The sequence below is a fragment of the Mauremys reevesii genome, linkage group 3, assembly GCF_016161935.1.
Source record: "Mauremys reevesii isolate NIE-2019 linkage group 3, ASM1616193v1, whole genome shotgun sequence".
Taxonomy (NCBI): domain Eukaryota; kingdom Metazoa; phylum Chordata; order Testudines; family Geoemydidae; genus Mauremys; species Mauremys reevesii.
Window position 1 is genome coordinate 195,526,807 of NC_052625.1, and position 144,179 is coordinate 195,670,985.

Genomic DNA, 144,179 nt, shown 5'->3' on the forward strand with positions numbered 1-144,179 from the left:
TGTGCTGGCTGCCGCTTCCCGCAGCCCCCATTGGCCTGGAGCGACGAACCCTGGCCAGGGGGAGTTGTGATTGGCCAAACCTACGGATGCGGCAGGTAAACCCTGGTTTACCCTGGCGAGCCGCATGCCAAAGGTTGCTGATCCCTGGTCTATACCTACAGTTAGAGCTAGTTGAAAACTTTTAATTGAAAGCAATTTTTCATTGGAAAATGCCATTTTGCCTAAACCTAAATTTTTGATAAGGTAATTCCAATTTATTCAAAACTTCTTTCCCAAAAAGGATTAGTAAAGCATTTCGAGAATATCACAACGGCTCAATCTGGCACTTTTAGAATGGAAAGTTTTGATTTTTTCTTCATTTGGCAACTACTTTATTTTGTATAAAAAAGATCAAAATTGAAAAGCTTGATCCAAACAATAATATTGTGGGGGGTCGGGGGGGTGTGTGTGAGAGGGACTGAGGGAATTTAACTTAAAAAACCATTTTAAAATGTTGACTTTTTTTCCCAATTCAGGATGGTGGAAAAAATGAAATCTCAAAATATTTTGCAGGATGGAAAATCCATTTTCCAGCCAGCTCTACCTGTAGTCACCCTACAGCTGGCTACAGTTCTGCTACAGTTCTAACCAAACATTATCCTCATACCCACAGCCTGCAGGGTGTGTGTGCATGCGCGCACGCTCCAGGGGGCGCTCAGGAAGGGTTTGCAATTGCTGGGATTGTACAGGACATTCAACCTGCTTCTGGCCATGGCCTCATCTTCTTCCCTATCCCTCCCTGCCTGGCCTTGCTGCTCTGCATCCATCAAGTCCGTCTCTAGTGAGACTCTATTTGACCTAGGCAGTAGCAGGAACACACACAAACCGTTCTTGAAATTAAGCCATAAATGGTTTATCCAGGGAGAGACACTTATCTTCAAATGTAAATACACCGCTACCCCGCTACAATGCGACCCGATAGAACACAGGTTCGCATATAGCGCGGTAGCAGCGGGGCTCGGGTAGCGCTTTAAAGGGTCCAGGGCTCCGGCTGCTGCAGGGAGCCCCGGGCCCTTTAAATCACCGCTGCAGCCCTGCCATTGCTACCCCAATATAACAGCGTTTCACTTATAACGTGGTAGGGATTTTTGGCTCCCCACGACCGCGTTAGATCGGGGTAGCGGTGTACTTGGATTGGTTGGGTGTGTCTTGGTTTAAACAGACTTAGAACAAGACTTGTCTTTCTATTGTTTGTCCAGTGCTTCATACAACAGGCGACCTGACAGAATATCAATACAAACAATAAATTAAAGAAAGAAACTGAGTGGGCAGAGGGAGAGAGCTGTTCTAATGAAAAAACAGATGCAGACTGTATACAAGGGACCCATTATTACTTAGAAATATAATTTAAAAAAAAAACTGAAACGCTCTTGGAAAAAACCTATGGATTTAAATTATTAAACCTGACCAAGCATTCTCTCTGGGTGGGATACTTTTTACACTGTCTAAGCAGCTTAGGTTTTCTGACAGTAGTTGCACAACTGGAGAAAAACTGTCTGTACCTGGAGGAGGAGGAGGAAGACATGCTCAGGACGCAGACTGTGCTGATCCTGTGGGAGGCAGAGAATGTTCTGAGGTTCTGATATTGTTCAATTCTTGCCCAATCATCATTATGTTTTGAGGAGGCAGCTTGACACCAGCTTGCTCCAGTGGCCTAAATAAAACAGAGAGCACAATTCTCCTCTGACATTGATGTACAGCAGAAGGAACTCCAATAAAGTCAAGGGAACTGCAATGTGTAGTTAGAAGTGAGTTAGGCCCAGACTCTTTTGCTGCCTTAACTCCCTTATTAGATTTGTTAGAATCCCTTTGTCTCTTTAGTTGTGTGTGTGTTTGGTCGGTGGAATTGGCTCACCAGACCCTATCACTAGTATCCCGGGGGAAATTCTGCCTCGTGTTGCTGCTGCAGAGACCTGAAAGCCAGCCCGGTTGCTGTGACACACTGTAGAGAGATTAGCCTCTTGCGTGGCGCTTCCTGTGCAAAAAGGAACTGAACTCTACAACAGCAGTTCCCAACCAGGGGTCCGGAGCCCCCTGATAGGCTGCGAGCAGGTTTCAGGGGTTCCGCCAAAATAAACCATAGAGCAAGGCCAGCATTAGACTCACGGGGGCTAGGGCAGAAAGCCGAATCCCAAGCCCCATTGCTCGGGGCTGAAGCTGCAGCCTGAGCCCCTCCTCCCTGGGCTGAAGCCCGACCAACTTAGCTTTGATGGGCCCTCTATGGCATAAGGCCCTGGGCAGTTGCTCTGCTTGCTACCCCCTAACGCTGGCCCTGGCTTTTAATCTACTGAAAAACAGTTGTCATGGCACATGTGGGCCGTGGCATTTTTATAGCCTTGGAGGGGGGGGAGGGCTCAGAGTTGAGAACCCCTGCTCCACAGCATCCCACATCTCGGCAGCAAAGAGAGGGGAGTGGGCATGGTGGGTGGGGCAGGTCCATGTGTAGTTGGTCCATGAACTACAGGGTTCCACTGGCTCATAAAAGCCAGAGAGTGAGGGTGGCTGTCCATGCTTGCTGCCCCGTCTGTGCCCTGCTGCAGTGGACTGGGGTCTTTCTGTGCTGGTTGCTGCAGGTTAAAGCTGAGGATAGACAGCTTCAATGGCTGCCTTATCCAGCTCAGACTGTGCATCAAATGTGTATCCCAAAGAATGGGTAAGACTAGGGCCTTGAGAAGCAAGCCACTTGAGACTCAACCTTGAACTGAAATGAGACCATGAGGGATCCATAAGAAGAGCTAATTGGGTCAGGCCAATGGTCCATCTAGCCCAGTATCCTGTCTCTGACAGTGGCCAGTGCCAGATGTTTCAGAGGAATGAACAGAACAGGGCAATTTCAAGTGATCTAGTCATCCAGTCCCAACTTCTGGTGGTAGAGGTTGAGAGTTACCCAGAACCTGAGGTTGCATACCTGACCATCTCGGCTAATACCCATTGATGGACCTATCCTCCATGAACGTATCTAATTATTTTTGAACCCAGTTATACTTTTGGCCTTTACAACATCCCCTGGCAATGAGTTCCACAGGTTGACTGTGTGTTGTGTGAAGAAATACTCCCGTTTGTTTTAAACTCGCTGCCTATTAATTTATTTGACTGACCCCTAGTTCTTGTGTTATGTGATGGGGTAAATAACACTTCCTCAATCTCCTTCTCTACACCATTCATGATTTTAGAGACATCTGTCAGGTCTGAGGTAGCATCCCTTCAATGACCCTCATTGTATGGGAGGTAGAAGAATCTTGTGTCTGGTCAGCAAATTACTGTAAGAGGAGATACCTCGCTCCAATGAACACTTGTTTGTCCAAAGGAATTCAGTCATATCATAAGGAGGAAGGCGTGTGTATAGATTCAGAGCATTTGCTATGCAAACAGGACAGCATTATTTACTTTGACTGATAACATATCTTACAGAGCAGTGTTTCCGGGGAGGCACCTTACTCCTGACAGATGTGTCAATGATTCCAGAGAACCCGAAAAGAGGAATATTGATTTTTGTCTTGCTTGCATAGGGCCAGACTGATCACCCGCTCTGCAGGTGTGCAAGGTACCTTGCCTGCTTTGCGCAGCCCTTGACAGTTCTTACACTTGAGTGCAGGCACTGCTTCTCTAATGGGTCCCTGGGGTTATGCAGGATCCCAAATGGATAGGGATGAGACAGTGGTATGTTTTCCCTCTGCACCAGCCCAGAGTGTCCCCCCTCCCCCACAGTGCTCTGGGTTAATGGGGCCTACTCAGAGGACTGGCTAAGCTCTCCATCCTGTAAAGTGATGAGCAGCTGGACCCCAATCCAGCAAAGCCCTTAACCAGTTGCTCATTGAACTCAAAGGGTTTACTTCTGTGCTTAAAGTGAAGCACATGCCTATATGTTTTTCTGATTCAAGGCTAGTGTTCAGCACCTTCCAGGATCGAGTCCTTCATGCCAAAATGGGACTCTTAATTTTCACTTAAGACTCAGCAGAGTCTGAACTGCCTGTTGCAAAAGGACTGCTTAATAGCTGTATTTTTTTTTAATTCTCGCTAGAAACTAGAACAAGCAGATTGTCCTCCACTATGTTGAATAAACACTTGGAATTTCTTGTTTTTCAGTAATGTTTTTCCTACCTCTCTCTTTTTATAGGGCTTCCTTATGAGTAGCTTTCAGTGCCTCTATTAATTTAGATTTAAGAGACGAATTGATGTAAGTGGCAACATTTTTATTTATCTTTTATAAGATACAAAATGTTTATAAACTTAATATTCAAGTTCATTGATACTGTCAGGTTAAAAATGCATGGGCCAGAACCTCACCTTTTGTAAATTCCTTGAAATCAATGGGCCTATGTCAATTTCTACCAGCTAACATAACCTTTAAAAACCAGTTTCCTTAATTACATTACAAATAGAACCTTTAAACAGTGAAAACAGAATTCTTAAGGTCTAATTTAATTATACTATTCTATTTGGTTATCCTGTGCTTTTGTCTCTTCTTGGATACTAGAAACAAACCAATTGCTAATCAATTACATTTCCAGCTTCTTGCACAGTTGTAGGATACTGAAATGTTTGGATTGAAAGCACTGAAGGCTAGCATTTGTTGATAAACCATTTCCATTTAAAGTATATACACATGCACACACCTTGAGGCCATTTTTATTAAGCTCAGGCTTTGTAATTATCTTGCTGTGTTGCCGGAGGACCTTTAAAATATGTCTTGTTAGCATGTAATAAAAGTGTTATGATTCTTAATCATCACACTTGCTGAGCTGATAAACATTTCATAAACTGATTTAGAATCCTGGGGAAGAAACTCTCATTGGGTTGGAGAATTTCAAGATTACAGCAGGCTTTCAGAAGGTGTCAAAAAGCAGCATCTACAGAAGCAGTAGGCTTGCAGCCTTTCCTGTTTCTGGGGCTGAATGCAATTAATATTCTAACACTGCATTTTAGGGCTTGACTTTGGGACCCTTGCTCTCACTAGCTCGCATTTAGTCACACAGGTAACTTCCACGGTCTTCAATAGGATTGTGTGCATTCTCACCAGTGAGAGTAAGGAATGCTCAGTTGTGACCTTAGTTAGCATACATCTGTGCATGGAAGATGAGAGACAAGGCAGGTGAGGTAATATCTTTTGTTGGACAAAGATCTGTTGGTCACAGAGACAAACTTTCGAGCTCTTCTTCAGCTGGAAGGCTTGTCTCTGTCACCAACAGAAGTTTGTCCAACAAAAGATATGACCTTACCCACTTTTTCTCTCTAATATCCTGAGACCAACAAGGCTACATGAAAGATGTAACTTTGCATACATGGAAGATAAGGCAGAGTGACACTGCCCCCAGGGAAAGTTTAAACCATCAATTTTGGTGAGATTTCTTCTTCTGTGCTGTTTCCAGCTTGGGATTCCATTATCTGTGTTCATTGCTATTTCTCCTTGAATATTTGTTTTGTTACTCCATTAGGAATAAATGGTAGATTCTTCTGCGGCATGGGCTGAGGATCACCTTATGGGATCATCTGGGCATATCTGTCAGGTGTAAGGCCCTCGGCTGTGCCTGCTTAGTACTTCTGATGCCCTAACAAGCCTAACACCCACAGCCATGTACACTGCCTCCCTGTGCTCATCTCTCCAAGCCTTTCTCCTCTACAGCTCCAGCCCAGATCCTGCCCTGCACCCAACCTTGTTCCCATTCTGTCTCATCCTGCTCCTGCCTCAGAACCAGCCTTGTCCTGACTCCTGGTAATTTGGTTCCAACCCTGAGTTCTGAGGGACTCTGCCTTGGCTCTGGCATTGGACTCTGACCACTAGGCCTGACTCCTGCTCTGACCACTCAGAGCCGGCGTCCACCACTGACCATCTACTACCCGGTCCGCTGACACTATCTCACCAAATCAATCCCTGCCATTGCAGGAACATTGGGTATTGGTGATGCCTTGGTTTCTCCTGTGGCACAAAACAATTTAGAGTGTGCCTATACTGCAGTTACAGGGTGTGCTTGCGGATACAGACTCACCTGAGCTTTAATCTAATTAGCTCAGATACAGAAGCAGTGAAGTTGTAGCATCACGTGCTTCAGCATAGGCTAGCCCTGCATTCGGGCTGGGCTTGTACAATCCCCACTGAAGACCAAACTGCTGTGGCTTCGCTACTCTGATCCCTGAGCTAGCCAGATTAAAGCTACCTCCAATATGTCTCTACATGCTACAATCACACCCTCTTGTTGCAGTATAGACGTACCCTTAGTCTCCTGAAGACTGAACTTTGCTCTAACTAGAGTCATTGAGCCCAATATAGGGGAAACCAGCTTGTGTTACTCAGGGGATCAGACTAGATGATTTAATAGTCCCATCTGGCCTTGAAAGCTATGAAATTTATGGGATAATTACCAGGATCACTCTTCTTTCTTTCTTTGAAAATTGGTACTGCTTTTACTTATTCACAATCTTTGGCACAGCCCAAGTTTTACATAATTTTAAAATATATGTTATTAATATGCCCTAAATTGCATGTGTTCAAATGTTGTATGAATCCCTTAACCTGCTCTTAAATTATTACTTTTACAAGAGATTTTCCTTACTAGTTGTTTAGTTTTAGTTTTTATATTTTCTTAGAGACCTGTTCAGAAGGAGTTCAGTCTCAATATTCTCGGTGGGGATCAAGGAGATCTTTGCTACAATTAATAGGCCAATTTTGTCTCTAATACAACTCTGATTGCTTGGAAGTAGGATGTTGCTTAGCATGGCCAAGCTCTGGGTTTATCTTCAGGAGAGGACCTTTAGTGGTATGAACATTGACATGAAAAGAGAGGTCAGAAATAATGAGTGATGCATTTATGGTTGCAACATACAGGATATTGTTATACATTAGCCAAAAATAGTACTTGCATCAATATTACCTTCAGTTTACAATGAACACACAGGTTAGAATCCACCTGGGTGTTATAAAATTAAGCTGGAGTGTAGAGGAGCGGACTCACCCCTGCGGCGCCTCCTGCTGGTGACTTCTGGGAATTAGCTCGTTCCAGCTCGGAGCACCCTCTGCAGGCTGGTGATCCACCTGTCCTCTGGCCCCTGTGTGCCTCCCTGGACCCGGTGCCCTTTTACCTGAGGTGCTGCCCCCTGGCAGTAACCCCTTTCTCTCCGGGTCTCCCCTCCCCAGGGAACCCCCACCCTCTATCTCCACCTCGCCTCAGTATTGGCTACTGCCAGTCATTGTCTAGCCCCGCGCCCTGGGGCAGACTGCAGAATCAGCCTACTCATCACTGGCAAGGAGGGTTTGGACCTGCTGCCTTGGCCTACCCCTGGGCTTCCCTCCGCAACCCCCTGTACCTATTAGCCCAATGCTAGGCCGCAGCCTGGGGCTTTCCAGGCTGGAGGTCCCCAGCTCCTCTGCCTTTCCCCAGCCCTGCTTCACTCAGGTACCATATGTCCAGCTCCCTGTAGCCAGGCCCTTCTCCTTGTACAGGCAGAGGGAGAGGGTTTGGGCTCCTGGCTCACAGCCTGTTATTGGGGCCAGCTGGGCCTGATTGGAGCATAGCCACAGCTGAGCCTACTTTCCCCAATCACCCCAGGCTTCTTGCCCCAGCCACAGCTCTCTCCTGGGCTGTTTTAAGCCCTTCAGGGCAAGAGCAGGGGACCACCCTGCTACATGGAGATTCTGTCCAATCCTCTGTCCGTTCACGTCTCCGGGCGGAGTTCCTCTGGGCGGCGTCCGCTGGCTCCCTTGATGCCTTCGAGGAGCAGTGGGCGCTGTCTGGGGTTCTCTGCTCGGTGTCCCCGTCAGGCTCCCTTCTTATGACCCTTTGACCGCACTCCTGTCCCTGTTCTTTTATTAGTTGTCCCCCGCAATTAGTGGGTTTCTGAGGCCCTGTGGAACCTCCCCTTAGGCTGAGGGGGGGATCCGTTGCCATGGGGCGGGCTTCCGCCCGCCCCGTTTCCCGGAAACCCAATAGATACATGGAGATACTGTCCAATCCTCTGTCCGTTCATGTCTCCGGGCGGAGTTCCTCTGGGCGGCGTCCGCTGGCTCCCTTGACGCCTTCGAGGAGCAGTGGGCGCTGTCTGGGGTTCTCAGCTTGGTGTCCCCGTCAGGCTCCCTTCTTATGACCCTTTGACCGCACTCCTGTCCTGTTACTAGTTTGATCAACTGGATGTTACATATATTTACCTTAAAGGAGCACCCTCAATGAGAATTATAGTCAGTTTAAAAAGGAAAATATAGCAGTAGTTTCAGGTAATACACATGCCTCTAAGTCCTCCTCCCAAATTTTCCTTTAAGTTCTCCCCCTCCCCCTGTTGTTGAGAGAGTGACCCAAGAAAACAGGCCAAACATAGCCCAGCCCAATGGTCCTTCTAGCCCAGTGCCCTGTTTCTGACAGTGATCAGCACCTGCTGCTTCAAAGGAAGGTGCAGGGAAACCCTTTGTGGACAGTTCTGGTTTAGTATGAAACTTCCCCTATGAGGTTAACTCCCATCTGTTAGTGGCTGAAACATGCCCTCTAATTTATGTTTAATCCCATGTCATGTAACACTGGATGCTCTCATTATCCCTAAATTCTCTGATCCCTTTTTCTGAATTGTAGTAAGTGCTTTGCTTCAGTTATATCTAGTGGCAATGAGTTCCACAGGTTAATTATGCATTGTATCAGAAAATGATTTATTGTGGTGCTCTCAGTAAATAGGCTTAAGGCCCGATCCCAGGACCCTGATGCAGTCAGTGGGAGTCTCTGTGGACTGAAACAGTCATAAAGCAATTTAGAGCACAGCAGGCAGGTTGTGTTTGATCTCTGCGCAGCCTTTTCCTGGTGATACCAGACACCTCTGTGTTCTTGGGGAACCAGGGTGCAGTATCCAGCCTGACTCATGAAAGACACCCCGCCCCCCAGCCTCTGCTTAAACCAAAACCCATCAGAGGAAAAAAACTTGCAGAGAGCAGTGAAGGGCATTGGGAGACACACCTAGACCCCTCCTGACAAGGGTGACAAGATTAAGACATCCCCATTAGCATACAGAATGGAGAGCAGAGACAACTCCCCTAGCCTCATCTGCATGAAAGATGGGACAGGAAGACATCTCAATTTGCATACAGAATGGAGAACCAAGAACGACACTGAATTCTGGGACCAGAAAAAGCAGGGAAGCACTGCATCATGGGAATCTCTGCTCCAGATGCTAATGAACCTATGTCTGCACACACCCAGCTCAGCAATTATCAGACCAATTCTAGTAATGAATCCTTAATTGATATCCAAATAGTGAAGCTGCCTAGTTGCATTGTGAGCTCCCTGGAAGAAAACACCACCCTTGATTAGCTCCTTTTGTCTAGTCTAAAGAAAATCCTTGAGTTATCAGCCTTACCTATAAACAAATCTATTGTTCTCCCTTGAACAATTGTATTTTCTCTACAAAAATCCCTACTCACCCTCCAGTCAGTGTTCTGATGCTTAGATCCAAAGTAGGCATCACTTCCACTGGAACTCCATCTTCTCCTGGCTGATCGTGCTGGGGACTCTGCCTGTCTCCAGCCCTCAGGACCCCAAGCTACCAGCATCACCTGGGAACCCCGATCAGTTCAAGCCTCATGGAGTGGGTGAGACCCCCTCCCCTTTCTCTCTCTCTCTCTCTCTGTGTTTTCCTTTCTACCTTAGGTATTAACCTTTAATAATGTATGTTCTGTTGGTTTAGCCCTCCTTGTGTAGTTATCGCTATTATTCAATAAATAACTTTTATGGTTAAGTTGGTTGCTTCTCTCTCTCTTGCTGAACTTTGCTCTTTTGTGTTGTTAGCTTCCCCCATTCACTCTGCAGCAACGCTTCTTTTACCTAAGCTAAAGATCCCTGCAGCGCCCAAAATACTGTGGAGTTTGCTCATCAAGTAGGTTACTGCCAGTACATTTGTGTTGTGAAGGTGGGGATAGGGACGTGCTGAATCTGGGACGCATAAGGGTAACAGCTTGAAAGTGCTGCTTGACCCAGTCCATGGAGCCCAGGGCCATATAAGGAGAGTCAGCTTGGAAGTGCCGCTTCATCCAGCCCAGTGAGTCCAGGGACATATAAGGGGTCAGCTTGACAGTGCTGATTGATCTGGTCCGCTCAGACTTGCTCTGTTAATGTATGTGTGGGTGGGTGTGTGCTCATCCGGTTTTGGGGCTGGAGAAACCCAGCCCTAGGGAACCTAGGTCCTGCAGGATAGCTCCATTGGGAGGGGACTTGCAGAAGGGAGAAGTAGAGCTCCATATGAACACACAAGGTGACACAAGCAGCACATTGACAGAATTACAGAATCCCCTTCCCCAGAAAAGTAACCCGAATAAATGAGCATTCCCCAAAGTAATGGGCAAATCTGGTAACACTGGAGAGCCAGCAGGATCAAGTGGGGAGCAGAAGAGATCTGTCTCTGTTCACTCCTCTCCTAAATTCTGTTCTGCTGTGTCACCGACATCCTCTCTTGCTTAGTCCAGGCTTAGCAAAGTTCTCCACTCTCAATGAGCATTCTGTAGTGGTAACACAAACCTCCACTGTCAGGCATGAAACACACCACAAGGGAGCGGCTACACTTAAACCATTAACTTTTATGAACTTGACCTTTTACGTGGCACTTCATCTCCTTTATTCTATTTACATTGAAACACTTGCCAATATTTGCATGTAAATTTCCCATTAATAACGATGCCACATATTTTTACATGCTCAAGGCAACATTTTCATAGGCCTCAGTCTGACGTCTGAATGTGTTGGCTCATTGTGACCATGAGAACAAGAGCATAGGAATTAGAGACAAACGACAAACTGTTTAGAGAGGGATCTAGCTGATTTGTATGTGCAGATACATGTGCACATACAATTTCCTTTTAGTTTTTTTGCAGGTGCAAGTGATTAAATGTGCAGACCTTAAGCTAGGTCTAGCTGTTAGTGTTTGTAACGTTCAGAAGTCAACAAAATGTTATTGACTATTCCCACTAGCAATACAGTTAAAGAAACAGAGTATTCTTACTGGCTGATGCTGCAGTGGTAACTAATTGCTATGCCATGCTGCCCTCTACTGCATAAACCTTGTATATTCTGCCGTAGCAGCACACTGATTGTTACAAATAAAGCCCTGTGAAATTCTTTTTACTTTCCATCACTTTTTGGGTTTTTTTGGGAATTCTGGTCTACTTTGTTTTATCCTCCCTTGGGGGTGGGGAGTTGGGTCCTGCCCCCAAAGGGAGTGTTGCTGGGTGGTGCAGTGCGAGTCCACCCTGGGCCTGACTTCCTGCTCAGGACGTTGCAACCTGGTGCATGGAGCTGCAGTGCCACTCCCGTTTCACCTAGCCACCCCATCGTCGTGATGATGGAAGGGCAGCTGGTCTATATTTGAGTGAATGGCATGGCAACCCCACGCGCCATGTCACAACCTCACTCACTCGGATTCGGCCTGGCTGTCCCACTCCCCTCCTGACAGGGGCAGCTGGGCCAGACCTGAGGAGCACTGTAACCCTGTGCGCTGGGTCGCAACGCCAGGAACGTGAAGCTGGGCTCAGTCCTGCTGGACAGGAGCCACAGGAGCTGCCGCTGTGGGGCAGTTTTTTCTTCTTGACTCCAGAAGCTGGGGCTTTAAGGAAAACAATAATTATCATGAGACTCATAACAAAATCATGAGAGTTGGCAACTTTGTGGGGATTTTCAGAGGAGCCTCTAGCTTTGTTTGCACACAGTTTTATGTTAGTTGAGCTATTTTGGTCGAGGCTGTGATATTTTTTCTACCTATGCAAGCCCTATTGTGGATGCTGTGTTGGTATAAAAGGTGCTTTATACCAGTAGAGCTTATTCCTCTTCTCTATGGAAGTAGCTATACCACTACGAAGCCAATGTAATTGCTTTTACATTATGGGGCTGTTCTGTTTTAACTACACCAATATAGATAAAGGAATTTTCTAGCCCTTGTGGCTGTGGAGACATCTTCAAAATGTGACTCCAATGCACCCCAAAGGTTTGGAAAGCAGAAGGCAAATAAAAAGAACCTCAAATCTATTATTTTTACATAATCTCATGATTTTAAAGCCAATCTCATGATTTTTGAACATTTGGGGTTGCCGTACTGCAGACCTAAACCGATTGATACAAAGGTAATGTGACCAGCTCTCCCTGCTACCACAGCCATCCCATCCCCGAAAGCGCAGCTCTCAGCCAGCAGAGGGCAGCTTGTGCAGCACACAGTAGTGGATAACTAGAGCCCTGTGTTTTCTGCAAATGTGAAACAACATGAAATAAAACGAAGACGAGCGTTCATAAGCACCTGTCCTTGGGGTGAAGTCTGATATTGTTTCATAAAGCAACTTAAGTGTTTCTTACAGCTAACTTAAATGAAAAGAAGCTGCATCCAGCCTCTTCAAAGGTGTTTCGCCCAACCTGCAATAATATGTTCACTTAAGACTGTTTTGCCAAATCAGGAGTCTGGCTGGAAGGAGGAAGAACTAAGAGCTGGGATCTTTCATGAATATTTTCCTAAATGGCACCTAGTCATTTATCATTAGTCATTCTGCTAAACAAAAAAAGTTATTTAGAACTCTCTTCTGAAGCTTAAGTTTTGAACGCAGTGGGCTAGTCACACACTCCATTGTTAAAACAGTTTTGGTTTCTTCTTTAAAACCCCCCATTAAATCCTTCCGTCTATGTTTGGAGAGGGGGATCAAATCTGAATATAATTATTGTGAATTCATTATTCTCTTTGACGTTGGTGTAGCCAAGAGTTCACCCGTAGGGGCCTTTGTAAAAACGGAGGGCTATGCTGAGCCTTCCGCAATTACGATTATAACAGGAAGCAAGCTGCAAATTTGATTTTCAGACCTTCCCCCAAACCAAAGTTTTCTGAAATGGCGCAGACAGCCTCTCATCTCAGCAGATCTGTGATTACTGCCTGCAATGCTAAATCTCCTCATTTAACAGGAACCCCACCCCTTTCTCTCCCCAATCTGTTTGCCTAGTCACAGATGAGCAGGTTGGACAAACGCTGTCAGGGATGGTCTAGATAATACTTAGTCCTGCCATGAGTGCAGGGGACTGGACTAGCTGACGTCTCAAGGTCCCTTCCAGTCCTATGATTCTTTCTTATAACCAAGGCTGTCATTCTACAAGTGCTTGTGCGTTAACAGTCCCCTGCAACTCTGTGGGATCCCCTTGAAATACAAGGGCATCCACCAGTACAGAGGAAGTTGCAAGGTCAAGGAGCTGGATTTTTGTAAGCTTTTTGGGGTAGGGATTTTTTATTGTATTTATATAACACTGGGGCCTGGATTCCTGAGTGGAACATCTAGTACTGCTCAAATACAAATTAGAGCAGCTTGAAAAACTTCCAACTTGAATCTCTTTTACAAATGTATGTATATAGTCAGTGGTGCAAGTAGAAATCATTTCTTGCTGGTATTGCACTCATGGGAGTGACACAAGGGGGGGGACATATGACCTCCCCAAGTGACCCTCCATGTGACTCCTCCCTGCCCCGGCCCCAGCCTGGGACCCCCATGCTCTCCCTGTCCCCTCCAATATCCTTTGTATACAAAAACATCAACACGCTTAACTACTCACTTTCTCCCAAAATATGTAGTATTCAGTCTGTTTATATAGAATATGGGAGTTGGGTGAGGAGCCATTTCAGCATATGTATGACTTATTAAAAGACAAATTTTAAGTAGAACTGTATCCTAAACTGCTTTATGGTATTGTACCCAAACATTGCACTTCAATGGAGGATTCAACTTCCTTTATAGGAACAGACGCCTGAAACTCTTACCAGTCCACAAAAGTGGTCCATAGTCATGCAAATAGTCCTGTTGTCTTCAATGGGATTGATCAAATGATTAAGGGTTTACAGGATTAGTTTCCAAGTTTGTAAATTGTTCTGGATGAAACTGACAATGTCTGAGCTGTCAGATCAGAAGGAGCTTCATTCGAGTAAAGGTGGGCAAATGTGTGATAAGTCTTAGCTCCATTGCTAAGATGAGGAACATATTTTCAGCAGAGTTCTTGGAAGATCCCTGAGGCAGCTGGTTTAAGGCCATCAGTGCCCAGCATTATAATCTTCACTTATAGTTCTCTCACCCACAAAGCTGGAAAATGAGGCATTTGTTTTCTTTGTTTTGCTGCTCCAGTTCCAGTTAACAAAATGCATGTTAGACTCGTCTGGCTGCAAAGAAGAATTCTGTGTTTTACATGGGGGATGGACACCACTGGTTCTTGTCAGGCTGCAGAACTAGGCTGACATCAGAATCCAAACATCCTCTGGTCAGTGCAAGCAGACGCATTCCTCTAATGATTTGGACTTGATGTGATGCGGTATGAATGTCAGGGATAATTCAGACCAATGGGGAGAAACAGAATAAAAACACTGTTTTATTTAAGCACCTTCTGTACCCCCCACTCTCCCCTCTTGAGGACTCTTGACCAATGTAAAACAGCACAATACATATGCTAAAAACCTTAAACAAAGCCTTTGTTTGTTAGCATATGTATTGTGCTGTTAAAGCCATAAAAATTGAATGCCCTCCCTCACCATGTTCTGTTCCTTTAAGGAGCACCGCCCCGCCCAGCCATGTGCTCCGGCAAGTGGCGGGGTTGGGAGGGGCTGGCCCCACATCTTTCCAGTACCCCATACCAGCTAGAAATCTCTTGCAGGTACGGGGTACCGGAGGGTACCGCCCTACTTACACTTCTGGTTATAGGTTACAATGTGTAGTAGGAAGAGGGCCTGAAACATAATCCCTTGTATCAGAGGCTTGGCATGAGGCCTGAGGCCTGGGCTAAAGTAGCAATCAAAACATTACTGATATAAAGCAAAATCAGGCTGTGAGCTAGAGGCAGGCCCCGCTCACAGAATACAGCAGGAATGGGGCTGATATAGCTATAACACCATTCCTAAGAGGTGCTAGTCACAGAGCACTCACGCAAACACATTCCAGAGAGGTGCCAGATCACCTCGATATAAGGTTGCCAACCCTCCAGTATTGGCTTGGAGTCTTCCAGAATCGGCATCAATCTTCTGGTGAATATTAAAAGCAATCCAAGAGATTTTAATAGGCTATTTTATGAAAATTATATTATGTCATGTTGTAAAAAAAAATCTCCCAGAATAGCTTCAGTCAGAGTTGGCAACCCTACCCTGATATCAACACATTTTCTAAAGATAACAGGAACACGCTGACCCATCCTAAAGATAAGGTCAGGATGACAGTGTAATGGATAGAGATGTACAAGGTGATGGGTGGTAACTGATCATGTCAGAGGGTGTCAACTAACTAGGTCAGAGGGGCAGTACAGAACTTGTTTGTATTGATGTATAAATGGAGTCTCAAAGGGAGTGTCTCTGTCTAGCCTAGGGAAGAATGGAAAGTCCCACCATTCACTGAGCTGGTCCATTGTTAGGGGCACACATGTATTAGTGGTCTGGTATAGTCTGTGAGATACAAGTAGCATGCTTCATTGACAATAAACCTGGCCTGGTGCCTTTCTACCTTAACTTGTCTCTGTGGGTGGTGGGTTGGTTTCTGAGGTCTGTTGTAACAACTCTCTACACAGAGCTGGGACAGCACAGAACAGAACACACACCACACTCTCATCTAACTACACTACTGTGATGACTGATGCTGGATTGATAAAGTAAGTTGTCCTCTAAAGTTGTAGTTAGCATGCAAGGGGCACTCCTCCCATCTATGGCATTGCACAAAAAGCAAAAGCAACATACATTGGAGGAACAAATCAGGTAATAAGAGGCATGACCACTCATCACTCATCTTTCAAAGCCCAAATAAAAACCTCCTGATTTACAGTCCAGTCCTCAGCCAGAGCTCAAAGCTAAAAATCTTACTCTTCTTATTTCTTTATTTACATATTTTTTTTTTTTTATTCTTTCTTTCTCTATCTTTGCTGCTCTGTTTAGGTTTAGTGACTGTGGTGCTGCTGGTGCTGCTCTGCTGCTGCTGCTATGCTGTGGCTGCTGCTGTCGTTGTCGGGCTGGAGCTTGCTGCTGCTGCTCCACCAAAAATAGGGCAGAGGCTTTCAACAAAGTGATTTCACCATTTTTTTTTTCACCATTTTTTTTTTTCGGATTTTAGAGGTCGTTTTTTTTTTTTTCGGGGTTTTGAAGGGTTTTTTTTTGATGAAGTGTCAGTGTAGGGAAACCCTCAGTTTGCTAAACTCGCTTCTGCTGCTTGTATCTTAAGATACCTTGATAGAGTTAATCTGTCTTGGTTTAGGTCTCCATACTTTCCTAGGTTGTCCCTTCCTTCTCCTGCTTCTTCTCACTTCTGTTCTCTCTCTTTGTTTTAAAAGTTAAACATTATAGTTTTTACAGAAACCTCTAAAAGATAATGCAGTTGAAAACAAAACAAAGCAACAATCAAACAAAGAGAAAACAAGGTAAAAACTTTACTTTTAGTAATTCCAGTAAATTAATTATTTTAACCCTTCAGGAATGCAACCTCTGGAATTACTCCTAACTTTCCTGAAGATATGGTTGCCAAGCAACAGAAATGCAGATTCTGCTTCTAATCCTAACCACTAACTAATATTTAAAACATGGACTTTCCTTATTTCCATATGGCAGGGATTTAAAATAAAGTTAATATAAAGTAATAGAAAATGCCCTAAGTTACTAAATTAATACAACACATTTGGCAAATAATATAAATTTTATCAACTTTTAATAAAAGTTTTAAATAAAAAGGTAATAACTTGTTTATTTAAATGTTTAACCCTTTTGCTTATTTCTCATTTTTGTTTGCATTATTTTGTATATCATAAAATGAATTCTGATGCCATTTGTTTTTAATTGTAAGTTTGTCCTGTATGTCATGTGTGTTGTCCTGTGTTGTACATTGTGTGTGTCACATGACTATATTTTTGTTTGTTTTTATTGTGTTGTAACAAAAGTCAATTTTATACCTTTTTTAATATAAGTATTACACATTATTTTAATACTATGGTTGGGGCATAACCAAACTATTATTATTTTTTGCAAAATTCACAAAGGTCTCAGTTAGAAATATATGTACATATATTTCTGCATCAACAAATAATGCAATTGGAAACAAAAACAATTCTCTTTTATTAGTTACAGTTTCATTTTTATTTTTATTGTTTTTTATTTTTTATTGAAAGAAAAAAGGAGGGGAAACCTCAACATTAAGGTAACAAAATGTCAATGTAAAAAAAATTGGGTTTTTATAAACTTGTTTTCACTTTTAAATATAGTTATAAGAATGTCATAGCAAAAATGTTTAAAAATAAAAATTTATATTCCAGAAGGGTGGTACCAGTACACCTCGATACCAACACAGTCCCTAAAGATATTAGGAACATGCTGACCCATACTTAAAATAAGGTCAGGATGACAGTGTGATGGATAGAGATGTACAAAGTGACGGATGGTAACCAGCTATGTCAGAGGGTGTCAACTAACTAGGTCAGAGGGGCAGTACAGAACTTGTTTGTACTGATGTATAAAATGGAGTCTCAAAGGGAGTGTCTCTGTCTAGCTTAGGGAGGAATGGAAAGTCCTGCCATTTACTGAGCTGGTCCATTGTTATGGGCATACATGTCTTAGTGGTCCAGTAGAGTCTGCGGGATACAAGTAGCATGCTTCGTCGACAATAAACCTGGTTGGGTGTCTTCGTACCTTAATGGATCTTGTGGTCTTTGGGCGGCTCGCTCGAGGTCTGCTGCACCAAGTGTCTGCCCAGAGCTGGGACAGCACACAGGGAGGACACACACACATGCAGACACACTCCTATAGAGTTTGAGGAATTACTGTAGAATCCTAATATTTTTCTGTAGAAGCTAGTGTAACTCTTCTGCCAGGTGTGGGCAGCAGAAAGGGCATGGTTAAATTTTCTAGGGGTTCTTTCTAAAGGCTTAAATAGTACTGGCTTGAGCCACCACCCAGAAACCTGGGAAACTATATACACTATTCTGGGCACCTTTGAAGGGCAGTGCTTCCCCAGTCACAAGCACTAAGTCACAGGGTTTAAAACACGGAATTTTACTGGGGAAGGGAAGAGTGGACAACAGAATGAATCTGAGAAAACCAACAATTAATAAAGAAATTAAGGAGGAAGGAGAAAAATTGTTTTTCTTAACCTTTGAGGATAGGACAAGAAGCAATGGGCTTAAATTGCAGCAAGGGAGGTTTAGGTTGTACATTAGGAAAAACTTCATGACTGGCAGGGTGGTTTTGCACTGTAATAAATTGCCTAGGGAGATTGTGGAATCTCCATCATTGGAAATTTTTAAGAGCAGGTGAGACAAACACCTGTCAGGGATAGTCTAGATCAGGGGTCAGCAACTTCTGGCAAGTGACTCACCAGAGTAAGCACCCTGGCAGGCTGGGCCAGTTTGTTTACCTGCCGTGTCCGCAGGTTTGGCTGATCATGGCTCCCATTGGCCGCGGTTCACCTCTTCAGGCCAACAGGAGCTGCGGGAAGCGGCATGGGCCGAGGGATGTGCTGGCCGTGGCTTCCCACTGCCCCCATTGTCCTGGAGCGGCGAATCGCGGCCAGTGAGAGCCGCGATTGGCCGAACCTGCGGATGCGGCAGGTAAACAAACCGGCCCAGCCCGCCAGGGTGCTTATCCTGGCGAGCCGCGTGCCAGAGGTTGCCGACCCCTGGTCTTTAGTCCTGCCATGAGTGCAGGGGACTGGACTACACGACCACTCACAGTCCCTTTCAGTTCTGTGATTCTATAAATTCTATAAGGTAACTCACCCCGTCCAGAGTGCTGTTGTAATAATTTGGCCTAACCTCATTGCGAGCTCACTTGTAAAAATTATGGGAAAGTAAACATTTCATAAACTACAACAATAGCCTATAACAAATGTTGATTGAAATAAGCACAAAAGGAAGACAAAATTAATTCAGTTCAAACAAAAAGGCCTACTGATGTAATTCAAGGACTGCATAAAGATCATGTCTGGTTTAAGAAAAAAGAGTGGGACCAAAAAATTGATGAACCAAAATTGGTGTGCCAAATATCGGGCCTTACTGGTGGATGAAATAATCAGGGGATGGGCTATTCCATCCATCTTTCCATTTTGGGGTCCTCTAGAAAAGATTTAGGCAAAAAAGAGGCTGTTTGACAACTACCATGAGGCTGGCTGACGGGAAGACGTGAGCTGTGTCTCCTGGGAACCCAGACTTTTTGTCCTACTCCTGAGAGATGACCAGCCCAGAGAAAGGGACTCAGATGCCATCTTCACCTCAGTTGGCCTCTGCTAAATCCCAGCCACCACCTGGAATGTGAAACCAAGTTTTTCCCTCTTTGCCGCATTCTTTTCTTTCCCACTTTATTTCTTTTTCCTATACCTCTCCTTTTCCCTTCTGTCTAATAAAAGTCTGGCCAAGTCTGTATATTTTGCAATACTGCTATAAGCCTGTGACCAGAAAGAGGCCACTAAATGCAATGCTCTAACCAAGTGTAATGCTGGTACAAGTTTGCCAGATCTTGGAGTGCCTGATAAAGCCATAGGCTGTGCCTATGTTTTTCCATCTGCCAGGCTTTGAGTAAGGGTGCATCTATACTGGGGTAGGCAACCTATGGCACATGCGCCATAGGCGGCACAAGAGCTGATTTTCAGTGGCACTCGCAATGCCTGGGTCCTGGCCACCGGTCCGGGGGGCTCTGCATTTTAATTTAATTTTAAATGAAGCTTCTTAAACGTTTTAAAAACCTTATTTACTTCACATACAACAATAGTTTAGTTATATATTAGAGACTTTATAGAAAGAGACCTTCTAAAAAGTCACAATGTATGACTGGCACGCAAAACCTTAAATCAGAGTGAATAAATGAAGACTCGGCACACCACTTCTGAAAGGTTGCCGATCCCTGATCTATACTGTGCATGTCTCTTGGCTGAATGTAGTGTATCTACTCACATAGCCCCTCTAGCACAAGTATAGGTAGCAGAGCAGATGGTGAGGTGTAGTTTAGGCAAGAAGAGTAAATAGATGCTTAAAAGATATGGGTACTTACTTAGGTACATACCCCACATGCTTTCTACTCGCTCAAGCCATGCCTCTCAGTCTACTCTGCTATTTATACTGGGGCTAGGGGTACTACATGGGTATGTACGCTACCCATTGCCAAACGAAGCATGCAGTGTAGATGCACCTTTACTTGCAGACTTTCTGCTGTTTTTAGCAGTGTAGTGTTCTGCTGCTGGAGGCTTTTCCCCTCTGTAGGGGAAGGGCTCCTTGCTGGAGGGAAAGGCTCTGGCGGTGGGCAGACTCAGCCTTTCCTCACTGCCTCTCCACATCCAGAGACTTTCATTGCTGCAGTCAAAGGCTCTGGCAGTGGGGAGCTGCTTAAACCTTTCCCCAGTGCCCAATAGGTGCTGGAACTAGAGGGGTGGGGAGTGGACTTCTCCAGTCCAGCGCAACACACTGTGAGTGAGGACCTGGGAAGGAGGGAAGTAGCTAGAAAGGCCAGAGGAGGATTGAGGTTGGAACTAATGGTGAGTTGCACCCCCTGGCTTGAAGTGGATTCCATCATATGCAGGGGTTACAATTTGGTTCAATGGCTCTCCGCACCCTTGCCAATGCCTCCCCTCTGCCAGAGCCTTCCACTAACACATGTAGTTACCCACCACAGTGGGAATGCGATGTGTTTTCATGGCAGTTTATAGCTACACATACGCTATATGCTGCTGCTAGTGGTAGATGCAGCTTAAGAGTCAACACCAGAGACAGAAACTGAATTTTCTATTTTTGCTGTTCTTTTCTCTTCCATTCTGTGTGTCTCGTCTTGGTTTGTCTTTATTGGAAAAAAAAAAAAGGATTGAACTTCAGCAACTCTAGCCCCTCTCAGCTAACTTCTCTGTTCCTCAAAAGGACAGTAGTTATCATCTAAGAGAGTATTGAACCTGTGGAATTTCTATCTAAAAACTCTTCAGCTAAATGGAAAGGAAACAAGGTATGTTGTTAAAGTAAAAGCCGTAATGCTTGATTTTTAATGCTTTAACTGTTTTTCCTTTTCTACATCTTTGATAAAAGATTTTTTTTAAATTAACGGTGTGTTTTGCTAAGGTACGAAGCAGATTAATGGTCTTAACATGACTGAAGCCATAGGTGCTGAAAGTAGGGGTGCTGGGGTTGCTGCCCCACCCCCTGGCTTGAAGTGGTTTCCATTGTATATAGAGTTTACAGTTTGGTTCAATGTCTCTCAACACCCCCACTATACAAATTGTTCCAGTACCCCTGCCTGAAGCTGCTCAACATTCAACTCTTTGAGCCTATATATTCTACCTAAATTAATACGCTAGTCCCTCACCATTAGTTCCAACCTCAATCCTCCTCTGGCCATTCTAGCTACTCCCCTCCTTCCCAGGTCCTCACCCACAGTGTGTTGTGCTGGACTGGAGAAGTCCAAGGATGCTGGCAGGTCAGTGCTGCCTGGGCTGTTCTGGGGGCTTTACCACCTAACCCAGCTGAAGTGATTTCAGCTTTAATTGCTGGTAGGAAGGCTCTGCCACCTCACCAACTGTTACCTCAAAGCCAGGGCTGACTCCAGGTGTTTTGCTACCCCAAGCCAAAAAAAAAAAAAAGTGCTGCCCCAAGCACATGCTTGGGACGCTGGTGCCTAGAGCTGGCCCTGCTCAAAGCTGCCTTTGTTCTTCATCATTCGGTGTTTTGCAACAGTCTTGGCGCCGCTGGTTAGAGATGTATCAGTGATATCTAGGACCTCTAACAGAGGCCTCACCACAGAGAAGCATTCCAAGCTAAAAGTAGGAATCACTCCCTCCTCCCCCCTCCACCCCATACTTCTAGGCTCATGTATTTGTGCCTGACAACAGTCTTTGTCAGGGTGACCCCAGGCACATTTGATGTAAACTGCTAACCATGATGGAAGTTATGAAACATACTGGCCATTTTACAACTCCTATTTTCTAGGCTCAAGAAAGCCCAAATCCATCTTTGGCTTCAGGCCTAAGAAAACACAAGCTGTGCATCGGTGTGCTGTAGTCCACACCCTTGTGTCTGCTTAGTATGAACCTGTCCCCTCAGCAATTGTTAAATTCATAGACATATAACAAAGAATAAACATATTTACTTTTTCAGCTCCTTGGCAATAACATATTACATCCCAGGGACTTTAGCTAAGTGGGAAAAGAGGTTGATTAAAAAAGAAAAAGGTGAAATCCATAAATCTTGTTTTTCTGAATGGAAATACGTTTACTAGGATGCCAGACCACTGCTTCCTATTGCAAAGTCACCAGCCCTATTTCCAGGATAAATTTACTACAGTGTAACTAAGAGCACAATGGAGCCATGTGACGGGTGGTGACTGCTGCAATCAGAATTGCACTTATGGAGCAGAGGAAAAAAATAAACCCACAGATTTGAAATTACAAATAGATTTACAGATGAAGATTAGCCACCAGAGGGTGCTCCCACATTTTAAATAAAGGAAATGTCACTCAAATGTTATGCCAGAGTTCAAGGTGTTCTAATTCTAGCCAAGGTCTGATATGCAGAGATTTACCGGATCAGATTTACTTTTAGTATGTTTCTGCATCAGGAAAAAAACATCCTACTCAATGTAGGTATCTATCTGGTCTGCCATTTCTATGGTATCAGATTTCTCCACTTTATGGCGGTATATTTCCTTATTGCTAACAATACCTGTTGAAGTTCCCCTCTCCCACTGAACTGAATGTTTATATCACCACAGGATGTCACCATGTTTTAAAATTAATGCATTTTGGGTTGAGGTAGTAATTGTGGTCTTATTATGAAGTTACTATTGTATTTTTTAGTAAGTACAATCTATTCAATCAGAAATTAGAGGTGGATGAGACCATTAGGTCACCCAGCCCCTTCTCACCAGCAAAGATCATTCCCTACAGTTATATATAAATAAAGAGGAAGGATGATCTTGTGGTTAAAATATAGGAGTGGCACCCACTTGGTTCCTCTTCATTCCACCCTCTGGGCTCAATTCCCAGCCTTTTCGGGACTCCCTTTCAGTCTTCCCTACTCTGAAACAGGACTTTGACTCTCAGGCTGCTTCCCTGGAGTACCCTGCTTCTTCCAGACCCAGCTTCCATGGGAGCCCAATGTGGTCCCTATGGTTCCTCCACCAAACCGAGTTCTCAACCCTGTTATGAGGCCAGCTACCCTGTGACAGCAAGTCATTAAGGCAAACCAGAGGTTCCCAAGTTTCAAGGCGGGAGTTTTGGGTATGAGCTTGGGTAGACACTTAAGTAGCCCTCAAAATGCGAACAAAGCAGAGAGAGGGAAAAAGAACTTGTACAGGAAGAGCCGGAGGTTGGAGTGTGGTCTAGAGAGTGAGCTGGGACCTGATGATACGGTTTCACTAGAGTTTTAACCGTACTGATGCCACTGACTCTTTTTGTTGCCTAAGGCTTGCGTACAAGGGGAAATTGTACTTCTGGGGAGCTGGCAGTTTCTCAGATAATATTAAAGGCACAACACTAAACTATCCCAAAGTGGAGGACAGATAGGAAGAACAGTAAGAGGTCAATATGGCTCAATCAGGAGCTCTTTAAAGACTTGAAAATCAAATAAGAATCCTACAAAAGTGGAAACATGGCCAATTGCTAAGAATGAGTATAAATGAATAGAAAAAGCATAAAGGGACAAAATCAGAAAGGATAAGATACCAAACAAGTTACACCTAGCAGGAAACATGAAAGTGGTTCTATAAATACACTAGGAGAAAAAGAAAAGGATGAAGGAAAATATAGGTCCATTATTTATGGGGGAAGGAGAGAAAATAACAGATCACATAGAGAAGGCTGAAGTGTTTAACACCCATTTTGCTTCAGCTTTCATTAAAAAGGTTAATTGTGACCAGATGCTTAATGCAATTAATATTAACAAGAGAGAAGAATCTTGGGTCAGAAGAGGGAAAAACAGGTTAAAGACTATTTAGATAAGCTAGATGTATTCAAGTTGGCAGGGCCTGACCAAATTCACCTTAGAATAAGGAAACTAGACAAAGTAACTTAGACCCTTTAGTTATGATTTTCTGAGAACTCATGGAGGATAGGTGAAGAGCTGAAGGACTGGGGAAAGATAAACATAGAACCTATCACCTTATCATGGGGGAGAGGACCACAGGGAATCATTGACCAGTCAGCCTAACTTCACACTCAGAAAGATACTGGCACAAACTGATTGTTTAATAATGTGTAAGCACCTAGAGGCTAGTAAGGTGATAAATAATAGCCAACATGGATTTGTCAAGAGCAAATCATGCCAGCCCAATCTAATTTCCTTTCTTCTCTCAGTATACTTTGGATAATCAGCCTTGTGAATGGAGGGAAGCAATAGACATGATAACTGGATTTCTGTAAGGCTTTTGATGAAGTCCAACATGATATTCTCATAAGCAAACTAGAGAAAAGTGGCCTGGATAAAATTACTATAAGGTGGGTATATAACTGGTTGAAAGACCATTCTCAAAGAGTAGTTATAAATAGTTTGTGCCCAAACTGCAGGGACAGATCAAGTGGGGTCTGACAGGCATCTGTCCTGGCTCTGGCACTTCTCATTTTTTTCATTAATGGCTGGTATAAAGGAGTGTAGAATACATTTATAAAATTTGCAGATGACACCAAGCTGGGAGAGAGTGCTAGCACTTTGGAGGCTAGGACTAGAATTCAAAATGATCCTGATCAATTGGACAACTGGTCTGAAATCAATATGAAATTCAAGACAAACAAGTGCAAAGTGCTACACTTAGGAAAGAAAAATCAAATGCCCAGATAAAAAAGGGGGTTAACTAGCTAGGCACCAGTACTGCAGAAAAGCATCTGGGGTGCACAGTGGATCAGAAAATGAATATGCACCAGCAATGTGATGCAGTTGTGAAAAAAAGCTAATACTTGCAGTGTATTAATTGAAGAGTTGTATGTGAGACATAGGAGTTAATTGTTCCGCTTTACTCAGCACTGGTGAGGGCTCAGCTTGAGTATTGTTTCCAGTTTTTGGGTGCCACACTTTGAGAAAGATGTGAACAAATTGGAGAGAGTCCAGAGGAGGACCCCCCCCAAAAAAATAAAAAGGGGGTTTAGACAACATGATTTCTGGGAAAGACTGAAAGACTGGGGTGTGCTTCTTCCAGAAAAGAGAAGACGAAGGAGACCATAAATCTCCAAATATATAAAAGGCTGTTTATACATAGGACAGTGTTCTCCATGTCCACTGAAGATAGGACAAGAAGTAATGGTCTTAATCTGCATCAAGGGAGAGTTAGACTGGATATTAGGAAAAACTTTCTAACAATAAGGATAGTGAAATACTGGGATAGGCTTCCAGGAGAGGTTGTAGAATCCCTGTGATTGGAGTTTTTAAGACCAGGTTAGACAAACATCTGTCAGGGACTGTCTAGGTATACTCGACCCTACCTCCATATGGTGGGGATGGATTAGATGACCTCTTGAGGTCCTTTCCAGCTCCACATTTCCATGATGCTTTGATAATTCAGTGGGGAATCCAGAGCTATTGAACCACATTTCAGTTTCTTCCCTGGCACCCATCACTGCCGTAATTGAGTAGCTCTTATATTCCTTAATTTATCCCCCACAACACCCGTATGCAGTAGGGAAATATTAGCACTCCATTTAAATCAGGAACTGAGGAACAAAGGACCAGATTTTCAGAGATGCAGATATATGCACAGTTAGATTTTCAAAAGCACCCAGGCATCTGTCCGCATCTTCAGATGCATAAAGACCTTTAAAAATCTGGCTCTAAATTACTTGCTTAAGGTCTCATAGAGAGTCTGTGTACAGGTAGGAATTGAACCCACCTCTTCTATAGCTAGGCCAATGCCTGAACCACAAGACCTTCCTTCCTCCTGTGGTATAGTTTAATCCCTTAAGTGTATATTTTGATCCTCTTAGATATATTTCTATATGTTCTTTATCTCTCTCTAAACTCTTGAAGAGCAAATGAAAATTCTTTCACTTGTTTAAAGAGCTCGTGTTGACCTAATTTCCAGACCACTGAGCGTTTCCTGGTTAGTAAAGGTCTTAAGGGAGGACATAAGGACACCTCATGTTCATAGAAAATAACCTGTGAGTTGGGCAAGTATTATTATCCCAATGGGAAACCAAAGCAAAAAGAGACTGTAGTGGCTTGACTGAGGATGCACAGGAAGTCAGAGCTGGGGATACAACCCTGATCTCCTGAGCCACACCCCAGCCTCTTAACTGCAACTGCTGTCCTAGAGTTAACTAGGGCAGCCATGTAATGAATAAAAACAGACTGATGAACGTCCTAAGAAATACTACATTTTCTTACTAAACTGCAATCAATCACTTTCCCTGTGGGCATGAACCTATAGTCCTACAGAACTGTGCTCCACATTTGAAGCTAAGTGATACTAGAATTCCTCCTTCACACCCACGCTGCTCTTCATTTTTCTATGCCTCGTCCTTCTTCCAATGTTTAACATCCTCCTTAGTTGGAAAAGATCAGGACCAAGTCCTCTCATTGCTTATTTGTCCAGAGAAGCTGAGATGAGATACAGTATTTGGACTTAGGACATTTATAGTCACTTTTCCAGGGGACTGTCTGAGACACGGGGATCTCAGTGATTGCCTTGTGGCTGCGTAGATTGAGGCAGTGACACAATTGAGATCCTCTTGATCTTATAACCTCTTTCAGTACAGTCTATTATTCCACTAAACCACATGGCCACTTTCAATATCAACTGTAGTTCATTTTAAGATACATTTTTGCTGGCTTTTTCGGTTTGTGAGATCAGAAAGCCAGCACTCCAGCACACTTATAGTTGATAAAGGGGAACATAAGAAAAATTTCCTAATTCTCAAATTTGTGTTCCCCTTTCTACTGTGGGTGATTAGAGGTACTTTAGAATATAGACAGCTAAATAGATGGATGGGTAGGACTTTCTTAAATAAGAAAATATATCTATCATTGGAGCTGTTTGAAATTGTCCAAATTTTGATTTTTATACAACTATTTTTAGAAATTTGGAATTATGACTAAGAGGAAAACCACTTTGCAATCCCCTTTCTTGGCATGTTTTCAGCTATTATAGGTATTTGAATAGTCCCCATTATCATAGCATCTAAGCACCTCATGATCTTTAATGTATTTCCCCCCCTCCCCACAAGTTAGGGAAGTGCGAGTAGCAGTGGAAGGGATTAATTTTATCTGGACACTTGTGTTACCTGGGGTTCTTTCAACCCAAAGCTCTTGGTAACTTTTACTCTGTGCGAGGTGGTGTCAGGAAATAAATCAGGGAAGACACGGCCATCCGACCAATAGATGGCTGGCACCAACAGGACAACACAAGAGTGCTTTCACTTAAAGCTAAACTTTACTTAGTCTCAAGTAACACGTCCGCAACAGGTTAGTAAAACACTCCCACTTCTTGATAATTACCAAAGCTGAGTGTGGCTCTCGAGTGACACAGCAGCAGGCTTCTGGTGACCAAATCTTCCATCTGCAGGTGGGGACCGCAAGATGTATCCAGAGGGAGAGTCCAAATAGGGTGACTAGATGTCCTGATTTTATAGGGACAGCCCCAATTTTTGGGTCTTTTTCTTGTATAGGCTCCTATTACTCCCCACCCCCTGTCCTGATTTTTCACACTTGCTGTCGGGTCGCCCTAAATCCAAACGAGTCCAACTACCTCAAACTTTCCCCCCCTTATTTATACAGTAGTAATAGAATGACATGTCTCTTAAAGAAAACTTGTTAAGTAAGCAGTTTCAATGGTCAAGCAAGAAGTTCCTTCTGATTATTGATTAACCAGGTGTGGGTTTTTCCAGAGTTTGCAGCCTTGAGGCCCCAGTAGACATTCCTGGGGCACATCCTTCTCTTCTAAAATGCATGTATCAGCAACTTCGACACAATTCTTATCAGGAAGGATGCAGGGTCAAGCTGCCCTTTCTGTGGCACCCAAACCTCCTCCCCTCTTGCCTTGGTCAAGCTGCATGGCCACTTTACAGCCTAAAGACTAGGCTGCTTTTAGCAATAAGCCATAGTGGTTTCAGGCACTTTACTGGTTTGCCAAAATCTCCCAGTACTCTTGCCCATAAAGAATTGGGTTAAAATCATTAACATTTCTAGAGCTGTGAAAAGTTTATGTGAACCTCTCAACAGTTTTGATCTGCATAGTTTCACAAACCTCAAACTTTGCTGTTTTGGTTTCAGTTAAGAACAAACTCTAAATTTTATAGTTAAACTCATCTAACAATTCTAAGTGCTTCTCTTAGGTTTACAGCAAAAGTAGAGTTGGATACAAGTTTAAAAAAATCCAGATCTGTGTTTTCAAGCAACCCAACATCTCGGGATGTTTGAATCTCTGTATATGAGTTGGAGCTTTATCTAATACAGAAACATGAAAAAAATCATAACTTTTGGTCAACTTTGATGCATAATTATACATCAGCACAGATTTGTCTCAAACCGGGCACTAATTGTCTAGAAATGGGCTCAGGGCATGAACCTGATCTAAGTTAGGAGTTTGTAATGAAACTATAACTCCTTTGGAATAGCGTGGGTTTGGGTTTCATGGCAAGCTTTTTGCACAGCTCTGCAGATTTCAAAGAAGCTGCCGAACAGTCAGACAATGGCGACTTTTAGTGATTAAAAATACAATATAGAGAGCCTACCTATTTCTGTAATTTCATTCCCATAAGTACTGACATATAGCAACGTTAGAGCATAATGAGAGCACTCTGCAATGCACTTTAATGTTGGCACTGAGCCAAATAGTCACTCTACTGGCAAGACAAAGCCTCTTTCTGTTCAGAGGTCCCTGAATCTTCTCTGACATTTTTCCTTATAAAATTTGTGAACTGTCTTCACCCTGCCCCCACTCTCCTGTTATTTTAGCTATGAAGTGTGGTGAGAATCTGTTCATGACAGCCTCAGTTCATGGTCGCCCGTCACTGAGTTCAATTCTTGGCCCCGCCACAATACTGTGTGAACTTGGGCCAATCACAATTTCTCTACGTCTGTCATCCAGGCACGGGGAGAGAGACTTTCCCCATTTGTATCATGCCAATATGATTATTATTATTGCTTCCCTATTGCACAGGGAGGTTGTGAGGATAAATTTGTTAATGTTTGAGTCCTTCAGTACCACTAGGGCTGTATGGGTACCCAGATAGTTAAAGTCCTTAGCAGCCAAAGGATGAATATTGATGTTCTTAGAGGCAGAAGCTGATGGGGCAACTCTCTCTGTTTCTTTCTTCCTCCTTTTCTTCCTTTCCTCCCACAGCATCTTTCCTCTTCACTCCCAGAACCAAAACGTGACTCGTCACATCTCTTTAGCCATCTGGCAACATTTCTTTTCCTAGTCAGTGCTGAAAGCCCTATGTCCTCCCCCACAAACCCCATCCCTCACCAAAGGCAAAGAGCAAAGAGACAGTTTTAACTTCAATTTCCTGATCACTATCACTGCTTCTGGCTCTGAGCCGGCTCCTCTCCTTCCCAAAGCTGCCTTCATGATGTGTGACTTCTCCAAGCCTGAGATAAGGGCTTGGAAACCGAAACAGGATGAGACATAGAATGGCAGGAGAGCAACATTGGTGTGAAAGGGGAATTCTCAGCAAGGGGAAGGCAGGGACAGGTGGGACTTAATCTAGGCATGGTCAGCCATCATCCAAGCATGAGGTGAAAGACTTCTAACATAGCAGTAGGCCAACAAGAAAAAGTGCAAGGGCTGGGAACTGTCATCAGGTATGGACAGAAGAAACAACACAAGAGAACATTGTGTAAATTCATATGGTAGGACCCTGATCCTGCAACCATTTAGGCACATGTTTAACTCTAAGCACCATAGACGTCTCTTGTTTGCAGATGTCAGAGCTCACAGAACCTGGACATTAATCAGGGGATGTCCTCTATATCAAGAGAGGCTAGGCATTGTAGGATGTTGGGTTGGGCACTCTTCCATGGCATGAGTGTGGCTCATCCATGGCTGTGATGCTGCCCCTCAGGGACAACATAGGGAGCATACCAGGCCAAGTCAGTGCATGGTTATGACAACTCTGGTCAAGCCAGAGGGCAGGCTATTTAGCGTGGTCAAGGCTTGGGAACAGTTTTGACCTTTGCTCTGTGCCAGCCTTTTTGAATGCTGCAATAGTGAGTATAGTAATTGGGAAATTGAAGCAGCTAGTTTTTGGTGACCAATCCAAAGTGAGAGATGAACTCATTGTGGAGGTTATCAGTTATATTCAAATGCAGTGGAAAAGGAGTTAGATAGACACAGAGGGAGCTGATGGAAACACAGAGGTCTGCTGTGCTGGCTTCATTGTTCTAGCAGCAAAACTGATACTAACACAAAAAGGAGGCTTTGCACTGAGGACGGGGAAGCACAGAATGCCCAGATATTTAAAGGGACAGATCATTTTTCTCTACCCTACTTTAAAAGCTTCTCAAATATGTACAGGAGATTTTGACAGACCAGTAAAAGGCCAGGGACAACTACCGATAGGGTAATATTGGTTATCATACTTGTTGCTAACAGCAGCCAAAACTAATAGGCCTTTTTGAAGGCCTGTACAGCCTTAGCATGATTAAGCAGGGAGGACTAAGCCTCTTGCTCAATCTTTGCCTGACTCTGCACTTTTCCCTGATGAAATCTCTGTTGAACATGGTGGGGCCTGTGTTTTAGGAGAAAAGCAAGAAGCTTATCTATATTTGCCTTCTGGGGTGTGTCTGAGAGGGCCTCAAGACATGCAAACCCTCAGGAACACACCTGGCTATTTAGTAATCTGAGGAGACCTCTTGCTTAGCTTTTGGAACTGCTTGCCTAAGAAATTTTTTTTTGGTTGACATGTCATTGTCTACTAACAAGGAAAAATAAGAGGGGCAATGTTTGGACTCTTTGTGGCCTCTTTATGGACAAAGTTTGAGTTCCCCAATGGCAGCTGAAAGATGGGCCAATCAAAAGGCTGCTGCTGCCGTACCACTTGAGAGCAACAAACTGTGCTACTGACTTTTCACTTCCCTGACATCACTGACGGAACTAATATTGTTCTGCTGTCATTGATGGGATAGGAGGAAAAAGTTTCCTGAATTGCTGCAGCAATTGTGGTGTACTTGACAGTTCTGGGCCCAGTTGGGGACAATAGGTCACTCCGCAGTCTGTATGCCTTAGAGCCCATCACTGTCGGCAAGGCTGAAACTCTTCGTCCCTCTGGAAAAGAGTGGCACGTTACCAATTGCTTAAAATGTTTAAGGTACCCGTACACCACCCAGGATTTGCAATTTTTGTTGCTCTTGCCGTGCCTCTCCACCAGCTTGCCAGGCCTCTCCACTCATCATGCCTCTCGGCCGCACCAGCCACCCATTCACCAGCTGATTGTCAGTTGCCTTCTGCTGCCACATGCCTCTTTTCTGTGACCTCTGCACATCAGTCTCTTAGTAATGTTCAGCTCTTTGCAGGCTGGTCAGAAACACAGTCCTACCACAACTGATTTCAGCTCTGATTAGGCATTTAACTTAATAAAGAGGCTCCTAATGAAGCCTATTTAGCTCTAGTCTTTGAACAGTGGGGAGGCTGCCAGTGGAGTCATCGCCCATGGCCGGCTGCAGGAAATAACTCCGCGGGCCGCAAGACCCCTGCTCTAGGGAAAGAAACTAAGATAACAGTGTGATGTCACCTAGTAGTCAGGGCTTAGGCCCGTGACATGCAGGGGGGTTGTTGTTAAGGGAGCCCGGGCCCTCCCACTCCACCGGGCTCTGACCCAGGGCCTTTTGAGGGCTGTCAGGTCTCTGACAGCTGGGGCTGCTCAAGGCTGCCCTCCCTGGACTACTTCCTACCACCTCTCTGCAATTGTCCCCAAGTCACTGTCTGGGTATAGGTGATGTGAGGGATGTCTGCTCATCCCAAGGCACCTCCTGGCACATGCGTGTAGTGAGATCGCTCACTTTTCTCTCTCGGGCAGCAACTGCGTCTTCTGACAGTATGACCCAGCCTTCTGAGGCAGCTTAGTGCAAGGGCCTTCCCCTCCTGGAATAGTTCAAACAAAAATAAAGGGGGATTAACGAAGTCCAGAGTTCACATGAAAGGGAGAGGGGAATGCTTCCCTCTCTGGATGTCTCCAGTGGTCCTGGAACATTTTTAATAGGAGGGCAGCTCCCTTACTGCTGTCCACCCCCAAACCCAGAGCTGAGGCTGGCAGTCGGGACCACAGGGGCATGGGGACAGCAAATGGGAGCCTGGGGGTGCTGCAGCACACCCCATGCCCCTAGTTCCCACAGCTATGGCTGTCTCTGTGGCAGCTCTTCCCTACCTTCAAGGAGGGATCTTTGGGAAGCTGTTTAGGAGAGATTCTGCCTTCCCTCAGCTCATATCACCTAGAGCTGCCAGTAGCAGATCTGCTTTCCTCCCTGGGCTGCCCCCAAATCAACTGCTCCCCTGCCTTTTAACTCCTCCTCCAGCTGGATCATTTCCTATAGGTGTCGGGAGGTGATGCTGGCTGGGCCCAGAGTAGTTCCTTAACCCCTCGTTGCCTAGTGTGGAGTTTGTATCACAATCTGCTTGGGGAAACACTGGCAAGTAGGAGTCAGTGTAGTAGGGTAACACCCTGTAAGAGTGGACAGGGGAATGCATTTCTGTTTGCATTGTGTGTTTGGGGGTGCCTTCTCCTTTTGTTCATAGGAGGCAGGTCACTGATACAGAGCGATCTGGATCTCTTGGTAAACTGGGAGCAAACAAACAATATGCACATTAGTATGGCCAATTGTAAAGTCATGATCCACGAACAAGGAATGTAACCAAGTTATGACTTGATCACATTCTGGAAGTACCTAGGGAAAGAGAAATATTATTAGAGAGCTCTTCAATTTAGCAGACAAAGGTATAACAAGATCTAACGGCTGGAAGCTGAAGCTAGACAAATTCAAACTAGAAACAAGATTTTAGCAACGAAGGTAATTAATCATTGCAGTAGTTTACTGAGAGTCGTGGTGGATTCTACATCACTTGACATTTTAAAATCAAGTTAGGATGCTTCTCTAAAAGAAATGCACTAGTTTGAACAGGAATTATTTTGCAGGGGCCACTCTAGCTACAGGCAAACAAGGCAGCTGCCTAGGGGTGACAGATTTCTGGGAGAAAGGATTTTCTTTTTGATGGGCAAAATTGAGGTAAGAATGAAATGATAGTTGATAATGGATGCTGGAAAATGTAGTCTCTGATTGGTCAGTGCATGCACCGTTATGACTGTTTCCACTGTTATGGATTGGGATGTAGGCAGCCTGGCCCAGTAGTCAGAGCAAGAGTCAGGTTTAGTGAGCAGAGCAGGCATCCAGATTGGGGAATGAAGCTGAGGGTCAGCACCAGAGTTGACTGCCAGTCACCAGACCACTGGACAAGCCAGAGCCAGAGTCATGAATCAAAGCTGAGGATTGGAGTCAAGGTCAGATACCAAATGCCAGAGCCAAGGTTCAAGCCAGAGTCAGAAATCAGAATTGGGGTCAGTATTGTCCTGCTGAAATATGTGTGGCAACACTGTATGTGAAGTTGTCAGATTCCCCTGAATGAAGTTATTAACACATGTTCCAAACCACAGCAGAAGTTGGCAAACAGATCTGTCTCAAACAAACGAATATGTGCGCTGCTTAATTTGCTTTTAAGCAGGAAACTGAGTCATCAAGGGTAGACAAAGCCCAAACAGGCAAGGAAAAGCAGTAGTGAAACTACTTCTCCATAGGTGTTTTTCTCCTGAATCTCAGCTGAAAATGTGTTTCAGGCATGGGACAGACACCCCAAGGCACATCCCTCCTCCCTGCTCATCGAATTAATGACACCAGAAGGGACAAAGGAAGCGTTTGTTGGATAATGAAAGAAGTTTGATCAGTAAGACTGCTGAAAACATGTGGTGAGAAACTTTGCTTGAACCCGATATAGTTTAAGTTAGTCACCAGTAGACTTTTAATTTTAGTTTCTTGTAACCATTTCCTACTTTTAAGCCTCATTACTTGTACTCCCTTAAAATCTATCTCTTTGTAGCTAATCCTATTGTGTTATTGTTTTATCTAATCCAGTGTGTTTGAATTGAAGTGTTTGGGAAATATGCAAGTTATGTGCATATTACTTCTGTTAAAGAATGACAACTTTATTTAATGTGTCTTGTCCAAGGAAGGGCTAGGCAGTACAGGGAGGAAAAATCTAATCTAAGATTGTGGTGTGTTGGGGTCAACCTGCAGCATAACCAAGACTGGAAAGAGCCAAGATGTGGCTGGTTGGCTGCAGCATACACAGACAGAGCTGGGAATGACATGCATGCTGGATGCTGTTTGTGGGCAGTCCAGGCTGAAGGCTACAGCAGCAGAGCAGTGCAATGGGCACCCCAGGTTAGACAGCATGGATGATGCTGCTACTCATTAGTCTGGATTGTTACCCTGGTGTGTCGCAATGGGTCTGTTTATCTCTTATGTAAATTGCATTTCTATTGTCTCTTAATGTCCCCTGGAAATACCTTCTAGATGGCAGAAACACATTCCTTTGTCTAGAATGGGGTAACTTCAGTCCTACCCGGCAGATACAATTTAAAAACATAGTTCCCAATATGTTTCTAATTTTGAACTTATCCTTCATATAGACTCCACACCATACTATTATTGATCTCGGGTTATTAGCTTTCTGTTGATATCTTACATGACACCTTTCAGATAGAGGTTATGACATTAGTGAGTTGGGGCACACTGAACTGGTCAGGCCAGCTGACACTCACTACCAGTTACCACTAAGGCCTTTGCCTTCTTGCATTGGGATACAGCGAGGGTAACAACCTTGCATTGTAATTAATCATTGTGATGTCATGCTGCCCTTTACTGCTGTATGTCATGCTTAGGGCCCTACCAAATTCAGGGTCCATTTTGGTCGATGTCATGGTCATAGGATTTTAAAAATCATAAATTTCACAATTTCCGATATTTAAATCTGAATTTTCATGGTGTGGTAACTGTAGGGGTCCTGGCCCAAAAGGAAGTTGTGTGTGTGCGTGTGTGTTGGGGGGAGCAGGTTATTGTAGGGGGCGGGTCTTGGTCAGGACCTGCCCAAGTGAAAAAGAAGAGTGCCGCCCTGCCCTACCCCCTCCGCAAGCACCGCCAAAGCCCTGCCCCCGAGCATCATGCCACCTGAAGTCCTACCCCCTCAGAGCGCTGTGCCGCGCCAAGCCCCTGCCCCCCGGGCACCGTGCCAAGCCCCCGCCCCCTCTGAGCACCACGCTGCTCAAAGCCCCCACCCCTCCTCCGAACGCTGCGCTGCTCTAAGCCCCCGACCCCCTCCGAGAGCTGTGCCAAGCCCCTGCCCCCTCGAGCGCCGTGCTGCTCTAAGCCCCTCCCCTCTGAGCGCCATGCCAAGCCCCCACCCCCCCTCTGAGCGATGCACTAAGCCCCCGCCCCCCGGGCACCGTGCCAAGCTCCGGCCCCGCTCCGAGTGACGCGCTGCTCTCAGCCCCTGCCCCTCCGAGCACTGCACCAAGCCCCTGCCCCCTCCGAGTGACGTGCCAAGCCCCTGCCCCCACCCTCCAGGTGCTGTGCCAAGCCCCACCCCCAGCACCGCGCCAAGCCCCCGCCCCCCAGAGCGCTCCCCAAAGCCCTGCCCCCCAAGTGCCTCACGCCGCCCAAGTGCCACCCTGCCCAAAGCCCCATCTCCCCAAGCACCGGACCACAGAAACAAACAAAAAAAAACCCTCCAGCGCTGCCCTGAGAAACCAAAAAAAAAAAACAAAAAACCCCCAAGTGCCGCCCTGCCCCAAGATGCCGCCCCAAGCACGTGCTTGGTCAGCTGGTGCCTGGAGCCGGCCCTGGTCTTGGTATTGTCACCTTACATCTGTCCCGCTGTTAGTGGCGGCGCTGCCTTCAGAGCTGGGTGGTTGGAGAGCAGTGGCTGCTGGCTGGGAGCTCTGAACACCAGCACAGAAGTAAGGGTGGCATGATACGATTATTAGGCTGGTACAGTTTAAGTGGGTTTGTGTCTAGATAAAGCCTCTTGGAGCCACCTTGAGTTTCTATCTTCTTAATTTCTGAATTATTCTGCCTAATATTCCCTTAATTGATGATTTCTTTTGTCACTACTTCCTGTCTTGTACAAATCCAAGTTATAGATTACAAAGTTTAAGGGTTTTTTTGAAATATAGCATGGAGGACTGGTTAAAGATTTTCAAATTTCACAGTTTTGACAATTAGCCTAAATTTTGAATTTCAATGGGGAAGAAACCAATTAATTTTATGTGACATTTTTCCTTTTTTGACCTATGTATGGGGGTGGTCCACACTTTCAAAAATGACCAAAAATGGTATTCGCATTAAAAAAAAAGAAGACAGCAAAAATACTTTCACAAGATACTGCAATCCCCTTCCAATTGTCAAAGAGTTCTAAAAGTGTTTTTTAAAAAAAACAAACAAACACACCCTATAGGATAATAACATGACTTCCTGCCTTTTAAATTCAGATGATACCAAACTGGGAGGGATTGCAACTGCTTTGGAGGACAGGGTCATAATTCAAAATGATCTGGACAAATTGGAGAAATGGTCTGAGTAAACAGGATGAAGTTTAATAAAGACAAATGCAAAGTGCTCCACTTAGGAAGGAACAATCAGTTTCACACATACAGAATGGGAAGAGACAGTCTAGGAAGGAGTACGGCAGAAAGGGATCTAGGGGTTATAGTGGACCACAAGCTAAATATGAGTCAACAGTGTGATGCTGTTGCAAAAAAAGCAAACGTGATTCTGGGATATATTAACAGGTGTGTTGTGAGCAAGACACGAGAAGTCATTCTTCCGCTCTACTCTGCGCTGGTTAGGCCTCAACTGGAGTAGTGTGTCCAGTTCTGGGCACCACATTTCAAGAAAGATGTGGAGAAATTGGAGAGGGTCCAGAGAAGAGTAACAAGAATGATTAAAGGTCTAGAGAACATGACCTACGAAGGAAGGCTGAAAGAACTGAGTTTGTTTAGTTTGGAAAAGAGAAGACTGAGAGGGGACATGATAGCAGTTTTCAGGTATCTAAAAGGGTGTCATAAAGAGGAGGAAGAAAACTTGTTCACCTTAGCCTCTAAGGATAGAACAAGAAGCAATGGGCTTAAACTGCAGCAAGGGAGGTTTAGGTTGGACATTAGGAAAAAGTTCCCAACTGTCAGGGTGGTTAAACACTGGAATAAATTGCCTAGGGAGGTTGCGGAATCTCCATCTCTGGAGATATTTAAGAGTAGGTTAGATAAATGTCTATCAGGGATGGTCTAGAGAGTATTTGGTCCTGCCATAAGGGCAGGGGACTGGACTCAATGACCTCTTGAGGTCCCTTCCAGCCCTAAAATCTATGAAATTTAGTGCATTTTTGGCCATTTCCATTAACCAATTTCTAACAAATTTAGATTTGCCTCACCATACTCAGTGCTGAGTCTGTACAATAGTAAATGTAGCAATTATAGGCCCCAGTCCTGCATTGTGATGTATGTAGGAGAAGTATTGTGCCTACGAGGTTGTGACAGGGCAATATTAGTAAGGCTACATTTTAGTCATGGGTATTTTTGGTAAAAGTCATGGACAGGTCACGGGCAGTAAACAAAAATTCATGGCCCGTGACCTTTCCATGACTTTTACTATATATTCCTAGCTAAAACTTGGGGAAGGGGGCAGCTTGGGAGGGCAGCCTTGGGGGTGCGGCGGGTGCTGGGGAGGGGGTCACATCCCAGAGGGGCACTGTGGGTGCTGGGGAGGGGGTCACAACACAGGGGGGTGCCACAGGTCAGGGCCGGCTCCATCTATTCTGCCACCCCAAGTGGAGGGAAAAAACAAACAAACAAAAAAGCCGATCGCGCCGCTCCATTCGGTGGTGGCAGTTCGGCGGCAGGTCCTTTGCTCCCTCTCTTACTCTTCGGTGGCACTTCAGCGGCAGCTCAAAGAGGAAGAGAGGGACTGGGGGACCAGCCACCGAATTCCTGCCAAAGACCCAGACGTGCCGCCCCAACAGCGGCCAGAGGGCCGCCCCTTTGTATTGGCCACCCCAAGCACCCGCTTTCTTAGCTGGTGCCTGGAGCTAGCCCTGCCACAGGTGCTCAGGGGGAAGTTGTGGCACGGGGAGGGGGGGGTGCAAATACTTGAGGGGGGAGTCATGGCCTGGTGGGAGCACTATGGGTGCTGGGGGGGTTCTGGCCCCGGGGCGGGGGGACGACATAGGCTCTCAGGAGGGGAGTTGCAGCCCGGGGGGCATCGTGGGTGTTCAGGGGAGGGGGCTGTGGGTGCTGGGGGAGGGGTTGATGGCTCCCTACCCAGTCCTGCCCCTGCAGTTCCCACTGACTGTGGGCGGAGGCATCACATGGAGCTAGGAGCTGAGGGAGGAGAGTTGCTGAGCCCCTTCACCTCCCAAATTCCTGCTGCCCGGGTTGCTCAGGCGACTCCCGGACCAGGCACACCGGCTGCTGCAGAAGTCACAGAATCTGTGGCTTCCCTGACCTCCCTGACAAACATGGAGCCTTAACCATTAGTAGCAGATTGGTCACTGTGGTTGCTGCAGCACTGAGAGGAGTGCAGGCTTAATTGAAGGTGATTAACCAGTTTCTGTTAGGGACTATAGACACTTGTTTGGCAATTGCTGGGCTAATGAGGCAATTAGCTCAGTGATTTAGAGGATATATGGGAGGAGGAGCAGGGTGAGCCTAGGGCTAGGCTGAGCAGAGAAGGCTGTGTGTGGTAATCGCCTCCTACTGTAAACTTGCAATACTTGGTGTTACTTTGTAAGTGAAGAATCACTACATATGTGGTGAAAGGGAAACAGCCTAGTGTGTGTTTGTGTTTAAGAGACCAAGAAACGGACCAGGCAGGATAGCACACGGGGTAGCCATGGAGGGGCCCAGAGACAGAGGTCGATGGATCTGTTCACAGAGAAAGCAATCAGCTTGTATTGAGAATAATACAGAATTGGCACCAGGAAAAGAGTTGAGAAAACAGTTTCAAAATTGCTGAAGCATCTCTTTTCCAATGTTTCTGAAACAGAGGGTTTTTTTTTTAAAACTTTTTATTTCAAAGTGTAACTTAATTTCCATGTATCAGAGGGGTAGCAGTGTTAGTCTGGTTCTGTAGAAGCAGCAAAGAATCCTGTGGCACCTTATAGACTAACAGACGTTTTGCAGCATGAGCTTTCGTGGGTGAATACCCACTTCTTAGGATGCCATGAAGTTTAAACTCCATGAAGGAGTTTAAGAAGGTCTCAGTCTGAATGAAACATTTTCACTGAGTCAAACTGACACTTTTCAGTTTATTTACTTTTGGTTTGTGAACTTTTTTGACATTGACTTTTTGTCCCACTTTAGAATGGGACAATTTTTTGAAAAATAGAAAATTCTTGCAGGGCAGGAAAACTGTTTCCTGCTGACCACTAAAACATGTAATTGTTTAGACATCTTCATAGGTGGTGTTCATTTTGCTTCCTATAGCACCAGTCCCGTCCATGTCTTGTGCAAACAGTTGCATGTCTGTTACTTTTAAAAATGTGCTCTTTACAAAGATCTTTGCAGAGTAATGATTCGGTATCTAATAGACACATTGTACTTGATGGCTTCTTGTGTTTGGTGATGTGCTACCATGCCCTGTTGTATTTATGGATCTTCCTCAGATCTCCTTATTTGAACTGATGGTGTAACATAGCTGTCTAAGTATCAGACGGGTAGCCACCAAGCATTCTCAAGACTACAGTACCCACACGAGGAAATAAGGAAACAGATCAACAGAGCCAGATGTGTACCCAGAAGCCTCCTACGGCAAGACAAACCCAAGAAAGAAACCAACAGGACTCCACTGGCCATCACATACAGTCCCCAGCTCAAACCCCTCCAACGCATCATCAGGGATCTACAACCCATCCTGGACAATGATCCCACACTTTCACAGGCCTTGGGTGGCAGGCCAGTCCTCGCCCACAGACAACCTGCCAACCTGAAGCATATTCTCACCAGCAACTGCACACCGCACCATAGTAACTCTAGCTCAGGAACCAACCCATGCAACAAACCTCGATGCCAACTCTGCCCACATATCTACACCAGCAACACCATCACAGGACCTAACCAGATCAGCCACACCATCACCGGTTCATTTACCTGCACGTCCACCAATGTAATATATGCCATCATATGCCAGCAATGCCCCTCTGCTATGTACATCGGCCAAACTGGACAGTCTCTAAGGAAAAGGATAAATGGACACAAATCAGACATTAGGAATGGCAATATACAAAAACCTGTAGGAGAACACTTCAACCTCCCTGGCCACACAATAGCAGATTTTAAGGTGGCCATCCTACAGCAAAAAAACTTTAGGACCAGACTTCAAAGAGAAACTGCTGAGCTCCAGTTCATCTGCAAATTTAACACCATCAGCTCAGGACTAAACAAAGACTGTGAATGGCTTGCCAATTACAGAACCAGTTTCTCCTCCCTTGGTTTTCACACCTCAGCTGCTGGAACAGGGCCTCATCCTCCCTGATTGATCTAACCTCATTATCTCTAGCTTGCTTCTTGCTTGCTTATATATACACCTGCCCCTGGAAATTTCCACTGCTTGCATCCGAAGAAGTGGGTATTCACCCACGAAAGCTCATGCTGCAAAACGTCTGTTAGTCTATAAGGTGCCACAGGATTCTTTGCTGCTTCTATAGCTGTCTAATTCTTTCTGTTAATCGGAGGTGGAAGATGAAAATATTCTTTGGAGAGACTGAGTGACCAGGCTCCCGACTCCATGGGGAAGGGCTTTCTAGACACAAGGAGTGGGCAGGTCCCACTCCCCATCCTAGGCATGTATGGGAGGAGCATGATCTCTTAGGAAAGGTTGTTGGGTCCCACTCTGATGGGTGTTTCTGGGGGTGACTGTGCTGGAAACTTTGTTTCATGAGAAATGTTGACATTTCCAAGTTTGTTTTTCTTCAAAATTGGAACAAAAACAAGAATGTTCAGAAGGACCCATGAAATGTCAATTAAAAAAAACTTTGCCATTTTGTTTAACAATTTTTTTTAAAAAAAAATTTATATATATTTTGACATTTCATGATGTCTAGAGAAGTAGCACGCTACATGTCATATACTAAGGCATGTGAACAGTCAAAATATTCTATTTTTTAAAATCAAAGGCAGCTTGAAACGTCTTACTTCATTCTAGGAAACAAACATATCTGTGATTTGTGTTGTAATACAATTGTTTCATTCCAGGCAAACAAGAATAGTGAAACAGCAGCTCCTCTGGCTAGGACACTGAGTGCTATCTTTTAAAGATCCAAGTATCAGACTGTTTCATTACAACACTATATTACAATAGTCTTCATTATCATTGACATGGCATGAAATAAATAGTGGGGAGGCGGGGAAATCTTGAAACCAATTTTTTTTTTTGAAGTAAGAAATCTTGTTTTGGAAAATGTTCCTGGGAAACTTAATCAAAATCAATATGATTTCATGAAAAATATTGGTTTTGTTGAAATGCCATTTCTCAACAGCCAAGTGAACAGTTTTCTGACCAGCTCTAGCCACTACTCCAGTTTCTCTTTCCTGCTTCTCTGTTGAGCAATTTTACGTACATGGGTAGCCCCACTGGTTGTGGAATTGCTCATGTGCATAGATTTAATCAAGTTAGTAAGTGCTTGGAGGATCAGAACCTTAATGAGCAATATTGCCTTGCTCCCTGTGCTCTAGTGCGGGCCAGTGCTACTTCCATGGTTCCCCAGCGTTGTTTTTTATCTGTTATAAATTGCTAACCAAGAGGGAAGCTATGGAAACTATCCCACATTTTGAAAACTCCTATTATCTAGGATCAACAAGGCCCGAACCAGTCTTTGGCTTCCTGCCTAAAAAACCACACGCTGTGCATCAGTCTGATGTAGTCTGCATCCCTTAGTCAGGCTTCATACCTGCTTCGTTATGAAATTGCCTTCTTTGGAAGTGTTAAATTCACATACATATTAAAAAAAAAAAGAATGAACCTTTTGGCTTGTTCATCTCCTTGGCAATAATATGCTTCCTCCATGTTAGCTTGTGGGGAAAATAAGTTGATACATTTTAAAAAGTGGGAATCCATAAGTCTTGTTGTTCAGAATGAAAACAAAACGTTTACCAGAGTGCCAGGCCAGTGCCTGTCATTCCAAAGTCACCAGTCAGATTCTCAGAATAACTTTTCTGCTGAGTATGTCACAGTCAAGCACAGAACAGGTACCTTTGGCTAGACTCACTCCCGCAGGTGCAATTTGCAGGAATGCACCCTGTGCAATTGCCTGATTAGGTGTGCAAGAGGGGTTCCCTCCTTTGGGGAGGGCAGGTAGTTATTCCTTGCTTCTCCTGTGAGTTCTGCCAACCTTAGCACTTCAGGGCTGGACAGGAGCACAGCTGCTGTCATAGGAGTCTGCCTAGGAGCTCTACTGAACTGGTAAATTCCACAGTGAGTGTGTGTCTTCCTTGTATGGGCACTACCAGCAGCCAGGAACTACTCCTCAAAGTGGGGGTGACAAGCAGCTGCTGCTCCTGCACTCCTGGTGAACCATTTGGGGGCTTCTTCCATCAGGAGGACTGAGTAAGTCTGGCCTCTCTTATTCCCGCTCACTGAAACTGCTTAACTTAACATCCTAAAACATAAGTGCTCTGAAACACAAATGAGGTTAAATGAGAACCACAAGATATCTGAAATATTACCTGCTTCAGGGCACAGTCATTGAGGGGATGGCTCAGTGCAGCAGAAAGAGGTGTCTGCCGATGTCACATGATATTGCCACAGGAGCCATGAGTGATGCAACTGTTTAAAGTTAATCCACAAAATCATATTTACAATAGAGGAACAAAAAGAGTAATCCGTGAACCAGAGCCCCCGCCCTGCTTCCATCACAGCACAAAGAAAAGCAGAATTAACAAAATAAGGAAGCTGGGAAAGGGAGTGGCTATTGGTTGGGTTTTTTTTCCTGTACACAAAGAATTACATATTCCATAACCACTGCCTAGACACTGCCAGGAAGGGCTCCTCCTGAATATAGTCAGGTCCATAGTTATAAGTAATTAACTCACATTGAATGGTACCTTTCACCATGAATGGCCCCATTAAAACCAATGAGACTTCTTACAAGGTACCATTCAAAGTGAATGAAGGTCTCAGAATCTGGCTCAATAATAATACTTCTCAACCAGGTCTCAATGTACTGACTTAGGGCCTGACTTTTTAAAGGACCATGATTTGGCCTCCATTTTTGCACCTGCAGTCCCTTTTGCCTGCCTGCCCCCCCGCATAACTACAGTGGTGATGGACAGAGACAATTATTTTGTAATGTAAGAAAAGAGATACCAGTAGCTGAGTAGACTCTTGTGATGGACAGGAACATAGACATTGTTATCTAGGATGAGACATATGTGGACAGGTTATCTGGTTACACCAGTTCAGTTCACTGCTGTGGGTTATTGCAAAACTCTTGTGGGTTGGGATGAGACAAATGGGAATGGATTTATTATCTTTGTTGTGCAATGTCAGTTGAATACTGAGGGTATATTGCAAGAAATCCAACTATTTCCTTAATGAATCCATATCTGGGACAATTGTTGTACTCAAGTTACTTCACCTCAGAATTGAAACAAATTTTGCATTGGGTAGGATCCTCCTTTGGGCAGATTTAGGGTAATAGGGTTTTGAAAATAGGGTGCATTCACTTAAATTCTAGAAATAATTACAGTAACAAGAAATGGAATTATTAGATTCTAAGGTGACAAGGGACTGTTGTGATCATTTAGTCTAGCTTCCTGTATGACAAAAGTCAGAGAACTTCCCCAAAATAATCACCGTTTGGACTAGAGCATATCTTTAAAATAAACTACCGACCTTAATTTAAAAATTGCCAGTGATGGAGAATCCCCCACAATCCTCAGTAATTTGTTCCAATATTTAATTTCCTTCACTGTTAAAAAATGTATGCCTTATTTGCAGTCTGAATTTGTTTAGTTTGAATTTACAGTTATTGGATCTTGCTTGACCAAATCTGGGCCTTAGCGTCTTTGGCCCCAAAAAGTATAATAAAGTCTAAATACTTCTGTGGATCTGTGCCTCAGTTCCCCACCTGTAATATGGGGGTAATGGCGTTTCACTATTTCACAGGTATATTATGATGCTAAATGCATTACAGATTGTGAGGTGTTCAGATATATGGCCCCCCATTACCACACTATGTGTCTGGGTTTGGAAGGAAGATTCAGTGCTGGGGATTCACAGATGAGAAGGACGTTTCTTGGTAACTAAACTGCATTTTCATACACATCCCTGTTTTTAGCTCCTTATTTTGGTTTATTTTTCCTCATAAACCCTTAGTTAGCACCCAGTGAGCCCTTTATGGATGGTAAATGTAGATGTCTAACATCTGACCCTCAGCAAAACTGCTCAGACCCTGATCCTGCATTGTGATTCATATGTGCATCCTGACAGACTCCTCAAATTTAGTGGAGCTCTGTCCAAGTGTAGCAGTCATTTTGTACAGATCATAATACAGCATCAGGCCTGAGGAAGTATCCAGTAGATATCTGAGGGGAGCAGATGGGGTTTGTATCTTAATTACTCTCCTCTTTTCCCATATTAATTACTCTACTCTTAATTACTTGTATCTTAATTACTCTACTCTTTTCCCATATTAAAAACTACATCCTCTACTGAAGATGTAGTTTTTAATATGGGAAAAATCATTCAAATAACACTTTTGCCTCTGCAGCATTTTGGAAGAAAGTCTGAGATTCCAGATGGAACTGAGACAAAATCCTCCAGTAACTGAATGACAAAAGACTCGGGGTCAGGCATGGTTAAATTGCCTGTGGATAGCTAGTGTCTGGATTCCAAGAGTGCAATACATCCAAGAGGATCTTAACACCAATTTCCCACAGCTCAGAAAAACCACATCCCTCAAAACGGTGTCAGCAACATCTACTGAACATAGCTATCAAAATGTAAACCAGATGAGTCCTATCTACAGTAGGAAAAATGGTGTGTTTTTAAAATGTGATAGCTAGTACATGATATCTAACATGTTTTAAAAGCCTATAGACTGGTCTAGGCTCACTTAAAGCAGCTAACACATGTTAAAACTACATCTGGCCCTGTCTACACTAGGATTTTAAGTCTCAGCTATCACATTTTAAAAACACACCATTTTTCTTATTGTAGATATGCCCATGGAGTCTGGGGAAGGCTTGATTCTTCACTGGTATCCAGCTAGTGAGGTCATTTACACCAGTGCAGAATAGGTGTGAACACACTACCAAAGGAGAAGCATAGTGTTTTATCCCCACTTTTCACTGGTGTAAATGACTGTACAAGGTGTATGTGAACAGAACAGAAGAAAACTATTTCGGCTATTTGTGCTTCTACTTTTAGCACAGTCTGTTGACCTACATTTGTATATATTCTACACAGTATGTAATGTTGTTAGTAGAAATTTAAATTGATTCACATTATCTGCATTGAAGTTTACTTTGACATTCATAGATTTATGGGTAGAATGAGTCACCTGTGTCACTCAAAGGAAAATTCAATATGTCTAACTAGAAAAGACTCACAAGTAATGGATTCACATATATATACATTGGCAAGTATCATGTATAAAACTAAAAATTAACTTCCCAATAAAATAGGTTTTGGGGCTTGTTGCTGAAAATGTTGAAAAGTGGAGTCCAGACACTAGCTATTCACAGGCAATTTAATCCTGCCTGCATCTGAGTCTGCACCAACCCCCCCTCTAACAAACAGTCCCCAACTGATGTGAATGAGCCATTGATATGAGAAAGAGCATAAGGAGGGAGATGCAGACAGGTTTGTTAACCATTTGCAGACTGCTTGCCCAGGCAAAGAATTCAAAACTTATTTTGTAGCGAAGTGTGGGGAAAATATGGTTGAACACTTAGTTCCAGGAAAACTTTTATATTTAAAAATGACTGAATGGATGTTGTCCCTGTCTTCCCCAGTCCCCCCAAAACTTGGTAAACAGAAATTCATTGGGAAGCTACTTCCATTGGCTTCAGAGGGCTTTGGATGACACCCTATGACCAAGCAGAGGAGGTAGTATTTTGAAACAGTTACCAACAAGCCAACATAAAGTTTTAAAGAGGAAGTCACATTCCATATATAGTGTCAATTGTGAAATGGGTTGATGTCTGTTATTCATAGATAATCTAGGAAGTGCCAAACTGGATCAGACCAGGGGTCCATCTAATCCGGTATTTTGTCTCTGACAGTGTCCAGTACCTACCAGCTACTTCAGAAGAAGGTGTAAGAACCCTGCAGTAGACTGATGTGGGATAATCCTCCCTCCCCTCCCCCTGTGCATTAGATCTATTCCTCATTTCAAATGGTTCAAATTTATCTTAGCCCTGAAGCACAAGGTTTAATATCCCTTCCAAAATATATTCATTATAACTAGGACCCTACCAATTTCATGGCTATGAAAAATGTGTCACAGACTGTGAAATAAGCCCTTCCCTATGAAATCCGATCTCCCCCTGCTGATAGGAGTGCTCCAGCCAGAGGGCTCCCAGCTCGAGGTGGGCTGGGGAAGGACTGAACTTGTCTTCCAAGAAGAAGGATTGCTAGGCAGAGATGGGCTCCACCTCACGAAGAGAGGGAAGAGCATCTTTGCAAGCAGGCTGGCTAACCTAGTGAGGAGGGCTTTAAACCAGGTTCACCGGGGGAAGGAGACCAAAGCCCCGAGGTAAGTGGGGAAGTGGGATATCGGGAGAAAGCACAAGTAGGTGAGTGCAAGAGGGGAGGGCTCCTGCCCCATACTGGGACACCAGGACGATCAGTGAATTATCTTACATGTCTATACACAAATGCAAGAAGCCTGGGTAACAAGCAGGGAGAACTAGAAGTCCTGGCACAGTCAAGGAATTATGATGTAATTGGAATAACAGAGACTTGGTGGGATAACTCACATGATTGGAGTACTGTCATGGATGGATATAAACTGTTCAGGAAGGATAGGCAGGGCAGAAAAGGTGGGGGAGTTGCGTTGTATGTAAGAGAGAAGTATGACTGCTCAGAGCTCCAGTATGAAATTGCAGAAAAACCTGAGAGTCTCTGGATTAAATTTAGAAGTATGAACAACAAGGGTAATGTATCAGAGGGGTAGCCGTGTTAGTCTGGTTCTGTAAAAGCAGCAAAGAATCCTGTGGCACCTTATAGACTAACAGACGTTTTGCAGCATGAGCTTTCGTATTCACCCACGAAAGCTCATGCTGCAAAACGTCTGTTAGTCTATAAGGTGCCACAGGATTCTTTGCTGCTTTTAACAAGGGTAATGTCGTGGTGGGAGTCTGCTACAGACCACCAGACCAGGGGGACGAGGTGGACGAGGCTTTCTTCCAGCAACTAACAGAAGTTGCTAGATCACGGGCCCTGGTTCTCATGGGTGACTTTAATCACCCCAATATCTGCTGGGAGAGCAATACAGCAGTGCACAGACAATCCAGGAAGCTTCTGGAAAGTGTAGGGGACAATTTCCTGGTGCAAGTGCTAGAGGAACCAACTAGGGGAAAAGCTCTTCTTGACCTGCTGCTCACAAACAGGGAAGAAATAGTAGAGGAAGCAATAGTGGATGGGAACCTGGGAGGCAGTGACCATGAGATGGTCGAGTTCAGGATCCTGACACAAGGAAGAAAGAAGAGCAGTAGAACAGAGACCCTGGACTTCAGAAAAGCAGACTTCGACTCCCTCAGGGAACTGATGGGCAAGGTCTCCTGGGAGAATAACATGACGGGGAAAGGAGTCGAGGAAAGCTGGCTGTATTTTAAAGAATCCTTATTGAGGTTGCAGGAACAAACCATCCGGATGTGTAGGAAGAAAAGTAAATATGGCAGGTGACCAGCTTGGCTCAACAGTGAAATCCTTGCTCGTCTTAAACACAAAAAAAACAGCTTACAAGAAGTGGAAGATTGGACAAATAACCAGGGAGGAGTATTGCTCAGGCATGCAGGAGTGAAATTAGGAAGGCCAAATCGCACCTGGAGTTGCAGCTAGCCGGAGATGTTAGGAGTAACAAGAAGGGTTTCTTCAGGTATGTTAGCAACAAGAAGAAAGTCAAGGAAAGTGTGGGCCCCTTGCTGAATGAGGGAGGGAACCTAGTGACAGAGGATGTGGAGAAAGCTAGTGTACTCAATGCTTTTTTTGCCTCTGTCTTCACAGACAAGGTCAGCTCCCAGACAGCTGCACTCTGCAGCACGGTATGGGGAGGAGGTGACCAGCTCTCTGTGGAGAAAGAAGTAGTTCGGGACTATTTAGAAAAGCTGGACGAGCACAAGTCCATGGGGCCGGATGCGCTGCATCCAAGGGTGCTAAAGGAGTTGGCCGATGAGATTGCAGAGCCATTGGCCATTATCTTTGAAAAATCATGGCGATCGGGGGAGGTCCTGGATGACTGGAAAAAAGCTAATGTAGTGCCCATCTTTAAAAAAGGGAAGAAGGAAGATCCAGGGAACTACAGGCCGGTTAGTCTCACCTCAGTCCCTGGAAAAATCATGGAACAGGTCCTCAAGGAATCAATTCTGAACCACTTAAAGGAGGGGAAAGTGATCAGGAACAGTCAGCATGGATTCACCAAGGGCAAGTCATGCCTGACTAACCTAATTGCCTTCTATGATGAGATAACTGGCTCTGTGGATGAGGGGAAAGCAGTGGATGTGCTATTTCTGGTCTTTAGCAAAGCTTTTGATACAGTCTCCCACAGTATTCTTGCCAGCAAGTTAAAGAAGTCTGGGCTGGATGAATGGATGGTAAGGTGGATAGAAAACTGGCTAGATGGTCGGGCTCAACGGGTAGTGATCAATGGTTCCATGTCTAGTTGGCAGCCGGTATCAAGTGGAGTGCCTCAAGGGTCGGTTCTGGGGCCGGTTTTGTTCAATATCTTCATTAACCATCTGGAGGATGGTGTGGACTGCACCCTTAGCAAGTTTGCAGATGACACTAAACTGGGAGGAGTGGTTGTTACGCTGGAGGGTAGGGATAGGATACAGAGGGACCTAGACAAATTAGAAGATTGGGCCAAAAGAAATATGATGAGGTTCAACAAGGACAAGGGCAGAGTCCTGCACCTAGGACGGAAGAATCCCATGCACTGCTACAGACTAGGGACCGAATGGCTGGGCAGCAGTTCTGCAGAAAAGGACCTAGGGGTTACGGTGGACGAAAAGCTGAATATGAGTCAACAGTGTGCCCTTGTTGCCAAGAAGGTGTCATAAACAGTTAGTTAAGGGTTAAGGTTTTTTTTCTGCCTGTAAAGGGTTAACAAGCAGTACCTGTGGACACCTGACCAGAGGACCAATGAGGGACAAGATATTTTCAAAACCCTGTGGAGGGAAGTTTTTTTTCCTGTTCTTTGTTTTCTTAGAAAGTCTCTCTTCGGAATTAAGAGAGTCCAGACATCTTAATCAAGTCCTCCCAGGTTTCTGCAACAAATTCTTCTATTCAAGCTAGTGAGTATTAGCAAGGAACTAGTATTCTTATGCTTTTATTTCAGTATTTGCAATTCTGTGTTTTGCTATAGAATTTCTTTAAGTCTGTACTGTTATTGCTTTTACTGAAAAAGAAAGGAGGGGGAATTCTCTCCAGAGATTGATAAGTTTAGACCCTGTATATTGTTCCATCTTGGTTACAGAGACAGTGACTTTCTTTTTATTCTTTAATAAATCTTTTTTGTAAAGGACTTGGTTGATCTTTTCTTGGGTGGATTCTCAGGGAAAGGGGAGGGGGGAGGTATCCCTCTATAGTTGGATTCCGGTATCTCTCCTAGGAAAAGGGAGGGGGAAGGAAGCAGGGGGGAATGGTTTATTTCTCCTAGGTGTAAGAACTCCATGGATTTGGGGCTCTTGGGATCCCCAAGGATTTTTGGGGAAGGACTGTGTCCCAATACACGTACATTATTGGGTGGTGGCAGCTTTTACCAAATCTAAACTAGGATTTAAGTTTAGAAAAATCCATGCAGGTCCCCATATTGGAACCCAACAGCTCCAAGTGGGGGTGAGACCTATGACAGAAAGCTAATGGCATTTTGGGTTGTATAAGTAGGGGCATTTCCAGCAGATCAAGGGATGTGATCATTCCCCTCTACTCAGCACTGGTGAGGCCTCATTTGGAGTTCTGTGTCCAGTTTTGGGCCCCACACTACAAGAAGGATGTGGATAAATTGGAGAGAGTACAGCAGAGGGCAACAAAAATGATTAGGGGGCTGGAGCACATGACTTATGAGGAGAGGCTGAGGGAACTGAGATTGTTTAGCCTGCAGAAGAGGAGAATGAGGGGGGATTTGATAGCTGCTTTCAACTACCTGAAAGGGGGTTCCAAAGAGGATGTATCTAGACTGTTCTCAGTGGTAGAAGATGACAGAACAAGGAGTAATGGTCTCAAGTTGCAGAGGGGGAGGTTTAGGTTGGACATTAGGAAAAACTTTTTCACTAGTAGGGTGGTGAAGAACTGGAATGGGTTACCTAGGGAGGTGGTGGAATCTCCTTCCTTAGAGGTTTTTAAGGTCAGGCTTGACAAAGCCCTGTCTGGGATGATTTAGTTGGGGTTGGTCCTGCTTTGAGCAGGGGGTTGGACTAGATGACCTCCTGAGGTCCCTTCCAACCCTGAGATTCTATGATTCTATGATTCTATGATCCCCTGCACAGCTACTCTTGGGGGGAGATCATCAGACCTACCTACACCTCCAGGAACCTCCTGCAGCCAAATTCATTCTTAGTGAAATTCCACCTCCTTACCTGAAAAGTCTTTACTCATTCCACTTGGCCCTTTATTTGTAAGTCTCAGAATATTTTTTGCAAAAAGAACAGGAGACTTGTGACACCTTAGAGACTAACAAATTTATTTGCACATAAGCTTTCATGGGCTACAGCCCACTTCATGGGATGCATAGACTGGAACATACAGCAAGAAGATATTTTGTTGTTACTTTAACTAAAATTGCTTCTCTCATCTCTACATTCTTTGTCTATTTCTAGTGGAAAAATGTCACCCCTTCAAAATATAAGCATTATAGATCTACTGCAGTGTTTCCAGGCATATCAGTCAAACATTGCTTGCTGCATCAAAGCTATATGAACAAAGAATTCTGATAAAGACTTACACCCATGGAAGTTGGCTAAAGAGTATTTTACATGAAACAAAAGTAATAAAAGCCAAAACAAGTTGTGCAGTATTGAACGAGTAATTTGAGTAACACAGAAATGACAAATGATTTGAAAGTAATTCAGGTGACAGTTCTCTATTTGTTATTAGGAGAACATTTCCCTATCCCATAATCCTTCCTTCCTTCCTTGTGTGATAATCATTTGAAATAATAGACTTACTGATCCCATTGATTGTGCAGTAAGGTGGCTCTCAACATGAATGATGACGGAGAAGTCTGGCCCATTGTATCAATGGCATTATTTTCAGAATAAGGATGCCACAAGTATATCTTGACAGGAAGTGACCTTTAGATGGTATTTTGCAAAGGATGAAGTTGATATTGATAGAGACGAATCTCTGTCATTAAATGTCGTACAAGTCTATCATATACAATGCTGAATTTCAGGCAAGGAAGAAAAATCTACTATATTTTAAAACAAAGAATTAAGGCAGGAAAAAACATGAGATGAAAGGTCAGATCCTACAGCCTTTACTCAGGTGAGTAACCCCATTGAAGTCAGTAGGATTTCATAGATAAGGGCTGCAAGATGGGACCTTGATTTTCTAAAAGATGCTGTCATTAAAAAGAAGAATTTCCATGAAGGGAGGAATCAGAGGCTGTTATTTTATTTCAGTGGTGCAACGGCAGGAGGCAGGACATATTGAATTGATCCTGGAGTTTGTACATCCAGGGAACACTTTTAAATCCGGACAGTTTGAGTAAACGTCCACATACTTACAAGGATTGGCTGAAAATGAAACAGAGCATGAGATTAGGTATTAACAAGAGGAGGGGGGAAAAGCCAACACTGTTTCTTTTAAAGCATATTTTGACTCAATATGTATTTTTCACAGTATTTTTTTTTCTGTTCAGTTTTATTTGTTCCCCAGTAAAGCTGTAGAAGTCTAACAGAAAAATTGTTCACTTGTTCACTAGTTTAAGGCAATTTATCAGGTGCAGCAGTACTTTGTTTTAATACAGCTTATTACAGTACAATTACAAGACAAGTCAGGTTTGGAGGTGGGTCACATTTTACTAAGACTTGATCAGTTCTTTCTCCTTCTATTTCCCATAAGAGTTTTGTCCCAAGAATGAGCTATCCAGATTTGCAAACCTAGTGTATTCTGTGAAGTGTATCATTATATCTTCCTGGTAGTCCTGGAGGAAGAAGTCATATGGAACTGTCCTACTTCTCTTGTACCTTTGCCCAGGGGCTTGGCACTGTCTCACCTGGAGAGCAGCCATACTGTCCCTTTACTCCCAGAAGCATTGTGCCTGCCTCAGGTGCAGCACCTCCAGGAGTTTGTGGCTCTTGGAAGTTACAACAGCAAAATCCAGTGCAGGTTTTTCTACACACTTTGCAGTTCTTAGTGTATAAATACAAGTGGCGCCGGCTTTTAGCAAAAGGCACTGACAGTCGACCACATGAAAGAGGGGGATGAGAGCCGCCTCTCTCTGCCTGGGAAGGCACATTAGGAGGCATAGCAGGTAAAACACTCAGCCATTGGGCCAGCTTTTTCTCACACATCCCAGGCAGCTGCTGCGGTTAGAGAGGCACCACAGCAATCTTGGAAGAAATTTGTTGTTCAGAGGCAAAGGGGCTAGTATGTGAAACACAAAGCGCTGGAATGTGCCAATGCTCACTCACGTGGTGGACCACTTAGTTCCACTGGCTTCAGTGGACCTACTTGCATGAGTAAGTGCTCACCAGGGTGAGGAAAGGTTTCACCCTGAGGCCCGAAAACTATTACTCAGAAGGAGAGGTAGGAAAATACCATTTTCCCTCATGGACTGGATGAATGACTCAATCTAAAACCCTAGAGGGAACTTGCTCATGCCATTGTAGATGTTAAATATTTTTTAACATTGTCACAAGTTCCTTTTTCTTTTCTTTTCTTTTTTTTGGGGGGGTGGGGGAAGGTAGGGAACTTGATGATCTCCTGGCTCATATTAAGCAGCATATGCCTAGCTATATTTCTCTCTATATAATCTCTATATAAACTTACTCCACAAGTTCTTTCATTGATTTCAATAGAATTCATTATATACTTATGTGGTGCTTAGCACAACAGGGTCCTGGCCCATGATCGTGGCTCGGAAGCACTATCGTAAAACAAATAATAAATACGAATAATTGCAAAGTCCTATTCAGTACAGAATCATAGAAATGTAGGGCTGGAAGTGACCTTGAGAGGTCATCTGCCCCCATGCTGAGGCAGCATTAAGTATTCCTAGGCCATTCCTGACATACTTACCTAGCCTGTTCTTAAAAAAAAAAAAAAACTTCCAATGACGGGGATTCCACATCCTGCCTAGTAACCTGTTCCCGTGCTTAACTATCTTTACAGTTAGAAAGATTTTCCTACTATCTAACATAAATCTCCCTGACTATAAACTGAGCCTATTACTTGTCCTACCCTGGGAGGACGTGCAGAACAATTGATCACCATCTCCTTTATCATGAACTCAGACATATCTGAAGAATGTTATCATGTCCTCCTCAGTCTTCTCTTCTGATGGGGATATGATAACATTATGACAGTCCCCTGACAGGATAACCATCCCCTCTCAGAAGCCCTTACATTAGCCCCTACACATGCTCATTTTTAAATATAACATGGTTAGCAATGAGTGTGTGTAAGGGCCTCGCAGTCATGTTCAGTAGGCAAGATTTTTGAGTTGATAATTTCTCAAAGCCTTCCCGCCAAGGGAATTAAACATTGTTTTAGTAAGTGACAACTTTGCCACCGCAATACTTCAAACTGCTAAAACTTACTGCATAGTCCGTTGTCACAAGCATTAGGGCAATCTCCACACACTGGCCCTGATTTGTAAGGTGTGTTTATTATGTTTCTGTAATTCCCCCTGAAATGGTAAAATTAAACAGCATAAAATATGAAGTCATTCCACAACACATAGCTTCATTTACACTCAGGGGACATTTACAGTGCAGTCAGGGTGTGTGTGTGTGTGTGTGTGTGTGTGTGATTTGCTGGTTGTGTAGACATTCCTGCACTAGTTCTAATCTAACCGCAATGCTAATGAAGCAAAGATGCCATGGGGCAGGCTTCAGCACAGACTAGACAAGTGAGTATGTGCCCCTCAGGGTCAGGCAGGCTTATGCACACACTCGCTGCTATATTTTGCAACCTAGTGAGAATAAAACTAGCACAGACGCATCTACATGACTTGCAATCACAACCCTGGCTGCAGTGTAGACACACCCTTAGTCTCGTATGTGTCAAACAATATTTTCAAATGTCAACATGTAAATATTAAAATGAATTAAAGGTGCATGGCCAAATCCCCTGCACTGCTTTGAAAATCTTACCCCATTGTCTTTATTGTTAATGATTAAGGCTATGTTTTAGTCAAAGGTATTTTTATTAAAAGTCATGGGCAGTAAACAAAAATTCATGGACCGTGACCTGTCCATGACTTTTGCTAAAAATACCAGTGACTAAAACTTGGGTTGGGGGGCCAATGGTGCTCTTGGGGTGGGTGGTTCGTGGGTGCTGGGGGAGGTGGACCCTGATGATGGGCGTGGGGGGGCAGGCACCATGGCCCAGGACCCATGCTGATGTTGGGGGGGGCAGCTTGATGGGGCTGGCAGGGGCCGGGCTCCCTACCCACTCCACGTCCCTGCAGTTCCTGGGCGGTGGAGGGGTCAGAGGGCTCAGCATGCTGCTCCCACCACAAGCACCAGCTGCCGCAGTGCACATTGGCCAGGAACCACAACCAATTGGAGCTGCCGGGGCAGGGCTTGTGGAGGCAGGCAGTGTGCGGCACGGAACTGCCTCTGGCCCCTCTGCCGCCTGGGAGCTGCAGGGCCATGCCAGTGGGAGCTGGGGAGCCCCTCACCCTGAGGTAAGCACCCCCCCGCACCTCCCAACCCCCTGCCTGTGGCCCTGAGCCCCCTCCCACACATCCAAACTGCTGCTGCTGGCCCAGGGGCTGCCCCACTTGAGCAGCCCCTGAGCCAGCACCAGTCGCTGCAGAAGTCACGGAGATCACAGAAGGTCATGGAATCTGTGACTTCTGTGACCTCCGTGACAGACTCGTAGCCTTATTAATGACAGATTGCTTACAATACTTGCAAGTGCTTATGTGCCATCCTGAGTAGTGGGCTCGCAATGACCAGCACTGCCACTTCAAAGGAAGGTGCAATAAACCCTGCAGGAGGCAGTTAGTAGATAACATGTCCTACAGAAAGTTTCTTGCAGGCCCCTATTAGTTAGAAATATGAGCATCTTCTTTTTGATTTACCTGGCTGTTAAGAAAAAATGCTTAGATTTATAAGCGGAGCCGATCTCACTGGGCAATTATTGGGGGTTTTGTGGGTTGTTTTATTTCAGAATGTAATTTGCATGTATGCTTCTGCATACCAGTATTACTGAATTGCTCCTCTGATCATAAGCCCAGTTTAAAAAATATGCTGCATTTTGCAATGTAGCTGACAGCTCTTTGGATCATTTTGATGAATTAAAGCACTAAGGAATTCCGATAATCAATTAAATCCATAGTTAATACATACGCAGGGCAGTAATGGCAAACGTAATAGTATTTGTAAAATCTCTGAGGACAAAACGCAATTGCACAACCAATCTGGTAAGACCTGTACCAAACCACCTGGAGAGAGAAGAATAAATAAATTTTAATATAACAAATTATTATAATAATAATTAATATAATACATTAATTATAATAATATAATATAATACAATACTAATGTAATGAACATTTTCCTATGAAGTTGAGATTTGGGAATATTATCTTATTACACAGTGTAGCAGAATATGTCACATCATGTAGGAAAGGAAACAGAAACACTGTAGTTTTCATATTGTCTTATTCACCCTTCATAGAAAACCATCTAGGATGTAATTGGAACGACACCCAAGCAACATAGTAGATTCTCAATCACCTGGAGTTTTTAAGTCAGGCATATACATAAAAACATATACACTGGTTCAACCACAAATTGTTGAGCAAGAGGCAGGAATCAGTGGATAAAATTATCTGCTCTGTGTTACATGCAACTAGTGAGACTAGATGGTCATAATGGCTCCTTCTGGTCATGAAATCTAATACAATACAATTGTACAGAGCATTTGTAAACCAACCTAGAGATGTTTATCTCTCTAGGTTCTTATCTCGCCTCTATTCCAGTAATAATCAAATGCCTCCATAATATTTACACATACAAATTAAGCCTCTTTTACACTTTCTTCTTTTGTAGCCTGTAGGGGAATTAGCTTGATTAGTTTATAACTAGTGCATGTGAGTGAGTGTGTGTGTGTATGTGTCTGAAGAATGTATTGAAGGAAAGCTAAGGGAAGGTGCTTTAAACTAGACACTGGGGGGAGACGGTTGGGAGAGGTCCTGATGCTCTCCACGCCAAATTTATACATTGGGGGTGAGAACAACAGGATAACAACAGATATAGCCAGAGGAGGACGGTTAGGTGTAAGGAAGAAGGGGGGGACGGATACTAGATCGACAGGTCATACTGGTAGTACTGTGTCCCTACCAAGTTGGGTGAGAGGAGCCAAACAGCAAAAATTAGGATGTTTGTTCACCAATGCGAGAAGCTTAGGTAACAAAATGGAGGAATTGGAGCTCCTGGTCCAAGAATTGAAACCGGATATCGTAGGAATAACCGAAACATGGTGGAACGGTAGCCATGACTGGAGTACAGGTATGGAAGGGTATGTGCTGTTTAGGAAAGACCGATGCAAAGGTAAAGGTGGGGGAGTAGCATTGTATATCAATAATGAGGTGAAATGTAACGAAATAACTAGCAATGCAATGGATAATACGGAGTCTGTTTGGGCAATGGTCACATTGGGGAAGAAAACTACTAGAGCCTCCCCCGGGATAGTGATTGGGGTGTGCTATAGACCGCTGGGATCTAGCCTGGAGATGGATAGAGAGCTCTTTAATATTTTTAAGGAGGTAAATACTAATAGGAACTGTTTGATCATGGGGGACTTTAACTTCCCGGATATAGATTGGGAAACAAATGCTAGTAATAATAATAGGGCTCAGCTTTTCCTAGACGTGATAGCTGATGAATTCCTTCATCAAGTAGTTGCTGAACCGATGAGGGGGGATGTCATTTTAGATCTGGTTTTGGTGAGTAACGAGGACCTTGTTGAGGAAATAGTTGTAGGGGACACCCTTGGCTCGAGTGATCATGAGCTAATTCGTTTCAAAATAAATGGGAGGATAATCAATATTGCATCTGAGACTAAGGTATACGATTTCAAAAGGGCTAACTTTACTAAATTAAGGCAACTAGTTAGGGAAGTGGACTGGACTAACATATTTAGGGATCTAAAGGCAGATGACGCCTGGGGTTACTTCAGGCGTAAGCTGCAGGAGTTGTCAGAGGCATGTATCCCGAGAAAGGGAAAACGGCTCGTAGGTAGCAGTTTTAGACCGAGCTGGATGAGCAAGCGTCTTAGAGGGGTCATTAAGAAAAATCAGAAAGCGTACAAGGAGTGGAAAATGGGAGGGATTAGCAAAGAAACCTACTTTATTGAGGTCAGAGGGTGTAGGGAAGCAGTGAGAAAGGCAAAGAGCCGGGTGGAGATGGACCTAGCGAAGGGGATTAAAACCAATAGCAAAAGGTTTTTTAGCCATATAAATAGGAAGAAAACCAAGAAAGAAGAAGTGGGACCGCTTAAAACTTTAAACGGAGTGGAGATTAGGGATAATCTTGGAATGGCACAATATCTGAATGAATATTTTGCCTCGGTCTTTAATGAGGCTAATGAAGGGCTAAGGAATAGTGGTAGAGGGACTGATGGGAATGAAGATATGGAGGTAGACATTACGGTATCTGAGGTAGAAGCCAAACTTGAACAGCTAAACGGAAGTAAATCGGGGGGCCCGGATGGTCTTCATCCTAGAATATTAAGGGAATTGGCGAGTGAAATTGCAAGCCCGTTAGCGATGATTTTTAATAAATCTCTAAACTCGGGGATTGTACCGTTTGACTGGAGATTAGCTAATGTAGTTCCTATATTCAAGAAGGGGAAAAAAAGTGACCCGGGTAACTACAGGCCTGTTAGTTTAACATCTGTAGTATGCAAAATCATGGAAAAAATTTTAAAGGAGAGAGTGGTTATGGAGCATGAGGCCGATGGCAACTGGGACAAATTACAGCATGGATTTACAAAAGGTAGATCGTGCCAAACCAACCTGATCTCCTTCTTTGAGAAAGTAACAGATTTTTTTAGACAAGGGAAATGCGGTGGATCTAATATATCTTGATTTCAGTAAGGCGTTTGATACGGTACCGCATGAGGAATTACTGGTTAAATTGGAAAAGATGGGGATCAAAATGAAAATCCAGAGGTGGATAAGGAGCTGATTAAAGGGGAGACTGCAGAGGGTCGTATTGAAGGGGGAACTGTCGGGTTGGAGGGGGGTTACCAGTGGAGTTCCTCAAGGTTCGGTTTTGGGTCCGATTTTATTCAATCTATTTATCGCTGACCTGGGAACCAAGAGTAGGAGTGGGCTGATAAAGTTTGCGGATGACACCAAGTTGGGAGGTATTGCAAATTCGGAAAAGGATAGGGATATCCTCCAGGGAGATTTGGATGACCTTGTAAACTGGAGTATTAGTAACAGGATGAAATTCAATAGTGAGAAGTGTAAGGTTATGCATTTAGGGATGACTAACAAGAACTTTAGTTATAAGCTGGGGATGCACCAGTTGGAAGTAACGGAGGAGGAGAAGGACCTAGGAGTCCTGGTTGATCGTAGGATGACTATGAGTAGGCAATGTGATGTGGCCGTTAAAAAAGCTAATGCGGTCTTGGGATGCATTAGGCGAGGTATTTTTAGTAGGGACAAGGAGGTGCTAGTCCCGTTATATAAGGCGTTGGTGAGACCTCATTTGGAGTATTGTGTGCAGTTTTGGTCTCCCATGTTTAAGAAGGATGAATTCAAACTGGAACGGGTACAAAGAAGGGCTACTAGAATGATCCGAGGAATGGAAGGCCTGTCGTATGAAAGGAGACGTGAGGAGCTCGGTTTGTTTTCCTTAACCAAAAGAAGGATAAGAGGAGATATGATTGCACTTTTTAAATATATCAGAGGGATAAACACCAGGGAAGGAGAGGAATTATTTCAGCTCAGTGCTAATGTGGACACGAGGACAAACGGATATAAATTGTCAATCAGGAAATTTAGGCTTGAAATTAGACGAAGGTTTCTAACCATCAGAGGAGTGCAATTCTGGAACAGCCTACTGAAGGAAACAGTGGGGGCGAAGGACCTCCATGACTTTAAGATTAAGCTAGATAAGTTTATGGAGGAGATGGTATGATAGGATAAGGGGCTTAGTCAATAGGTCAATTAAGTGCCACACTGGTAATTAGTACAATGGGTCAATGATAGGATATTGTTAGCCTTTTTCCAGAGGGTATGGCTGGAGAGTCTTGCCCGCATGCTCGGGGTTCAGCTGACCGCCATATTTGGGGTCGGGAAGGAATTTTCCTCCAGGGTAGATTGGCAGTGGCCCTGGAGTTTTTTCGCCTTCCTCTGAAGCATGGGGCAGGGGTCGCTTGCTTAAGGAGTGGGTGGATCGGCTTATGTGGCCTGCATCTTGCAGGAGGTCAGACTAGATGATCATAATGGTCCCTTCTGATCTCAAATTCTATGATTCTATGATTCTATGTGATGTTAATTTAGGGCCTGAACAACAACAGCAAGAACAACATTAGTCCTACAAGAAAAAAAAATCTAGTAGGTTATCTAGACTCTCTCTCTGCCAATGTGGTATGGTTCCCTACAACTTAGGGAGCTTGGTCTAGCCTAGTTTTAAATTATGCAAGCCATACGGTTTCCACCACATTCCTTGATCTAACAGACCTTACTGTGAGGAAGTTGGTCATAATATTTAGTCTACAGTTTCCATAGTTTTATTTTGTTTTTTCTCTCATTACTTTTGTTCTGTTGGAATAATTCTTATCCTTTATGGTGTTTTATTTCCTTTAAATATATTGAGGCTGTTATTTCTCCTGCCCCTGGTAATCATAGAATCATAGAATACTAGGGCTGGAAGAGACCTCAGGAGGTCATCTAGTCCAATCTCCTGCTCAAAGCAGGACCAACACCAACTAAATCATCCCAGCCAAGGCTTTGTCAAGCTGGGCCTTAAAAACCTCTAATCATTTAGCAAGCATGTATCAGTTAAAACATCAATAGGACAAGTGGTGTTATGGTCCTTACCTGAGTATAATGGCCAATCATTGCATCTGGTATGGTTGACCCAATGCCATATATGAAATGTTCCACCTCATTGTACCAGCCTTGAATTACATTTGACCAGGAATTGGGTGCAGTTGACATGTAGAGATTTTCACCACAGCCCACTGCTGAAAATGGAAAGGAAACCATTCACAAAAGCGAATGAAAGGGGCTTAAGAAGATACAAAAGCTTCAGCATGTGGGAGGACCAGTAGAAGATTCAGGAATTTCTAGGAGAGCCTGGTGGGAAGAATCTATTTCATTTCCTGAATACCCACATTTTACAACCCTGCCCTCTGTCACTCTTCGGGTCATGAATGAATAGCGTTGAGTAAATTCCAATGGTTCAAAGGTTACCTTTAGTTCTCATAAGTATTCAAAGATTCAGATGTTTATCTGAACTTTCACGGCAGCGATAAATTAGCAGAGCCCAGATCCACCAAAATGCCAACATATCCCTAAAACTCTGAGATCCATCCACTCTGGACAGAACAAATAAACGTCTTGACATTGCCCCCTGGTTCCTTGTCTAATGCACCCCGAATAGTCACATATTGGTCCAGCCTTCTCGTTTCCTCCATAAACTATGTCCAAATTTTAAGGATCTACTGTTAATCCATCCTGGTGTTTGGTATGAAAATATTGGGAAAATGGGATTTCTTGCAAAGATTCTTAAATCAGGAATAACTCCATAGATGTCAGTGGAGTTACACCAGTGTAAAACTAGTACAACATAGATCAGAATCAAAGCCTAAATTTGGATCTGGATTCTAACTTTCTCATGTGTCAGGAGTGTTCATGTCCAGGGTCTTGCTCTGGATCCAGTCCTGAATCCATCATAAACTCAAATTAACAATAGCATTGTTCATCACTCTGTGAACAAATGCAAGTGACCTCAGTTAAAAGGGATTACCTTCTCACCAAGCACTTTTCATATTATTAGAACTGTTTGGGGATAAAGAATGGGAGGAGGGGGATTGGAAGGAGATAAATCTAAAAAAAATAATTTTTTCCCCCAATTTTTCTTCAGAAGTTAAAAATGGTGAAATTTCTTGGACATTTTTCATTATTTCTTTAATGTTGAAATTATAGTCAATATTCAAAAAATGTTGCTTACACAGAATAGATTAATCCATACACTCCAGTGTTATAACTGTTATTCATTCAGCAAAATATTAATACCACTTAAATATGAATGGGGTTACATTATCTGCAAATTGTTTGTATAATGGTTTGAATGAAGCATTGTTCATTTAAAAGTGATACTTTACTTACTAGTTGTCCTTTTGTTTTGGGGACTGTGGTATAAAGTACATTCATTTGCCCAACTCTTGGCATTCCTTGCAGCTGCAGGACTCCATTCCTTAATTAAATGAGAAACATTGGGTATTCAGATGTGTACCTCTTAGTACTTCGTAATGCAGAACATAGAAGAGAACATACACTTGGAAATTGCATTTTCAGTGTTGAAAATTTTCTTGACAATTCCTTCTCTCTCATTTGGGCAGCAAAATGAGGAGCAGCTCAGTAGCTGCACACCTCAGGAGGAGGCTAGATATCATGGTGATTAGCTAGATGGAGAATACATCACAGGGCAACCTGGGAGACCAGATCTAGTGGTTTTTCCCTTCAGTTCAAAAGGAGACATCATTTTTCATGAGCAGCAAGATTTGTCATATCCAACATACTCCCTTCCCCTACTAACTACTATGTTCACTAACATTTTATCAGGGAACGGATTCAAATGGTATGTTTTCTGCCAGGGGATATGCTATGCCCTTCCAAATTCTCTAGTAACATTGATAGGGTTTGTATGCATTATAGATTGCTTTGTAAAATACATCTTACCATCCTCAGCATGTTGCTAGCGGTTGGCATCACCCGTCTCCTTAAGGCATTGTGCTTGTCAACAATCTCCTTTTGTTGATTTGTGTTGTCAGTTGACAGAGAAGCTAAATCTGGAGTCTAAATTAAAGGAATGTACAATAGTTTTTCCTATATTTGGTTGTGTGAGTCTAAAATATTTTATATGTAAACCTAGGAATCAATTCCAATTAATGTGTCTTTAAATTATTTCATGAACTAATTATGGTTATAAACTTAATTTCATCAGAATGAATCTGTCAATCAATCATTGATTAATTAGTTATAGGTCAGATTCGAATATCTTTATTCTATGCCATATAGCACCTTACTTCACGTGTGGTCCCAGTGAGCACAATTTAGCAATCAAAAACTGATAGTGTTATCGAATCTTAGAATTTGTAGACTGCCAAATTCTTTGAAATATATTGGGCCAAATACAGTACTGTTAAAGACAGGAAAACTCCTCTGAATGTATTATTATTTATTTATTTAATAGTGCTGTCAATTAATCACAGTTAACTCACGTGAATAACTAAGAAAAATTAATTGCAATTAATGGTGAATAATCGCAGTTTTAATCACACTGTTAATAGAATACCAATTGAAATTTATTAAATATTTTGTATGTTTTTCTACATTTTCATATATATTGATTTCAATTACAACACAGAATACAAAGTGTGCATTATTTTTTATTACAAATATTTGCACTGCAAAGGGATAAATAAAAGAAATAGTATTTTTCAATTCACGTCATACAAGTACTGTCGTGCAATCTCTTTGCCGTGAAAGCGCAACTTACAAATGTCGATTGTTTTATTACATAACTGCACTCAAAAACAAAACAATGTAAAAGTTTAGAGCCTACAAGTCCAATTGGTCCTACTTCTTGTTCAGCCAATCGCTCAGACAAACAAGTTTGTTTACATTTACAGAAGATAATGATGCCCTCTTCTTATTTACAGTGTCACCAGAAAGTGAGAACAGGCATTTGCATGACACTTTTGTAGTTGGCATTGCAAGGTATTTAGGTGCCAGATATGCTAAACATTTGCATGCCTCTTCATGCTTCAGCCACCATTCCAGAGGACATGCTTCCATGCTGATGACACTCATTAAAAATTACATTTGTGACTGAACTCCTTGGGGAAGAATTGTATATTCCCTGCTCTGTTTTACCTGCATTCTGCCATATATTACATATAATAGCAGTCTTGGATGATGACCCAGCACATGTTCATTTTAAGAACATTTTCACTGCAGATTTGACAAAACTCAAAGAAAGTACCAATGTGAGATTTCTAAAGATAGCTACAGCATTTGACCCAAGATTTTAGAATCTGAAGTGCCTTCCACAACCTGGGAGGGATGAGGTGTGGAGCATGCTTTCAGAAGTCTTAAAAGAGCAACACTCTGATGTGGAAACTACAGAACCCAAACCACCAAAAAAGAAAATCAACCTTCTGCCGGCGGCATCTAACTCAGATGATGAAAATGAACACGCATCGGTCCACACTGCTTTGGATTGTTATCGAGAAGAACCATCCATGAAAATACCATGAAATGTTTGAGTTCTTTAGTATACTATAGAATTTCTTCATTATTGTGAATGTTATACATAAGGTTACAAAACAGTTTTCTTTGTAACCCTCTGTTTTCCCGGTTATGTCTATCTAAGCTCAGTCAGTATTGCTGCATGTGTGTGTCATTTCTCGTTTCATTTGTAAACCTTACTCAGCCTCAGGGTCTTAGCCTCTGATCCTATGATTGCTTCTTCATGTGTCTGACTTTACTCATATGAGTAATCCTATTGCTACTGAGAGGACTTAAGCGGATTTAAGTGCTTGTATTGCTTTAGGGACTTAACTAGGTTTAAAATTTCACCCCCCCCATCTCCTCAAAAAAAAAGTCATAATCAACATGAAATGCTTTGAAATGACTGAAGTGGAACATTTCAATTGACATAAAAATGTTTTTTTCTTTATCAGTTTGCAAACATATTTGACATTTTTACTTTTCATTGTGATTCAGAAATCTCAAAATATTCCTGGGATTGGAAAAATGTTTCCCATCCAGCTCTTGTCCTACCTGTCCGGTGGATGGCTGCAGCACAGCAGCCAGGCCAAGGAATGCAGTCAGCAGAATCATCTCTGAAAAGGGAAGAACAACCTGCTTAGTTCTCTTTCCTGACTATAGCTTATGTTTATTTATATACATTCTAGCAGAAGTGTGCTGCTGTGTGCTGTATATATCTGGGGTTTTTCTCAGTCAGAAAGGTAGTGGGTTTGTCACCAGGTCTTTATACTAGAAAGAATTTTCTCACAGTACATGCTCCTCTACTAGAGGGTTTTCCTTTCTACTAAGTTAAATGTAGAGGGATGTCCTAATTTCCCTGCATGGAGGAAGGGGATACATTACCACTGCTGCCACCCTGCCGTGGGGCTTTCGTTATGTGGGGACAGGTTTAGTTTCCAGCCAAAGCTCCACAGGAATCTTCTCTGTGGAGACTGCAGAGGGGATGCACTGAATTAGCACGTGCACTACCCACCTTTGCAATACTCCCTTCCTAGCCACTTACGGGATTGCACTTGCCCATACTGTCCATCCCATTGTGGAGGGGATGCTGAAGACATGGTACCATAGCTGCCTCCTCAGCAGATTTTCTACTGCTGGGGACATGCACCTCAGGTTACAGCAGCAGGAGCCAGTGCAAACCTGATTTGAATTTAGCCCCTTGGGTTTTGTTCAAACCAGTGCCCCTTGTTTATAATTGAAAGCACAGAGGTGGCCATCTGCATGGAAGGAAAGTAAGGTTTAGGACTAGATTAACATTAGATACAACCCTGAGCAAGGGGTGGTGTATAAGCTCCCAGAAGTATCCTTAGGAGACATCCTTCTTTGACTCAATTCCTCCTGTTTTCTCCTTGCTCCTCAGGATAGTAATTTATTGCTGGTCTATAGCACCAATGTAAACTTCCACCTCCAGCTCCCACAGCTTTACTCATGACTCTGGCCAGGGAGCAAGGGCAGGAGCTAAGTCTCTGTTCATTCCTCTTCCACCTGCTCTGGAGAGGGAGTAAGTGGGTAAGTAACTAGCCTACACCTACCCAACCTTTGAGTAGTTCACGTGAGAATGCTGAGGGGAGATTCCTTCTCCCCAGTGTGAATGCGTAGTCCTAGTCATAATCTAGCTCAGGGGTCGGCAACCTTTCAGAAGTGCTGTGCCAAGTTTTCATTTATTCACTCTAATTTAAGGTTTTGCATCCTGGTAATACATGTTAATGTTTTTAAAAGGTCTCTTTCTATAAGTCTATAATATATAACTAAACTATTGTTGTATGTAAAGTAAATAAGGTTTTTAAAATGTTTAAGAAGCTTCATTTAAAATTAAATTAAAATGCAGAGCCCCCCCGGACCAGTGGCCAGGACCCGGGCAGTGTGAATGGCACTGAAAATCAGCTTGCGTGCCACCTTTGGTATGCGTGCCATAGGTTGCCTACCCCGATCTAGCTGAATAACTGAGAGGAATAAACATTGATGTGTTTGCTCTGTTCATGTTCAAAGGCTAGGTGATTAATGACCAGCACTGGAATATTGCTACAGATCAGGAGCTGGGCCAGGGATTGTGTCCCAGGAAAGATGTGTTGTTTCAGGACATTTGTTATAGAAAGTTTGCCCATAGCATAATTGTGTGAATGGGACACAGCAATGGTTTTCACCCAATGATGACCTGTTGGGATGCAAGGCTGCCCTTGAGGTCCACCTAGGAGCCGTATCCAGTGCAGAATGCAGCTGCCCACTTCTCGCACTGGACAGGACTCTCAGCATATGAGAGGTGTGCTTGAATCCTTACTTTGCATTTTGTCTGATTCTGGGTGCAATTCAAAAAGTGCTCGGGAGTATTTTCAAATCCCTGTAAGGCCCAGGACACAATTATCTGTGGGGATCTTTGCTCCCTGTCATTGTAGTTAGGATCAGCTTGGAGGCTTTGGCTCAAAGTACCTAAGGTTTAACTGGCTTGGGCTAGTGTCTGGGCTGGAATTCACTTCCATTGGTCCTGTGCCCAAGCCCCAGTCTAAGTAGGCTTAAGTGTCTGATGCCAGGTTGATTTATTATTAGCTTAGTTTTATATTTGCTTTAGCAGGAGGTTGGTAGTTGTGGTTTAATGTATCCCTGGTAAAATGATGATGTGGTTAGTTGACATTTCCATGTGCTGCAGAAGTGGGTCTCTAGAGCTACTTGCAAAGAGAGCATGTTGACAGGGAGTGTGGGGGAAAAGCAAGTTGCACTTTTCCTACTGGTATAGCCAGCTCCACTGCTCACCACATTGCTTGTATGATGCTGGAAGCAATGGGCCATATCCTTACTTGTAGCTCTATCAACTTCAGTCTCTAAAGCTCTATCGGCATCAATGAAAATAAATCCATGTACACCGGGTAAGGAACTGGTCCATTATGTCTTCCCCAATCTTAATGTCTGCCTGCACTCCTCTTGGCTTAGACAAGGTATTGTCTATCTGTAGACTTATCTGGTGCGAGGTATTGGCAATCTAGTAGTATAATTGCCTTGTGACATTGTACTCTGGTAGCTGACTCATATGGAGGATAAGGGACCTTCTATTGCTACCATTAAAAAAGTTTCTGCTTTACCTGAACTGGTCTAATCCTGTGTTTTGTGCAATTTTAGAACTGAGATTGTAATCTCAGCTCCCCAAATACAGATATGAACACACAAAGTATCTAATAATTGTATCTGTCCGTGGCATATGGATTCATTATGGGCCAGTTCCTCAGCTGGCAATGACACTATGTTCATTTTCTATCTAAGGATCTGGCCTTAACTTCTAAAATATATGAACACTAAACAATTTAATGCTGATCCTTAGGGTAAATATATGTAATTTTTCTTTCCTGGTAATACATTTTCTGGTGCTGTGTTGGTTTGACTTTAAGGTATAATTAGTACACATTTGTTATCTTATAACTTTACCTTATTATTTCCAAACGTAATATTATGCATGACTGCACCAGTACTTGAGATTAAAGAAATATTCTTAATAAAATGATTTTTTCTGGCATTTCGTTCTGCACTAGACAATAGGAGGATTTTTTTTGATAAATGTGTAGCTGTACACAAGTATTTCAAGCTAAAATGTGTCTGTTTTCAGGTGAAACCAGGCCACTCTTAAAGCAAACTGCACTCTTTTCCAAGTGGAAAAAAAGGAATTTTTCACATAGAAGTGACTTTGGCATTAAAAACTTGGGAAAATATATGCTGTGGCATGTTCTGAGGTGAAAATAACCAACTCAGAGAAATTGTTAATATGGTTAAATTTGCACATAGGACTGAGAAATCTCCCCAAAGGAAATGGCAAAAATGTTCATTCTAAAATTTTGTAATGAAAATAAAATAGAACGATGAGTTTTTTACATGATTCCTACAAAGTTACAAAAATGCCTGCTGGATCCTATTGAGTGTCAACGGGACTCCTACCTACTTAGATGTTTTCGAAAACCCCGTCCTTTTCACCCAAGTGCTTATGCTTTAGAATAGAGGTTCCCAAACTTTTCTTATTGCATAGCCCCTTCCAGATCTACCAGCTGCCAGTATACTCCTACCCTTCTCATCACTGATATTTTGTGTTCTTCTTAACACTACCTGTCTTTAGCCAGCTGTTCACATTTCGTTGTTACATACAAATATACATGTAGTTAAAGGGCAATGTATACAACTGTAAAAAACCCTGATTAAGTTCTGAGCTCAGTTAGACTGGACAGTTTCTGGGCAACGGAACCCGCGCTGTACGGTGATTGGAGGGGAAGGTGACGTATGTCAGCGTCTTTGCGTATCTGCGTTCTCATTGGTACATATTGAAGTAAATTAACCATATTTTTATTTAACCGTATTGTACATAACAAACTCCCACTGAGTTTTAAAGCTTCATCTGAGTAGCCTATTATGAAAATGCAATAAATAAAATAATGAATAAATAAAATCCACCATTACACAATTTCTCCCACATACCCCCTCCCCCACAGAGATGTCTCGTATACCCCAACGACTTATGTACCACAGTTTGGGAATCCCTGCATTAGAAGATGTAAACCTAGTAGCTCTGAGAGTTAAACTTTAGAGCCTGATCCTGCAATCAGCTCTGTGCTCTGTACAAGTGCAAAGTCCCATTGACAGCATGGAGCTGATCCATGCGCACCATTGCAGGATCAGTGCCTTAATACCTCCAGCCTGTATTTTTTCAGCATTACAGGCAGAAATCTTCTTTTGTGTGCTTCTGTTCCCCTCCCAAGGGCTGAGATTTGGAATGACTCAATATAGCTTAAACTATTCATACAAACCAGGCTGTCTTCCTCTCTTTCTTACAAAAGTGAACCCCCCCCCATTCATTATTTATTATCTAGTGAAACTGTTTTAAAATGATACATACTACAATTGATCTTTAGGTAGCTTTCTATATGTGCAAGGTAATTTACAGCTATGTAAGAAGATAGGATCCCTGTCCTGAAGAGAATTTTATCTAAGCCAACAGTGCACACAAAGAACTGGAATTTAAACACATATATTATTTAATACCCCTGCTTACCTGCTGCTTTATTGCCTAGTCACATCATGTAAAGGACACTTTTTATTGTTTCTTGATTCTTTCCATATTTTCTCTTCTTACTTTTGCTAACCCTTTGCCTATATTTTATCCTTCCTCATTTCATTGAAAAAAATCCAGGCATTATGTTGCTCTGGGTACCCGAATGTTTCAAACAGCCTTCTTTGTAGCAGATTATATTTTAAAAGCTGAGAATAAGGTCTCCACATGTTAAATAAAGCAATGTAAATCTTACCTTTCCTTTCTGGGAAGACAGGAAAAATCTTCTGCACCTTTCAAGAGTAGGTGGAAATAAATGGATTTCTTCACTGGAGGACGATATATAGCTCACCTGTTTCCTGCTTTGGCAGGGTGACTCAGCGTCACAGCAGATTTAATAAAACCCTAACTGGAACTGGGTAGAACACTGGGTTTGTTGTACACTCTTCCAAAAACATGTTATTTGCATTTGATTTTTACTTCCTAATATTGTGTATTTGGAAAGCGCCAAGAAACCTCTGCTTCCAATTAAACAGCTGACCTGAGTTTCTTATACATTGCTAATTATAAGTACATTTCACAATTAGAGTGAACTGAATAATGTCATGTCACAAAGAGTCTTTACAGAGAGTTGACACACCTAGTTATCTCTAAGGCTTAGCAGGTCTAATATTCATCGACACCCGTGGCTTTCAAACTTGGGTACATGAGCTTTTGTCAGGGGGTACACAAAAAATCCTTTACTTAGTACAGAGGTTTTTTTAAAATGTGGGGCAGCTCAGGCCGGGGATGCCAGGTGGCTAGGGCCAGCCCTGTGGGGCAGGGCTCAGGGATGGAGTACCTGTCTGGGTTGTCGGGGAGAGGTGTGACCAAAAATTTGTAAAACTCACAGGGGAGGCTCAGCTCATTTGAGTTACAATTTTTGCTTCTGTCCCGCCAACCCAGGCAGATTGGGTGACCTGCTGAGCTGAGTTAGGGGATGGCCGCACAGGGCTGGCCCAAGCCACTTGTGTTGCTGCTCACCCTCCTGAATATTCCTGAATATTCCTCTGTGCCCCTCCCAGGGAACGTGCCCCATAGTTTGAAAACCTCTAAAAGCTGTTGCAAAAGGGAAGGCAGAAATCGGAGGGTGGGGGTGGGCATGTGACCCCACGTGCTCCCCTCACGCATTGCCTCTGCCTGTTTCAGATGTGGGTACGTGCTAGGCAACATTATCTGGAAAGGGGTACACAGCCTAAAATGTCTGAAAACCACTGATCTACACTTGTATCAATTAATCAATTAATTTAGTTAATTAACGGAGTAACTGGGTATAACTAAGCTGGTTTAAATGAGAGAGAACCTGGGCCACTGTCTTTGATTTGGAAAGATAATGGGCCAGACTCTTTACACCAGGGCCTCTCCACATCACTGTGGAAGTATAAAATTCAGAATGGAGTAGAAGGGCCTTAGTGTAAATGAGAATCTGTCCCAGTATGGAGCAGGGTCAGAAACAGTTTCCCCATCCCGTGAACATTTATGAGATTTGAAGAATGTTCCATTCCTCATTGGGATAAAACTGAGACCGTTCAATAATTTTCATGAAAAACCAGCGTGGGAGAGGGGGAAAGACTCACTATTATTTCCTAGGGAGTCAGGACACTGGTGCTATTGGCTAGAGCAGTAACCTGGTATGACTAGTTTTGCTGCTATATTGCTTATACTTGCATAGAAGCATAAATGAAACTTGTTCTGCTTGGTAACAGACATGCCATTTTTACTAGCTGAGCTGGGAAACTCTTCCCTTGGTTATGCTGACACATAAAATAGCCCAAGAAAGATTTTAAGGCTTGCCTGCGAGCAGGACTCCCATGATGCCTTGCAGTTAAGATGAAGCTAACTTTAGAGAGTGGAATTTTGCCAAGTACTAACCTTTACCATGTTTTGAAAACTGTTCTAGGAGATATTTTAGCAAGGTACTAACTGCAAAATATGAAACAAATAAGTATGTCTTTAAAAAGAGCAAAATAATGACTACCCAACAGATGTTGAGACAGTAGGAATATTGCAACGGAACAGGGCACCTTGCAAATAGCCTGAGAAGTGTATACCAAAAAGCGGCAATAAGTAAGGACCAGAATGACATACATTATACCCTAACAAGGGTATAATTGCCCTTAAATCTTAGAGGAAGTAAGACCATGTGCAGTCTGGATGCAGGCTGCCAGAGAACAACAGGGGAAGATCTTCAGCAGGTGTTGGTAACTGTATGCCTCTGTGTATGCTTCTCTACTAACTGTTAACCAATAAACCCAGTCAAAGCTGATTTATCCGAGTTTTCTTATGATTGAACTAAATCAGAACATGAGAGAATTTTCTCGCTAAACATATAATCAGTTTAATTTGATCAATTATTGGTTATCGGTTAATTGGTTATTATTGATTATTAATTATCAATAGTTATATGGGAAACCAAGAGTAACCAACATAATCTACTTCCCCATTATGAACAATGAGGCCTGAATTCAGGTCTTCAATGATTTTAAGGCCAGAAGTGACCATTGTGATCATCTAGCCTGACCTCCAAAGTAACACAGGCCATAAGACATTCGTGAGTCAAAGCAAGTAGTTCTGGTTCAACAAGACCATATTTTTAGAGCCATACAGTACAGTAACAGAGCTTCAGGCCAGAAGAGACCGCCACATCATCCTGACCCTCTGTATATCACAGGCCACCAGCACCACCCAGCCCAACTAAATCCAACAATCCAAATGAGACGAATGTATTACAGAGACTAAACTGTTGTGTGCCATAGGCAGAGAGTAGGAGGGACTGAGTTGCACCGATACCCAAGTCCCTGTAATGGCGGGGAACTGATTAAGTGAGATATTCTCAGATGATCCGGGCAAGTCACCCAGGCCTCATGCTGCAGAGGAAAGCAGAAAAACCCCAAGGTCCCTTCTAATCTGGGGAGGGGGTTTCCTACTCAAACCCACATATGATTATCAATTAGACACTGACCATGTGAGCAAGAACCACCCAGCCAAGCACCTGAGAGAGAGAATGCTTAGTGCCACCTCAGAGCACTGGCCCACCCCTTCCAAGGTCCCATCTCCAGCCATGGCCATCTCTGATGCTTCCCTGACCCCAGGTGAGGCCCTAATGCAAGAAATTTTGGGAACTCAAAATGAGAACTGGAAGGGACCCCGCCCCCAGGGTTGCTAATTCCTACCTCCACAAGCAGCCCCATCTTGCAATCCCACTCAGAAATATCTCCATCTCGCTCGTAAAACTTACTGACCTGTTTGCCCCCACAACTCCTATTACAGGCTGTTCTTGAGCTCCACTCTGATGTTTAGAAATTTTAATCTAATTCCCAGCCTAAATTTATCCATGGCCAGTTTAGACCCATTTGTTCTTGTGACAACACAGTCCTCTAGTTTAAATAGCTATTCACCCTCCCTGGTGTGTCCCCCTCTGATGAATTTATTCAGAACAGTCATTTCCCCTCTGAATCTTTGATGTGATGGGCTAAACAAGCCAAGCTCTTTTAGTCTCCTCTCCTAAAATAGAAAAAAACCCACCCAATCTTGATTTCCCTTGATGGAGTAACCACCACAACCCTTTGTAAATTATTCCAATGGTTAATTACTGTCTCTGTTAAAAATATGCACCTTTATTTCCAGTCTGAATTTGTCTAGCTTCAATGTTCAGTCATCAGAACATGTTATATCTTTGTCTGCTAAATGAAAGAATCCTTTGGCATCAAAGTTCTGTTCCCCGTTTAGGCACTTACAGACTATGGTCAAGTCACTCTTTAACCTTCTCATTGATAAACTAAACAGATTGTGCTTCGTGAATCTTTCATTATCATGCATGTTTTCAAATCCTTTAGTCACTTTCATGGCTCTTCTTTGAACTCTCTCCAGTTCAGCTCAGCTGCACCCTGATGAGTAAATTCATTGTCTGTTGTGGTTTTAGGGCTTGAGTCTGATCTCAGCTATACTGGTGTGAATCTGGAATAACACTAGTCTCCTCAGATTATTCCAGTTTACACCTGTATATGTGAGCTCAAGCCCCATGGATGAGTCAGACGTTGTGTGCTTTTCCACTCTTGATTTAATTAAATCAGGAAAAGTCATACTAACAAGATGAGGATAATATCCAGAATTCTGTCTTTTCTCCAAAGATCTTCATAGTCCCAACTGAGGGAGCAGTCAGTCTGCAAGCATTGGAGGATTTCCAGATACAATGTGGCTGTTTGTTTTCCTGGAGGGCCATTGTTTGTGAGGGGATTCAGCCTAAATTCCGAAAAGTCTTCACTGACTCTGCGTTCTTGTTTGATTTTTTTCTCCTCGGACCCGAAATTTTTTCATTACCAATACAAAGTTATATTTTACCCTCCTCAGTCTCAGCAGACCCTCATGACGTCATATTGTTAACATATTGTCCCTGGTTATGGGTGGGTTATTTGTAGGGTTTTTGGGTAGAGGAATTATAGACTGCTGGGATTTTATTACAGCGTTAAGGATTTCTAGGATTTCTTCCATCCTCATGAATTTTAATATTTCTTCCTGTTGCATCAGAATCACTAGATTTCATATTTCCACAGCATTTGCTTCCATGAATCCATTTTTCCCTGTACTGCTCTGTTCTGTAAATCCAGTTCTGTATTATGGTGAAATCAAATGACCTGCTATTCCTGGTATCTTAATTCCGTATTAGGCTCATGTTTTCAGTCAATTACAAGTCAACATATAAGAAATAGACAATGAGTGTTTATCATGGAACCATAACTGTAGTTTTGCTAACATGAACATAACTCCTGGTCTTCCTCTGTACACCTCCACTGGCTCCCCTTTCTCCACTGCAGCAAACATACGTTTCTTGTCTTCTCTTTCAAGGCCTTTCATGGCTAATCCCCACCTACCATATCCTCTCTCATACACTATTGAGATGATGACTCCCATCTCCAATCCAACAATGCCAGCCTTCATCACGCACTCATTCAATTTTCAAACAAGCACATTTGTGCAGTCTTCCATGCTGCCTCGCACACTTGGGAGGAACGACCTGGAAACATCTGGAAAGCTTCTTCGTTGTCTGATTCAAATCCCTCCTTAAAACTCTTTTCAGTGATGCCTACAAAAAACATAGGGTGCTGGTGTGCTGACACGACAGCCCATCGTGGTGACCAATGTTCTGTGCTTGTACAAGGCCTAGCTCGGTGGGGCTCTGGTCCATGACTGGGGCTCCCAGGTACTGCATAAATACATAAATAATAATAATAATAACAAATTGTACATGGAACTGAGTGCTCAGTGATAAACAATTCCGTTAGCACTATCTCTCCATATAACTTGAATGTGTGTCAGGCAAATGCCGGTATCTTTCATATCAGCACAGAGTGCCATGTCTGGCAGAGGGTTAAAAGCGATATATTATACACTAGCTCTCAACATGAAAAGTAGAAAAAGTATCCTCAGGCCCTTGTTTGGCCTTCTGATTAGGGTTTTGGTGTGGGATGCACAGGATTGAAGAACTGGGGGAGAAAACATTGAGACGAGGTTAGTAACTGGTGATTGTTGTTCCATTGTCAAAGGCTGCAAGATCTTCATTGTCACCAGAAAGCACATGACACAAATGGAGGGGAGGGGCATAATGGTGCCCTTTGTACCCCCCCAGATCTTGGGACTTTTTTGCTCTGAGTTGGTTCATCAGCTCAGGTTAATGCAGTCAGATACCAACTGCTAACTCCCACCCCTCAGGAACGGTATATTAATGGGATCACTAGGGTAATGCACCTTTACAAGAGGTAACACAGGAGTGGCTACAGTATCTCTGTGACACCAGTAGATTCCTACATGTGGAAGAGAGCCTCCAGGGTCTGGACGTCCTGGGTTTCGGTTCACGTTGAGCTGGTGGAGGGGCTCACAGCAGATGGTGCATGGCCCGGATGTGAAGCCAGTGGAATTCATTTAGTTTTTAGGCAATAATTAGAGTACTAGATGTTGTCAGTGTTGTCTCAGTCCAACATTAACTAGAAAGACTGCTTTCAGAATCAGAAAGTCACATTGTACACAAATGGGACAGTAGGGAAAAGGGGTGTCTTCAAAGCCTAGGGAGGCTTCAGTGGAGCTTCTTCCTCTGATATTGTAGCTACACTGGGCCCCATTCTTTCCTAGCATTCCCTCTCTCCACATTGACTTCATTTGGGGAGGGTAATTTTTTTCTTAATTACTTTAAAAATAGTTGCTCTCCCTGTCTATGTATCATCTGGAATTAATCTACAAGAGGCAGCTTGTTTATGAATTCAGTGTTGTTATGATTCTTCTACAGCACTTATTAGGCACTAGAGTCAAAAATTCCAATCAAGCCTAATTGTGTTCGAAGCTTGTTAAACAAGGCATGTATTTAGCAAGTTGATGATTGACTTATTAATAATGAAGCAATAGTTCATTTTACCACACCACATGTATTTAGGAGGATGATTATATGAAGTGGAGAAGTATGAACAATCATAACAGCTAAAGCTAGATACCTGGAACTTGATGATTTGCATAGAAAAGTGAAATTCACTAAACATTAGGTGACAACACCCTAGTTATTATAAACAAAAAAAAATCAACACATTTAGGGCTAGATTGAGCTTATACAGTTTTATAGGAAAGTGGTAATAAGTATTCCCTCATGGCATAATGGCTGTGCAGATCTTTGGTTTTCATCTTCAGTGGAGTAGGGTAGATATAGAAATAGAATCTGAGGCATTGCGTATCATTCAGGATTATTAATAGACTGTGGAATCTCAGATGTGGAATCAAAATCTTTATTAATAATTTGATCTAGTGTTGATTTTCTCATGAGTCTGTGTATATTTGAAGGCAGCAGCTAGACACGATGGCAGAGAAAGTGGTGAGGAGGAAGGGATTGCTTTATTCCTTTGTGTATTTTTCATTGCCAATTTTGGTTCCAAACGTAGACATCTTTTTCAAAGTAACATAGACCTGGTATGAATCTTCAAACCTGCCAGGGGAAGATGATAGGAATTTAGACTGAGGTAAGACATTATGGACTAGATCACACTTTGGCATGTCACCCTGGGTAAGTTGCCCACATTGCTCTCCAAGGAGGGAACTGTGGCCCAGAAAAAGGGTTTCTGCACATGCCCTAACCGCTGGCTCATCCTTCTAGCTTTAGAGGCTCAATTTTATTGGACCTTGCATGGGTAGGCCAGGAAGTGGGACAGGGTCATGGAGACATTGAGTCAGCCAGAATTCTCCCTGAGCTGCTCACTGCAACATGGCTCCTCTGCCTTAACCTTCCTGAACAGTCTATGCTCAACCATAGCCATGCTCCAGTCCTCTCACTTCACAAACCAACTCATGGTCTCTACGCAGAATATTTTTTCAGGTTTATCACAGAATCTCCAAGGGTATTTTTAACCCTTCCTTCTCCTTCTAAATATGAAAGGGCACTTTCTGTGTTCAATTTCTAGGGCATAACTCTAGTGATTTCTGAAGAAATAGTATTTCCATGCCCACGTTTATTTCCATGCTCAGGTAATAAAAGCTGGGCTTTTCTCCAGGTGTCCAATGGCAATAGAAGTGCACAATATGGGAAGCTTCACATATCAGCCACCATATCATAGAATCATAGAATCATAGAATCTCAGGGTTGGAAGGGACCTCAGGAGGTCATCTAGTCCAACCCCCTGCTCAAAGCAGGACCAAACCCAACTAAATCATCCCAGCCAGGGCTTTGTCAAGCCTGACCTTAAAAACCTCTAAGGAAGGAGATTCCACTACCTCCCTAGGTAACCCATTCCAGTTCTTCACCACCCTACTAGTGAAAAAGTTTTTCCTAATATCCAACCTAAACCTCCCCCTCTGCAACTTGAGACCATTACTCCTTGTTCTGTCATCAGGTACCACTGAGAACAGTCTAGATCCATCCTCTTTGAAACCCCCTTTCAGGTAGTTGAAAGCAGCTATCAAATCCCCCCTCATTCTTCTCTTCTGCAGACTAAACAATCCCAGTTCCCTCAGCCTCTCCTCATAAGTCATGTGCTCCAGCCCCCTAATCATTTTTGTTGCCCTCCGCTGGACTCTCTCCAATTTATCCACATCCTTCTTGTAGTGTGGGGCCCAAAACTGGACACAGTACTCCAAATGAGGCCTCACCAGTGCTGAGTAGAGGGGAATGATCACATCCCTCGATCTGCTGGAAATGCCCCTACTTATACAACCCAAAATGCCATTAGCCTTCTTGGCAACAAGGGCACACTGTTGACTCATATTCAGCTTTTCGTCCACCGTAACCCCTAGGATGGTCTCAGGAGGCCTTGTACCTGAACATCAAGCAGGTTTCCTGCTTCATCACACCCTTCAGCCAGTGTTAACACCAATGACGGCTCACATGTTGGAATTTGTTACATGGATAAAATGTGCGGCAGAGGAGGAGGAGATGTGTTGCCATGTGTTGCCATGCCAGAACCCAGCCAAGTGTGGTTATAGTCAGTGAAGGGGATATACGCAGTACTGCAGATTCTTTTTTTTTTTTTTAATAGCCGCTTCTTATGTGGTAAATATTCAGTATGCTTCATGCCATTACATCTGTGCTTTGAAGTTCTACTGCTCCAGCTACCTGCGTCTATGGCTGGCGCAACACTGCTTATCTTTACAGTCACATTCCCAGAGTTCACAGCCGAAACACAAATGGCTAATGGCAAAATATTTCAAAACACCTTAGTGCCTTAGGCCCATATCCTCCAAGGCATTTAGGTGCCTAACTCCGTCTGAAATTAATGGGAGTTTGTGACCTAAATACTTATGAGGATCTGGGACATGGACTTTTAAGTCCTATTTATTTTCAGTGGGACAGGGGTGCTAAGTCACATAGGCACTTCTGTAAATGTTACCCAACACATTGTATGCCTAAAGTTGGGCACCTAAATCCATATTTAGGCACTGGCTGTTTCAGATGTCCTGAGCCCCTGCAGCTCCTCTGAATCCATTAGGAATTTGCATGCTCAGCGGCTCTGAAAATTAGGCAGCTTTTTTTTGACGTGTCTAATTTTACTCTCCCCAATGTTGACTTTGTTTTTATTATCCCAACTGCTGCAGAGGCTGGAGAGATGCAGACACCAGCACACTCTCCTCCTCCTCTGCCGCACATTTTATCCATGTAACAAATTCCAACATGTGAGCCGTCATTGGTGTTAACATTGGCTGAAGGGGTGTGATGAAGCAGGAAACCTGCTTGATGTTCAGGTAAAGGCCTCCTGAGACCATCCACAGACCGATCCCTGTCATTCTGTAGGAGACGATAAACCAGATTCTCCCCTTAGCTACACCCATGTGATTTCATTGATCTCACTAAGCACTGGGCGTAAGTACAGAATTTGGCTCTATATGCAATTCTGTCCCTTCACTATTACAAAGCACGTCCTTGCTTCTAGACAGGATATATTGTAACTGGCCAGAACTAAGAGAGTCAACGAGATGTCTTTTCTATTTGTTTATTTCAATTCATTTAGCGTTTATACAGGGCCATAAGTATAGTATGTAAGAATGAATATACCACATGCATAAGATCACTAAGACCTGGCCAGTTCCAGAGCGTGACCAGGAGGACATGGAAAGTGTTGAGGAATGCTGGGGATAGATCCTAGACATATCAGAGGCAGGGCCAAGGCAGGATTCCTGCCTAAAGTGAGTCCCACCTTTCCCCTTGCTGCGTATTCCCCCTTCATGACCATGCTGCTCTCCCTTCTTTCTATGCCCAGTCCTTCTTCCCATGTTCAACATCCTCCTTATTTGGAATAGATCAGGATCAGGCTCTCTCACTGCTTATTTGTCCAGGGAAGATTAGATCAGATACAGCATCCGGACTTCACGGCATTCTGGTTTATATTCACTTTTACAAGGGACTGTCTAAGTCACAAAGAATTCAGTGACTGCCTTGTGGCTGCGTAGGTTGAGACAGGGACACAACTGAGATCCTCTTGACCTTGTGATCTCTTTCAATATAGCCTTAGTCCACTACATCACATGGCCAGTTTCAATATCTAATTTAGTTCATTTGAAAATGCATTTCAACTGGCTTTTTTTCCCTTTTTTTGGTGTGAGATCACTAATCAGAAAGCCGGCACTCCAGCACACTTATCATTGACAAAGGGGGACAGAAGAAAAATTATCTAATTCTCAAATATGTGTTCCCCTTTCTACCACAGGTGAACTAGATGGAGACAGGTGAAGCCATGATTGGAGGTACTGCAGACGACAGAGAGCTAGCTAGCTAGCTAGCTAGCTAAATAGGTCTGATGTTATTAAATAAGAAAATTAATCTATTATTGGAGCAGTTTGAAATGTTCAATTTTTTATGTTTATGCAATTATGTTTAGACATTTTGAATTATGACTAAGAGGAAAAATATATTGCAATCCCCTTTCTCCATAATTTTTCAGGTATCATGGTTAATTGTACAGGCCCCAATAATATAGCATCTAAGCACTTTATGACCTTTAATGTGTTTTTCCTCCCCCTCCAATAAAGTAGGGAAGTGCTATTGTCCATGAAAAACAGATAAATTAAGTGACATGACCAAGAGCACACAAGAAGTCTGTGACAGAGAATGGAATTGAACCTTGGTCCCAGGAGAGAACTCTAACCATTTTCTTCGCCTCACCTTTTGCTTCCCCTCTAAACATTTGCTTCCTCTCCTCACCTTTTGGCATCAAACATTTCATCCTCACAGCTAGACCTTGTTCTATAGTTGGGAGGGGGAAAACCCCAACAATAATAATAGATGATGAAACACGTTCCATTCCAGTTGAAGCACATTTTGAACAGCCGATACTAAACCTGGAGATTTTTAAATCATCGAGCCTGGGTAACTTTCATCCAAGAGATTTGAAAGAGCAGGCCAAGGAGCTCGGTAAGCCTTGGAACTCTGTGGGCATTTCAAAGGACTGAAAGAAAACCAATGTTGTGCAATTATTTTAAAAAGGTAAATGGGATGACCCAGATAACTACTGGCAACCTGACATCAATCCTGTGCAAACTAATGAAACAGTTGATATGATTCAATTAATGAAAAAATTAAAGGATAGGGCTATAATTAATGCCCATCAACATGGGTTTATGGAATATAGCTCTTGTGTTGGGCTCCTCTACCCTCCCTTGGTTCTTGTCACGCAGACAGAAAGCAGAAGGTCAGAATCCAAAATGCAGGCAATGCAATGTTCATTGGTGTAAACAAGCAGGCATAACCACAACTCTTAACACTAACAGAGCTTCCTGTCCCCCTCCTTCTTAATAGGATTAATTATACCTATAGTGCACACCCCTGGGACCTCATGGGAGGGGTAGGGGAGTGAGGTTGTGTACCAGCCATGGTCACTTTTTCTTTGGCTCTTGGTGTTTCTTAAACCACCCCCCTTCCTCTGAAAAGAGTTTTAAGGAGGGATTTGAATCAGGACAACGAAGAAGCTTTCCAGATGTTTCCAGATAGTTCCTCCCAAGTGTGCGAGGCAGCATGGAAGACAGCACAAATGTACTTGTTTGAAAATTTAATGGGTGGATGATGAAGGCTGGCATCATTGTTGGATTGGAGATGGGAGTCATCATCTCAATAGTGTATGAGAGATGATAGGGAGGTGGGGGATGAGGCCATGAAAGGCCTTGAAAACAAAGACAAGCAACTGGTTGCTTGACCTTTTCTTGGGAAAGGAGTTGTAGATTCATATATTAAACTCCCACTATATCCAGCAACACTTTAGCTCTATTTCTTATCTTTTCTCCTTGTACTAAAACACATCTGGTTGTAGGCAGGAGCAACACACAGTGTCTTTGTTTCTTGTTCACATATGTTAGTAAGGATATGAGAATATCAAAATTCAAATCGGCAAATAAAACCCAAAATTCTATCTCAGGCGAATAAAAAAGCCTAAACACTATATTACCATCATTAACACTAACTTGATATCTTTTGATGATATTTCAAGTTGATAAAAGTAATAATGTTGATATAAAATAGTTAGACTTCTATAAGGTAGTTGATTTTGTACCACAACATTTTGATTGAGAAACCAGAATGGTACAAAAATCAACATGGTACAAATTATATGGATTAAAAACCAGCTCAGCGATCGGCAACCTTTGGCACATGGTCCGTCAGGGCAATCCGCTGGCGGGCTGCAAGACATTTTGTTTACATTGACCATCAGCAGGCACGGCCCCCTACAGTTCCCAGTGGCCACAATTTGCCATTCCTGGCCAATGGAAGCTGCAGGAGGAGGCGGCCAGCGTGCCCCTGTGGCCCACACTGCTTCCCGCAGCTCCCATTGGCCAGGATTGGTGAACTGTGGCCCCTGGGAGCTGCAGGGAACCAGGCCTGCGGATGATCAATGTAAACAAAATGTCTCACAGCCCTCCAGCGGATTACCCTGATGGGCCGCGTGCTGAAGGTTGCCGACACCTGGACTAGTTGATAGGTGTCAAAACGCATTTGTAAACGGGGAATCATTCAACAAACAGGCATGTTTCTAGAGGGGTCCTACAGAGATCAGCTCTTGGCTCTGTGCTATTTAACAGTTCATCAATGATCTAGAAGAAAACATAAAATGATTACTAATAAAGATGACAAAAAGATAGCAGGAGTGTTAATTAACGAAGAAGGCAGTTTGCTGATACAGAGTGATCTGGATCTCTTGGTAAACTGAGAGTAAACAAACAATATGAACATTAGTATGGCCAATTGTAAAGTCACATATCCAAGAACAAGGAATGTAGCCAAGTTATGACTTGATCATAGTCTGGAAGTACCTTCAAGGGAAAGAGAAATATGACTAGAGAGCTCTTCAGTTTAGGAGAGAAAGGTATAACAAGATCTAACGTCTGGAAATTGAAGCTAGATAAATTCAGATTAGAAACAAGATTTTAGCAATGAGGGTAATTAATCATTGCATCAGTTTACTGAGAGTCATGGTGGATTCTCCATCACTGGAAATTTTAAAACCAAGTTTGGATGTTTCTCTAAAAGAAATTCACTAGTTTGAACAGGAATTATCTTGGGGAAGTTCTATACCCCGTGCAGGGGCCGCTCTAGCTACAGGCAAATGAGGCAGCTACCTAGGGGTGACAGATTTCTGGGAGGAATGATTTTTTTTTTTGATGGCCAAAATTGAGGTGAGAATGAAATGATAGTTGATAATAAATGCTGGAAAATGTAGTCACTGAGAGGTCAGTGCATGCAGAGCTATGACTATTCCCTCTGTTATGGACCGGGATGTAGGCAGCCTGGCCCAGTAGTCAGAGCAAGAGTCAGATTTAGTGGGCAGAGCAGGCATCCAGATTGGGGAATGAAGCTGAGGGTCAGCACCAGAGTTGACTGCCAGTTACCAGAGCCAGCGGACAAGCCAGAGCCAGAGTCAGGAATCGAAGCTGAGGATTGGAGCCAAGGTCAGATACCAAATGCCAGAGCCCAGGTTCAAGCCAGAGTACGAAATCAGAAGCTGGGGTCAGTGTTGTCGTGATGAAATATGTGTGGCAACATTGTATGTGAAGTTGTCAGATTTCCCTGAATGACTTTATTAACACGTTCAAAACCACAGCAGACGTTGGCACCAGGTTTGTCTCAAACAAAAGACTGTGTTCTCTGCTTAATTTGAATTTGAACACTAAACAGATCCATCAAGCAGAAGGGGTTGACAAAGAAAGCTCAAACAGATGAGGAAAAGCAGCAGGGAACATCCTTCTCCATAGGTTTTTTGTCTCCTGAATCTTAGCTGGAAATGTATTTCAAGAGGGGGACAGACATTATAAAAAGGAGACACAAAGACCCCAAGACTAACACACACCCCCTTTCTCCTTCTGCTCATTGTATTCATTAGCACCAGAAGGGACAAAGGCAGTGTTTGTTGGATAGTGAGAGAAGGGGGTCTTGATTTAAGAAGTCTGGTCAGTAAGACGGCTGAAATCATATGGTAAGAAACTCTGTGCGAACCTGATATAGTTTGTTAAGTTAGGCATCAGTAGAGTTTTAACATTATTTTCTTCTAATCATTTTTAATTCTCATTACTTGTACTCCCTTAAAATCTCTTTATAGCTAATAAACTTGTTTTTTGTTTTTTGTTTTATCTAATCCAGTGTGCTTGAACTGAAGTGGTTGGGAAACTCTATTTGGGGTGGCAAGTTATGTGTATATTATTTCTATTAAACAAATGACAGACTTGGTTTAATTTTCATTGTACAGGAGAGAGCTGGGCAGTACAGAACATATATCTTTGGGGGGAAATCCAAGACTAGCAGTATGTTGGGGTCAAACTGCAATATAACCAAGGCTGGCTGGCTGCAGCAGAGACGTAACTAAGCATTTTAGCGCCCAGGGTGAGCAAGCATATTTCTGCCCCCTTGAGGCAACACATGAGGGGCATGCGGGGTCATGTGCCCTCCCCAGATGTCTGCCTTCCATTTAGCACAGAGGTTTTCAAACTTTGGGGTTGTACTTCCCTAGAGAGATGTGCCCCACAGTTTGAAAACTGTCGCCTCCTGCCAGGAACTAGAGTATAATGTCGAAAACCACTACTGACAGTTTGTGTTACCAGTAGCAGTTACACTTGTCTCAGTTTACTACCTCACACCTTTCTGATCATCTGGTCCAAGGGCAGTAAATTCTGACAGGACTTCAACTGTCCTTGGCAATTTGCTACCCAAAAACCAGAGGATGACAAAGATGAGAGGTGTGGTCAGATGTTTGGCTGCATGTGTATGTTCTCCCTGTGTGTTGCCCCAGCTCCGTGCACACAGACAGCACAGCAGACCTCGACCGACCACCCAATGACCACAAGATCTGTTAAGGTACGATGGTGCCGAGGCAGGTTTATTTCGACAAAGCATAATAAGACCTGTATGCCCGTGACACAGCTCAGAGAATGGCAGCACTTTCCATTCCTGTCTTGGCTGGACCAAGATACTCCCTCTGAGATACATCTTTATAAATCTTGAATAAACAAGTTAGTACTGCTTCTGACATAATTAGTTACTGCCTCTTGATGTGGCTAGTTATCACCCATCACCTTGTACATGTTGGTTTGATCAAAACATCTTTATTATGTACTGCCATCCTGACCTTATCTTTTTTTGGGGGGCGGGGGAGGAGTCAGTGTGTTCCTGTTATCCTTGGGGAATGTTTTTGTACCTTCCTTGATATCGGGATGTTCTGGTACCACTTGCGTTTGCGTGAGTGCTCTGTGCCTAGTACTTCTTAGGAATGTGTATTTCTGCAATATCATCCCTGTTCTTCATACCAGCCCTCTGATACAAGGGCTTATGTCTCAGGCTCTCTTCCTACTACATTCCCCTGCTTTTTGTCTTTTTTTGGGGGAGGATGTTAGTAACATAATTTGTACCAAGCTTTTTAGAGTTAATTTGCTTGTGATGCCAATTCCTCTTTTAACTATTTAGAAGCACAAACTTTAACAACCACTACTTCCCTTAAACACAACATAAAATAAAAGTATATAACAATGAAACCAAATTTTAAGTGCAAACACCTTGAGGGTGATACATTTTTGTGACACTCTGTTGTGTTTGAGAGCCGAGTTTGAGACACTCTGCTGAAAAGGTGGAAACCTGTTGAAATTGTTTGGTTAGCTTTATGCATATATTGTTATTTTTAAATATTTTTGCTATATTTAAAAGTGCAAACAAGTTCATAAAAACCCAAACAAGAAAGTGACATTTTGTTAGTATTACCTTTACCTTAACGTTGAGGTTTCCCTTTACCTTTTCTTTGAATAAAAAATAAAAAATAAAAAACTGTGATTAATAAAAGAGAATTATTTTTGTTTTCAGTTGCATTAGTTGTTGAGGCAGAAACATATGTACATATATTTTTATCTGAGACTTTTCTGAACTTAAAAAATGGTATTAATAACATTATGATGGTTATACTCTAACTATATTACAATAGTGTGGTACCACTTATATTTTAAAATAAAAGATATAAAATTGACTTTTGTTGCAACAAAATAAAAACAATAAAAAGTAGTGATGTGACACACACAACATACAGCACAGGATAACATACAGGACATACAGGACAAACTTACAATTAAAAACAAATGGCACCAGAATTCTGTTTATATCTATACAAAATAAGGCAAACAAAAATAAAAAATAAAAACAAACAAACCAAAGGGTTAAACATTTAAATAAACAAGTGATTACCTTTTTATTTAAAACTTTTATTAAAAATTGATAAAAAATTATATTATTATTTGCCAGATTTGTTTTATTAATTTAAGGCATTTTCCATTACTTTATATTAACTTTATTTTAAAACTTTGCTCTATGGTAATTAGGAAAGCCCATGTTATAAATATTAGTTAGTGGTTAGGATTAGAAGCAGAGTCTGGATTTCTGTTGCTTGGCAACCATATCTTCAAGAAAGTTAGGATTAATTCCAGCTGCCGCATTCCTGAAGGGCTCAAATGATTAATTTATTGGATTTATTTAAAGTAAAAAATTTACCTTGTTTTTTCTTTGTTTGATTGTTGTTTTGTCTCTATTTTTAATTGCTTTATTTTTTGGAGGTTTTTGTAAAAACTATAACTTTTAAATCAGAGAGAGAGAGACAAAGTGAGAAGTGGGGATGAGGGGGAAGCAACATAGGAAGATAGCAAGACCTGAGCCAAGAGAAATTAACTCTGTGAAGTTATCTTAAGGTACAGGCAGCAGCAGGAAGTTTAGCAAACTGAGAAAGGATATAAAGGAAAATTTAACCGGTATGTGAAAATATTTGAGAAAGAAGGTTATATTTTTAACCATGAGCAAGTAGTGTGGCTCCAGGGCTTAAAACAGTTGGGAGGGAGATTTTGGCAAACCAGTAAAGTGCCTGAAACCACTATGGCTTATTGTTAAAGGCAGCCTAGTCAGCAAGATGTAAATTGGCCATTCGGCAGTCTCAGCTTGACCAAGGCGGGGTGGGGAGAGTTTTGGGGTGCCATAGAAATGGCAGCTTGACCCCACATCCTTCCTGATAAGAATTGTGTTGAAGTTGCTGATACATGCATTTTAGAAGAGCAGGCTGTGCCCCAGGAATGTCTATTGGGGTCTCAAGGCTGCAAACTCTGGAAAAACCCACACCTGGTTAATCAATAATCAGAAGGAACCTCTTGCTTGATCATTGGATCTGCTTCCTTAACAAGGTTTCTTTAAGGGACATGTCATTCTATTACTAATGTATTATTAAGGGGAAAAAGCTTGAGATAGCTGGATTCGTCTGGGGACTCTTTTGGACTCTTTTTGGACTCTTCCTCTGGATACATCTTGCGGTCCCCACCGGCAGACGGAAGATTTGGCCACCGGAAGCCTGCCGCTGTGTCACTCGAGAGCCACACTCTGCTTCGATGATTATCAAGGGTTGGGGGTGTTTTACTAATCTGTTGTGGATGCGTGTAAGTGCTTGAGACTAAGTAAAGTTTAGTGAAACCACTTGTGTGTTGTCCTGTTTGTGCCAGTCATCTATCGGTCAGACGGCCGTGTTTCCACTGATTTATTTCCTGACACCATCTCACACAGATTTAAAGTTACCAAGAGCTTTGGGTTGAAAGAACTCTGGGTTACATTAGGAACCCACACCGCTGGTTTTTATTCTGGCTTTGAAAGGAGAGTGGGGAGAGGGGGCATTACCTGCTTTTGCAAAACCTGAATTTGTTCTCCCAGTGTGTGTTGCTTTCGTTTGCATAGTAAATGTATTGTGGGAGTGCCCTTACATGCATCAGTAACTGGTTTTGGGCACCTCCATCTGTTAATGTATTAATTCGAGCTGTTAACCTGCTCAATTTTGGTTTTTGACTTTGAAGTTCTTTTTTATTCATTCCCCTGCGATTGAGTCGCAGCTCCTGTCCCCTAATGGGCTCTCTGATCTGTTCTGCTTTTCCCTTCATCTGATTTAATAATTCAGTGAAAATATTGTTTGCTACTTTTCCCTTCTGTGCACTTACTTGTCCCGCTATGACAGGCACCAATCTAGGTCCCAGTTTAGGTTTTACCGGAACGTGGCTTTTACCATATGGTGGTGGTTGCAATGCAGTGGACCCCGTTTCATCTTTTAATTTTGCTGGGGTCACTTTTTTTCCATTTCTGTCCCCATTCTTCAGGCACAGGGTAGCTACCTGAAGCCTGCTGTTGACCACAAATATTTATAAAAGGGGAAGGCACATGTCTTTTTTTGTAGGGTTTTTTTACAGCTATTTCCAATGTTTTATTCTGTTCTTGTGCTTGCTGTCTCAGAACTGCTTGCTGCCCTGTTAGGACAGTGGGGGCATTCCAGGGTTCTGTGGCTTCTCCTGCTTCTTTTAACTCTTTCTTTGTTTCTGTTACTTACCCTGCCAATTTTATGGCATGTTGTTTTAACGCGCTGGGGTCTGGAGCCGGCAAGATGGTCAGGGATGAAACCCTATGCTTTGTACGTCCATAACACTAGTATCTGATTACCAGAAGCTGGGAGTGGATCAGGTCACTCGATGATTGCCTGTTCTGTTCATTCCCTCTGAAGCACCTGGTACTGGCTGCAGTCAGAAGACAGGACACGAGGCTTCATGGACCATTGGTCTGGCCCAGCATGGCCATTCAGTAAAAATTACAGTAGATTTATTGCCTTTGAGAATATAATTTTTGAGAGGATTTAATATGAGATAGTATATTGCCCTGAGTGAATATTTGGGAGCCAAATCCTACACACACGCAGTAACATGCAAAAAACCACTAAGGGCTGGATTGAGAGGCAACATAACAGTTGACAAGGGCAATCCCCACTGGTGGATCAAATAAAAATGAAGAAGTTTTAACATCGGGCTAGGAAGTCATTCAGACTGGAAGTCACATGATCCAACACAATAAATTTGTGCTAGAAAAATAAAAATTCCAAATTAAAAATCACACTCTAGTGGAAACACTATACTAGAAACACATATACTAAAACTACCATTTACATATAAATATTTCCAATGATTATTTGCTATTACACCATGCCATCCACCTGCACAATGATGACAAAAGGTGAATGACTGAAGTGCTACGAGTAATAAAAATAAATAACATTTTAAGAAGTAAGCAATTAGAGGGAGGGCCATTCAGGGAATCACAGCAGCAGATAAGGCAAATTTGTGACCTGCTATGAGACTTTATGCAGATATATAAACTGATAAGGTTTTTTTTAAAATACTCAATATGTGTGACACACAGTTTTGGGGGATGTATGTAAAATATTTCACCGAATCAATCTCCTGCAGCACCTCAATAGGTTATATCAGATGGAGAGGAGCTGCTGTGTCTGGGCATTGGGTTGCCTGTGCCTTGAAGAACAGAGCCCTGGGAAGTTGGTGCTGTGACATACTGTCCCGTGAAAGGGGAAATAAAAAGACCCTCTTCCCCCTCCCACCCTATTTTTGTAAACACTGCAGGTGACTCATCCCATTGGGGAAACTGTTACCCGCCGCCGCACCACCCTGTGCCAGGGTTTTGCCCTCTGCCACCATCTGGCAGTGCCTAACCCCTGGGTTTAACCCCGGCTCCCTGATACTCCGGCCATCCCTGATTTTGCCTCTCGGCCCCTCTCCTTCCCTAGCTGCTTGGCCCTCCTCGCCAGCAGTCAGTTTCTGCCCTGCCCAGCTCAGACCTGCCTGTCTCCCCCCTCCGATTTGTCCCCTTTAACCTTTTTAATCCCCAGCAAGGGCAGCAGCTTCAGCAGATGTAATTGAGCATGCTCAGTTCGTGTGAGCATGCTCAGTATGAGCCAAGCCGTACTCCATGTCCTGATTGCCTGACGCCCCCACCGCAGTCCTTGTGCTGGAGAGAACATGCTCCGGCTGGCGTTCCTGGGCCCAACACTGCTAGGCCTGATCCTGTGGGAGAGATGGTGGCGATGCCGCTGGTCCCAATCCTGCATGCAGTCCCATTTTTACACCCTCACCAGCTCTGAGCCCTGGGTGGCTGCCTCTCTTGTCCCACCCTAGTTACGGCCCTGGGCTGCAGCACACACAGAGACAGAGCTGGCAGTGACTTGCATACTGGAGGCTGTTTGTGAGCAGTCCAGACTAGAGGCTACAGCAGCAAAGGCTTTAAAGGGCACCCCAGGTTAGACAGCATGGGTGACAGCTACTCATTAGTCTGGATTATACCCTGGTGTGTCACAATGGGTTTGTTTATTGTATTTCCAGTCTCTCTTAATGTTTCCTGCAAGTACCTTCAGGATGGCAGAACAACATTCCTTTATCTGGGGCAGGGTAACTTCAGTCCTACCTGGCAGACACACTTTAAGAACATAATTCCCAGTATATGTGTAATTTTGAATTTGTCCTTTACACATACCCCACACAATAATATTAATGATCTGGGATTACTGCTTTTCTATTGATATCTTACATGACACCTTTTAGATACAGGTGATGACATGAGTGAGCTGGGGCACACTGAACTGGTCAGGGCAGCTGACCCTCACTACCAGATATCGATAAGACACTTGCCCTCTTGCCCTGGGATGCTGCTAGGGTCACAAGCTTGCATTGTAATTAATCACTGTGATGTCATGCTGCCCTTTACTGCTGCATGTCATGCTGCTGTATATTCCGTCTCAGCAGCACACAGATGGTTTTGATGGGCAGTCTGTCCTCTGAGAGATAGGACCTGCCCCTTCTGTAGCAGCAGCAATGGCTCTTCACGCCAGCTTTCGATGAATCAGTTTAAGCCTGGGAGTTTCAGAGGCACCTCTGTCCTACTGATTCAACTATTTTGGTCAGTGTTGTGATTTTTCTACCTGTACAACCCTGAGGCCTGGTCTACACTACGGGTTTATACCGAATTTAGCAGTGTTAAACCGAATTAACCCTGCGCCCGTCCACACAACGAAGCCCTTTATATCGATATAAAGGGCTCTTAATACCGATATCTGTACTCCTCCCCGACGAGGGGAGTAGCGCCCAAATCGGTATTGCCATTTCGGAATAGGGTTACTGTGGCCACAATTCGACGGTATTGGGTCCGGGAGCTATCCCACAGTGCACCATTGGGACCGCTCTGGACAGCAATCTGGAGTCGGATGCACTGGCCAGGTAGACAGGAAAAGCCCCGCAAACTTTTGAATTTCATTTCCTGTTTGCCCAGTGTGGAGAGCTGATCAGCACAGGTGACCACGCAGAACTCATCAGCACAGGTAACTATGCAGTCTGAGAATCGAAAAAGAGCTCCAGCATGGACCACACGGGAGGTACTGGATCTGATCGCTATATGGGGAGAGGATTCCGTGCTAACAGAACTCCGTTCCAAAAGACGAAATGAAAAAACATTTGAAAAAATTTCCAAGGCCATGATGGAAAAAGGCCACACAAGGGACTCAGTACAGTGCCGTGTGAAAGTTAAGGAGCTCAGACAAGCCTACCAGAAAACCAAAGAAGCAAATGGAAGGTCTGTGGCAGGGCCGAAAACATGCCGCTTCTACGCTGAGCTGCATGCAATTCTAGGGGGGTCCGCCACCACTACCCCACCCCTGTCCGTGGATTCTGAGGTGGGGGTTGTAATCTCAGCCATGCCTGAGGATTCTGCGGACGGGGAAGATGAGGAGGAAGAAGAGGAGGATGAGCTTGCAGAGAGCACACAGCACTCCGTTCTCCCCAACAGCCAGGAGCTTTTTCTCACCCTGACGGAATTACCCTCCCAGCCTTCCCAAGCCACTATCCCAGACAATGAAGCCATGGGGGTGAGTGTACCTTTGTAAGTATAAAACATGGTTTAAAAGCAAGCGTTTTTTAATGATTAATTTGCCTTGAGGACTTGGGATGCATTCGCGGCCAGTACAGTTACTGGAAAAGTCTGTTAACATGTTTGGGGATGGAGCGGAAATCCTCCAGGGACATCTCCATGAAGCTCTCCTGGAGGTACTCCAAAAGCCTTTGCAGAAGGTTTCTGGGCTGGGCAAACACCAGGACAAAGCCTAGCTGCGTATGGTCCTGGTGTTTGCTGGTATTCAAGCAACATCTGTTCTTTATCTCTCTGTGTTATCCTCAGGAGAGTGATATCGTTCATGGTAACCTGGTTGAAATACAGGAATTTAATTAAGGGGACAGAGATGGTTGGGCTGTTTGCCTGTGGCTTAAAAGAAATCCTTCCCCGCATTTAGCCAAGCGGGGCGGTGGGTGGAGGGTGATTGGCGCTGAGCTTTTTCGCGTTTGGCTAGCTGGGATCTTCCCTGCTACCAGCCACGCGGTGGGGGGAGGGGTAAAGCGATCATCCCAGAGAATTGGATGGGCCGGTTCTGGCGCTGCATGTTAACAGGAAAGAAGCAGCACTCAACGGGCTTTGCTTGCTATTTGGGAAAAGAGGGCGCTGGATAGATGAAGGCTGCAGGAGACGAAAGACAATGGCTTACCATGGCCGCGTGCAAGCTGAATTCTGATGCCCGGCTCTGCGTCTGTGATCTCTAACACCAAAGCTGCAGGCACTCAATATTAAGATGCAAAATGCGACCTTGTAGTGAGATCACATGTGCTATGTAAGGTGAATAGTGTTGTTCACCATGAAAGAGTATAACCATTGTTCTGTAAAATGTATCTTTTTGAATACTTCTCTCCCTTTTTTCCCTCCCTCCTGCAGCTGCAAATTTTTCAGGTCTCCCTCCTCCGTCCCGAAGGCTATCTCAGATAAGGCGGTGGAAAAAAAAGACGGGAGATGAAATGTTCTCGGAAATAATGGAAGTGACCCGCAATGAAAGAGCTCATCTGAATGAGTGGAAAGACGTGGTATCAAAGTACAGGAAAGATGCTAGTGAACGTGAGGAGAGGAGAGGAGAGACGCTCGAGATGAGAGGTGGCGGCAGGAAGATCAGAGGAGGCATGATGCAACGCTGGGGCTGCTGCGTGATCAAACTGACATGCTCCGGCATCTGGTGGAGCTTCAGGAACGGCAGCAGGATCACAGAGTGCCTCTGCAGCCCCTGTATAACCATCCTCCCCCCCTCACCATGTTCCTTAGCCTCCTCACCCACCAGACGACTAAGAACGCGTGGGGGGAGGCTCTGTGCACCCACCCATTCCACTCCAGTGGAAACAACCAAAAGGCTGTCATTATTTTGAAATTTTTTTAGTGGCCTTTTCTTTCCCTCCTATCCTCCTCCCAAACCCCACCTGGGCTACCTTGTCAGTTCTCCCCCTCTTTTTATAATTAATTAATAAAGAATACATGGTTTTTAAATGAGAGTGACTTTATTTCCTTAGGAAGAAAGCAGTAATCGAAGGGGGAGGGTGGGTGGCTTACAGGGAATGAGTCAATTGGTGGGGGGGGTCATCAAGGAGAAACAAACACAACAGTCACACCGTACCCTGGCCCGTGATGAAACTGGTTTTCAAAGCCTCTCTGATGCGCACCGCTTCCTGGTGTGCTCTTCTAATTGCCCTGGTGTCTGGCTGCACGTAATCAGCGGCCAGGTGATTTGCCTCAGCCTCCCACCCTGCCATAAAAGTCTCCCCCTTACTCTGAGATTGTGGAGCGCACAGCAAGCAGCAATAATAAAGGGGACATTGGTTTGGCTGAGGTCTGAGCGAGTCAGTCATGTGCGCCAGTGCGCCTTTAAACGGCCAAATGCACATTCTACCACCATTCTGCACTTGCTCAGCCTGTAGTTGAACAACTCCTGACTACTGTCCAGGCTGCCTGTGTATGGCTTCATGAGCCATGGCATCAAGGGGTAGGCTGGGTCCCCCAGGATAACTACAGGCATTTCAACATCCCCAACTGTTAATTTCTGGTCTGGGAAGTAATTCCCTTGCTGTAGCCGTTTAAACAGTAGTGTTCCTGAAGATGCGAGTGTCATGAACCCTTCCCAGCCATCCCACGTGGATGTTGGTGAAACGTGCCTTGTGATCCACCAGTGTTTGCAGCACCATGGAAAAGTACCCCTTGCGGTTTATGTACTGGCTGCCCTGGTGCTCCGGTGCCAAGATAGGGATATGGGTTCCATCTATCGCCCCACCACAGTTAGGGAATCCCATTGCAGCAAAGCCATCCACTATGCCCTGCACATTTCCCAGAGTCACAACTTTTCGTAGCAGCAGCTCAGTGATTGCTTTGGCTACTTGCATCACAGCAGCCCCCACAGTAGATTTGCCCACTCCAAATTGATTCCCAACTGACCGGTAGCTGTCTGGCGTTGCAAGCTTCCACAGGGCTATCGCCACTCGCTTCTCAACTGTGAGGGCTGCTCTCATCTTGGTATTCTGGCGTTTCAGGGCAGGGGAAAGCAAGTCACAAAGTTCCATGAAAGTGCCCTTATGCATGTGAAAGTTTCACAGCCACTGGGAATCGTCCCACACCTGCAACACTATGCGGTCCCACCAGTCTGTGCTTGTTTCCCGGGCCCAAAATCTGCGTTCCATGGCTAGAACCTGCCCCATTACCAGCATGATCTACAAAGTGCAGGGGCCCGCGGTTTGAGAGAATTCTGTTTCCATGTCCTCATCACTCTCGTTGCCTCGCTGCCATAGCCTCCTCGCCTGGTTTTGCAAGTCCTGGTTCAGCATAGACTGCACGAGAATGCGTGAGGTGTTTACAACATCCTTGACTGCTGTCTTGAGCTGAGCAGGGTCCATGATTGCCGTGCTATGGTGCCTGCACAGTTCATCCAGGAAAAAAGGCGCGAAACGGTTGTCTGCTACTTGCATGGAGGAAGGGGTGAGGCTGTACCCAGAACCACCCGCGACAATGTTTTTTGCCTCATCAGGCACTGGGATCTCAACCCAGAATTCCAATGGGCAGGGGAGACTGCAGGAACTATGGGATAGCTATGGGATAGCTACCCACAGTGCAACACTCCGGAAATCGACACTAGCCTCGGTACATGGACGCACACCGCCGAATTAATGTGCTTAGTGTGGCCGCGTGCACTCGACTTTATACAATCTGTTTTAAAAAACCGGTTTCTGTAAAATCGGAATAATCCCGTAGTGTAGACATACCCTGAGTGTGGATACAGTTATATTGGTATAAAAGTACCTTATACCAGACAGTACAGCTTATTCCTGTTTGCTGTGGCAGCTACCTGGTACCATTAAAGTGGTTTTGTGTCCAGATAAAGCCTCTGGGAGCCATCATAGTTTCTACCCTCTTCGTTTCTGAATGATTCTGCCTAATTTTCCTGTAATTGATCATTTGTTTCATCACTGCTTCTTGTCTTGTACAAATATAAGTTATTGATTGAAAAATTTAGGGTGTTGTTTTTTTTTAAGTGTAGCATAGAGGACTGGTTAAAGATTTTCAAATTTCACAGTTTTGAAAATTTGCTGAAAATTTGAATTTCAACGGGGACGACACCAGTTAATTTTATTGACATTTTTCCTCTTCTGAGCTATGTATGGGGATTGTCAATACTTTCAAAAATGGAAAAAAAATGGTATTGGCATTTTAAAAAAACAGCAAAATTCTTTCACAAAGATGTTGCAATTCCCTTCCAATTTGCAAAGATCTATACAAGTGATTTAAAAAAACCCACCATCCTATAGGATAATAACATGACCGCCTGCCTTTTAAGTCTAGTGCGTTTTTGGCCATTTCCATTAACCAATTTCTAACAAACTTAGATTTGCCCCACCATACTCAGTGCCAACTCTGTATAATAGTAAAAGTAGCAATTATAGGTCCCAATCCTGCATAGTGATGTATGTGGAAGCAGTATTGTGCCCATGAGGTTGTGCCAGGGCACTATTAGTAGCAGACTGGTCACTGTGGTTGCTGCAGCACTGAGAGGAGTGCAGGCTTAACTGAAGGTGATTAACCAGTTTCTGTCGGGGATTACAGACACGTGTTTGGCAATTGCTGGGCTAATGAGGCAATTAGCTCAGTAATGTAGAGGATATAAGTGGGAGGAACAGGAAAATGAGATGTTTCAGAGTGTTAGTCTGTGGCAGCAAAAAGAATGAGGAGTACTCAGAGGGTGAGTCTAGGCTGAGCAGAGAAGGCTGTGTGTGGTAATCTCTTCTTGCTGTAAACTTGCAATATTTGGTTTTACTTTGTAAGTGAAAAATAACTACATATGTGGTGAAAGGAAAATAACCTGGTGTGTGTTTGTGTTTAAGAGACCAAGAAACAGCCCAGGCAGTGCTGTACTCTGGGTGGTGGTGGAGGTGCCTGCAGGGCCGCCCAGAGGATTCCGGGGGCCTGGGGTCTTTGGCAGCGGGGGGCCCTTCCGTTCCGGGACCCGCTGCCAAAGTGCCCCGAAGACCCGCGGCGGGGGCCCCCCGCCGCCGAATTACTGCTGAAGCAGGACCCACCGCCGAAGTGCAGCCCGGTCTTCGGAACGGAACAGAAGCCCCCCCCCACCGCCGAAGACCGAGCTGAACTCGGCGGTGGGTCCCGCTCTGTCTTCGGCGGTAATTCGCCAGCGAGGGGTCTTTCCGCCCCGGAGCGGAAGAAGACCGGGAGCAAAGAAGCTCCTGGGCCCGGCCCCACAAGAGTTTTCCGGGCCCCCCGGAGCGAGTGAGGGACCCCGCTCCAGGGGCCCCGAAAAACTCTCGTGGGGGCCCCTGTGGGGCTCAGGGCCTGGGGCAAATTGCCCCTCTTGCCCCCCCCGGGCGGCCCTGGGTGCCTGTGACAGATGTCAATAGATCGCTTCATAGATGAAGCAGTCAGCTTGTATGGATCACCATGCAAAATTAGAACCAAAGTAATATGGGCGATGAGAAGTTGGTCACACTTAAACAAAATTCTATTTGATAGTTTATAAAGTAGTTAAATGAACAGAGCTAGTCCAGTTAAATGTTTATCAGAAAATGTCAATACATTGAAACTGGTTGCAGGAAAGATTTTTCTGAAAGTTTTGAAGCTGTTGGAATGTGTCATTTTTGACATTTTCCAAATGTTTTCTTTTTCTAGTTCCATATGGCTTTCTCTTAGAAAACTTTATTTTAACTTTAAGTATAAATTAGCTAAAGGTCAAAATTGTAAGTGTGATTGATGTCATAACTATTTTATAAGCATTATCAATGGTAGGCCTAATGGTAAGCCTCTCTGTAAGCATAAGTCTTGTTAAGCAGTGTTAGGCCACAAACTTCTGGGAAGCTGTAAAGAATGAGTGCAATAAAATCCTGCAAGCATAAGCAAAATCTAGCTAGGAAGCTTTATAGACTAAGACTGAGTAAAAAGGAAGCCCTGTAAAAGTAGATATGGACTTGTGGTTACTATGCACTACAACCAGATACCTCTTGGGGCTGACTTGAATGTTTTTGAGTCTAGCAAATTGACCACAATTAGGACAACAGGCTGCATAAAGAGAAGATGAGCTGGGCACAGGTGCACAGTTCATAAGATCAAAACCAACTGAAAACTACCACACTAAAGCATTTGGCCACCTTAAGAGACATGGAATATCAGGGTTGGGAGGGACCTTGGGAGGTCATCTAGTCCAACCCCTTGCTCAAAGAAGGACCAATTCCCAGACAGATTTTTGTCCCAGATCCCTAAAATGGCCCCCTCAAGGACTGAACTCACAATCCTGCATTTAACAGGTCAATGTTCAAACCACTGAGCTATTCCTCCCCCTAACTGTAACTGTTTGACATGCTTTGAAACATGGCCAACAAGTAATGTATAAAAAGGTGCAAAGACACAGGTGTATGTGTGTTGACCTAAAGGAGATGTCTCTTTGACTGGGCTCTCTCACACACACCCTGAACTGAAGGGACTTTTGCTTCACCGACTATCTGTGCCTGGCCAGCGCAGAAAGCGGTCGACTGAAAAGTAATGTGTTCTCGGGAAAATGCAGGGTAAGGTCTTGGAGTAAAGAAGTCTGGTTGTGCTCAAGCTGGTTAATCTTAAGTCTGTATGATACTATAGTTTAATTATATTAGTAAATTGTTTAGAAGTAAAAGTAAGTTGGTTAATAGTAGTAGTAAGCTGCTTAAATAGTAATAGTAAATAGTTAATCAATATATAACAACTGTATATGTTCTTGTGTTTTGCTGGGAATGGGGACAGCACTGGTAAAGCTAGTAGGTTATAAATGTAACCCTTCTGCCCCTCTGAGTTGGCAGCAACAAGGGCTGGGTTCAGTATCTAGGGGTTCCATTTCAATAACACAATGCAAAACCGGCTCAAGCCCCCACCCAGTAACCTGGGACAATTACATACCACCCCCTGGGCACCTCTAGGAGGCAATACTTCCCCTCTCGCAAGCATGGAGTCTGAGTGTGGCAAAATCCTTTTAATTAAAGAGGGAAACAATGTGGCATTATGTTGGGGAAACACCACAAACAGGATTCATAACACAAACCATGAGCAAAAACCCACCACCAAGTAAGTTTGGCAGTATCCTTTTCCCCTCAGGGTCTTAAGTCCAACCACCCAAAAGATCACCCCAAAGTCCCAAAAGTCTCGAGTCCTGCAACCCCAAAATCATCCAGAAGTCCAATAACCCAAAAGTCTTTGTCCCTGGTCAGTGCAGCCCCAGAGTTCAAAAGTTTATCTGCAGAGTTTTACCCCCCCAGCCTGGGTGGAAATGGGGAGGGGGCACACGGGGTGTTAAGGGGCACCTTATGTGGTCTGAGGCTGACTGCACTGCCTCTTCGTGGGGTTCTTCTGCAGCCCTCATCACGAACTGCTCCACTCTACCAGCAGCTCCGCTCCTCCAGCTGTCCCGTGAGCCGCTCCAGCGGTCCCCACAAACTTCTTCACTCCGCTCCGCATGTTGTTCCATGGGCCGCTCCAACCGTCCCACAAACTCCTCCACTCTGCCAGCTGCTCCGCTCCACCAACCGTCCCATGAGCCGCTCCAGCTGTCCTCGCAAACTGCTCAGCTGTGCTCACCGTTCCATGGGCCGCTCCAACGATCACACAAACTTCTCCACTCTGCCAGCCTCTTAGCAATATATCTTCAGGCTCCCCCACTAGTTAACACAGCACTCAGTGATTTCAGCTCAGTAATTTTATCTCTTTAGTGATTTCAGCTTGTAGTTGGGAGCCCCAGTGCTGGTGCACCATTGGCGTGAATCCAGCACAGCAACCTGTAACTAGACTCTTAAGGGAATCAAAGTTAGCTCTGCTATTCAATAGTGCAGAGAGGAAGGAGATGCAGTTGGTGTTCCAGGCCCTCAAAAGGGGCCGACACCATCAGGTACAAATACCTGTCCACAACCTCTCTCAATTCACTGGGTTTTGGAACTTATCTTCTATTCAAGATATAAGTGTCAAACTGGTTCATTACAGCACTATATTGCAATATTACACATTACCACTATCAGGGCATGACATAAAGTAAAAATGCATGGAAAAAATATTTCAAGAAAATTAAAAAAAAAATTAAAATACAAGTTTTAAATGAAAGCTTGTTTTGAAAACTGTTCCTGGGAAATGTGCTCAAAATCAATATGAATTTGCAGAAAATTAATTTTGTTGAAATGTCATCTATCAACAGCCCTATGACCGGCCCTAGCTACTCCTCCAGCTTCCTCTTTCCTTCTTCACTACTGAGCAATTTTACATACCTAAGTATCCCCACAGATTATGGAATTGCTCAGGTGCATAGATTGATTCGCCCTTGGCACTGGGGGAAGCATTAGGATTGGAGGATCAGAACCTTAATGAGCAAGCAATTTGGACTGGTACCTGGTTAAAAGACAGAAAACAAAGGGTAAGTATAAATGATCAGTTTTCAGAGTAGAGACAGGTAAATAGTGGTGTCCGCCAGTCTCATTCAACATATTCATAAAATAATCTGGAAAAAGGTGTAAACAGTTAGGTGGCAACATTTGCAGATGATACAACATTATTAAAGATAGTTAAGACCCAGGCAGACTGCAAAGAGTTACAAAAAGTTCTCTGAAAACTGGGTGATGGCAACAAAATGGCATATGAAATTTCATGTTGATAAATGCAAAGTAATGAATATTGGAAAGCATTACCCTAACTATACCTATAAAATGATTGGGTCTAAATTAGCAGTTACCACTCAAGAAAGAGATCTTGGAGTCATTGTGGATAGTTTTCTAAAAACATCCACTCAATGTGCAGTGGCAGTCAAAAAAAGCTAACAGAATGTTGGGAATCATTAAGAAAGGGATAGAGAATAAGACAGAAAATATCATATTGCCTCTACATAAATCCATGTTATGCCCACACTTTGAATACTGCATACAGATGTGGCCACCTCATCTCAAAAAAGATATATTGGACTTGGAAAAGATTCAGAAAAGGGCCACAAAAATGATTAGGGGTATGGAACAGCTTCTGTATGAGTAGAGAGAAATAAGACTGGGGCTTTTCAGCTTGTGAAAGAGGCTGAGGGGGGATATGATTGAGGTCTATAAAATCATGACTGGTGTGCAGAAAGTAAATGAAGTGTTATTTACTCCTCGTCACACAAGAACTAGGGGTCACCAAATGAAATTAATAGGCAGCAGGTTTAAAACAAACAAAAGAAAGTATTTCTTCACACAACACACAGTCAACCTGTGGAATTCTTTGCCAGAGGATGTTGTGAAGGCCATGACTATAACAGGGTTTAAAAACGAACTAGATAAATTCATGGAGGAAGGTCCATCAATGGCTATTACCCAGCATGGGCAGGGATAGTGTCCCTAGCCTCTGTTTGCCAGAAGCTGGGAATGGGCAGTAGGGAATGGATCACTGGATGATTACCTGTTCTGTTCATTCCCTCTGGGGCACCTGGCATTGACCACTGTCGCAAGACAGGAAACTGTGCTAGATGGACCTTTGGTCTGAATCAGTATGGCTGTGTTTATGTTCTTAATCCACCCTGGTTTTTGTTATGAAAATATTGAGAAAATAGGTTTTCTTGCAATGATTCTTAAATTAGGAGTAACTCCATGAAAGTCAGTGGAATTACACCAGTGTAAAACTGGTGCAACATAGATCAGAATCAAAGCTTAAATTTGGATCTGGATTCAAAGTTTCTCATATGTCAGGAGTGTTCATGTCCATTGTTTTGTTTTGGGTCCAGTCTTGAATAAGCTCGAAGTAACAACAACATTGTTCATCACTGTGACTTCAATTACAAGTGTTTTACCTTCACACAGAATACTCTTCATATTATTAGAGCTGTTTAGGGATAAGGAGTTGGAGGAGGGGGATTGGAATGAGATAAATCTAAACAAAAATATTCAAAATTTTCCCCTTTTTCCTCAAAGATTTAAAAATTGTGAAACTTCTTGGAAATTTTTCATTATTTCTTTAATGTTGAAATTTATTCTATATTCAAAAAGTATTGTTGACTCTAAATATCATGCAGCAGAATAGATGAATCCATACACTCCACTGTTATAAATCTTATTCATTCAGCAAAATATTAATAACACTCATATTTGAGTGGGGTTATATTATCTGAAAATTATTCATATCATTGGACGAATTATGCATTGTTCATTTACAACCAACACTTTACTTACTACTTGTCCTTCTGTTTTTAGGACTGCGGGATAAAGTACATTCATTTGCCCAACTTTTGGCATTCTCTGCAGCTGCAGGACTCCATTCCTTAATGAAATGAGAAACATGAGGTGTTCAGATGTGTACCTTTTAGTAATGTAGAAGAGAACATACATGTGGATATTGCATTTTCAGAGTGTTTAAAATCTTGACAACTCCTTCTCTTTCATTTAGGTAGTAAAAGGAGAAGGAGCTCAGTAGCTGCACACCTTAGGGGAAGGCTAGATATCACGGTAACTAGCTAGAGAGAACATACCACAAGAGAACTGGGAGACCAGAGCTAGTGGGTTTTCCATTCACTTGAAAAGGAGATGTTGTACATGAGCAGCAAGATTTGTCACCCCCAACGTGCTTCCTTCCCTGGATGACTCCTATGTTCTCTAACATCTTAATGGAGAAAGTATTCAAATGTAACTGTAGAGGGGATGCACTGAATTAGCACATACACTACCCACCTTTGCAATACTCCCTTCCTAGCCACTTATAGGATTGCACTTGCCCATACTGTCCATCCCATTGTGGAGGGGATGCTGAAGATGTGGTACCATAGATGTCTACCCAGCAGACTTTCTACTCCTGGGAAAGCAGGAGGTGAAAGCAGGGCCAACTGCATGGAAAGAAAGTAAGATTTAAGGCTAGGTGGTGACATTAGATACAACCCTGAGCAAGGGATGGTGTATGAGCTCCCAGAAGTATCCTTGGGAGACATCCTTCTCTGACTCAATTCCTCCCTTGCTGTCCCCTTGCTCCTCGGGATAGTAATTTATTGCTGGTCTATAGCACCAGTGCCAACTTCTACTCCCAGCTCTCACAGCTTTCCTCATGACTCTGGCCAGGGAGCAAGGGCAGGAGCTAAGTCTCTGTCCATTCCTCTTCCACCTGCTCTGGGGAGTAAGTAACTCCGCCTACTCCTACCCAACCTTTGAGTAGCGCATGTGAGAATGCTGAGGGGGGATTCCTTCTCCCCAGTGTGAATGCATAGTCCTAATCGCAATCTAGGTGAATAACGGAGATGAATAAACACTCAGATGTCTGCTGTATTCATGTTCAGTGAGTAGGTGGTTAATGATCAGCACTGCAATAGTGATGAGCTGATGGGATGCAGGGCTGCCTTAGAGGTCCAGAATGCAGCTGCCCATTTCTTGCACTGGACGGGACTCTTAGCTTCTGAGAGGTGTGCTTGAATCCTTACACTGCATTTCTGTTTCATTCTGGGCGCAATTCAAAAAGTGCTCAGGATTATTTTCAAATCCCTGTAAGGCCCAGGACCTTTGTTCCCTGTCATTGTCGTTAGGATCAGCGTTGAGACTTTGGCTCCCAGTACCAGTGTTTTAATTGGCTTAGGCTAGTGTCTGGTCTGGACTGCAATTCACTTTCATTGGCCCATTGCCCAAACCCCAGTCTTAGTAAGTTTAAGGGCATTATGCCAGGTAGATTTGTTATTAGCTTAATTTTGCGCTTGGTTTAGCGGGAAGTTATTTTCTTTAACTTTAATGTGTTCTTGGTAAAATGACGATGGGTAAAATGGCAATTTCCATATGCCGCAGAAGTGGGTCTCGAGAGCTACTTGCAAAGAGAGCACGTTGACAGGGAGCATGGAAGGAAAGCGGGTTGCAGGTCTGTGCACTGTACATGTGCAAAGTTCCACTGACTTCATTGGTGTGATCCATGGGCACCATTGCAGGATCAGTGCCTGCGTACCTTCACTTTGTATTATCTCAGCATTACAGGCAGAGAGCCTCTTGTGTGTGCTTCCGCTCCCCTCTCAAGCACTGAGTCTTGAAAAGACTCAATCTGGCCTAAATTATTCTTGCAAACCGGGCTGTCTTCCTCTCTTTCTTACAAAGGGGAATCCCCCAATTCATTATTGATTATCTCTTGAAATTACTTTCAAATTATATAAATTATTATGTGTGCAAGCCAGTTTATGGATATGTACAGAGACAGGATCCCTGTTCTGAAGAGAATATTATCGAAGCCAACAATGCACACATAGAAGAACTGGACTTTAAATATATATATTATTTAACACCTCTGCTTAACTGCTGCTTTACTGTCTATTCACCCATTGTGTAAAGGCCACTTTTTATTTTTTCTTGATTCTTTCCATATTTTCTCCTCTTACTTTTGCTAACTGGTATATCCTTGGGGGCAGCCGGGTTAGGAAGAAATCACTTGAGGCCAAAGAGCAGATAGCTAACAAAGCTACCATTTATTTACAGACACGGAGCTGACCTAACCGGCCGAAGCTGGCTGGGCTATCCTCTAATAATCTAACTCAGTTGCCATAGGAACAAAAACCCTGACAACCAAATACACAACATATTCCTCTCCTCCCAATAAGAACATACCCTAACTAAAACACACACTAGACTAGAGAAGGAGGGTAGATTGCCTCCATTCCCGGCTAAACCCTGGGGGTTATTTTGCCCCATAACCGTGGGTTCGCCGTAGCTAAAGATCCAGCTGATGAGGAGGCCTTCTGTCTCTAGGTGGATTACGGCGAACTTCTGGTGTTGTTGCACCCGAAAGTACCCTGGGCTCAGGGTCCGCGGCACAAATAGGTGAGGAGGTGGTATCAGCTCATGCTGGGCAAAGGGGTATCTCAGCCACCGGAAGTAATGGAGGAGAACAGTCAGGAACAGCTGATATGTGATTCGGTGTCTCACCAGAAGAGGTGAAGTCAGACCACTCAACTGCAGATGTGTCCTGAGGACTGGCATGACCTGGCAACAGCTGATCTACATGTTGCCACCAGGTAAGATTCTCTGCAGTCAGGACTGTGTAGGAAACAGGTCCTGTTTGAGTGATGATCGTGGCAGGGACCCATTTAGCTCCGGAAGTATAATTCCGAGCCAAAACTGGCTGTCCCAGGCTAAAGGTTCGGTCTTTTGCTCTGGGTGCCTGTCTGATGACTTGATATTGCTGCTGATGTTGCACAATTTGTTGGGGTTCAGAAGGTTTCAGCAGATCAAAGCAAGTGCGCAGCTGTCGTCCCATCATTAGAAAGGCCGGGGATGCCTGGGTCGTAGCATGAGGTGTGTTTCTGTAGGAAAGTAAGAAGGTATCCAGATGCTTTTGAATGGAGTGTCGTCCCCTTGCTGATTTCAAAGCGTGTTTCATTGTCTGCACAAATCTTTCAGCTAATCCACTGGTGGATGGATGATATGGTGCTGATGTGATGTGGTGTATCCCATTTGCCTTCATAAAATTTTGAAACTCCTGAGAGACGAACTGCGGTCCGTTGTCGCTCATAAGTTGTTCTGGCAGACCGAAACGACTAAAGAGTCCCCGTAGTTTTTGAATAGTACTCTCTATAATGCAGTCCACTACTGCAGAGACTTCTGGCCATTTAGAATGGGCATCTACTGCCACCAAGAACATGCTTCCTTCAAGGGGGCCAGCGAAGTCAACATGAATACGTTGCCACGGGTTTTCAGGCCAGTCCCATGGGTTTAGGGGTGCCCACTGGGGTGCATTCCTCACACCCTGACATGACATACAAGCTTTTGCCTTCTCTTCAATAGCACTGTCCAATCCAGGCCACCAAAAATAGCTTTGTGCAATTTCCTTCATGCGCACTATTCCACAGTGACCGGAATGTAGCTGTTCTAACATCTGTGATCTCAGTGGTGGTGGAATAATGACACGTCTCCCCCACAACAAACAACCAGATTGGACCAATAACTCCATCCTCCTGGACAAGTAAGTAACAAGGTCGGGTGAAACCAGAGAGGTTTGTCGAGATTTGCTATGCATCACCAGGTCCATAACTTGGGACAATACTGGGTCAACGCGAGTTGCCTTCTTTATCTGAGTAGCAGTGATGGGTGTATTCTCTACCTGTTCAAAGTAGTGCCCAAATGGAAATCTTCTATTTTGATGTTTGACTGGCAAAGGCAACCTTGAGAGGCCATCTGCACTACTGTGCAGAGTGGATTTCCGATATTTGATTTCATATGTGTGTGCTGAAAGTAACAATGCCCAACGTTGCATACGACTAGCAGCTAATGGGGGAATGCCTGTGTAGGGTCAAAAATTGACGTCAGAGGTCGATGGTCTGTGAGAAGAATAAACTTTTGCCCAAACAGGTACTGATGAAACTTCCGAATTCCAAAAACAATTCCTGATGCCTCACGTTCGATTTGGGCGTAGTTAGTTTCTGCTTTGCTTAGAGTGCGTGAAGCAAAAGCAATAGGTTTCTCTTCTCCCAAAGGCATAATGTGTGACATGATTGCTCCCACTCCATAAGGGGAGGCATCGCAGGCCAATTGTAGGGGTAACGATGGATCAAAGTGCGTTAGAACTTCAGAATTTAGCAATGCATCCTTAGCTTTGTTAAATGCAACATCACAGGCTTCAGTCCACTTCCAGGCCTTGTTCTGCCCAAGGAGCTCATGAAGTGGTTTTAGCAGTGTGGCTAACTGTGAGATGAACTTTCCATAATAGTTCAGTAGTCCTAGAAACGAGCGCAGCTGGCTTACATTTCGAGGTGGGGGAGCCTCCACAATAGCCTTAACTTTTGCAGGGGCCTTATGAAGACCCATAGCATCAATGATGTGTCCCAAATATTCAACAGAGGGCTGGAAGAATTCACACTTGTCTTTGCGAACTCGTAGGCCATACTCTTCCAGTCTTTGTAGGGTAGCCTCTAAATTCTTTAAGTGATCCTCTTCATTCCTTCCAGTGACCAGGATATCATCCAGATAGCACTGAACTCCTGACAAGCCACACAAGAACTGGTCCATAGTTCTCTGGAACAAGCCGGGAGCAGACGTTATTCTGAAGGGTAGGCGACAGTATCGATAAAGCCCCTTATGAGTCAAAATAGTCAACAATTCTTGGGACTTTTCATCGACGTGCATATGTAAATATGCTTGACTCAGATCACTCTACTGAACTTTTGTCCCCCAGCCAGGCCTGCGAAGAGGTCATCGATGCGGGGAAGTGGGTATTGCTCTGCACACAACACTAGGTTGACAGTCACTTTAAAATCACCACAAATCCAGAGAGAGCCATCTTTCTTCACTATATGCACAATAGGAGTGGCCCATGGGCTATGTGTAACTGGTATTAGGACTCCATTGGTGACCAGGCGCTCCAGGTCTGCTTCAACTTTTGGCCTGATGGCATATGGCACAGTTCGGGCTTTCAGATATTTTGGTGGACTGTCAGGTTTAATGTTCAATGTCACAGTGATTCCCTTCATAGATCCTCTCCAAAAACAGCAGCATGTTTCCTTAGTATAGGTGTTAGACTGGTTTCTTCTTTAGTCATCCGGTGCACTTCTGCCTAGTTCAGTTGAATCTTCCCAAGCCAAGGCCTACCCATTAAGGCTGGGTAATTACATCTCACCACAAACAGTGGCAATTTAGCAGCCTGTCCATTGAGCTCCACCTGAACATCAATAGTGCCCAACATGGGCACAGCTTCTCCCGTATACGTCTTCAGAACAGTTTTTGTTGCCTTAAGCGGAAGATGCTGTAGCTTTTCTTTATACACAGTCTCGCAGACCAGCGAGACGTCTGCACTGGTGTCCAGTCCCATGCGTATAGGTTTGCCATCCAACAACGGGGTTACCCAGTATTCATGTGAGCCCACTGCCAAAGACAAAACATGCAGTGGCACTTCCTCTTGCGATGAGGTGTCATCTTGATCATCCTGGGTCTGCTCTAGGGTATGCAGGGTTCCTCTTTTTGTCGGCCAGACCACAGGCCTCTTTTTCTTTTGTTTACAGGTACACTCAATGTGTCCCTTTTTGCCACAGTGTCGACACACCAGGTCCTTACACCAGCATTCTGATGCCTGGTGACCCAGCTTACCACAACGGTAACATTCTTGACTGCACAGTTTTGTGGGTCCGTTCTTGTGGCACTTTTTGCACCCTAGGGGATGCACCGATGTATTGCGCCTCCCTTGTAGCCAGTTCCATGGAGACAGCAATATCAACAGCCTTCTGTAATGTAAGCTGAGCCTCTGTCCGTAGGCGCTTCCATATAGCTTCACTGTACAGGCCACACACTAACCTGTCATGCAGGGCATCATTTAACATCTCCTTAAATTCAGTGTTCTGCTAGCTTTTTAAAAATTGCTACAAATTGTACAACTGTTTCATCTTCTTTTTGGTCTCTTTTGTGAACCTATATCTTTCAGCAATTACCAGTGGTTTTGGAGAAAAATGGGACCCCAGGGTTTCCACAATGTCACTGTAAGATTTAGTCTCAGGCTTAACAGGATGTAGTAAGCTGCGTAGCAGGGAGTAGGTTTTAGCCCCTACAACACTTAAGAATATTGGCACCTTCTTCTCTTCTGTAATGTCATTTGCAATAATAAAAAGCTCAAAATGCTCAGTATATGCATGCCATTGCACTATATTCTCATCAAAAGGTTCCAGTGGCCCGGTCAGAGTAGCCATGATTTTTAGTTTCACTTTCACAGTCAGTGCAAACAAGCAGTTTTTGTTTGTTTTATTTGTTCTTTACCTTGACTTCTACTTCCTTCTGTTGCTGGGGGAGCACCACAATCCCATCCTTGTCGCCATTTGTTATATCCTTGGGGGCAGCCGGTTTAGGAAGAAATCACTTGAGGCCAAAGAGCAGACAGCTAACAAAGCTACCATTTATTTACAGGCATGGAGCTGACCTAACCGTCCGAAGCTGGCTGGGCTATCCCCTAATAATCTAACTCAGTTGCCATAGGAACAAAAACCCTGGCAACCAAATACACAACACTAACCCTTTGCCTATTTTTCTCAGTGGTTTGAGCATGGGCCTGCTAAACCCTGGGTTGTGAGTTCAATCCTTGAGGGGCCATTTGGGGAACTGGGGTAAAATCTGGGGATTGGTCCTGCTTTGAGAAGGCGGTTGGACTAGATGACCTCCTAAGGTCCCTTCCAACCCTAATATTCTATGATTTCACTGGGGAAAAAAAATCAAGGCATTATATTGCTCTGAGTGCCCTAATGTTTCAAAAAAGCCTTCTTTGTAGTAAGTTATATTTAAAAACCTGAGAATAAATTCCCTGTATGTTAAATAAAGGAATGTAACTCTTAACTTTCCTTTCTAGAAAGACGGGAAATGTCTTCTGCACCTTTCAAGAGTTGGTGGAAGTGAATGGATTTCTTCACTGGAGCATGGTATATAGCTCACCTGTTTCCTGCTGTGGTAAGGTGAGTCAACATCACAGAGGATATTACAAAACCCTAATTGGAACTGGATAGAACCTTGGGTTTCCCATACATTCTTGCCAAAAGATATTGTTTTTATTTGATTTTTACTTCCTCCTATTGCGTACTTAAAGTGCATAGAAATCTTTGCTTACAGTGAAGTAGACCTGAGTTTCTTGTATATTGTGAAATTTACTTATGATTAGCAGTAAAAGTGAATGGTATAAACTCACGTCACAAAGGCTCTTATCTAGATGTGTCAGCTCTCTGTAATCTCTAAGGTTTAGTGGATCTGATATTTATCTACCCTGTACCAATTAATTTAGCTAGTAAGTGGAGTAACTGGGCATAATTGAGCTGGGTTAACTGTGAGAGACAGAGAGAGAACTTGGGTCATTGTCTTGGTATTGGAAAGATAATGGGGCAGATTCCTCTTTATACCAGGGCCTCTCCTCATCAATGTGGAAGTATTAAATTCAGAGTACAGTAAAAGGACCTTAGTGTAAATGAGAATCAGTCCCACTATAGAGCAGGGTAACGGTTCTCCCAACCTGTGAATATTAATGAGATTTGAAGAATGTTCCATTCCTCACTGGGATAAAACTGAGATGGTTCAAAAAATTTATGAAAAACCAGAGAGAGAGAGGGAAAGTGATTCACCCTTGAATAGCCAAAAGCTCACTTGGTCAGAACAAGTAGCGGGGATGTGGGAGATTGGGGTTCAAGTCCCTGGCCTGAGGCAGGCATAGCATTGACTTGAACTTGGGTCTTCTATATCCCAGATGATTATCCTAACCAAGTGGGCTATTTTGTGGTGGGTTGTTCTCAAAATTGCCAGTTGGAGCTGTTCCACTTTGTATAAATAATTAAATATTCAGGGGCTCAGAGAGAGACTGACTCCATTGGCTGGTTGTTTGGAGATTAGCATCCCTGGTTTGAATCAGGCAAAGCAGGGACTTGAATGTGGGTCTCCCACATGCCAAGTGAGCGCCTTAATCACCAGGCTATACGTGTAACTGAAAACTCCCTGGCAAAAGTTTTGTCAGAAGAAACCATTTCCCATGAAAAGCTTTGGCTATAACAAGTAGTCATTTCCCAATGACAAAAACATTGTGTTTAAAAATTCCCAACCAGCTGTAGACCAGTATGGGATAAAGATTCAAAATATTTTTTTTTAAAAAGGGATATGCCTTTGAAATAGAAAAAAGATATAGACTGCCAAAGAAACAGTCATCAGTGTTTTATTTGTGATGCAGGTGACTGATCTCCAAACAGTTTAAATTGGTATTGTTTGCATGTATAGTATAACAATGTAATACCTAAGGGAAAAGAGAGGCTCATAGTTGTTAGCTACAGGGTAATTGAACTACAAGAGAGCAAGAAGCCTTCTAGAGCTGACAGTCTTTCACAAGTGCAGTAGGTGTGATGTCTAATCGCTATTAGCCAAAGTACGTTGCCTTGCACCTTGTGTCATGAATTAGACCCAAATAAAGTGAGTGTGAAATATTACCAGATCAGAATTAGTAATGGTTTACTGTCACTTTGCACAGGTGCTGACTGGTGAAGACATTCATATCCAAGTCAGTGGTGATCATAGTTGTTCTCGTTCATAGCTTCTCTCTGCTGATACAATCTACAGCCTTCCATTATTTCCCAGGGAGCCAGGACACTTGTGCTATTAGACAGAGCAGTAAGATGGCATGACTAGTTTAGCTGCTGTGTTACTTATACTTGCATAGAAGCATAAGGGAAACTTGTTGTGCTTGGTAAGAGAGATACTGCTTTTACTAGTTGAGCTGGGAAACCCTTCCTTTTTTATAGGAGCAAGATTCCCATGATGCTTTGTAGTTAGGATGATGGTAATTTTAGAAAGTAGAATTTTCCCAAGCACTAATTTTACCACATTTTGAAAACTGTTCTAGGAGATATCTTAGCAAGGTACTAACTGCGAAATATGAAACAAATATGTCTTAAAAAACATAAATAATGACTACCCAACAGATGTTGAGCCAGTTGGAAATTTGCAATGGAAAAGGGCACCTTGGGAATAGCCTAAGATAAAAAGTGTGCCAGCAGCACCCAGGAGATGTACAGTGATGGTGAGCTGAGGGGGCTCCATGCTTGTCGTGGTATGTCATCTGCACAGGTAACCCTGGCAAAAAGGCAAGAAATGATTGTTTGCCATTGCTTTCACGGAGGGAGGAGGGGGGTACTGACGAAATGTACCCAAAACCACCCATGACAATGTTTTTGCCCCATCAGACATTGGGAGCTCAATCCAGAATTCCAAGGGGCGGAGGAGATTGCGGGAACTGTGGGATAGCTACCCACCATGCAATGCTCTGAAAGTTGACGCTAGCCTCGGTACTGTGGACACACTCCGCCGACTTAATGTGCTTAGTGGGGACACACACAACCGACTGTATAAAATCATTTCTAAAAAATCAACTTCTATAAAATCGACCTAATTTCATAGTGTAGACATACCCTAACCAGTCAAAGTGGATTTAGCTGAGGTTTTTTTTATTGACCTAAATCAAGACATGAGAGAACCTTCTCACTAAACATATAATCACAGTTTAATTTCTCAATTATTGGTTCTGTTAATTGCTTATTATTGACAAATTATTGATTATAAATGATTAATTAGCAATAGTTACATGGGAAATCAAGCGTAACCAGCATAAGCTAGTTCCTTGTTATGAACAATAAGGGCTGACTTCAGGTTTTCAGAGAGTCGTAGATTTTTAAGGCCAGAAGTGACCATTGTGATCATTTAGCCTGACCTCCTGAGTAACACAGGCTATAGAAACAACAAGGAGTCCGGTGGCACCTTAAAGACTAACAGATTTATTTGGGCATAAGCTTTCATGGGTAAAAACCTCACTTCTTCAGATGCATGGAGTGAAAGTTACAGATGCAGGCATTATATAATGACACATGAAGAGAAGGGAGTACCTCACAAGTGGAGAACCAGTTTTGACAACAGTATTGACAAATAAATCTGTTAGTCTTTAAGGTGCCCCCAGACTCCTTGTTGTTTTTGTGGATACAGACCAACATGGCTACCCCCTGATACATGAGAGGCTATAGGACAGTCCTGAGTCAAAGCAAGGTTGAACAAGACCATATTTTTAAAGCCATACAGCAGAATAATAAAGTTTGAGACCACCACATCATCCAGTCTGACCCTATGTATATCACACACCACCAACACCACCAGCATCTGACACTAAACCCAACAATCAAAATGAGACCAAACTATTACAGCTCTCTAGAGACTAAACTATTGTGTGCCATAGGCAGAGAATAGGAGGGACTGAGTTGCACCGATGGCATAAAGTCCCTGTAATAGCAGGGAGCTGATTAAATGAAATATACTCAGATGACCCGGGCAAGTTACCCAGGCCTCATGCTGCAGAAGAAGGCAGAAAGACCCCAAGGCACCTGCCCAACTGGGGTGGAGGTGATTCCTACTCAAACCCACATATGATCATCAATTAGAATCTTAACATGTGAACTAGAACCAGCCAGCAAAACACCTGAGAGAGAGATGCTCATTGCCAACTCAAAGCACCGGCCCACCCCATCCAGTGTCCCATCTCCAGCCATGGCCATTTCTGATGCTTCAGATGAAGGAGACAAAACAAAACCTCTCCCACAGAATACATTGGTGAGGGGAGGGGAAGAATACTTTCCTAACCCCAGGTGAGTCCCTAAAGCATGAAATTTTGGGAACCCAAAGTGAGAACTGGAAGGGACCCCCAGGGTTGCTAATCCCTACCTCCACAAGCAGCCCCATCATGCAATCCCACTCAGAAATATCTCCATCTCTCTCTTAAAATTTACGGAGCTGTTTGCCCCCACAACTCCTATTACAGGCTGTTTTTGAACTCCACTCTGATGTTTAGAAACTTTTTAATCTAATTCCCAGGCTAAATTTCTCCATGGACAGTTTAGACCCATTTGTTCTTGTGACAACACAGTCTTTTATCTTAAATAGCTTTTCACCATCTCCGATGTGTCCCTCTGATGTATTTATACAGAGCAACCATTTCCCCTCTGAATCTTTGATCTGATGGGCTAAACAAGGCAAGGCTTTCTAGTCTCCTCTCCTAAAATAGAAAAAACATCCAATCTTGATCTCCCTTGATGGAGTACCCACCACAACCCTTGGTAAATTATTCCAATGGTTAATTACTGTCACTGTTAAAAATATGCACCTTTATGTCCAGTCTGCATTTGTCCAGCTTAAACTTCTACTAATTGGATCTTGTTATATATTTGTCTGCTAAATGAAAGAGCCCTTTGACATTAAACTTCTGTTCCCCATGTAGTCACTTAGCAGGAGCGGTGCCAGGGTTTCTGGTGCCCTAGGCAGAATTCGGGGGGCGGCATTTTGTGTGTTCCCGTGGGATGCGCGGAAGCTTCCGTTTCCACTCCCATCATGCTGTCGAAGAAGGACCCTCCACCGAAATGCCGCAGGTGACAGCGGCAGTCATTGGGCTGCTCAATTGCCTTCCGCTGTTTTCCGTGGCACGTCGGCAGAAGGTCCTTCTTCGGCGGTGCGACAGGAGCGGAACCGGAAGCTCCCGCGCGCCCCGTGGGGAGCACACAAAATGCCGCCCCCGAATCCTGGCGCCTTAGGCGACCACCTAGGGTCGCCTAATGGAAGCGCCGGCCCTGTCACTTAGAGACCATGGTCAAGTCACTTTTTAGCCTTCCCATTGATAAACTAAACAGACTGTGCCCCTGGCTTCTTTCCCTATCATGCATGTTTTCCAATCCAGTTATCATTTTCATGGCTCTTCTCTGAATCCTCTCCAATTCAGCTCAGCTACACTATTATGAAACTGGAGTAAATTCATTGTCCATTGTGGCTTTAGGGCTAGAGCCTGATACTGGCTATACAGGTATAAATCTGAAATAACACCACTTTCCTCAACTTGAGGAAAGTGGTGTTATTCCAGATTTACACCTGTACATGTGAGATCAAGCCCCATGCATGAGTCAGAAGTTGTGGGCTATCCCACCTTTTCTACTCTTGGTATAATTAAATCAGGAAAAGACATACTAACAAGATGAGGATAATGTCCAGAACTCTGTCTTCACTCCAAAGATCTTGGTAGTCCCAACTGAAGGAACAGTCAGTCTGCAAGTGTTGGAGGATCTCCAGATACCATATGACTGTTTTTTTACATGGAGATCCATTATTTGTGAGGGGGTTCAGGCTAAATTCCAGAATGGCTTAACTGACTTTGACTTTTTCCCATGCACCACCAATTTCTTCATTACCAATATAAATGTATTTTTACCCTTCTGAATCTCAGCGGATCCTTATTTGTTTTTGGAGAGGAATCATAGTCTGTTGGTCTTTTACTACAGCATGAAAGAATTTCTAGCTTTTCTTGCATCCTCAAGAATTTTAATATTTCCTCCTGTTGCATCGGATTTACTAGAATTCTTAGTTCTACAGCATTTGTTTTCCTGAATCCATTTTCCCCTCTAGTGCTCTGTTCTGTGAACCCAGTTCTGTACTATGCTAAGATCAAATAACTTGCTATCCCTGGTATCTGAATTCTGTATTCAGCTCACCTTTTCAATCAATTCCTTCCTAATGATTTCAAGTCAACTTATAAGAAACAGATAATTCATGTTTTTATAAGAGAACATAAGAACATAAGAACATAAGAAAGGCCGTACCGGGTCAGACCAAAGGTCCATCTAGCCCAGTATCTGTCTATCGACAGTGGCCAATGCCAGGTGCCCCTGAGGGAGTGAACCTAACAGGCAATGATCAAGTGATCTCTCTCCTGCCATCCATCTCCATCCTCTGACGAACAGAGGCTAGGGACACCATTCTTACCCATCCTGGCTAATAGCCATTTATGGACTTAGCCACCATGAATTTATCCAGTCCCCTTTTAAACATTGTTATAGTCCTAGCCTTCACAACCTCCTCAGGTAAGGAGTTCCACAAGTTGACTGTGCACTGCGTGAAGAAGAACTTCCTTTTATTTGTCTTAAACCTGCTGCCTATTAATTTCATTTGGTGACCCCTAGTTCTTGTATTATGGGAATAAGTAAATAACTTTTCCTTATCCACTTTCTCAACATCACTCATGATTTTATATACCTCTATCATGTCCCCCCTTAGTCTCCTCTTTTCCAAACTGAAGAGTCCTAGCCTCTTTAATCTTTCCTCATATGGGACCCTCTCTAAACCCCTAATCATTTTAGTTGCTCTTTTCTGAACCTTTTCTAGTGCTAGAATATGTTTTTTGAGGTGAGGATACCACATCTGTACACAGTATTCGAGATGTGGGCGTACCATGGATTTATATAAGGGCAATAATATATTCTCAGTCTTATTCTCTATCCCCTTTTTAATTATTCCTAACATCCTGTTTGCTTTTTTGACCGCCTCTGCACACTGCATGGACATCTTCAGAGAACTATCCACGATAACTCCAAGATCTTTTTCCTGACTCGTAGCTAAATTAGCCCCCATCATGTTGTATGTATAGTTGGGGTTATTTTTTCCAATGTGCATTACTTTACATTTATCCACATTAAATTTCATTTGCCATTTTGTTGCCCAATCACTTAGTTTTGTGAGATCTTTTTGAAGTTCTTCACAATCTGCTTTGGTCTTAACTATCTTGAGTAGTTTAGTGTCATCTGCAAACTTTGCCACCTCACTGTTTACCCCTTTCTCCAGATCATTTATGAATAAATTGAATAGGATTGGTCCTAGGACTGACCCTTGGGGAACACCACTAGTTACCCCTCTCCATTCTGAGAATTTACCATTAATTCCTACCCTTTGTTCCCTGTCCTTTAACCAGTTCTCAATCCATGAAAGGACCTTCCCTTTTATCCCATGACAGCTTAATTTACGTAAGAGCCTTTGGTGAGGGACCTTGTCAAAGGCTTTCTGGAAATCTAAGTACACTATGTCTACCGGATCCCCCTTGTCCACATGTTTGTTGACCCCTTCAAAGAACTCTAATAGATTAGTAAGACACGATTTCCCTTTACAGAAACCATGTTGACTATTGCTCAAGAGTTTATGTTTTTCTATGTGTCTGACAATTTTATTCTTTACTATTGTTTCAACTAATTTGCCCGGTACCGACGTTAGACTTACCGGTCTGTAATTGCCAGGATCACCCCTAGAGCCCTTTTTAAATATTGGCGTTACATTAGCTAACTTCCAGTCATTGGAACCATAACTATAGTGTTGCTAGCATGAATGTCACTCTTGGTCTTCCTCTATAAACCTCCACTGGCTCCCCTTTCTCCACTGCAGCAAACATGAGTTGCTTGTCTTCGCTTTCAAGACCTTTCATAGCCTAATCCTCACCCTCCCTATCCTGTCTTATACACTACTGAGATGATGACTGCCATCTCCAATCAGGCAATGATGTTAGCTTTCATCGCCCACTCATTACATTTTCAAACAAGCATGTCTCCCACGCTGTCCCTTTTGGAGGCACTATCTGTAAACATCTGGAAAGCTTCCTCATTGTCCTCCTTAAAACTCTTTTCAGTGATTCCTATAAAAATGTGGCAACAATCAGGCTGCTGGTGTGCTGAGACTACAGCCCATCATGGTAACCAAAGCTATCCCTTTGTTTCCTTGTGTTCTCCCATTTGTCTGTCTGTGCCCACCTGTTGCCTCTAGTCTTAGTGTATAAGATCTTTGGGGTAGGGACTTTTGATGTGTGTTTGTCCAGCGCCCCCACTGTGGGGTACTGATTAGGGCTCCCGGGTGCTACAGAAATACAAATAAATAGTAATAATAAATTGTGTAATGAACTGAGTTCTCAGTGATAATGGATTCTGTTGAGACTGTCTGTCTTATAACTTGCATGCACGTCAGGCAAACACTGGTATCTTTGTATCAGTACAGAGTGCCATGTTGAGGGTGTGGCTGAGAGTGATGTATTGTACACTAGCGCTCAACATTAAAAACCTAGGGAAGTTTCAGTGGAGCTTCTTCCTCTGATATTTTAGATACAATGGCCCCATTCTTTCCTATCATTCCTTCTCCCCATATTGACTTCATTTATTTGGGGAGCATAAATTTTGTTTCTTTATTATTTTAAACGAAGTAGCTCTCCCGGTCTATGTATCACCTGGATTTAATCTACGAGAGATAGTTTGTTTGTTCAAAATATAATTCAGTATTGTTATGATTCTTCTACAGCATTTCTTAGGCACTAGAGTCAAGAATACCAAGCAAGACTAAGTGTGTTAGCATCTGGTTAAACAAGGCATGTATTTAGCAAGTTGATGATTGACTTATTAATAATGTATTTATGAAGCAATAGACATTTCACAACACCACTTTTATTTAGAAAGATGATTGCATTATGATAACATTAGGTAACAGCTAAACCTAATTACTTAGAATTAGATAAGTTGCACAGAAAAGTGAAATATGCTAAAAATTAGGTGACAGTGCCCTAATTTACACACACTCACAAAAAAACAAAACAAAAAAAAGAAACCTCTCCAGCCTTAGGGCTAGATTGTGCTTATACAGTTTTATAGGAAAGTGGTAATAAGTATTCCCTCATGGCATTATGGCTATGCAGATCTTTGGATTTCAGAATCTCAGGCATTGCATATCATTCAGGATTATAATAGACTGTGGAATCTCAGATGTGGAATCAAAATCCTTATTAAGAATTTGATCTAGTGTTTACTTTCTCATGAGTCTGTATGTGCTTGAAGGCAGCAAAGAGATACTGTAGTAGAGAAAGCGATGAGCAAGAGGGATTACTTTATCCCTTCATGCAACAGCAGAAAGGGGCCTATTTTTCACTGCCAATTTTGGTTCCAAAAGTAGACATTCTTTTTCAAAGTACCATAGATCTGGTATGAATCCTCAAACCTGCCAGGGGAAGATGATAGGAATTAGGACTGAAACAAGACATTATGGACTAGCTCAAGTTTTGGCATGCCACCCTGGGTGAATGGTTGTATGTAGCTATGTTGCCCACAGAGAAAATCAAGGAAGGAACTGTGGCCCCAAAAGATGGTTTTGGGACAGGCCCTAACTACTAGTCCATCATTCTAGCATGAGGAGCTCAATTTTATTTGATCTTGTATGGGTGGGTAGGGAAGGGAGGCAGGGTCAAGGAGACATCGTAATGTTGACCTTCTATATGATTCTCCCCGATAGTGCTATTGCTGGCACAAAGTTCCAGCAGTCAAAAACCTATCCCTTCTATTTGCTCTCAGTACCATGAGGAACCCATTGGGACACATGGTTCAGCTTCTACCCCAGCTTATCCATGTGCATGTGTTTTTGAATGCTGTTGCTATGGTTTCAGACACCGGGGTACAATTTATGTTTCTCCTGAATGAAAGAGGTGGTTACGCCTAAACCATAACAACAAGGGTTATTTTTTGCCCATCATCTTTATGGAGCCTAAAATTGTGACCCTTAACAACCTATATGAGACAGAAAGGAAATAATTTAACAAACTTGCAAAATGATGCAAGCTTCACTATCTGTATATTTACATAGTGTCTTCCTGTCAGGATATTTTTACGTCACCATACCAAATAGATTTTACCTCCACCATAATCGCTCTAGAGCTTTTTGCTCGCTGCCTGATTTCCTTTCAGGCAAGCTGAAGTGGCTGTCGATAACGTGCTCCTGAAAATGCATAAGCAACGTCAGAGGATTTAAGTCTAACTTTTTTGCCCACAAGGTCATGACCGCCTCCAGTGGTCCAAGTTGACTAGCCATGATATTGTTTATGTGATCCAGTAATTTGGGTATACATGAGTAATAGTTTCATCATAGGGTGTAACACCATTTCTTAGCTCCAAAAGTGATTGCGAAAGGAGTGTCTTTGCTGATATGGTCCCAGCTGTGCAGGTATTGAATTTCTACTAATCCCACTTCTCATGTCCCCAGAAGAGCCAAGAGTTTAACTAGCTGTATTGTAAAGTTCAAACTGGTGTTTTGGGGGAAAAAACCCAGATTTGGCATTGCTGGGTAAAGTGATGTAAAAGCTGCTGTCACTCATTTTTTCCTCTTGGCAGGAGTAATTGTTTTCTGTCATGTCTAAATGTCACAGAGTTAAGACGCTTCCACCCACCTGTTAAACTTATCGGGCCATCCCAACCAGTCCAGCAATAGCTCGTTCCCCGTCCCTTTCCTTCAGCTAGAACTTTTTCAGTTCTCTTAATACTGTCCTGTTTGGGGTTAACAGGGTTATCATCTCAGTAGTGTAATTCTTCAGAGTTGTCTGTGGGCAAGGACTGGCCTGCCACCTAAGGTCTGTGAAAATGAGGGATCTGACAGCCCGCCAACCTGAAGCATATTCTCACCAGTAACTACACACCGCACCATAGTAACTCTAACTCAGGAACCAATCCATGCAACAAACCTCGATGCCAACTCTGCCCACATATCTACACCAGCAACACCATCACAGGACCTAACCAGATCAGCCACACCATCACCAGTTCATTCACCTGCACGTCCACCAATGTAATATATGCCACCATATGCCAGCAATGCCCCTCTGCTATGTACATTGGCCAAACTGGACAGTCCCTACATAAAAGGATAAATGGCCACAAATCAGATATTAGGAATGGCAATATACAAAAACCTGTAGGAGAACACTTCAATCTCCCTGGACACACAATAGCAGGTTTAAAGGTAGCCATCCTGCAGCAAAAAAACTTCAGGACCAGACTTCAAAGAGAAACTGCTGAGCTTCAGTTTATCTGCAAATTTCACACCATCAGCTCAGGATTAAAGAAAGACTGTGAATGGCTTGCCAACTACAGAACCAGTTTCTCCTCCCTTGGTGTTCACACCTCAGCTATTAGAAAAGGACCTCATCCTCCCTGATTGAACTAACCTCGTTATCTCCAACCTGATTCTTGCTTGCATATATATACCTGCCTCTGGAAATTTCCACTACATGCATCCAACGAAGTGGGTATTCGCCCACGAAAGCTCATGCTCCAATATGTCTGTTAGTCTATAAGGTGCCACAGGACTCTTTGCTGCTTTTACAGATCCAGCCTAACATGGCTACCCCCTCATACTGTAGCAAAAGAGAATATTGTGCTGGAATCCCAGGGGGAATGGTAAAGTCCCAGAAACTGCTGAAGGAGGGCATGGGGAAGGTCTTTCTAACTCTCCTGCAGCAGAAAGAAGCAGTGTGTACCCAGGTGTGGGAGGAGATGGGGGCAGGAAATAACCCCTATGACTGAATAAGCTGTTCCAGATATCAGGTGCCAGCATTTTGCAGTTGAACAAAGGACAGATGCCACTCTATAGAGAATAAAGAGTGTGTCCCCTAAAGGGGGAGTCCAGGAAAGAAAAATGGGGAAAGAAACTGTATGGGAAAAAACCAAAAGCTCTGGGTAGCCCCATAAAAAGTTAGTTATGGCCACCCAGCACTGTGGGGAATTAATGTTATTAGCATTTGATTGTCCCTTTGCAGGCACAGAGAAGAAGAAAAATCTCTGCTAGCCGGGAATACAGGAATCTGTGGGGAACTATTGCTGAAGAGCTTCAGGACCCCAGAAAGTTCCCCAATGCCCGTAGCCTGTGATACAAATGGCATTTCTGAGGGTAGCAATGGACAGTGTGGGCCCTGTGATGATGCGCTTCTGGCGGGACCCAACTGAGAGTGCCAATTCAGGACCAATTGCTCAAACAGGGCAGTTACAGCCCAAGGCTGGGGTTTTTCCACCTCTAAGGCAAACCAAACCAGCCAGACAAAGAGGACTTTGGTTTCACCCCACTGGCTAACCACAAGTCACACAAGCAATTTCCTTAGACACTCCAGTTTCCCAGTATCACCACCAGTCCCACTCGTCCTGGGGATGAATGGTTATGAAAACCAACACCCCAATAAAAGAAAACGGTTCTCTCGATCCCAAAGGACCAAGCCCCAGACCCAGGTCAATATACACATCAGATCTTACCCACAAATCACGCTGTTGCCAATCCTTTAGAATCTAAAATCTAAAGGTTTATTCATAAAAGGAAAAAGATAGAGATGAGAGCTAGAATTGGTTAAATGGAATCAATTACATACAGTAATGGCAAAGTTCTTAGTTCAGGCTTGTAGCAGTGATGGAGTAAACTGCAGATTTAAATTAAATCTCTGGAGTACATCCCCCACTGGGATGGGTCAGTCAGTCCTTTGTTCAGAGCTTCAGTTTTGTAGCAAAGTTCCTCCAGAGGTAAGAAGCAGGAATGAAGACAAGATGGAGATGAGGCATCAGCTTTATATAGGCTTTTCCAGGTGTAAGAACCTCTTTGTTCTTACTGTGGAAAATTACAGAAAAATGGAGTCTGGAGTCACATGGGCAAGTCCCTGCATACTTTGCTGAGTTACAAGGCGTATCTGCCTTCTCTCAATGGGTCAATTGTGTAGCTGATGGTCCTTAATGGGCCATCAAGCAGGCTAGGCAGAGCTAACACCAACTTGTCTGGGATGTCTCTCAGAAGCACAGCACAAATTTGAAATACAGACAGTATAGAGCCAATACTTATAACTTCAACTACAAAATGATACATACCTATAGACAGCATAATCATAACCAGCAACCCATAACCTGGTCTTAGACACCTTATATGACCCCCTTTACATAAGATTTGGTGCCACTACAGGACCTTGGTTGCAACCATGTTCTATATGGTCCCAGATTATATCAATAACATCACAGGCCCTATGCCACGTTCTACTTGTAGGAGGAAGAAATATATCTTGGTGGTGATGGATTTTGTCATTAGATATCCTGAAGAAGTAGCTCTAACATTGAGGCAGAATCTGTAGCAAGAGCCCTTTTCACTATCTTTTAGCAGAGTGGGTTTCCATAATGAGATTTTATTTGATCATGGGTCAAATTTCATGTCTCAGCTAGTCAGTTTGCCAGGAAAGTCATGTGGGGAGAAACAACTAAACAGGGCTGCCCAGAGGGGGGGGGCAAAGGAGGCAATTTGCTCCGGGCCCCGGGCTCCGCAGGGGCCCCCAAGAGAACAGCGGGGGCTCCCGCCTCCGCCCCTCTCCTGGAGCCTCAGCGCATCAAACGCCCTGTCTCCGCCGGGGCCCCTGAGCCCCGCCCCGCTCCGAGCCGCGTCGTCAGGGGGCGGGCCTGGGAGCTCTGGGCTGAGCTCGGCTCCCTCCGCTCGGCGTGGAGCTCCCAGCCCCGCCCCCTCCCCACGCGGCTCTGAGCGGGACGGAGCTCAGGCCCCGCCGGCCACACGCTGCGGCTGTTCCGGCGAGGCGCTGAGACTCCGGGTGAGGAGGGAGCCGGGGGTAAGAGGCTGGGGGCAGGGCAGGACAGGGCAGGGCGGGGGCCGCCACCGCCGCCGAAGTTCAGCTCAGTCTTCGGCGGTAATTCGGCGCCAGGGGGCCCCTTGCGTTCCGGGACCCGCCGCCGAAGTGCCCCGAAGACCCGCGGTGGGGGCTGCACTTCAGCGGCGGGTCCCGCTTTGGCGGTAATTCGGCGGCAGGGGGGCCCCCGCCGCGGGTCTTCGGGGCACTTCGGCGGCGGGTCCCGGAACGGAAGGGCCCCCCCGCCGCCGAAGACCCCGGGCCCCCGGAATCCTCTGGGCGGCCCTGCAACTAAAAGCTACCTCGGTTCATCCAAAAATAAATGGTTTGGTGGAAAGATTCAATAGGACCCTGAAATCCATGCTGGGTATGTTGAAATTAAAAGGATTCAAGATTGGGATGAATTATTACCTTATTTGCTGTTTGATTATAGGTAGGTACCAGAAGAATCAACCGGGTTTTCCCCCATTTGATCTCCTATATGGAAAGAAAGTGAGGGGTCCCCTAGATCTCATCAGAGACTCCTGTGAAGGGCACACTGAGGTAAAGGAAGAGCCACTAACTAAACATGTACAAAGCTTTAGAAAGACATGGTGGGTATTTTTCAAACTAACCTCAAAGACAGTCAATCCAAACAATACGTGTGTCATGATAAAAATATTTGTAAATATTTTGAAATAGGAGACTTGGTGATGTCATCATGCCCTATAAAAAAAAAACTGTACAAAATTCAACATTGGTGAGGCCTCATCTGGAGTACTGTGTCCAGTTTTGGGCCCCACACTACAAGAAGGATGTGGAAAAATTGGAAAGAGTCCAGCAGAGGGCAACAAAAATGATTAGGGGGCTGGAGCACATGACTTATGAGGAGATGCTGAGGGAACTGGGATTGTTTAGTCTGCAGAAGAGAAGAATGAGGTGGGATTTGATAGCTGCTTTCAACTACCTGAAAGGGAGTTCCAAAGAGAATGGATCTAGACTGTTCTCAGTGGTACCAGATGACAGAACAAGGAGTAATGGTCTCAAGTTGCAGTGGGGGAAGTTTAGGTTGGATATTAGGAAAAACTTTTTCACTAGGAGGGTGGTGAAGCACTGGGATGGGTTACCTAGGAAGGTGATGGAATCTCCTTCCTTAGAGGTTTTTAAGGTCAGGCTTGACAACGCTCCAGCTGGGATGATTTAGTTGGTGTTGGTCCTGCTTTGAGCAGGGGGTTGGACTAGATGACCTCCTGAGGTCCCTTCCAACCGTAATATTCTATGATTCTATGATTCTGTGAACAATATTTCTGCTTTTTAATTTGAATGATAGATATATTAAAAGGACAATGATGTAAAATAGGACAAAATATTGATTTTTAGCATGTTAACCTTGCTCACTAAAAGGTGGTGGTGTTGTAACTCCAACAGACCCTGGTTGTCAGCAGATAGGATAGAACCTGGACCTCAGTGCATGAGCCTCTATTGCATGAGCTAAAAGCCAACTGGCTGTTAGCTAAGGCTGTAGAGGAGACTCAATCTCTCTGTCTAAGTGGTCTCTGTGCCACTAGATGGGACAGAACACCACACCCAGAAGGTGTGTGGGTAACACTATCAGTATACCAATCTTGCCAGCTGGAGAGGAAAATTCTTTGCAAAGAATACCTTTGGGTTGTTGGCTATATTAACTCCTAAAGATGAGGCTCACAATGGGCTCTCTTAAATAGAAGATATGAATTAGCCAGAGCCTCTTAGTTAGAGGGAGATGTTCAAGTGAAAGAGACTTAATCTGTGACCTACATCATGTCATCACAGGATTATTATTAGGTGTCCTTCCCCAGCTCTATACAATAGTTCTCCACACCGTTGTACTATCATCTCCATGTCTCCTCCAGCAGGCAGAAGGGTTCCAGCAATTGTGTTTTCACTATTTCTTGCAGAAGTCCTATAACCACCAACAAGCAAAAACAGGACTGACGGAATGTGCCAAGATGTGGGCGCAGACCGATTTTATACTCATGCCTATCTGGGATCAAATCCGGATGCTGTTACAGACTTCTTATGTGACTCTGGGAAAGTCACTTAATCTCTCAGCTCCTTTTCCATAAAGCGAGGGAGGTAATATTTTTCCCACCCTTTCTCAATCTTCTTTATTTAGATTGTAAACTCTTTGGGGCAGGGACTATCTCCTGCTATGTGTATGTATGATGCCTAACACAACAGAACCCCAATCACAAAGACTCCTCATTGTTTTTCCAATCTCTACTGTAATACAAATAAATATATAATGTAGAACTCCCACTGGATGCAGTGCGATTTTCACATGCAAAAGAACTACAGAATCAGCCCCGGGCCCTATAATTAGCCTTCTTACATGACCCGACATCCAAAAATATTCTTTGATTTGTTTTAAAGTCCTTGCAAGTGACCCTGTAAAACTAAATTGATGGGATCACATCATTCTGAACAGGCATTTTAACAGCAGTGAAGTGGCTCCATCTAGTGGAACCAGATTGAGTTTATGTATAGTAGGTGAAATCCTGGCTCGACGGAAGTCAATGGGAATTTAGTCCTTGTCAGTGTTTCTCCGCATCGTCTCTCATTGCACAATGCCTGCTGTACACAGAAGGAAATAGGCACGCTACACTGGAACAAATCCTTTGATCGTCATGGTTTCTCTACCCCATAGTACCTCTCATCTGCATTTGAAAGCAAGACATGTCACTTATTTAAAAGAAAACTGCACCCATTTTACTCAGATTCCTCAGAAATCATCTATTATGCGAAGTCTGTCTCTGCTGATATTATTCAGATACTTAGGTACCATGGCAAAGGTGTCATCACAGATTTTCATGATAAAGGAAATATACTATTCTTTCCCTTCTTCCATTAAAAAAAATCATGTTTTTCTTTAGATTAGGAAATTTGGGCTTCCTTGCCATGTTTAAATAGGCAAAGCATTCAGTCTAGCTGTAAAAAGGCACCATTGATAGCAGAAATCAATCACTTGCCTTGCCAATCTGGGCTGGTTTTCACCGTCTCCCAAGCTGGAGGCCTGGATGACCTGCACTGGCTTGCTTCCCAACCACCTGGTAGCCTTACATACCCAGGCTACAACACCTCAGCCTTGGAGTCTCCCCTACCCACCATAGGGGGTGCCCCTCCTAGTCAGTGGCCTCAGCATCTCACAGTGTGGGGAATCTCTCCTCCTCTTACCTTCCCATCCTGCATTGGCAATTGAGTACAGTGTGCCCATGGGATCAGGAGGCTCCATCCACCCCTGCTCTGATACTCCTTGCCAATACCATTCCAGCCCTGCAGTGATCTGTTTAGTTTCATGCTCTGGCACTCCATCCAGGTCTCTTATAGCCAGCCTGCACCCCGCCGTAACAGACTTCCACCAAACAATAACCCAGCCACCTCACACCAGGTTTTCAGCCTGACACTGGGATCAATAGTCCTTATACCCTTGTATCATCTTCCTCAGAGGCTGATGGGGGCACCCAGCCACCCAGCCCCTGGGTTCCTCCCGAGGGACCCTGTAGCAAGCAAGGTCTGCTTCCTCAGACTCCTTGCTTCCTCCCTCGACCACTTCCTACCTTGGCCTGTGTATAGATCCTTAGCCACAGCTCCCTGACTTCTGGCTCTTGCACAGAAAAATGCCACTCAGGAGATCCAGCTCCTTGTCTGCCTCACCTCAGGGTTTGTTTGTGTCCATCTCTACTGGATCTTTGCCAGAGCTCCCTTCTCAGGAGAGGATGCCCAGGCCTACTCTTTCCTGAGCCTCCTACCTACCATCAACTGCTCTGAGGTCCTTCCTTTATCAGTCACCCAGCTCCTCTCCAGCTGGGCTTAAGACTAAACTGAGTCTGGCCGACCCTCCAGTGCAACCAGATGCACTAACTGTTCTCTGGCTCCAGTCACTCCTTCATTGCCAGTGTTGGGTACACATCCCATCAGAGGTGTATATCTACTGGCAGCACTGAGCCACTATTTGGAGCTCATGTTGTTTGTTTTGGTTAAGTGTAAACTAATTTAAGTGCATCTTTGCTGAACCCCCAGTGAGATGATTGCCCACTGAAGTGCATTCAATAAAGAGCTACGTCTGCCAAACCTACCACCACCTCTCTTTCCCCTCTTGCTGTGATGCTGCTCTGTATATAAAGTGGTGCTAGAGACACCAATCAGGAATTCTCTCTCCCAGTGGCTCCCCACCTCTTCCTCCTTGTCTTGACCTGCAGAGCAGAGCTCAGGAGTGGTGGTTTGCTTGTAAGGCCAATGCTGCCTTTTGCAGGATGGTTCTGATTCCATTTTGTTCTTTCTTGGGATCCCACCACAGGTGTCACAGTTCAGGGTAACTGCACCTGTCTTCCCCCTCTATGGCCTATCAAGGGCACCCACTCTAGACCTCTGGCTCCCCAGCACTGTCTCTCTTGGGTGGAGACATACATTTCTCTCCCTCCTGCCTGGGGTATTTCAAGGCTGCACAGCTTCCTGTCTACACTGTGATGTCCCCAGCAAAAGACAGACAGCCTAAGCAGGCTTGCCGTACCGTCTCGTCAGAATTGGCGAACAGTGTAATTACCACCGTTAAGTTACCACACAGCTCTTTCTAAGCAAGCACCTTTTATTCCTAAGGTGAAATCATTACAGAGAAAACCGTCAAAAAGACAATAAAATAACCTGCAGGTGGTCTAATAAGCTTACCCGAGATCACCCCAGCTCTAACATGGGCTGTGGCAGGTGAGGAGTCCCTCAAACAGGTTTTTTTGTGTGTGGTTTTAAGTTCAACATACCCTTTGCTCAGAGCAAGCGCACAGTCTCATGGGGCCTCTCTAGGCCAAGTCCTTTCAACCCTTCGCTCAGGATCAGGGCCCTTCGTGGACCAGAGGTCCTGCCCATTCGCTGGAGCAGGAAGAAGACCCTGAGTCAGTTTAAATCCAGGCTATTTAACAAAGTCCTTTCTTTGTCTGCTGGTCCCTGGAGAATCCAGTCTGAACCAGTATATGTGAGCCTCTGCTCAGGAGGTGGTAGCTCTCTGGAGATATTATAATCTGAATGCATTTGTCTAAATCACCCCCCGCCCCAACACACACACACACACACACACACACACACTGTTCTTAGTTCCTGGAGGGCTGTGGTCCCCCTTCCCCAGGGAAGTCCATATAATCCCTCAGAAACACATAAACATTTGCATTTGTAATACAATGAACTCTTAAAATACTTAAACTTCATTCAAGAAGCTTTGTCAGGATATTGTCATAACCGTCACAGTGGGCTCCAGGCTCCTTTCCACCTGAGCACATAAGCCAGAGCAGCTGGGGGTTAGCATCCCTTCCATGATTTCCTCAGCATGCTGCTGGCAAAGGCCTCACAGAGATGGCTGGTACCCAGAACCTCAGGTGACTATTGCTTCTAGAATCCATGAGGGGTTCCTCTTCTGAGCTCCTCAGTCAGCTAGAAGACTGCAGGGAGAAGTTGTGCCACTGTTTTCGTGGGAAAACCAGACTGAACTTTGATTCTTGCCTGTGCAGTGCACCCACTTTAGATCAGAGGGGTAGCCGTGTTAGTCTGGATCTGTAAAAGCAGCAAAGAGTCCTGTGGCACCTTATAGACTAACAGACGTTTTGGAGCATGAGCTTTCGTGGGTGAATACCCACTTCGTCGGATTCATGTAGTGGAAATTTCCAGTGGCAGGTATATATAAGCAAGAAGCAGGCTCGTTATCTCTAGCCTGCTTCTTGCTTGCTTATATATACCTGCCACTGGAAATTTCCACTACATGAATCTGACGAAGTGGGTATTCACCCACGAAAGCTCATGCTCCAAAACGTCTGTTAGTCTATAAGGTGCCACAGGACTCTTTGCTGCTTCCACTTTAGATCAGCGCCTTGGTACAGATGATATTTGAAATGATAACGGCGGTACCGTAACTCAAAATGTTAATGACATAATCAGTTCAAATTTTGTATATGAAACACAGGGAGAAGGGGTTCTGTTTGCCTGCCAGCTACAAATTAAATATCAAGACTTTTTCCAGAGCTCACAACATTTTTAAAATGAAAATACCCTTTGTCCATGACACTGTCACATAATTACAAAAGCAGCGCTCCATACAGTTTGATAGGTGAGATTAAACAAACAACTACCCAGCATCTGTTTTTGAGGGGTAGCACTGCGGGGTGTACTTCTATGGAAAACTTTTACCCATAAATCCTATGCAAATCTCTGTCATTTAGGGTATGTCATCCCTGCAGAAAAGGCGTGGTCTTTACATTGAGACAGCTAACTCAAGACAAAAACTGAGTGGGGACAAGGTGTTGTAGTTTTTATCTGGACATAGCTAGAAAAGGTAAACCAGAGCTGTGGGATATAGGTTTGACCTCAGTTAGCTACACAGAGTTTAAAATGAACTGTGCCTTGCTTCCACTAGGATTTTACATCAGGATAGTTACCTTGATATTAAAAAAGCATACCTCCCCTCCCCCAACTGAAAACAAGCACTCAATATTGTTGCACTTGTCCTGCTCTGTAGAAAGTGTTTCCATTCTGTTCTTACAACACTCACCATGTTGTAATAATTTCCCTAATAAGTTTATTATGGTTTACCATGACTCAGTTTCCACACTACCATTACTTTATTAGTCCAAAGGCCACTTGGTATTGGTTACATCCAAAATACCGATATGAACATATACACATTTACATTCTATACCATAGCAACACATTTATAAGCATTGGCCAAAATACTTACAACAGGATCAGGCCTGGGAGATACCTTTCCATAATGATGTGACTCCAGAGGGGTAAGGAAGATAGTCTTCATCAACATGTTCCCATTACACCTCTGGCGTTTAGGGCAGTGATGAAGCTCCTCCACTCCTGTCTGTTTCTGGCAAGTCTTTCAATGGTTCCCCAGTTGTGCCCCAGGTTTCTCAGCTCGGCCTCCACAGTTCTTCGTCATGTTGTTTTCGGGTTGCCTCATTTTCGCTTGCCTTCAGGTGTCCACCTTATTGCTACTCTGGTGATGGAATCAGTTTCCATCCAAATCTCCAAACCCTCCTGGCAATGATGGTGCTCAGATCATCTTGGCTGCACTATATCAATAGATCCTGGTTTGAGATTGTTCTGGGTCAAAAGATACGGAGGATTTTTCTGAGGCAGGTTATATGGAATGAAGACAGTTTGGACATGTTATACTTTCTCATGCCTCAGCATTCTGCACTATAAAGTGGTGTTGAAAGTACGCAGCTCTGATACATATTGAGTTTGGTTTTGGTGGTGTATTTTGATGATTTCCAGACTGTATTAAGCTCCTGAAGGTGTTCCTAGCTTTATTGATTCTGTTCTGGACGTCCTGGCTTGTTCCACCATCCTGGCTGATGGTGCTGCCCAAGTATGTGAATGTTTCTACATTAGTGAGAACATAATCTTCTATCTGCACTGGTGATGGTGAGACAGTATTAAAGGTCATGATATCTGTCTTGTTACGATTGATTTTCAGTCCAATTTGCTGGCTGAATGCGTTGAGTTGAGTTGTTTTTTCTTGTATATGGTGTTGAGTATGTGATAGGACAGTGAGATCATCTGCAAAGTCCAGGTCTTCAAGGGATGAGAAGGGTGTCCATGTAATACCTCTTGGCATGTCTTCTGCTGTATGCTGCATTACCCAGTCGAAGGCAATGTTGAAGAGGATTGCAGACATGACTACTAACAACAGAAAAAGAACAAGAAATACGCTGGACAGGGCATTTCAAAGAATTGCTGAACAGAGAGCCACCTATAGAGGAAGCAAACCTTCAGGAGGCAAAAGGAGATCTAGATATCAACACAGACACCTCAGCTAAGGAAGAGATCATTCAAACCATCAAATCCTTAAAACAGCGGTTCCCAGACTTGTTCCGCCACTCGTTCAGGGAAAGCCCCTGGCGGGCCGGGCCAGTTTGTTTACCAGGTTCAGCCAATCGCGGCTCCCAATTGCCGCGGTTCGCTGCTCCAGGCCAATGGGAGCTGCTGGAAGTGTCATGAGCCAAGGGACGTACTGGCTTTGAAGTCAATGAATATTATGCACATGCTTAAGTGCTGTCCTGAAATAGATTGTTTTAGGCATGTGCTTACCTGCTTTCCTCAATCATGGGCCATTTTTATTATTTATTACCTATCTACTGTCATTGATGTGAATCATGTTTGGAAAACAAAGTTACCCAACAGAGCAGATGACAGCGGAGTGAGGAAAGGGAAAACCAGAATAAACTCAAAGAACCAAACAGCAAACTACACACTGACTGCAGCTGAGCCATGCTTCTGTGCTCTTTTTTAACAAAATATGGTTCTTATTCCTTTTGCTAGCTCTGATCCTGGCCCCTTTCCTTTCAGTCAGGAGTTCTGACCTGTTCTTCAATCATTTTTAGTGCCCTCATGTGGGAAGGAAACAAGGAGTTGAGCTCCTACATGCAGACTTTGATACCGGACAGTCTGGGCCCTGTCATGGGATCTTTTATACACCAGAACGTAGTGCAATGACAGATTGGTGTTAACTTGTCAATGATTCAGATTTGATGCCCAGTAGAAAATACTGGTTAGAGACCATTATACAGAACATGTAAATGTGGCAGTTTTAAAGAGACTGAGCTTAATTCAGTCTAATACCTTTTGTCAGGGACAGCAAACATTAAAAAGGAGGAACAATGAGGAGTCCTTGTGGCACCTTAGAGACTAACAAATTTATTTGAGCATAAGCTTTCGTGAGCTAAAACCCACTTCATCAGATGCAAAAAGAGACTTATTAGCATCCCCAAAAGATTTCTTCAAACCACAGATAATCTTCCAGAGGGCATTGGGGAACACTGTGGATCTGGTCTGAAAGTCCTCACTTATGTGGCTGTACCTTCAAAGAAACATTTGAACAAATAAAGATGGAACTGGAAAGGTTCTGTGAGGAACAGCCCTTTGTTGAGGTGGGGAAGTCATTCGGTATGATAATAACCCCAGCACATCAGGGCAACCTGAAATGTTTATATGAGGCCTGTGAAGGAAAACTTAAAGAACAGGTAAAGGGGGCATATGACTGACAAGCTGGCTAGCCAACTGGATGAGTGGAGACAGTGCTCTCCACTGTAACCAAACCTAAGCTGAATCTAAGCAGAGGAGCTTTGCAGGGTGTCAGACCAGATGTGCCAGAAAGAAGATTTCTTCAGTTTTAATCTGACTCTGTGTTCTTAATAAATGTTGGGGCCAGATCCTCATCTGGTGTAAATTAGCAAAGCTACAAAGAAGTCAAGGGAACTATGGCAATTTACACCAGATGAGGATCTGGTCCTTTCATGGTTGTTTGTGGAATTTGCAGGAAAATCAAACTTTCTTCCGCTCTGAGAGGAGGTAGTGAAAGATTCATGTCTGTGGCTTACTTTGCTTGGGATTGCTCAGACCTAGGGTGACCAAATAGAAAGTATGAAAATCAGGACAGGGATGGGGGGTAATAGGCACCTATATAAAAAAAGCCCTGAATAGTGGGACTGTCCCTATAACATTGGGACATCTGGTCACGCCTACCGAGACCTGAAGAAGAGCTCTGTGTAAGCTCAAAAGCTTGTCTCTCTCACCAACAGAAATAAGTCTAACAAAAGATATTACCTTACCACCTTGTTTATTTTGCTTGGGATTGGCAGTCATAGAATCATAGAATATCAGGGTTGGAAGAGACCTCAGGAGGTCACCTAGTTCAATCCCCTGCTCAAAGCAGGACCAACACCAGTCAAAAGGTCATGAACTAGGGAGTCCTCTTCCACAATGTGTGTGGCTTGTAGAGCTGTTATCTGATGGATGAAAGCAAACTTCCTACTGACCCTGGGTGAAGATAGAGGTTAAAGAGTGAAATATGATAGTTACTAAAAATCTTATGTGTTGCTTCGTTAAGAAGGAAGTGTGTTAGCTGCCTTGCCCCAGTTACACATTATAAAGTCAGAGCCCACTTTCGAGCAGAAACTTCAGTGGAACTTTAATACAATTTCCTTGGGAAGTTGCTCTCCGAGCTGGCTTCATTACACATTCAATCACACCAACATCACTTTCCAAATACCATCTCTTACAAATGGATGTTGTTAACGTTCCCCGACAGTAAAGGCACAGCATGCGATTTTCATCAATCAGAGGAGGCTTAATAAATCAACGAGTACATTACAGCTTCGCGCCAAGTTAGCGCCTTCATCATGGAATGAAATTAGCAGAGCAAAGACACTGGCTAATTGTGAAATGTGCTAATTACCAGCTCAGCCCGTGAAATAAGGCATGAGTGATGTGTGATGAGCTTTGTATAGAATCATGAACACTTGGAAATGCAACATTTAAATACAGTCTAATACTGCTTAGGCAGAGAGAAATGGAGAACCGGCAGGACAAGGGAACATACATAGCTGAAAATGGCTTTTATAGGAAGTTTGAAACGTTTCACTTGTCTTACTGATGTAATAGCTGGCTAAGGGGTCATGTAAAAGTGTTCAAACCATTTTACATGGAGGCTCATTGGCCACCCATTTGAAGCAAGGTCAGTTTTGACTAGAACTGGGCAAACAGTTGGGGCCAAATTATTGACTGCTATAAAAAGCCTGCTTGACGGGAAGTCAAGAGCTTTACTGATTTATACCAATAGGGAATTTGGCTCTTTTTTGGAAGAGATTTTAGACCCTTTCCTGATTACATATTGTCCTTAATGAATGCCCTCGATGATTCCACAGATGAAGCATGTAAACATATTTCAGCCTAGGGGTTTCTCGAACATTCACTGCAGCTACTGTGTTGAATTTTCCCTATTTGCTGTTTGGGCTGTGGAATCGCTCTCCTAAATCACACAGTATTTTCCGTGCCCTTTCTTTAATATGTATTACCCATTTTTCACCATGCATGGATGGGACAAAAAACAGCAGGCATGCAGGGAGTCATGACAGTTCAATGAGATCAGCGAGGACTTGCAGAATCAAAACCATCATTAGTGTGGTTTCTAACTGAATACCTCAATCCTGATGCAGTTCGTTACCTGTGGCTGGACTGCTGCATCTGCACGGAGCTCGTGGCTGCCAGGGTAGAGCAGTAGGAAGTGAGGAGCGGGCTTGGCATCAGTCTCAAATGATTAGTGAAACATAAACTCAAGATTTGGCTGTCTGCCCCTTTAAACTAACCAACAAACACAAAAAGTGACTCCTTAGTCCCGGTGTTCCTAACCTAATACAGAGGAGCTCATTTCCTGTGAAACCACACACAGCAGCACTGTCTTTTCCAGAGAGAGCAGGCCAGCACTCTTGACAGGCCTGCGGGCTCTCTATTGATCAGCGTCTCCTTCTGGGCCTCTGGAGAACTAAGTCTCATTGTTAGCCCCATCTGAGCATGTTTTCTTTAAGGGGAGAGGGGTGGGTATCAGGGCACTGATGCCTCCAGCAGGGGGCAGAGGAGGCCTGATGGACCCTGTCACAGAGCTGCATGCAACAAATGGCAAGATCAGGATCTTAGGCTAATGTTAAGGCAGTACGGACTAGTGGTCACTCTAATTTTTCCCACCCAGGTGAGGAATAAATTTTGTTATGTGAACCAAGGTGGAGGTGATGTGTGACATAACAAAATTCATGTGATGGGGTGAGGCCAAGGGGTTCGGAGTGTGGGGAGGGGGCGCAGGGCTGGGGCAGAGGATTGGAGTGTGTGTGTGGGGGGGTGACCGGGTGAGGGCTCTGGGGTGGGGCCAGAGATGAGGGGTTTGGGGTCCAGCAGGGCTCCCCGGGGCTACAGTTGGGAGAGAGGACTCCCCCACAGCTCTCTCTCCCCACACCTGGCCTGGGGGAGAGAGGCAGTTCTCCCCCGGCCGCGGCAGGTCTGGGTCAGGGCTGAGGGAGAGGTGCCTGTCCTCCGGCTGTGGCGGGCTGACAAGGTGCAGCTCATGCTAAGGCCCCAGACCTCTCTGAACACTGACAAATGTGTAGCTGAAAACCAGTCTGCCTTGCGCGTGTGCTAGTATTATTAAGATAAACATTAACATTGCAAGAATGTGTTTGGTGTTTAGATCTTCTGAGTATCTGGTAGGATGATGCATGTATTGATTTCACTTATAACCTCTGTTGCCCATGGTATAAAGTTATATTGAGCATTTGCATTGTAAACCTCTGTAACTGTGTAACACACCAACAGGGGGAAAAAAAGTATTAATTAAGGTAAAGTGCTTGTCCTGCACACAAAATGGCCCACTGAAACAAGGGAGCCATCATGAAGCACCAAAGGACAGAGACCTTGTTGATTGCATTCTTCACCCACTCCAGGAAGGTGAGGCCTGTGCATGATCTCACTCCATTGGCTTGGACTCTGGGGTGAAGGGGATAAAAATCCCTGACAAGGACAAAGTTAGTTCTTTTTGTTGCTTGGACTCTAAAGGGGCAAGAATAATTAAGCATAAGCAAAATAACCCCACTGTTTTAGCCCCAAAGAACATGTAAAACCTATTTATTATAGAAGTTTCTATTATCTTACGGTACCCAAGACAGTAGCTCATTTGTGAATGTGTATGTTACTTGCTTCTTTTTCCTAGTTGGATGAATCTTTAGTTAGTTTATTACAGGATTAGCTACAAGCATTGTCTTTGGTGAGAGATCTGGGGAACAACTGACCTGGGGTAAATGACTGGTCCTTTGGGACCGGGACTAACCTGAATATTGTTGTGATTTTTGGTGCAAGGGACCAGATAGCACAGAGTCAAGCTTGCCTGGGTGGTGAGACAGACTGGCGTGCCCAAGGAGGCTGTTACTGACTGCAAGCTCAGGCTGTCATAGTTAGGGCTCTACCAAATTAATGGTCCATTTTGGTCACTTTCACAGTCAGAGGATTTTACAAATAGCCAATTTAATGGGTTCAGGTTTACATCTGAAATTTCATACTGTTATAGCCATAGTGGGTTCCAAATCTGAGGTTGGGGGTGGGTTACAGGATTGCCACCCTTACTTCTGTGCTGCTGCTAATTGGGGCATTAAAGTCATCTCTAAAGCCAGCGCTGCCGCCAACAGCAGTGCAGACGTGAGGGTCGCAGGGTACGATGGGTTGTCATTTTTGGGGGGCGGGGGGGAAGGGCAAGGCCAGCCTTACCATTGGGTGATGCCTAGGGCTCCAGTGGCGCAGGGATTAGGCTTTGTAATAGAGTCCTTGGAGGGCCAGCCTAGTTCTCAGCCTTGTCTCCCCTGCGGAAGGCCTTTCAGACCAGTTCCTAACCTTGCTAGGGGGCTTAGCTTCACCGCAGGGTTTGAATTGTCATTTCCTTCTCCTCACTAGATGGAGGATGTGTGTGTGGAAATGAGGCTTATGCCCATCCTGCAGCAGGGGCAGTTGTTAGGGGAGCCCAGGCCCGCCTACCATCCATCTCCCCTCGCCACGCCAAGTCCAATATAAGGTAACAAAAGAAAAAATAAAGACAAGTAACCCATCAGGCCCAACTGGGCGCAGCACATGCTGCACAGGTCTGGAGCGGAGGGGCTACCTGGGCCCTGTATTTTCCTTTAACCTTTTCAGACCTAGGGTGGGGTTTGTGCTCCCCATCACAGATCTGAAGGACCCAAATCTCCTTTCACTTACTACCGTAGTACATCAGGAGTAACTCCACTAAATTCAGTGGGGTCACAGCAATGTAACACTAATGCAACTGACAGTAATCAGGCATTGAGACTTCTACTCTCCATAAATTAGGTGAAACTAAAATAAAAAGTTTTAAGTCGATACAAAGAAGTACAGTCTGTTTAGAGGAACCTTACATATCCCACAGTGGCTTCCTCCTGACATATTGCAGTAATACAATGTGACAGCTGTCACTGTGTAGCATATTAGTATAAAACAATGTAAAAGGGATGATACTCTGGTGCATTGGTTAAAATAAAAAATCCCTTTTGCCAGCAGAAATGATTGCAAGGGAGTTTGGAAATCTGTCTCCACTTAACTTTAGGGATTAGTTTAGAATTAGTCTGAAGTGTTTTCATTCAGCCTGCCGACTAGCCTGAAGACCACCTGCTGTGAAATAAGGGAGCACAGACCAGCAGTTATTATAGCAATAGCCATAAGTTTATTGCTTATTGGTACTAAACTTAAATCTTAGTAATTTTGAATTACTGAGTTAGCTTAGATTTATGGAGATGCAGGATCATTTAGAACTGCAGTCATTCCAGAAGGTTATATTATCTAAACCAATTTTCTTATAGTGGTGCAATTGCAATACCATAGTTACGGTTGTATCAGCGTTTCCATTATAAACTCCTATTTTCACGGTTTTATAATTTGACCATAAAAATTCCCTCCTAGTTGAAACATGGCATGCGAGTTCTGAGCCAGAGAATTATATTTTTTTTCTTCAAAATTTGAAAGAAAAAAAATTGGATCTATTCAGCCATTTTTTTATGCAGACAACAACCAACAACAAAATAGAAGTTAGCTAATTCACGTGCTTTCCAGTACTTCTGCTGTAAGTTGAATAGGACTTTGCTTTCCAAATGGGAGATGGGTAATTTGTTAGTGGAATATGGGCCATTGATGGGGATAGCAACAAATGAATTTCAGAGACAACATCCATACTTGTGTATGTTTGGAAAATACCAACCACGCCTGACAATGCTTTACCTGGATTTTTAGAATCGTATAAGTTAGAGCTGGAAAAGACTGGCTATATAATGTATTCCTTGTTCCAACCATCGCAGGATTGTTCCCTATAGGATATTTTTCAATGGTGTTTCCAGTCCAGCTTTAGATATCACAGGTAGTGGGACTATGGTTTAGTCTATGTGTAACAAACCATACCCTTATATTTAGTCCATGGTGTATTTTATTTGCCTGATTTCAAACCATTAAAGTCAGTAGGAGTTTTGCCATTGATTTAAATGAGCACAGGAGGAAGTCATATAGCAATACTAATATCTAGTGTGTTTGATGGGGTTAACCAAAATCTTTCCATTTCAATGGTTTATTAGCCCCTAGAGAAATAAACAAGAATAAAACAATCCTTTCAACACTCCAGAAAACTGCTCGAGATGCTATTTTACAGCATTTGGGGTTTCAGCTAATGCACCATGAGTTAAAAAAGGTTTAGCCAACCACCATCATGTTGCAGGTACTTTATTAAACTATGTGATTTGCTAAGCTCTGCTGTAGGTTTGCACATGCTGTGGCTCTAAGTATTTCTGAAGTACTGTACAGTAATAATTAGCAGCCAGAGGCAAAATAATCATTGCTAGTTTCACTTAATGCTAAAGCCAAAGTAGTACATTTTCTGTTGACTGAAATGTCAGGCCTTATCTACATTCCTCTAAGATCAGATGGAAGAAATGCACTTTTAATCACTGTTCTGTGTAATATCTTGCAGTTTGTAAATATATTAATTTGGTTGCAAGGTAAACCTTCTAGTGGATAGAAGTGTGTGTTTGAAATAACTAGAGTATGCTAATCTATCTGTGGTGTTGATTTATGAGGAAATGTTAATAATAAATATAGGAACAGGAATATTAGAACAAATTAAATCAATATTGAATTCATTTAGCTAAATTGGCTACATACCGAATACAGGGTGGAAATTATAACTGTCTTTGTTGAAGGATAGAGACACAAATTTAGGGCAAGCTTTTCAAAAGGACGAGCACAACTCTGGTCAGATTTTCAGAAAAGTTCTGCCTCCACTTGGGCTACTACACACGGGACAGATTTTCAAAAGTGCCCCATATATTGGGTGCTGAGGTGTTTTGAAAATGTGGCCCGAAATGTGCATGGTGAGCACTTGAAATCTGGTGCTCAGCCCTTTTAAAAATCTGTTCCAATGGGCCAAATTCTGCAGTCCATAACACTGGAGTAATTCTGGAATTACACCATTGGCTTGAGGGGAATTGTTTCAGAATTCCACCAGTGTTAAGAGACAGCAGATTCTGGCTTTAAGGTCAATAGCATTTGTGCATGGAGGATGAAATTTACTTCCATGCAAAGGGCTAGCAACCAGGTCTATCCACCACTTAAGTCTCATGCAAACTCTGTTTTGAAGACTTAAGACTTACAAAGATTCACAGATAGTCCATAAGGGACCATTTTGATCATCTAGTTAGTCCAGCGTCCCATATAACACAGGCCATAGAACGTCCCCAGAATACTTCCTTTTGAACTGGAGTGTATCTTTTTTTTTAAATCCAATATTGATTTTAAAATTACCAATGACGACGAATCCATCACGGCCCTTGGCAAATTGTTCCAATGGTTACTTATGCTTACTGTAAAACTTTTTTGTCTTGTTTCCAGTCTGAATTTGTCTAGCTTCAACTTCCAGCCATTCGATCTTGTTATACTTTTGTCCGCTAGATGGAAGAGCTCCCTAATGGTTTCTTTTAGAGTAGCAGCCGTGTTAGTCTGTATCCGAAAAAAAAAAAAAAAAGGCTACTTAAAGAGCAAAACTTATTAAAACATTTTGTGTTTATTGAGCTAAGAATTCAAGCTATGGACTTGCACAGAGAGAATGATACAGACAGACAGACAGGACAGGCAGAGAACATGAAGAAGGTGGAAAGATGCATAGGCAGAGAGCCAAAAATAGAGAGGAGCAAAAAATTTTTTGAGCTGAGCTATCAAAAAAAAATTTTTTTTCTTCTTTTTTCTTCTATTCATATTTTCATTTTTTTTTTCCTCCTGTGGTTCTGTTAGCTCAATCAATTGATTTCTGTCTGTTGTGCTATCTATCCACTGTCATGTTCTCTGTATGTCTATAAATATGTTCTGTCTGTGTTGTATCTCCTCATCTGTGTGTTCCATTTTGCTCATTTAAAAAGCTCAAAATTTGTATAAATTTTTTTTTTTTGTTTTTTTTTTTTTTCTAATGGTTTCTGTTTCCATCTGCAGTTACAGAGTGTGATCAATCTTGACCTTCTCTTTGTTAGGTGAAACAGATAGGTGCGGTGCCTGCTCTCTGCATGGGGTGAATTTCGCTCAGCTGGAGGACAGCACAGTAAATGGATCAAAACAGATTTAAAATGAAGTAAATGGGAAAAAGAAAAAGTAGAACACAAGCATTCCTCCTATGCATTTCACATTTGGACGCTGTGCATATTGTTTTGGTTTATCTCCCAAAACAGCCTTTAAGCACTAGCAATACCCTATCATGGCTTGACAACCGTTTTTTCCAAAATGATACTTCTTTCCTCCTCAATCGCACAATCTATCAGCTGTACGGGAAACCGGTCCACCTGTTATGTGATAGAGATGTGCAAGCGCTTAGGTTATCTCTCCAACAAAACAAGGAACTACAGCAACCATGGAACCTGGCCTTCTACATCTGCACACACTTCCATTCTCCTCCTTGCCTCCAGTGATGCCTCAATCCACTGCTATAGGCTGTGTTCTTTTCCTTTCTTTCCAATCTGGACAATACGGTGATTTGCTATTTCATTTTAAACTGCTGACCCCATCCCCAAAGCCCCAGGCCTTCTTGTTTGCTAACCAACCTGGGTTTAATAAAATCTGTTGCAGAGGCAGTCAGATTTAACGAATAAAAAGTTGGCAAACTCCTATTGCTCATTTTATGTCAACAAAACATTGCACCGAGTGGTCTAGTTTATGGAGCCCTGGACTAGAACCCAGGAGACATGGATTCTATTCCTGGCTCTGCCACTGGCCTGCTGGGTGAGACTTGGGCAAATCACTATGCCCCTATGTGCCTCGGTTTCCCCATTATTAAAAGAAATCAGTATATTGAGATCTAATGATGAAAAGCTCTGTATAAGAGGTAGGTGTTGTTACTGTCGTTGTTATATAGTGCAGAAGGGCACTAAAGCCAGATCTGATAGATAGGGGTGGGGAGATATGAGAGGAAGTGGTTTTGGCACCACTCATTATTACATAGGAGGATTATTGTTATAATTAGGGCCAGCAGACTTGGAAAATTCTCTCTAGACAGCAACTCAGGATCCTCCAGCCAAAAACATGGCTTGTTGGCAATTATAAATCCAGCCATCCCTCTGCCAGATGTTCCATGTACAGTTGTGTATCCTGTCTGCCATCTGCAAAACACACCCACCTGTCCAATAGTTTATAGATGGGGTGAATTTGCAGGGAGATTAATTAGAGAAAATAATCTATGGCTCAGTGCAAAAACTTGATTTTGTTGTTGTTGTCATTCTCTCCTTATCCCTGTACATCCAGATGAAGCAACAACAAATGCAGACAATAGCTTCTGACTCAGTGTGTGCTAAAGCTGCACACGGAATGTATTGCTGGACTGGCAACAAATATGTGGATGATATTTTTCAGTTTCTTCATTTTTATAGATGGATTTATTTGAACCCTGTCTGGACTAGGGATGTAGAACGGCATAGCCATTTGGACTAAATAGGAACTGAACCAAACCTGCACCCAACACCGAAACTGGACAGAATCCAAAGCTTATTGAAATTTAAAAAGCGTTATTTTTTTTCCTGGAAGATACACAGAAGATAAACCTAAAGTATCAACCTGCAGCCAGTTGTAAAACTGAAATATGAACTTCCTCCTTTGCTTCATGACTGAGTTTAATGGGCTTTGGATCAGGCCTGGCACGGATGGAAAAATACATTGAGGGAGCTAGAAGAGTGGGGAGAATGTTGCAAATAGGAAGAGTGGGGAGAATGTTGCAAATAGGGTGTAGGCAATGGCACCTCACCCATCCCAGACCCTAAAAATGAGTGTAAAGATTTTGAACACGTTTCCAAAAAATCTTCCAAAAACTGAAGCATTTTGTGGCACAGAACCAATAGGATTCCTTTACTTTTCTGAATTGGATCCAGCTCAGCGTCAAGTCCTTGATGTTGCAAAGAATCCTGTGGCACCTTATAGACTAACAGATGTTTTGCAGCATGAGCTTTCGTGGGTGAATACCCACTTCTTCGGATGCAAGCAGTGGGAAAGGGGCAGGGGGCAGGTGTTTTGCTTGCATCCGAAAATATCAACACACAGCTCATGCTGCAAAACAACTTCTGTTCTATAACAGCTCTTCACTCTAACTCTTCTACAGAACTAGAGACTGGTCCTTGATGTTGAATTCTTCCAAGGAGAATTACAAAAGAGTGTAGCTGAGATTTTCAAAAGCACCCCCCACTGAAATAACTTTGCTGCCCTTGAAGTCAATACACTGATTTCAATTGGAGCAAAGTTAGGCCGGTGCTGAGCGCTTTTGAAAATCCCACCCCTGAACTCTTACTTTGTCTCAGCTGTCACTAAGTTTAGTAAACCCAAGAGACTGAGAGGCAAAGCCAACAAATAAGCAGCAGAGGAAGGTTTAAGGTTCTGGTTCTCCCTGCTCTGATTAATTTATCGACAAGTCAGATCTTAGTGGGAAATCTTATATCACAACATTACAGAAAGACACCAGAAAGGGGAAAGTTTAAAATAAGATGAAAACCTGTTTTTTCCCCAGGTAACTTTTATTTTGCTGTTCAGCTCACTAGTTCACTTTTAATGGTTCACTTAGTTGAACCTGTGCCTTTAGAATCATTAAAATTTATTTTACATATCTCAGGGAATAATGACTAGGTTGGCTAATTTTGCTCTAGGGTACTCTGGTCACTCCTCTTAGCTCATGTCTCTTGTGTCTGCCAGCCTGGGTATCAGCATCATTACCTGTGCGTGCCACTGCCTGGATTTCCCCTTTGCTGGGTTCCTCACCCACACCTAGGTAGCTCGAATGCACCACAATTCTTCACAATAAGTATTGGCCTGAGATTCATTTCACTGTGATCGTCTGATTTTTCCACTTTAAATTTAGGTTTTCAATTCCCTGCCCAGTAGGAGAGGAAGAAATACACACGTGCGGGTCATTTGCATATTTTACCATATGGCACATCTTTTACTGTGCAGCTGTCAGTGCAGAAGAACTATTCTTTGGGGTAATGCACTAGATTAGCTAAAAAAGCCCACATAGAGTTCCACAATCCTTGCTCCCTTCTCTTCCACCAATAGGGATAGAAGAAAATAACACAGTTTGGATTTATTTCTCCTCCTGTATTTGCAAACATGGGTTTCTCCAATGGCATCTCAGAAGCACTGCGCTCTCAGACACTGGGGCCTACACTTATATCTTAATAATGCCAGGAACAGACGAATATACTCTGCATATTTTTTTTTTGCAATTAAAACAAATAGAAAAGAATGAAAATTTGCACTAGACCCATTAAGCCAGAAGTTTCTAAATCAATAGACAAGTAGACAGCAGCTGCAAACCTCCTAGTGGCATTTTTGGGATCAGTTTGAGAAATCAAGGCACTATATCAGATTAAATATTATATTGAAAACTCTACCTTGGCTCTCTCAAGCCATGACAAGAAGGAGAATGGAATGGATTAAAAAAAATCCTTGAACTAACATAATGTTTGCCACCATCATTTGTTCACTCTGCTTGTGTGTTGCAACCCTTCCCCTGTCCTGTGTCTATTTTGACTGTAAGCTCTTTAGGAGGAGGGACTAATAATAGGAGATATATCTATCTTCTAGAACTGGAAGGGACCTCAGAATGTCATTGAGTCCAGCCCCCTGCCTTCATTAGCAGGACCAAGTACTGATTTTTGCTCCAGATCCCTAAATAGCTCCCTCAGGAATTGAGCTCACAACCCAGGGTTTAGCAAGCGAATGCTCAAAGCACTGAGCTATCCCTCCCCCCACTACTCTGCCTTTGTACAGTGCTGGGAGTACTAGATCTGGATTTGAATCTAAACCTCAAATTTGCCTGTCTTTGTGCGGTGTCTGCATTCAGGAGGATCCAGTTTGGACCCATTGTAGCAGTGGGGTGGATTTGTTGAGCTCGCATCTAGATCCAAATCCAAATTTTCACAAAATTTGGGTTGTTCAGATAAGGGGTTCTAGTGCAGGACAATTTTCAAACAACACTTCAATTTAGACCTGGTCTGCACTTAAAAATTACAGTGATCTAGCTACTTTACTCAGAACTGAGAAACATTTGGTTCCCTGAGCACTGTACTTAGGGCAGTCTGACCCCTGGTGTAGACATAGTTAGGTTGATGGAAGGACTCTTCTGTTAACCTAACTACTGCATCTCAGAGAGAAGGATTGACTACATTGATGAAAAACCCCCCTCTGTTGATGTAGAAAGTGTCTACGCATGGCACAACAATGTCGTAGCTGTTCCACAATAGTGGCTGGAATGTGGAGATGCCCTCAGAAGCGCTAACAACTAGCATCTTCCCAGGGGCGGCTCCAGGCACCAGCAGGCCAAGCGCGTGCCTGGGGCAGCAAGCCACGGGGGGGTGCTCTGCCGGTCGCTGCGAGGGCGGCAGGCAGGTTGCCTTCAGCAGCATGCCTGCGGAGGGTCCGCTGGTCCCGCGGCTTCGGCGGACCTCCCGCAGGCTGCCGCCGAATCTGCGGGACCGGGGACCTCCCACAGGCAAGCCGCCGAAGGCAGCCTGCCTGCCGTGCTTGGGGCAGCAAAATACCTGGAGCCGCCCCTGCATCTTCCAATTTATGTATCTGAATTGCTCACCTTAAGAGAACACAGTCAGCATTTACATACAGTTTATTTCAGCCTTTTGACTAACATCCTTAAAATCAAAGGCAATTTCTAGGACTTTGCCCAGTAATTCCTGTAGCAGAGCCAACCCCTTGTAGTTTGACTCTAGCACATCTTTGAAAAAGACATTCGGTCTCGATTTAAAGAATTCAAGTGATGGAGAATCTTCCATGTCCGTTGGTGGAGTATTGCAGCAATTAATTACCATCACTGTTAAAAATGTAGGCCTTATTTCAAGTTGATTTTTTTTCTTGCTTTAACTTCCAGACACTAGTACTTATTTCACCTTTGTCTGCTAGATTAAAGACCTCATATATCTTCTCCCTTCTAAACCAGGGTTGGGCAAACTACGGCCCGCAGGCCAGATCCGGATCATCAGGGCTTTGGATCCAGCCTGCGGGATTGAGAGCCCTGTGGTGCAGTGGGGCTAAGGCAGGCTCCCTGTCTGCCCTGGCCCTGCACCGCTCCCAGACATGGCCACCATCACGTTCTTGTGGCCCTTGGGGGTGGGGGGTCAGAGGGCTCCGGGCGCTGCCCTATACTTCAGGCACTGCCCCCGCCAGCTCCCATTGGCCGGGAATGGGGTACCGTGGGAGCTTTGGAGGAGGTACCCGCAGGCGAGGGAAGTGCACAGAGCCCTCTACCCCCCCTCCCCCAGGGGCCACAAGGATGTGGTGGTGGCTGCTTCCAGTAGCAGTGCAGGGTCAGGGCAGGCAGGGAGCCTCCCCTGATCCTGGTGCATGCCGCTGCCACCCCAGTGCCGAGCCGGAGCCCACACCCAGAACCCCTCCTGCACCCCACCCCCCACCCCCCAACCCCTGCCCTGAGCTCCCTGCCGCACCCCACACCCCTCCTGCACCCCACCCCCTTGCTCTGAGCCCCTCCTGCACCCCACTCACCTTGCCCTGAGCCCCTTCCTGAACACCGCACCCTCTCCCACACTCCCTCCTCCACCCCCCCACCCAGCCCCAGCCATACATTCATGGCCCTGCATGCAATTTCCCCACCCAGATGTGGCCCTCGGGCCAAAAAGTTTGCCCACCCCTGCTCTAAACCATGATCAAGTTACTTTATATGTTTCTCCTCAAACAGCAAAATGTCATGTTGTATATTTTTCATTTATTTTCCATTTTTAAGATATGGCCATCATTACTATCTACTATTTTTAAAAACATAAATATTTAGTTGTAAGATGATTTGAGGCACCGCTGATGACACCAGTTTTTAGTATTTTATTAAATTAACATCAGTCTCCAGTACAGTCTGTCTCGGCATTTGAATCAGCCAAAATACATCCTTAACAGCAGTACCCTTCACCCAAAATGTGTATAGCTGCCTCTTAAGCTAATTTGCACATTTGCCTGTCTCTATAACTAGCTTTAGCAGTGTGCTGTATATTTTAACTACAATTGAATATTTCAGGTAGCTTTCTCCCTGAAGTTGCTAGTATCATCCTTAAATTCAACCCACAACCTTTAGTCATACACGGCAGCAGGGGGCATTTGTCATCTTTCTCACTATTGCAGGAGGCACTGTGCCCCAGATTCTGGCACCACCAGAATATATGAATGCATCTGTGTTTTTCCACTGAATTTTTTATTCAATAAATAAATAAATCTTTACTGAAGTTGCAGAAGTCTCAAAGGTGCAGGAACTTGTGGTAGGAAAAAAGTTCAGAGAGAGTCAGACAGGCTGGCTGGGAGGAATGAGATCACAACTTGATAGGACCTAATAACATGGCAGATTTACACTGATGTAACTGAGGGAAAATCTTTCATAAGATCCAGATGACTAGAATGTGGGACTCGGTACTT

At 43.7% G+C, this 144,179-nt stretch overlaps 1 protein-coding gene across 1 annotated transcript; it reads right to left on the bottom strand.

The window, feature by feature from the left end:
* Positions 1 to 51,674: 51,674 nt before the first annotated feature.
* LOC120401868 (serotriflin-like) lies at positions 51,675 to 88,970 on the bottom strand. Its single transcript, XM_039532096.1, has 8 exons — positions 88,683 to 88,970; positions 64,384 to 64,445; positions 62,278 to 62,394; positions 61,705 to 61,792; positions 60,412 to 60,557; positions 55,703 to 55,797; positions 53,945 to 54,033; positions 51,675 to 51,916 (listed from the first exon to the last, which is right to left on the bottom strand). Exons 1-8 carry the CDS (start codon positions 88,822 to 88,824, stop codon positions 51,789 to 51,791), a joined length of 867 nt encoding a protein of 288 aa, XP_039388030.1. The 5' UTR covers positions 88,825 to 88,970; the 3' UTR covers positions 51,675 to 51,788.
* Between the last annotated feature and the right edge of the window lie 55,209 nt (positions 88,971 to 144,179).

Bases quoted from the DNA above. Each gene is read 5' to 3' on its own strand.
- LOC120401868 (XM_039532096.1), bottom strand. From the start codon at position 88,824: ATGCAGGATTGGGACCAGCGGCATCGCCACCATCTCTCCCACAGGATC. The intron at 60,558-61,704 runs GTAAGTAAAGTA...TTCCATTTTCAG, and splicing joins CCAAAACAAAAGGACAACTA to CAGTGGGCTGTGGTGAAAAT. The intron at 55,798-60,411 runs GTAAGGACCATA...TTCTCTCTCCAG, and splicing joins TGATTGGCCATTATACTCAG to GTGGTTTGGTACAGGTCTTA.